The sequence below is a fragment of the Battus philenor genome, unplaced genomic scaffold, assembly GCF_028537555.1.
Source record: "Battus philenor isolate CCGP_79_NKW_IND1 unplaced genomic scaffold, ilBatPhil1.0.hap1 SCAF_12, whole genome shotgun sequence".
Classification (NCBI taxonomy): domain Eukaryota; kingdom Metazoa; phylum Arthropoda; class Insecta; order Lepidoptera; family Papilionidae; genus Battus; species Battus philenor.
In genome coordinates this window covers 3,978,942-4,123,120 of record NW_027181674.1, presented here as the reverse complement: position 1 = coordinate 4,123,120, position 144,179 = coordinate 3,978,942, and the positions used below count along the sequence as shown (strand labels likewise).

The 144,179-nt window shown below is 32.6% G+C and overlaps 1 protein-coding gene across 1 annotated transcript; it reads left to right on the top strand.

The window, feature by feature from the left end:
• Window positions 1-43,546: 43,546 nt before the first annotated feature.
• On the top strand, window positions 43,547-130,594 carry LOC137933032 (zinc finger and SCAN domain-containing protein 31-like). Its single transcript, XM_068776766.1, has 7 exons — window positions 43,547-43,735; window positions 96,881-96,991; window positions 97,321-97,492; window positions 105,983-106,249; window positions 106,601-106,770; window positions 129,756-129,921; window positions 130,514-130,594. The coding sequence occupies exons 1-7, from the start codon at window positions 43,547-43,549 to the stop codon at window positions 130,549-130,551; spliced, it is 1,113 nt and encodes a 370-aa protein (XP_068632867.1). The 3' UTR covers window positions 130,552-130,594.
• The last annotated feature ends 13,585 nt before the right edge of the window (window positions 130,595-144,179 follow it).

Sequence of the window (144,179 nt, the reverse complement as noted above, 5' to 3'; positions counted from 1 at the left end):
TTTCAATGAGAAATTCAAAGAGGTGGTAGTTGTGTAATTCGCATTGTTTACGCATGCGCATTTGTCAGTGGGCTAGCGGGCGGTGCACTTTGTTGCACGACTACGATTGTATGTGCGGAAGTGACTAAATGTTGGACTTTTTCTTACTTAGAATGGACTTCCGCAAAATAACGCCTGATTCCATTAAATACATAGGTCATATGTCTTGTTGGTGGACGTCCTAATAGTAAATACTCACCGCACTATAATACAAAGGATTCAGTAGAAAAGACACCGCAGATACGGCGTGGCAAACAACGATCCAAATCATGGAAATAGTTCTTATTCCGTCAATGCAATGTAAGGTATCCGCGTCACGAGGATAATGCAGTACATGAATTGCATTGTTGTAAACGGAAAATAATCGGTAATACATATTACATGTCTTCTGATCTGGAATTAAAGAGAGATATATATATATATATATATTCTAAGTCTACTAGAATAAAAATAATCAGATGCTATATCGTCGCCCCTCCAAAATAAACCCGTAATAGCAAAAATCAAATTTTACAGGAAAAACAAAAGACCATATTTCTTTAATAACTTTCGTTTTATTCAACTTACAATGGTTATTTATATACCAAATCAAAGCTATTTTTTCTGCATCCATACATTTAATTTCTGTTTATATATTATTCAATTTATTCGATTTATTAAGTAAAATAGATTTTGCTGGAATTTAATTTAAACGTTTTTGTAATACCATATTATTCATGTGTACATTTCTGCCAACTCCTTTTTCGCAAGCTGGAAACTTATCGAACTAATTTTTCTCGCGCATAATAATATCGTATTCGCTCTTTCGATTCAGTTTGTGAGAATTTCGTTCCCGAATTATGTTGTTATACTGGCTTACCGTTTAAGTTTCATTAAACGTTTTTTTTAAGTCTTCTACTGTTTTTTTTTTCGATGAAAGCTTTAGTGGTGGAATAAACTTGTATAAAAAATCTCGTTCATTTTACATTAAAATAATTCCAAAAAAGTCGGTAATTCACAGAAACCGCAATACCATAATGGTTTATTCGGTGGGGAGCGACAATATAGAGTTTGAATCGCTCGGTATGAATAAAAACGACAAAGCGATCGATGAAGAGAGTTATACTTGAAGGAAAAATTAAAATTCTCGACGAAATTATTGAAATCATTAAATTGAAATGACAGTTGAGTAGCTATTTGTGTCGGTAGAGGCAGGTGAGGAAGGAATGCCTTGGATTCACTTCAAATAACGGCCACATAGGCCAAAGCTATATGATCCAATAACAGAACTGCAACGATAAGTGGATAGATGAGGAGAACAGAAGAATGCGTTGCAAAGAAATAAAGATGGCCAACAATAGTAGATGATTGTTTTATTATATTAGAAAGATTTGGTAGAAGATGTAGGCGAAAAATCTTGAAGTGCAGGAATGAACCAGTGAGAAAAGATCGCTTCAGGCTTATATCCAATCGTAAATAAGAGCCTAGTTTCAGATAAATGTCTATTAAATAGGTTTAGAGGCGAGGGAGTGTTGGAAGCCTCATAAAATGCAAATAAATTAAAAGCATCTTTCTTCTAGATGAACCGATGAGAGGGCTGGCAATGAAGTTGGCATATTTACTGTAGTAGGTAAGTGTATCGTCGTTGTTTAAGCAAATAAGCATAGGACTCCCCCAAAGATATCTATGACAGGTACAATCGCACAATCGTACAATAATCGTTTCGCTTCACAGGCGGTTTGACGGTCACTGTGTGGTATTGTGGTACACAGAGGACACTGCTACCCATTCTCTGAAAAACTTATTTGTATGCAGTGACATTAATTAATTAAATCACAAGTACAATCTTGTATAATTCACACAATTATACAAAATTGTATCCCGGGAATTGAACCCGTGACCTACGAACGCAAGTCTGTCCTCTACCACTGAGTTACTACTGCTCGAGGTGTGGAGATGGATGACGATGGAGAGATGGATGGTGGGGAGTAGAGATGGGGGAGTAGAGATGGAAAGAGCAAAGATGTGTGTGGCATTTTACTTTTAGAAGGACGGTTAATGAGACAATAAATATTTTATTAACTTAGGGTAGGTTAGGTTTTTATTAACATGAGTTAAAATAATCGCCCAAAAATACAAGAGACGGTAATCAATATTATTAAACTATCACATTTCTATTGAGTGATACTAACAATAGTTGAATCAACTTAGACAGATAATAAATTGTAACTATCGATCAAGACGGGAGTTTCTAAAAATAGTAAATACTTACTACGTTTTATTATAAATATGTATGTAAGTTCATAGGTAGTGCTTAATAAAGTCATAATGACGATTGTTAGAAAAACCACTCTGGAAATAAAAGATTATTATTACTTATAAAAATACAACAGCAGTGTTAAGATTTATTATAAATATATAAAATCTGTTAAATAAATATTTAAACTAATTAAAAAATGTTTTAAATGACTGTCTTGTCATTATTACAATAATGGCTAATATAGAGACAAAACTCGATTGCGCTCGATGTCTTAGGAGTAGAGAGAGGTGTTCTACACCTGCGGGAGTAATATTATGAAGGATCAGGTTCCAATCGTCACACAAAGCGTCATATGAATGCAGTCATATAGGACACTGAAAGCGCAAGTCACACGGCTACATCCACCCACTTAGATCTTGCATTCTGATTACTTATTTCGTTGGCACATAGTCCATCTGATCATATGAGGACCTGCCTTGAATTGTGGGTGCCGTCGAACACTCTTATCGTATTAGTATTCGAGCTGGGCCAGAAAGAAGAGAAAAAATTATTGGTAGCATGTCTTTGAAATCATATTGACGTGAACGATTTTCAAACAAATTCAACTTGGACATGTACAAAAAAAAGGTTCCACTTATATTCTTCTCTTTTTCAGCCGATGAACGCCCACTGCAAGGTAAAGGCCTCCCCCAAATATTACTCGCGTTAAATTGAATACTATATAAAAATCAATAAAAAACTTTTAAGTTAAGCGGTTTTTAAACCGTTTCATTTGATACCCATATTGAGGGGGATAAGGAAGAATATGTAATCCGCCATTTTGTATCGGCGGCCATCTTAGATTTATAATATTATTGATTTTATTATATTGTATTGTCATCTAAATTAAATGTGTGTACCAAATTTCAAATCAATCTGACAACGGGAAGGTGCTTAAATTTAAATTTCTAATTTTGACCAAAATAAATAAACAAATAAATTCCATACGGGACGAACTAAATAAAACCGTTTAAAATAGGATAATGTTTCTTCAAAACAATGACATTTAATTTTTTTTTTTTTATTAAAACTTACACGGTTACATAATCAGCCAGTACCCACGGCTTATCGTTAGGCAGACGACAATATTCCTCTCCGTATTGAAAACCGATAGCGGTGAAGTTGAAAAATAAACCAGTCATAGCTTCCTCCGTAGAACAAGCTTTCGGAATACATATTGCTACTTTAACCACGGCACCAGATACAGGACTACTTCTGGAATAATATTCATAATTTTTGTCTTTAAACAGCAGTAGATTGGGGACATCCGCCCACAAAATGAAGGAATAACCTTGATAAGGCTTTCAACTGGTTCTATAGGAAATCTATGGGAAAGGCCTATGTCCAGCAGTGGACATCCTGTAACTAAAAAATGATGATGATAAAAGAAGTTATCTATCTAGTTCGGTTCAGTTCTCTATCCTAAGAAAATTAATAGTTGACACAAGACAGTAGTGTTGATTATGAAAGCAGTTTGGAATAGAAAAGATGGTATCAGAGAACAAATGTCAAGTATCGGGACAATAACGATAATTCAAATTACTTTATGTTCATTACAATGTACTAGACAAAGGCGGCCCATCTAAAAACCTGTTTTCCGAAAAAATTAAGCGATATTGGTACCATACGAGACTTGGCCAATTTGAGATACAAAAAATCCTTAAAAATGAATTAGGCTGAGTCAAATGTTGTTCTATTAATAAACTATTAATAAACAGACGCTTGGCAAATGTCAGACCTACCAAACTATGAAAAAAAATTACCTTACTTCCTTATGCCCGAAGGGTTAGAACGACAATTTCACCTTATTCTTTAACCTTAGTAATATATTTTTAAACAAAAGAGACAATATAAGGTTATGTGTAATAAAAATACCTGTCTTTGATACTCGTACCAGCGAGCTGCTTAAAACCTTTTACAATTGCATAATATTTCTCCAACATCCGACGTTCTTCAGGTCTAATATCCAGTAAGCTAATATCTAGCTTTTCTGCTCCGAAAAAACCGGGCAAGCTCAAATTCTGGATCAGGGGAAACTGTATCGTGCAATATTTTCCAGATATACGCGATCCCTCGAAAGCCTTGTCTATGCGTAGACATTGGTAATAGTTGCCGAGATCTACGGAATTTCCGTCGAAAAATCCTCTAGGCATCCTTATACCAGCGTCTAAAACTGTAAATACCTACATTTTATCCATAGCAATGACACTAAATTAATTTCAATGACTTATCAATTTTATGAATCAAAAAAATATATACTATAGTGCTCTGTCGATTGCATATTTTTTATTTATCTTAGTAAAAATTTGCAATAAATATGCTGTATTGCAAGTTCAGTAAAAAGTCTACAGAATCATCATCAGCTAGTCATAATTTAAATAATGATATATATTTAATTAAATAATCATTCGATACTTAAAAAAATAGTCACGTCATAATCAAGACGGGAAGTAGCTGGAAGCCTATGTGAATCAGTGAGCGTCTGTCAGCTGACATGAATTAATCTTTTTAAAAACTTACATTTCAATAATAGAAGGGTATCATTTTCTAGCATATATCTTAATTGCCTCTGGCATAGTTCAGGATCCAGGACCTCTTGGTACAAATCAAGGTCGTATGTTGCACTCGATGTGCACTCAATTGTTGCAAACCATGCATTTAAAACAATGAACAACACGCTGAAATGAGTGTTTGATAAACATATTTAAGATTTATTTTAAAGGTTTCAAGCTAATTATAAATAGGTGTAAAAGCTCTAAAATGGTGAATATTTTGTTCAATTATAGTAATCATCCTAGACGATGTACAGGTATTTATCCGTCCGTTTGCTTAGGCAGACCGACACTATGTAATAACTATAAGTTTTATTAATGTAACGATGATCGTTGCATGGATCCCCGCTTCGGTAATTCAAGGCATTCTTATGTCAATATTTATAGAAAGAATTTATAGAAATTATAGAAGAAATATATTCATATATTTGCAATATGTAGTGGCAGTTAACTGGCAACATAGCACGCAGAATAGGTAACCAACATAGGATTTCAAGAGCTGAAATGTTTACCACGGACAGACAAACGCAGAGTAAGACGTCAATGAAAGACCAGAAGTCAATGAAAGATGCCAGTTGTATCCTATTGGTGCTATGGGAATTCATAGAAAGAGGCCTATATCTAGTACTGGAGATCTTACGGCCGTCTCTGTAGTATTTAAATATATATATATTTAAAAAAATTTCATTCACAGCTCACCTTAAAAGTACCATTTAAGTTTCTTTATCAACAGATAATAAAGAATATTATTTTAAGAAATCGTTGTAAATATGTATTTATTGACAAGCAGTGAAAGCTGGAAAATAATTTAAATGTTACGATACGTTTAAAATCAAAATAATTTTTAATATCAAAATGAAGTTTTGACATGACAAACACAGATATATCAAATGTCAATTTGACAATCCAGTAAGATAGTGGCGTGTGCATTTTTTCTTGTGATAACAAAAAAGTCAATATCGTTAATCCACCACGCGTCGCTTGGCTAATTTTAGAAAACTGTCAAATAATCTTGGTCCTCAATATATAATGTAATTGAGGAACAGAGTTGATACCAAAAAAAATCAAAGTTTATTAATAATAACAAACTAAGGATGAGCTTCATCATTGTAAGGATAACCTTCCTGCGACCTTGACTACACCTGCTAGGTGGACCGATGACATCGTTAGACATAACTTATCCACGCAGCATCTACCAGCTCGTGGTCGCCACTTAAGAACCATTCGGCTCCATCAGCCATCGTTTACAAGAGCGATGTGCCCCGCCCACTGCTAATTGAGACTAGAGAGATGGAGAGAGTTATTCCTCTAACTACACCGATGACAATTGTTTGGTAATAAGGTTGCGTTTACACGGCGGCACAATCTTACTTTACGTTTGTTGTTTTTTATAGTATGGTAATATTGGGAATTTCTCTTACTTATGTTGACGATTTTATTTTACCTCGTCACTTTGCGATCTGTGTTCGAAATATATGAACTGAGTGAACTAGAAATGAATGTCGAAAGCCCTATGTACAGCAGTGAGCATCCCAAGCCTGTAATTTTAATAAAAGTAAATTTAAACAGTTACTTGTGCATTCTTTTAAAAAGTAATCATCTGTAAACGCAGCCCTAAATTCCCTGAAAATTGCTAAAAAATAATATCGGAAGAAATAATAATAAGTCCTTATTCAAATAAGTCTACAAAACGAAATCCAACAAATATTGTCAAAAAATTATTCTGAAATTTTTGTCTTTTTTTGTCACGTCTCTTTAAATTACGTTGCATTTTAATTTACATGGTACACAAATAAAAAAAAACGTAAAAAACAAATTAGGTTTTTTTAATTTTTGTAATTAAATTCTTTATTATATTATTTATAAATCAGGACATAAAAATTGAAGTATCAAAGACAACATAATATATATAAAGCTATAAAAAATAAAACTATGTATAAAAATAAATCTATCAAAAAAATAGGTTATCAAAAATATAAAAATAATTAATACATTACATGTATGAATTACATAAATAATTCGAAGTTGAATAATGAAGACGGGTTGTATAAATAACTCCTATGAACAAACATATGGACTGCTTCATTATGGCTATAGCCATAAAATTATATGTTAACTGATATATTTCTTTGGAACCGTCTCAAAAGCAATAAATTCTTCTAATTTCTTTGGTTTGTTCGTTTCATTCATACCTGAAAATGATTAAAAATTTATCAATTTGTCATTATCACCCCCATTTCATTCGAAGGACAAACACAGCTGGTCATAGGGCTTCCTCATAGATAGAATAGGACCAGTTAGTTATATGTATATAAATATCTTTCCAAAAATAATTACCCTTAGTTATATTTTTAAATAATAACATGCATTTACATAATATTATAAAAATGCATGTTGTGTGTGTATATATATATACATACATACACATATTTCATTATTAGTATGTGCTATAGTAATTTATATAATGTTACAAAGGTATGTTTGCAGGTATGCACAAAATAACGCGCGAACCATACACACACAAACATACAAATACACGAAAACTACTCTGTTCATAACAACTATGAAATATTTTAGTGTCATTTATTATTGTTTTTTTTTTCACATTTTTTTTTGATTTTTGTATATTTGTGTGTCTAACATTCCAACCAAAAGTTGGTCCGATTACATGGTATGTTCAGCAATGACCTACTACGGCTGAAAATATAAGTGTAAAAACAATAACAATAGATTTAATTTCAGATTATACTTTATACTAACCTTTGTCAAGAAGACGTTTAAAGATATATGTAAATGGCGCGTCGATAACAATCGTAAGAACAAATGATACGATGAAAGACAACATCAAATACGACAGCGACTGATACATCTGAAAATATACGGTTAAAAAAATTATTAAACAAATTATATCATTTTCATCAGAGATAGATACATAGTTATTTAATATTTATATTTAACAATATTACGTAAATTTAGTCTGTACCAAATACAGAAGCCGCTGTATCATTTTGCAGATTGGGCCTTTTGTAGCAATGATCGTTGCATGAATTAATGGTAAACATTTATGTTGGTCACAATGGGGTTGACTTGTTCTTATAAGGATAAAACCGGCATTTAAAAATAAAGATTAAAAGAAGAACCGAAATATAAAGCTAGAAAATATTTACTAAGGTCTTTTGAACCAGTTACAATAAGAGAATATAAATGTATGCATGTAAGGTACATATAGACCTTTAAGTATAAAAAAAATATTTATTAAATACAAATGTTCATGATTATTGTCATCTAAAGCAGTCGGTTTAATTAAATAATATGTGTGTGCGTGTGTGCGCATATTTTTTTCAAGACATCACATAGCCATACATTTACGTAATCATACAAAGATTAACAAATACAGATGAACTGGGTTTTATAAGAGTGAAATGTTTGGTTGACATTGTTAAGTTTAGGCTACATAGCCCAGGGTATTTTCTACTTCTGGCAGTGGACAGGCTACATGGCATGCAGAACCTGCATTCGCTGGGGTCAGCAAGCGCAGCGTATGACATCCACTCACGAAATCAACTTGACCTTGAACTTGTAAAGGTCAAGGTCAAGACTGTAGATATTGACCGCTTCTCATTGGTCTTATTGGAAATGTTCGCATCATGTCTAACAGTGGACGTCCCTATGACTGATAAGACAATAAAAAAGCACTAATCTACAAATTTCTATTATAATTTTATAATGATATCTACAAAGTATGATTAACAGATCCCAAAGAGTGTAATACTTACGACATTGGACACGGAAAAAAGTTGCGGTGCAAGAGCAGTGCCGTTGACGACAATTATTATGGGATAGTGGAACAAATACATCCCATAAGTGAGCCGACTGGGCAGCTGCCATACGGGAAGAGTCAGAAACCAATTGATAGGACCTTGGGAAACACCAACAATATTATATTTATATTTAATATGCATAAAAAAAATTCAAAATTCAAAATACGATACGCTGGTTAGAAATTGATAAAAATACATTAATTCAACATAGATCATTTCTGTTGTAAATTAATACTTTTTATATTATAATAAGTTGAAGGAAAGCTCTGTTTTAAAGCATTTGAATTCATTCATAAAAATGTGTTTAATATTAAACAATACACTTCTTCGTCGTTCAACTCTCGTCTCTCTCCATCCCTCTCATACACCTCTCGCTCGCACCATATCGTTCTTATTCACGCATGCTCTTACCTTCCACATATATGCTTCGTTATTCTTTACAACTTGAAATTATTCAAGTAACCCGTGAATTCCTGTTTTGAAGAATGTCTAGTCCTTGGAATTAAAATAATCAACAACAGTCTTAGCAACCCTTTTTAAGACTTGATTTTTTTATTGTTATATATTAAGGATAAGGAATGTCGTTTCAGTCGACATATTTTACAAAAAAAAAAAAGATTGGTTCTTACAGCTCTCGCATTAAAAATTTGTATACTAGATGGCAAAAGGTTGTCGATGACGAAGGTGAATATATTGTTGATTAGAAATAAAAACTTGTTAAAATTTAGTCGTGTGAATTTAACTCAAGAAAGCGACATTACTTTCCGGTCCCCCTAATAATTTTGCAGATATCTGAACAAGTAATAATCAGACGCAATGTCATGTAATTATTAAGGACTTCCCATCCTAACGTATACATTTTTTTATATATCACCACTGAAGTATACGACCCAGCATTATCGTGGTAGAAAATTATTCGTTCACTGAACACTGATGGCATTTTTTTGAGAGCTGCATTTAATAAATCCAGCTGATTGTAGTACAGATCCACATTGATCGTTTTTCACTGTATAAGCAAACTCATAGTACACTGGACTTTTCCTGCCCGCCAAACAAAGCAGAGCTCTTTGTTAAAAGATACTTGGTTTTGGAACCGTTTCTGATGATGTTCTTGGTTTGCAGAAAATTTACTCTTTACCATTCGTTTGCCGCAACATGGCGCCAGTCAGAGTCAGTAACGGATTTTTTTAAATGATAAATTAAATATCATTGTTTGTGATCTTGTGGTCTGTGCAGTACAGAGCAAACAATTTTAAACTGTATTTTAAATGTGATTCGATATAATGTAGCCTACTTTATTTCAGACAAATCTGACCCGTACGTAGTCGGAGAGTTGGGACAGATATATCCATAGGCAGTTGACAGGTTCCTTATATCCTTATATCTTTGTAAAAAATCTACTTTTCATCACCTATAATCAGCTAATCCAAAAACTATTCCACATTATGTTTAATCAGATGTGATGAACACAATTTTTACGATCAGATAAATAATTTTCCGTTAATTTATGTGGAACCTGAACACTGCTTTAACACCAAAAGATTTGATGTGATCGCTAACACTTGTATAATTAGTTATAAGCTTTTCTGCAATTTCTCGGAAGATATCTAATTTTTTTTAATAACAAAAAAAACTACCTGCCTATTTAAAATACGTTAGAATTTTCCTTCCAGACTATTATTATTTATTTAACATATGAATTACATATCTTATTGTGAGTAAGATTATACCATGTACTCGAATCATCATTGCTTAGACATGAGAAATGGACTTCTCTAGACTAGACTGACTCATCTAGACTATGTATTTATTAAAAGAATATGATATTACATTGACATGAAAAAATACTAGTAAAAACGTCAATTAAATGTCAACATCAGCTAGCAACTAGAGAAGACTCACAAGTGGACATAAACTCCCCCCCTCCCCTCCCATCCTACATTTACAATAGGACTGATAATGACGATTGAGATGAACTGACCTCCGTATCCCTGTACACAGGCAAGGACAATCCAGCCGACAGCACACGCCCATAAAGGACGCATCAGTGTATTCAAAGCCGTGTCCAGTAGTGGGTTATCCCAGTCCAATTGCTTCACACGATACAACATATACAAAATCGCTGATATAATTCCGAAAGAAAGTGACCATAGAGACATAACCGTCACCTGTAATTATTATATCATTAATTGATACGGGGTCCAAGAGATTAAAAATAATAAGATTGCTAATAGGCTTGTAAGTTTTTGTGTTATTTACTAGTATTAAATCTCTTTTTTGACATAATTCAAATTTTTGACATTGAAATAATAATCTTCTTAATTTTGTTCTAAAGACTGCATTTTTAATCGCCTCAATCTTCTTTCTTCCATCAGACACGGACTTCACATCTTTACATAGTCACACTCTACATAATCACTTCAACCCTCACTATGCGTTTTGATACTACTTTTATAGCGCTAACAGCCAAGGTATAGAGCCTTTGGCGTCGTTGTTTCCAGCTAACTATAACTAAGGAGTCTTCAAGTCAAAAGTGAAGTCGAGGTTTCTTCTATGAAAGCATATAGCATCGTAGACCTCGTCATCATGTAACACCAAGAAACTGGTTACAAGCTTTGCCTATGGCCGATGAAAAAAGGTTCTGATATTATATGTACAAAACCGTTTATACTATAAACAGTTATTTGCACGTGTATACTATGTGTTTGTGCATGACTGTTTCTATGATTCCAACTTCATATTAAAAATAACTATACATACATTAATATTTCTTTGTATCTGTGTGTAGTCTGCGTGAAATTTAACCAAATAAAAATTCAGTTTATTTTGTTATTTTCTATTATGATTTTTCTAAAAGTAAGGAAGCCGAAGTTACTCCTTACTACCCCAGCTAAGTCCCGAAAAATCGGTCCAGCCATTTCAAAGAATAGCCCGAACAAACAAACAGACAAAAAATTAAAATATATATATATATATATATATATATATATATATATATATATATATATATATATATATATATATGCATTAATAAAAGGCGATTATTTTAATATTGTAAATGGACGCTCCAATTTTAATAATTTGTATGTATAGATTATCTATATCATATGGAACAGTCGCCATAAAATTAATTATCTGCAACGTTTCAAATATTACAAACCGTTTTGCGTTATCTGTGTTAAACAAATAGGTTACTTACAATATTAACTTTAACTTTACTCCCGCGCCAAAGATGAAGTACATATCCAAACATCATGCCGACGAGGAACGGCGTTATTCGAGACACGATATTGAAGTAGTACTTCGTCATATAGTCCAATAGGAGATCACTGCGCCTGTAACGATACAGTGGAGATATTTCATATTACAAATGAATAATAACAATCATAACCTACTCGTGTCATTAAAACACCAAATCATTGTCACAGTACCATGACTAATTATATCACATAATTAGAAATCAGCGTTCGTAATAATATGTATATGTATAATGTATAAAAGGGGAATTGAAAATAGCTGATATTATAAGAGAACAGATCGGGTGTATCATACATACTAACTGAAATAAAAAAGGCTTTTTGCTGGTTACAAACCGTGACTGTCAGTTTGAAAAAGAATTAAATTAAGTATATTTCATTTCATTTTACGACTTCATCAAATGTAATATTAAAAATAAACGCCAGAAGAAGATGAACGACAGCATCCTCTACGTACCAGTATCCAATACCTTACTGAAATCGCCAACTTGCCTGCTCAGCGTGGCGATAATGGTATACACCTCTAAGATATTTGGTGGTGGGTTATTTCTTGCAGTGGGTGGCTATGGGCTGGAACGCGTCAACGACGATAAAAGTTTTCTGCTACAATCTTGAAGAACAATTGTATAAAATACTTCTTTGGTGTTATTCTACGCTTTTTAAACCGCTTCATGTCAGTTTCTTAACTTTGTGGTTTTAAATAATTTCTTAAGAATATGCAAGTATTTAACAAAAATCTCATATACCTGATATTTTATATAAAAAAACTAAATCTTTGATATCTCTAAAACCATATTTTAGATGGGGTATACCATACATATACATATATACAACAGCCTGTATGTATAATGGCAATTTAAGACTATAGATAAATATATACATACGCAGGTGAGATCGTGTGGGCCGGCAAATTCATGAAGTAGTTGTATATAGCAGACCCAATCAAGGCAATCGTCAGGGATGTTACTGAGGCAGACCAGGCCATATGACGTCGTCCACGGAGCATCCAGAACAGTACGATTGGAGAGAGTAAGTGTAGCTGAACATCAATCGCGATGTACCATGAATGAGGGATGCACTATAACAATGATTAGGCTTTTATAGGTTTTTTTATTAATTCTTCTAATTTACATCGCTAGCGTTTTTTTACGATATTTTTTTTCGCTTTTACTAGGCGCAGACAGTTTGGAGAGGGTTACCGATATTTAATACGGACCTTACTTCTCCCAGCTGCGAGTCATGACAACTTTTTATCATTATTACAATTTTTCATATGTGTAAATACAAATAAAATTTATACATATATACAATACAGTTTGGAAGTCTTACTCAATTATAAATTAATTGGTACATTATTTTATTTCATGTCGCTGCCCAAGCGCTACAGATCGTTAAATGGCTTGCGAGGCTTAGGACAATGTGCCGGGCCAACTCATCAAAAGATTCTGCCGTAGATTTTTTCTAAGGAGGTCTGGTATGTTAAACGTAGGTATATTAAGGCTTTCAAAAGTTAGTGGTAGCAAACTAAACTGTTGGAATGTCCACCTTTCCCGTAGCCTTGTGTATATATATGTGTGTATATATATTTATATATATATAGTGAGAGAGAGGGAGAGAGAATAATAAATAAATATGCATATAGAGAAAGCGGACTGTACCACTGTCGGAGAGCCGACTTAGATAGATACTACTATAATAAAATTGAGCTGCCCTATCATAGCATCTTACAACTTAAAATACTTGACTAAGAGGGATCCAAACTCCTCTACTTGGAGACTACTAAGTTCCACGAACTCAACTCTACGAGGCTGTACAAGGCCAAAGGACTAACATCTTCGCATTTGACCTGTGCAGAGACCATAACAAGGTCAGGTATGTTTATTTTATCAATACTCTCACAAATAACTTCAATTTTTTTTTCTTGGAATCCGATAGGCTTAAAACCTCCAGCAGTATTTGTACTGCAGGCACAGATAGCAAAGAAATAATACAAATTTTAAAATGAAATTACATTGTTTATTATTTCCGAAACTATTAATTTTTATACATGGTTTTACCAAATATTTAATGTAAACTACAAAGCTTTCACACCTATCCACAATCAATCATTCTGTATTTAGAAAATCTGTCTTACCATTTCAGTTGGATTGAGATAGTTTTGCAAATGTAGCAATGTGGTCCACCAGAAGGCTCTGCATCTTTGTGCGTTTGTAGCCACCGAGATCCAATGCGGTCCGTCGGCCAATTTATGAAAGACGGACGCGTCGAGCAACACGGCGGTGGCGAGCAGTGGAAACATGCGCAGGAGTCGATTCAGGTAAAATAGATGGACGTTTCTTACTAGTTTTACTGGAAATTAAAAAATAATATTATGTAATACGGTATCAAAAAATCAAATTTGGCGTAATACTTAAGTGTCTTTTATATAATCTTTAACCTTAGGTTTTTATCCATGTTTGGATATGTCCACTCTATTATGACCATCATAAATATTAGTTATCACAATATTCCAAAATCATTATGAAGGTAAGACGCGAAACGACAAAATAGTTCAGCCGCTTCCTACTTAGGATCCTACAAAATAAATTGCGCGGTGCCTTTTAAATTTCAATATTTCTAATCTAGACCCACTCCATTGCTCTTACATGATAAGTATTCTTCTCCACGCCACACACATAAGTGAGTCCCATATTTGGATAAAATAAGAAATTTTTTCGAATGTGGCCCGACATTACCCTTAAAATAAGTTTTTACCAAATGTCTATCGCCCTTAAAACCAGCAAACCAAAACATACGAAGAGGCTCTGGTTATGAAGCCTTTATAAATATAAAATAATTTCACTCGGAAGGGGGTGCTATTTGCTGTTACTTAAGGCTTTGAACTGCTAGAAGTTATTGAGCTGTCACTTCAATAAAAAACTAATTAATGTAACATATTTCAGAGTTACCACTTTATATATACCGGGTGTTTGAAAATAAGCTATAGCTTTTTGTTGAGAAATGAGCTACAAATTCAATCCTTTAAAGCTTTTTATCTCTAATACCAGTTACTCTGTATAATTCCGTATGCAGAGGTGTAAATGAATTTTTTTAAAGTATTTCGAACCAATTACAATCTTCCTATTCATTTCAGCCAATGGACTGCACTGCAAGGCATATGCCTCCCCTAAAGATCGTCACGATGACCGGTCTTGGATTTCCTGCATCTAGGGACTTCCCGCGACTAACTATCGCCGTTCACTTATTGGGGGGCCTACCAACATATTACATTATATATTTATTATCATAGATCATAGCACGCTTGGATCCAGTAGTTTAAACCTTAATAGCCTAGAGTTTCAATTTTGATACCAATCTGGCTGTACGAATTTTACTGTTGTATAATATTCTTTCCAACGAAATTAAAAAAAATACTATTTTCCCCTTCATCTAGACCCTCAAGCAAACATAGTAATATTAAAAAAAAATTACTTTCGTAAATCAGGCTATTAAGGGTTAAGAATGTCATAATAGGGAAGCATAATTTGATTCTAGTTTCTATCATATTGGGCTATTCATTCCACCCATGACGTAAACAATATAAATGACCGTAAGTGTATATGTGTAAAGTGAATCTGTTTCATATTTTTACTTCTCACAACTCAAAGCTGAATTGTATAAGATGCTACAACGCGTTGTGTGTCTTTATCCTATGTCTAAACGTACAAATATATGCAATATTTACATTACTTTTACTTTACATTACTAGGTAGGTATCCTAGTTAATATAAGGATGCCGCGGTGCTATTTTAAAAGTAAAATATATTTACTCACCTTCATCCATTCTCTTAGCTGTAGTGTAAACCAGAAGAATGCCGCTCATCACAATGAACGTGTCGACGGAAATAGGTGCAGATGTCACCCATAAACCGTGCGCGGATATCATCCACTGTAATATAAAAATTATTTATGAAAAATACTGACAGACATATGATAAATAAAAAATAGTAATAAACTCGTAACGCCTAAATTTCGTCTTCAAAGTTAAAAAATAAATTGGTCTGAGTGTACTCATATATAATAAAATTGTATGCGGCGTTTTAGACCCTTCCTTTTCTATATGTATGTATATAATATATTATTACGAGAGAACCCATTTTAATAGACACTACAATTCCTTTGTGCTGCCAAACTGAGGTGTTAATCTTTAATGCTTCTTACTAAACAGCGTTTCATTCATAAGTTTTTTTTTAAAAAAAATAACTTTTTAAAGCAATTTTATCAGGATTATTTTACACAATAATTGTAAATATTTTTTAAATGAATTACTTAATAAATCAGACATTACACATGTGTATATCGTAATATCGTACACAGTTTCTAATAAAAGAATTACTGATTTTATGAAGCTACATAAGAAAATCTAGTCAAGGTCCGGCTTAGTCTTTTTGATTTGTTAAAGGATTTAGAATAGAGCGTGTGAAAACCTACGACGTATACATCTCCGATTATTTACAAGCATCTCTAATGTCAAAGATAGATTCCTAAATTAACGTCTTCGTGAATGGATATACCTATTGACCGAAGGATATAAGACTTACCGTCCAAGCTTGAAAAGGATTTAACAAGCCCGATACAGATGAGAAGACGTGACCCACGATGATCCAAACCGTGGCGATGGTTCTAATCCCATCCAAACAGTACAGCGTGTCACCACCTTGAGGGCTGAGTAAACGTTGCGTGTTATTGTACACGGAAAACGATCGGTAGTAAGCATTCGCATATTTTGAGTCTGAAAATTAAAAAAATACATGAATTTTCACTTACTTTATTTAGATTTAAGTAACAAAGTGATAACATTGTCCCATAAACTAGGTCATCGAAAATTTCATTAAAAAAAATCGCCACGCCCCCGCCTCTCGGTGTAACAACACTTTGCACTTTTTAAGATCACCCTGGTAATATTGTGGAGAATCGACGTTGATTGGTCATCGTGACAATCTTTGGACAAGGCCTGTTCCTTGCAGTGAGCAACTATCGCCTGACATGATGATGAACGAATGTACTAGAGAAATCGTGGACATCACATAAACCCTCGAGTGAAGAAAATTGAAATAAATAACTATAATCCAACGCTACTACAATATAGAACCATTTCCACTTGTCCATTGCATTTTAGTAAAGGTAAATATTGTGGTGCGTGTCAAGCAATGTAAAGAAAAGAGGCGTTTACACAATGTTTTATAGAAAGCATCGAAGTAACCATTAACTATAATTCTACTAAAGAGCTTAATAGAATGCAAAATAAAATCATCAGAAGAACCAACGTCACCGACGAAGTCCGAAGAATTGCTCGTCTTAAATGGTCAGAAGATTCTCGAGGGAGAACCTCGAGCCGGTAGACAAGTCGTGAGTGGTATGCATGAGGTGGAATGACGACATGGTTAAGATCGGAGGAAGGCGCTGGATGCGAGCAGCGATAACCAGATATAGTAGCGATATTTGGGGGAGGACCGTACCTGGCAGTGGACGTCTATCAGCTGAAAGGAAGAAGAATAGGAAACACTAATTTATATTAAATCTAATAATATCGTTAAAAACGCTATCCTCAGTTTCACTTTCAGTTACTAGGTTGCCGAAAAAAAAATTTTTCGACTCAGTCAAAAAAAGCTAAGTCGTACGGTAAACAGAGACAGTCAGTGTAAGAGAAAAAGCGTCTTCACCGTGAAAAGGATAGACGAAGACTGATATTTTGCCTCCGTATAAACGCATCCTTAATTCGAGTACAGTATACGTATACATATATAATTATAGTGTTAGACAAAATGAAAGCTTAAGACGTGTACTAACCTCGCTTGAGTAAGAATATATATGCCAGTTCGTAAACAGTGGACAAAAACGTTAAAAATCCAATCACGGAGAAAATCACTCTAAAAAGTTACAATGCATTAAATCTTAGCCTCTGTTAACAAAACGATGGACTTTTTTAACTTTTGTTAATTAAATACTACGATGTATAGGTTACACTTAAAAAGGTCACCGCCATTAAAAGATGTCGCCGAAAAATCAAAAGATTAACAATTTATACAAAAAAGCATAAACGAAAGTTAAATAACAAAGGCATTGAGAGCAAAAGCTTATCCTATATTTTACAACTAATGTTATCAATTAACATCAAGGATTACCTAAATTAGTTAAACGGTAACCCCCTATAAAGTTACACAGGACGATTACTAATGAAAATAAACTCCAGAGTTGGTCAATGCATAGCTCATTTGACAGAAAAAATCCGATAGAAAAACTAAATTTATATAACATTGTTCGATTTTTTGCTGACAAACGAACATCATCGTCATCATTAATCCCTGTAAAACTTTTAAAACTGAAACCAATCTTCCTATATAAGGAGCTACATTAGCAGAATGCTTACTATCAAACGCTATAATGCTTCAATATTTAATAAAATCAGGCGTTATTTGGCGGAAGCCCATCCTAAGTAAGAAAAGGACCAATATTTAGCCACTTCCGCACAATAAGTCGTAGTCTTGCAACAAAGTGCACACCCCGACAGCCAGCTGATAAATGCGCTTGCGGCAAACAATAAGAATTACACAACTACCACCGTTAAATCACTCAACACGTGTTTCACCCCTCCACGGGACATCTTTAGGAATTATGTTACCGATAGTGCCACACTCTGTGTTTGGCACGACTACGACTGCATATGCGGAAGTGGCTAAATATTGGTCCTTTTCTTGCTTTAATGCTTCTGCACATATTTTCAAACATCCCGTATGAAGGGGAGCATTTTATACTGAAATATTATGTTATATTTAGAGGTACGGAAATTTCGCAAAAAAAATCACCAATTTCGCATTTATATTTTTCAAAATTTAAAAATTTCGCATAAATTTCGCATTTATATTTTTGTTATATAAAATTTGTGTAAATTAGTATTTATTAAACCAAAATACTTGTTTAGTAATTTTATTACTAAATATGAAAGTAAAGTTTAACAAAATACAAAATTTCAAAGTACAAGTCTTAACATTTTAATTAATTAAAAGATAAAATTGTAGAAATTTTAACATTTGACTCCTTAAGCTTCGTTCTTCGGTCCGCTACGTCAACATTGTATATGCTGAAGAAGCGTTCAGCGTCCTCGCTGTTGGTTAGACTACAAATACTCTGTAATGCTGCTTCAGCAAAGGACGGGAAGTTGCATTTGACAACCAAGAATATGTCCCTTACATTGGGGTTTTCATTTATATTATATCGATCTAAGAATAGATCGAAGAATTAACCTATGAAAGTGCGCATACCCATCAATTAGCTCATTTTGAAAAAATCCTTGGAAAAAAGGAATTTTCGAAAAGCTTTCCAGCAATACGTTTATATTTAATGTGGTTGAACTTGCAGCTACAGATGGAGAAAACAATTGGCCAATGTTAAAGAAAGCCTCGTTCGTCTTATTTAATTTCATGTGAAGAGAAAGCTTACTGAAACTTTTGTCGCTTGCTGATTTCAACGTAGTTTTCATTGTCTTGTCAATTCCTTCATAGTCCTTAAGACATAATGACGTCTTTTCATCAAAATAACCTTGACGTTGCCGTTCAAGCGATGATTTTAAATCCTCTAATTTGTTCCGTAACAGGTGTGCAATTGGATAACTTGTACCTTCTAACTCATCAATCAATTTCATTATTTTGGGGCAGAACTCAGAGATAAAAAATTTTTAGTTTTCGCTTAAAAGTTATATCAACGTAACATTTTTTCAAAAATAGAATACTAGACTTTGGATTCTCCACTTCATCAAAAAAGTCAAGTATGTAATCCAAATAATCATTAAGATAAAAAACTGCAAATTGCAACTGCAATTGACGCGAGTCGCGACTCGGGCGATACGATAATAATTTAATAATCAATACGAACACTACCATACATTTCGCATTTATTCGCATTTATGTGTAATTTTCGCATTTATTCGCATCTATTTCGTAAATACGAAATTTCCGTACCCCTAGTTATATAACTGAAATATTTTGGAATGCGACATGCCAATAACATCTGGCAGTACAAATTCTTCAGGGAATGATAGTAAACAATAATTATTTTTTATATTCAGTAATCCGAATTTTGAAAACGATTTTTCTTGCTATATTTATTACGTTATTTAATATTTTTAAAACCAAAGATTTTAATAGAGTTTACCATGTATTATTTGACAGCAAAAGTGCTACACATTCACCCTTTCAAAACTATAAACAATAATCGTATATAATCACACAATCAAGTATTAAAGTTATATTGTTAAATAAAAAACAATACTCACACCGCAGCAAAGTCGGCCGGTACCCACGGCTTATCATTTGGCAGACGACAAAACTCCTCCTCGTAATGGAAACCGAGCGCAGTAAGGTTAAAGAGCAAGGTGTTCACAGCCTCCTGCGTCGTGCACGGCCGGGGAATACAAATTGCAAGTCTAAACACAGTACCTGACGCGGGGCTTCCCCTAAAACAATATACAGTGTGATTGAATGCATAGCCCATTTACTGACAATTAATATATAATTCAACCTATACCAAAATAAACGTAACGATAGTAAAGTATGAAAAAGTGTTTTTAAAATTTGGAATATTACATATTTATTCAGAACATATTTCAAAGTGATCACTTTATACATGATGATCAGAAGAATTCATTTCATTCAAAAGTATCTATGCCGGTGTTGTACTTACGACCCACGGGTGGGCAATTTGATTGTTAAAGGAGGCAATTCGTAAGTAGACTCGACCTGAATTTAACCCTTTCGCTTTAAGATAAAATGTGTATATTACATAAGGGGGGTGTAAGAATTATAGAAAGTCTAAAGTGGCACATAAAATACTGATCTACAAGTTAAGCAAATTATTTTTAAAATTACCTCTCGTCGAAATATGAACCAGAGAGAAGTCGATATCCCTTGATCCCAGCATAATACTTCTCCAGCACGTGTCGTGCAGCTGGTCCAAGGTTAAATGAATTCACGTCAATTGCATCAGCCGTGCCAGAGAAACCAGGCAAATTGAGACTTTGGCTTAAAGGCACCTGTATTATACAATATTTTCCAGATATACCATCCAACGGAACATCTATTCCTAAACATTGATGATAATTTCCAAAATCTTCGGAGTTGCCGTCGAAAAATCCTCTGGGCAATCTTAAACCGGCGTCCAAAACTACAAAAAGGATTTTGTTAAAAATAACTTAAACCGCGTATTACAATAACGATAAAGATAATATTTGTGATGACCAACACTTCTAAACAATCATGACATTTACACGCTAGCTAAACTGAAAAGTTAAAATACTCTCTCTATAATCTATAGCGATATATCGATACCGCGATGTTTTTCGAAGATAGAAACAAAGGTAATAACGACTATTTTTATCAAAATAATATTGGTTATAAATGTAAAAACTTAAAAAACGTAAAAAAATTTACTTTATACAGGGATGTATAAAGTTTTAAGGAAGTGAATATATAGTTAATTTACTATCAAACAATCTATGGCACACGCTCTCCAAAAACTAATGGTTTCAGAAATAATCCTCCTTTCTGCCCATAGAGTCCACTACATCGCATAGCCCTCCCCTAAAGATATTAAAGGAAAATACTGTAATCGCCTCGCTAGGCAGGCGGGTTAGCGATCGCAGTGCGGTATTATGTTACGCAGAGGACTGCTGCGCATCCTCTGGAAACTAGTTAGTGAGCAGCGGAAGTCCTATGTAATTAATGCACAAAGTGTGAATTATATAGTCTCAGTCATCTACCGCTGGGCTACCTTTCCAATTCCAATACAAAAAATAAATTAACATAAAATATTTTAGAGAGATCATTTTGTATACATTGATTGAAAATACATCACTTTAAAGCTTTTACCAATCATCCTGTATTTTAATTACACCACTTTTCTTTCAAAGATACTAACTAGTACATAAATAACGATTAATCAACAAAAAAGTAATATAAAATAAAATGCAAAAGTAGATAAAATAAAATATATTTTGGAGATAAAAAATTTAATACTGAAATTAAAATATTTAATCAAGCTTAGCTATTAACTTACACTGTGCTAACAAAACAGTGTTATTCGCTGCCAAAAATCTTATTTGTTTTTCACATAATTCTGAATCTAAGACATTCTCATATAAACTCAAATCGAACACTGGACTTGCTTCTTTATTTTTAATTGTGAGACGTGTATTTGCACTCCCAAATAGAAAGATAAAAAACAACACTTGCAAATATGTATCCATTTTTAAACCCTTAAAAACTTCATCTTTTTTTCACCGCCCACTGTAACAAATGATTTAATCATAAATATTTTTAGGATATATGATTAGGTATTTGTTACCTAATCCAAGGCTTTCCAAACTTATTTGTACTGTGACACTTTCCGTGGATTACTATATTTATTCAGGTTTGCTTCTAACAGCCTCGTACAGCCACATTCATACCATCATAAGATTTTGGAAGATCATTATATCATGCTATATCCACTGAAACATTTATATCAGTATAACCCTGGATGACAGAGAAGCGATTGCATGGCAATCAAGTGGCACTTGTAGATTCCGCAGCTTGAAGAAGGGCACAAAGGGCGTCTGACCTAAGCCCCCTCGCCCATGTCAACTTTTTGTAGAATGTATGTATGTAGGGATATATATATACACATACATATATATATACAAGAGACTTAGTCTCTATAATTAAGTTCAAAAATATGAAAAGCAGATTGAATAACCTTTATGTAATTTTCCTTGTGACTGTATATTATTTATAAAATATAAATTGGTTCATTAATAACATTCATAATGTTTTTTTTTTACTATATATCATCTAGCTTGACATGGAAGAGTAGTTAAGGCGCTTATCATATATAAAGTAGATCACAAGTGGCTTGGGATCTATAACCGGCCAAACTCTTAGATGTACGAAGTTCTTGAATAAATCTTCCTATATTCCATAAGCCTTCTGTCTTATGAAAAAAATACAGCCAAATTTTAATTAAACAAGCACTTTAAGCCAAGACTAGTGTTACAAAATAATCTCCTATGATTACTATTTATATTATAATAACAGATTCAGGGTAGTTTCATTGTTAGAAAACTAGAAAACTAACAATAAATTTTGCTTTAATTTTTTTAAATAATTAAATTCCTTAATGATAATATAAGCTTGGCAATAAATAGTTACACCGGCTGAAAAAAAACTGAAGAAATTTGTTCAAAATTAAAAAGGTATTTATTTAGAGGACAAATCCACCAATTTGTAATCTACACACCCTAATTTCAATGCAGCTATAAAGGCATAAATGACATTGTGAAATATCATCAAATATGAGTGAAATAAAAGATATACTGATGAAGGAACTAGAGGAGTGAAAATAAATATTCTTTAAAACCTTAATTTTTATTTAGATATAAGTATTACAAAAACTTAAATAACATGAAACTAATTATTTTTCTTACAAACAAAATTAAATAAATAATTGTAAAACATATATTCACTTTAAGAGCTTACACGATAGCAGACATATTGTCAACTTACTGACCACAAATAAATTTTCTGTATATATTTCAAACTATTATTTGTGCAAAACTACAATAGTACATTATTTACATATATTTTTTTTAAATAATAAACAAGCAATTACTTAACATAGAGATAAATATCTATAAAGTTAAGACTAATAAATATCAGTATAAAAAACTACTGTTATTATTGCTTACATTGGCACTAAGAACTTTATTCATAAAATGTTAACCCAAGCAGAAAAGAAAATTAAGTCAAATATATTCCTTGACAAAATGGGTATTGTCTATACACAAAAAATAATTCAAATAGGTATAAAATATATCAGTACACTAAGTGCCTACAGTTAATACACGATAATGGTTTAACTATCGGTTTAAATATCGACAAATACAACAAAAACAAAGTACAAATTCTGTTTATTATATTTATGATAAAGAAAAGATATGTTAATCTCACCTAAAATGCAGGACTAATTTCTTGTTTGTGCCTCGCAAAGGCATACTTCAAGTTCAAACTCACCAAATAAATATATATTATTGAGATTATTTATTCACTAACAGCAAGCAATTTAATTCCAGCCTGGAAAGCCTAAAAAATGCTACTTACTTATATGTTTGACTACGGAACTTCTATTAAATTTTATTTACATGTTGTTGAAAAACAGGCAATAATACTTTAATGTGTAAAATTATAAATCGTTAGTTGTACAGGAATTACATCTATTTTCTGAAAATTATGTTCTTTATTCAAGATTTTTTCATTACTATATGTCAGAACCCATTGAAATATGTAAACACTCAAAATATTTTTGTACACACTATTATTGTGTTCTTAAATCATTCTAAGTTCAAAAACATTTTACGATAATAGTTAAGGGCTGTGGAGTTTAATTGTATAGAAACCATAACATGTAAATAAATTTACACGAAATACAGTCGTTAAGCAACACATAGACTAAAGAACGGGAGTCATAGCCAAACGTCAAATATATATAAATGAATTAGAATGGGATTAAACAATATTTATTTTAATAAAAATTTTGACATTACGTGTTTTATAGAAAAGAGTACATCAATGTTAAGATAAATAGATATTTCAAATATAATGTAATAATTTAAATACAATTTGTATGTTCTGAACCATTAATTTTTATTACTAAAAAATCATGACTATTTTAAAATCTATCTTTACAGTAAAACACAATTATATTTTCTTTGCTATCTGAATAATTTATTACAAAGGTCAGACAAGCTTGAAGTTGACTTACGCCATCATAAAAAACAATTTCGTAATTTTTTAGTTCACTATATCTTTTTTGTTGATGTCAATCTTATCTAATATCTTATCTTATCTAATTCTGCAAATTATTTTTAAACAAGTAATAATACAATGCGTTAACATTGATTAGAGATAAATTATAAATAACTTTACTAGTGTAAGTTTCACATTCACAGTTCTTCAAATTATTTAGTACTTCTATTTAAAATCATCATGAATAGATAAACATTCAACCTTGTTTATGAACAAAAATAATAATTTATATTTTAAACCACATTCCAACATCAATTATTTTACCGAGTGATCCTATTATTACCAAAAATAATTATTCTTAATTAAATAAGTCAATATAGTTAGCGGAAAAAAACATTGTATTATGCAATGATAATCATTAATTATAAGTACAGTCTTTACAATGAATTGTCGGCTCGACTAATTTGGAGGTAAAAGCCACCGCGGCAACGTTTCGAAACCTCAATGCATAGTCAATTAAAACACGGGAATCTACAAGATGCTATAATTTTAGCTGTAGAAGCAAATCGGCGAACTCTTCGGTAATTATCGGCGGCATTACCGGCGAGTATAATGTCTCATTGTTAATTGTTAGTCGGGGGATATCGCGGGCGGATCTCTTTGCTGATGTCCGGCCTTATCTTTAAAAGCTGTAGTGGCGACTATAAGGATATATAAGGCCACCTTCAACACAGCGTTTTTTTTTTTTCAGAATTTTTACGTTGTTTAAATTCAGAATAGTTGTGTCAAACTTTTGTTTTTATTCATTTTAATAATATTTTTTTTTCACTTAATTAAAAAACTATAAACTTATGTCCTTTCTTTTTGAATTGGATCATTTCCGAAGTCTTGGTTAGGACTCAAATTTTCAAAATTTGCCGCCACTGAAAATTTGAACCCAAGGGGTCCTGCATTCACCATTTTAAGCCTTTTACACCTATAACCAATCACAATAAATGATAACGATTCGTAACTTATACAACAAATATGTAGAGCGTATCCATATTCTTATTTTAAAATTGTTTAACTGATTAATGCATGTACTAAATATTATTATTAAAAAACGACGAGTCATGAGCAGCCTTATGAATTCTGTCCGCAATTAGCACTACGTACCGGTAAAGAAAATTGCTAAAGAATATCGCTGATACAAACAATCTAGAGATAAAAAGATTCCAACTACCTACATTTATAGGTATGCTAATGTGACATGTCAATGCAGGTAATTCTTGTTCACATTTTTTTTCACAATGACATACATTTTTTTTTACCTGCAAAGAGATTACATTCTCACGTAAAACTCCTTTCATTCATTATTTAATTCTCAAAATGGATAGTCCCATGTTCGATATCGCTAACGTGTCATTGACTCTGAAACTTAGTTATTCCCTAAACTGTATTCCTAGTCTAGTTAAAATTATCAGAAAATATTTAAATGACATCTTAGTTTACTGTTACATACAGTATTGCATAATCCGCGGGTTTGTAGAGAAAGGGTGTAAAGGATACTTAGCCTTAAACATCGATTAAGGTAGCCAGTGACAATCACTTAAAACTACTTAACCGTAGGCATTTACATATCCTCCAAGTTAGAGATCGTAGATGGCTGAAGAAGTTTAGCGTCAACCTTTTTACAGTAACTAATCTCTAGATCTTCCTTGTGTGACTCTGACTGAAATAGATGACTGATTGTGGATCGAATATCAATATCGAATCAACTTATAAGCAATACCAAAATACGTAACAAGGTAGGTCAGCGAATAAGTAAGTTGAAGTGGCAGTGAATAGGCCACATAGCAGATGGTCGTCGGGACATTGTGGTTCAGGAGTGGAGATAATAGCAAGCGCAGCTTACGACGTCCAACCACAAGGTCGGAACATGAACTACAAAATATATCTAGTAAAGTGAGAAGAAATTCAGAGGTAAAATATTACAATTACAGATTGTAATAGCAGTGACAGTTCACCGGTAGAGTATTGAGACTTGCGATCGCAAGTCGCAGGTAACCGTATCCCAAGAATCGTCTTGGGATACAATCATATATATAATTCACACTTTCTTTATTAAATAGGATTAGCACCTTTCGCAAATAAGTTTCCAGGGGATGGGCAGCAACATCCTTTGTGTAACATAATACCACACAGCGATTGCTAATCCGCCGTGGCTATTATGGTATATCCCTTATAATTAGCGCCTAGACGCCTATAAGCTGAATTTTTTTTAATCCTTTATAAGCGAAGCATTTGTCCGCTGTCTTGCTTGATCTTAAACAATGACGAGGCCTTCGTTCGTACATGCTTGCCCAAAAAAAAAGTATTCACTCTTGTCTTGAAAACTCCTAAGTTGTAATTATCTGAAAATAATAACGCCGGTAGGTTGTTTCACTCCTTGGCTGTTTGCACTATAATAGTATAAGCAAAACGCTTAGTGCGGGTGATTAGAATTTCAACCATGTACGGATGTTGTGAATAAGTACGTCTTGTTGACAGATATAAGAAAAGAGATGGGAGAATTATGTTTTGTATTTAATGGAATCAGGCGTTACCTTGCGAAAGTCTATCCTAATTAAGAAAAGGATCAATATTTAGCCGATTAGTGCCAAGCAAGAGCTCACTCTGTATTTGGCACTAATCGGTGTAACATAACTCCTGAAGATGCCCCGTGGAGGGGTGAAACACGCGTTGAGTGATTTGGCGGTGGCAATTGTGTGATTCGCATTGTTTGCCGCATACGCATTTATCAGCGGACTGACGGGCGGTGCACTTTATTGCACGACTACTACTGCATTGGCGGAAGTAGCTATATATTGGTCCTTTTCTTACTTAACATATTGTTTATTTCACCAGATTAGGAGGCCTAATATTAGATCACTCAGACGAGCGCTGTACTCTGTGACCATGAATTTGATTGCAAAGCCCTTGGAGAAAGACTTCGAATGTAGTTGTCCTGAAAGGAGCACAGTATTCTTCTCTGAGAAGAGTCCTACCAGCCTACTGCATGTGCGGAAGTGGCTAAATATTGGTCCTTTTCTTACTTATGTTGTGTTATTCCACAGCACACACAAAATGCAGTAAATTAAAAGCAATGACTACGAAGAATAAAGTCTAGCAATTAATTCTCAAGAAGAGTTAAACTACTTTCATCTTAAGACGTTCACAAGTGATCACTGTAAACGATCGTACGAGGATAATAATATACGAGAGTAAATGTATAATTTAGTAGTCTCCTGAGAAAAATTTTCTATTTCGAAGATCTTTATTGTTTTATTTCATCGTTTGATTAAATTAAGTGCTTTCGTAATATCATCAAACAATTATAGGGAAGCGGACCAATATTCCCATACCGACGTTTTCGGGCATCAATTTGAGATACCTAATTCAACACTCGAAACGTTTAAAGTCTTTGCATACCAAATTTCTCGATTCGTTTCCAGATCTCTTTCTTAGAATAGGGATGTGTTATTTCAATTATTTAAAAATGGGATTCCGTTGTTTTTTAAAAACCACTTTAACCGAATTATGAGATAATAAATAAATAAAAAATATGAAGTCAAAAATTTAACTTATAAATTACTTTATTTCTATTAACAAAAAAAAGCTCAGGAACAACCTATATTTCAAAGTTTATTATAGACGCATTCGTCATGACAGAGAAGGTGTTACAATATGTAAGTAATATATGTGCCCTGTAAGAGATTTGTTATTTTTTTTTCAAGCGATAGATGCTGCAAGGCCTAGGCCTTCCGCAAAAATCGTCATAATTCACTATATCATCAGTCCACCTCATAGCCCAACAGTCACTAACTAAAAAGAGATTTTTTTGTATCAACTTAATTTGTTTTCTCTAAGAACTAAAGACACCATAGATTTCTAATATGTTTAAATTTCGAATTTAAATTAATATTGTCTAAACGATTCGTGACATCCCTGGCCATTTAAGAATATTTCATCCAACAGTAGTCATCTTAGCATTGGTAAACGCCGGTTGCCATTCCCTTTCCCTAGGCGATATTTTTCAAATTAACCTCTCGAAAAAGGTTTACGAATCGTGCTATCACGCGAAAGACCTATCTGTCTGTTTTGATGTTCTAAAATTCTAAATGATTTAAATGCATATATTATTCCAAACCATATGTTACTGCTACTTTTTCAATTTAACATTGAAAAAGTTGTCTGGTTTACTAGGTAATTAGTTATGTATGAATATGATGTATGAATAGGGTGTTTGGTATATGTCAAAGGTAAAAAGAAAGAGCTTGATAATTCCGATTACTATAAATTGATATAATTTTTTGTTTACTCTCTATCTTTGCAGACTTTGTTCGCCAGAAGTTATGGTCCTGTAGTATTCCAACAGAACAAATAAAATAATAACTAACTTACTTCAAAGAGTGATCATTTTATACAGGATGAATGGATGTAAATTCTTTAAAGATTTTTGGTGACAAATGGCTCCACTGCCAGCCCTTAAAAACTTATACACTTATAACCTCTATACATAATAAAAAAAATACCACAAGAAACATTTATATTAATATACGATAACAAAAAAGGTTTTCGTTTACTTACAATTTTTACGCGTACAAACAACTTCAAAAATAGATAAAAGGTATTATAGACATACACATTGTATAAGCCTATTATCAATCAAAAATTATAACTCTGATTAAAATTTCATTACTGCACTACTCTCCCGTAGTTTTGATCAATCTCTTTACCGGGCATATCAGGCACGGCTTACAATTACAACATTTATTAATCCTTATGGAATTTTACAAGGATACGAAGGCATGTCGGTAATTACCATGTAAGTCAGAGAAAATTATTGAACCTTACCGTACCCACCTGCTGTAAACAACTCGTTAACCATAAAAAAACATTTATTTAACTTTTATGATTAATGCCTGTAAGTAAATTTAATTATTACTAATACAACAAAGGAGCTTTAGTTCTTTTCATTCGTCTGTTTGAGTTAGATTACGAATCAGTAAGCGCTTGAATTGTTACTAATATGTTTGAAAATTAATTTTGAGTGAAATAATTCATTAATAAGTTAATAATAATTGATCTACTATCTACTGTAGTAGTACTATATACTTAGTATAGTATTATATAGTATAACTTGTGATATTTGTTTTATTTTAAAAGGTAAAGGACATTAACAAGATTATCAAAAAATTATACGAAAATATTATCCTCATCCTCACATACACAAGCCCGTGATTGGCGCATGCTATTCCGCGTGTCATCTACAGACTTCAGGTAGCGCAGAACATGTTCATATCACCACATTCCACACCTGCCAACTATTGCATGGTTTCTAAAATGGGAAGTGATTCATTACTTTACCATTTAACACAAAATCACTGATTGTAGGTGCAGCCACCTACAATAAAATCACACGCGATACATTCAAGAGAGTTTCCTGACGACGCGATGAGAATACAACAAGCTATGTACGTTAGTTAGTTATTCGTTAACCAAGCTCTCTTTGAAAACTCGAGTCGTATATCACAGGCGACGTCACCCCCTGATCATAACAGACGTTGCTGGAACTTCTTTCACTACATCGTCTTCCAATGATAATACTTTCGTAAGTGATAGTTGTGTTATTAGCCAAGCAGTAGCAACCAACCAAGTCAAGGTTCAGCCTTTTCGGAAATTTTTTGTCGGAATACTTTTGCATGAACACATGGAATGTCCACCAAAACGATCTAAGAGCTCGTATATGTATAAAGTAGTATATAACGGCCTGAAACTAGAACTGATTGCCTTTGGAGTGGCGACTACGGAACAGCAAGTGCGGAGGAGGTCTTCGGAAGACGCTGGGTACAGTACGCTTTTAACCAGTTTCCTTGGAATTGTGTAGCGGAGGCCTATGTCCAGATCTGGACATAGAAGTATAAAAATAATAACGAAGATCTTAAAAAGAGTAGATTTATTTTGAAAGTTTAAAAACGACATTAAAATGCGTAATATTACAAGAGACTCCCGTAGCCGCCGGTTAAGAGTCTTTAATGAATTTATAATTTGCGCCGTCCGCCAACAATTAGAGCTCCCGCATCGCCCGAGGTGCGTATTCAAATGTTAAATCGGCCGTCATTCACGGGAACTGCCCACCGGTCTCTAGGGATTTTTTGTTCTCTTTAAAAACGATGAATACCATTTTCGGTGATGATATATATACTTCATGGATTTAGGTTCTTAACTAAATGTAAACACGATTCAAATGTCAAACTTGTTTAGTAATAGGTGTTAATGTTTTAAAGGAGTGTATAGAGTATAGCTCGTTTGTCTGCCAGAAGCTTTGAAGCTTTTACACTTATTTCTGATCACCTTGTATAAAGTGGTCAATCCGCAAAAGATACATTATTTTATCTATTGAAATGCGCCAGACCAATAACTCTTGGCAGTACAAACTCTGCAGGGACAGATAGTAAACAGTAATTAATTTAAATATAAGCTAATATTAGTAATACCTTTTCCACGTATGTATATATATATATATATATGAATATTTTGTTTATATGTATGTGTGTATCTCCATTTAAAGTTTGTCTGGTAGAGATCTCCTCGAACGCCTTTTCTACTTCTACATAGATAGTTTCTTTTTTTTTCAGTTACTATCTATGGTGAACAAAAAAGTGCGAATAAATAAATTAATAAGCAATCCGTAAACGCTATCTTTACGTTATTAATTATTTCTGAAATCCTTGAATATTGATAGGATGTTACTGTACATTAATTAACAGCAAATGAGTTATACATTCACCCATCTGAAAGTTTTACACCTTTGCAAGATTAAAAATTTTTCTTAAAACAAAGTCATTGTGAAACAAGCGTGTTTAAATTTGTCCTTTGGCATGATTCTTATAGAAGTCATCTGAAAAGTTCTACACTAGATGGCGCTAACCTCTAAAAAGTAAATATTTTGATTGTTAAGTTGGTGTTAAAAGCATTTGATAAAATATTAGTGCTATATGGTAGTTTTATAATGTAATTTCCTATAAAGCTAATTATTAATATGTGCATAATTAGAAAATATATCCGCTTAATTAGGAGTCAATTGTTTAGTACCGCCATCTATGTTTTCTGTGGTAAACTTAACTTTATTTACATTTGTTATTACTCTATTCAGTTTTGAATTAATATCAATATCGCTGCCATAATCAATTTATAAACAGTCGCCCACTCGTTCTAAATTCAAAGTTGATATTAGTTACAGCCTATTCAATCTAATATGCACTTCAGTCTAACCTTAAATCGTGTATGGCGTGAAGGAATGCGACTCGCGCAGGGCACACAACGCCGCGGGGCCGGAAGGTAGCCGAATTAAATAGAAGCCGGGGACGCACGCAAAACTACCGCGTAATCACAGGAGCTCACGACTACCCACCATGTTTAATAAATAAATTAAACAGAGGATCAAAAGTGATAAAATCACAAAATTAAGATTAAATTAGAACGATATTAAATTCAAAATTTCTTTATTCAAGTAGGCATCTACAGGCACTTTCAAATCGTCTATTATTTTAAGATTATAAGTAGTAAGCTAACACCGTCTCGGAGCGCTGATCTGTTGAGTAGAGTTGACCAGAAACTCAACAGACGCTCTTATTAAATGAAATGTTATGTATAATATAATAATGCTTGGTAAATATATTATAATGTTAACCATACAAATGAATTAACAAACCTAGTTCAACAAACACTTGAATGTAATAACAACATTTATTTAATAACATACATTTAATTTTAGGCAGTGGCGTAGCTAGGGGGTGGCGAGCGGGGCGACCGCACCAGGCACCACAAGCAGGGGGGGCACCAAAATTGATAACAATTTTTTTGGATTTTTTTTTTGAATGATGAATAATGAAATGTTAAAAGAAAAACGAAAACCATAATTTAAAGTAAATAACATAAAAAGTAAATCGAATTTTACTATTTTCACAAAAACACATATCTGTGTTTCAAACTAGTCGACACTAATGATTTTGAAAATGTGATTAATGACTTTGCAGGCCAAAAAGCGAGTAATGTTCGTTATTTTTAAAATATTTATTATTATTTAGAACCAAAAAAAAATTATATATTAACTACATTCTGTTCTGAATTTTGCAATTATTTAGACTGTTTGGGGGGGGGGGGGGGGGCACCAAGCCCCAATCTGCCCCGGGCCCCAAATACCATAGCTACGCCACTGATTTTAGGTTTAAAACTAGGAAAATGAGAGACCAATGGAGGGTTTTTAACTTTTTGAATACGATATTAAGGCGTTTACACGACAAATTTTTTTTTTCTTGTACTTATCATTTGTCTGTCACTTTTATTTCATATGTAATATAAAAGTGTTTAATTTTTTTAGTGCATATAAGTGTTTTATTTTTTAGTGTTTATTATATATTATTAAGTATGTATGTGAGCCATGTCCATCTGTGGACATCTTACGATTGAAATCATGATGATAAAACATTGAGTTTGGACAACAAAATACAGTCACTCAGCATTATAATTTCTTTTTTAATTTTGATTTATTTAATAGCCAGGTGGTCAGCTATTTTGCTAAAAAGTAGTTTTTTATTTTATACTTCATTCGACATTATTATAGTTTCAGCTGTAAGTCGTCTCTGCTAGATATAGGATTCCCACTCTAATAGCATTTGTTGAAAGCGGCTTGTATCCACCGTCCACCGATGACTTTAATAAGATCATCTGTTAATCTCCAGTGCACTTCCTTAGCGCTATTTTGCCTGTTCACGTCAACTCGCCATTTAATACAGATATTAAAAAAATACGTTAATTTAAAAAAGAAATTTGTAATTAAAATGACCTAATAAACATTTCAGGTCAACTTAAAAAGTTTATTTTTCCCCATAAAACATAACTGACCGGTTTCATTTCAAAATTTGAATAATGAAAAAAAAAGTAAAGTTTACTAAGTAAAACAAACCACACGTCGCCTGCCCAATGAATACGTCATATAATGTAAATTTATCCGCGTGGATACGCCATAAAAAAGGACTTAGACCCGTCTTGTCGGAGTTATGTCATGTCCTGGCTTATGGTACAGATTAGAGCCAATCCGTTTTTGACGTCGGCATCCATTTCATACGGATTTTTATTAATGATTTATTTTATTTGCCTTTGGTTATCATCTTTACTTTGTTTTTAATGACGTACTCCGAGATTTATATGCACTTTTATAACACACATTTTCTCTGCGGTTAATAATTGTTTAAAGCAAATCAATAATTATTAATCCTAAGTTAATTTGAGTAATAACTTTATTAAAAGTTTTTTCAAGGAATTCAAATTTAACTTAGAACAGATCATATCTCTAATTGACGTCAGCATGATTCTACCTCCTTTATGGATGAAAAATGCAACAGACCTGAGAAGAACAGGTAAAAGAAACTTAGGGGGTTCAGGAATACTACACAAATAGTCAATGAGGTCACTATATTAAATCAAACCAGGGAGTGTGCCCAAGCGATCTATGATCTGGGCGGTTTCCCAATCCGTTAATAAAAATGAAATGTAGCTGTTCGAGCCGAGGATCCAGAAAAAGTCCTTTAACCTTTTATCCCTGTTCCTTTAGCTTGCGGATTTTTTAAATGTACAATTTAATAAACTTATAAATTATATGTAAATATTTAAATACAAGTATTATGTTATATGTATATACCATTATGGTAGAAGCTATTAGTATATATGTGGAGTAAATATTTACACGAGGTGTTTTTTATCTTTTTTGTTAGTTAACTTCTCATTATGGATTTTCTTTTTTTCATCTTTTGTGATATATACTTATTTAACCTATTGTTATTAATTTCTCTCTGCACCGCTTAAACGGTTAACTGGTAGAAAATGCTTACGGCTTTAAGTTTGCCGTATTATATACATTATATAACAGAACAGAACAGAACAGAACGCTTCCAAAACACAAATCACAAAGCTCTTCATATGGGTGGCTAAATAAAGTAAAATAAATAACCTGTGTTAGAAAACTAATAACAGTGCCAAAGATTATATCAGGTAACACGTATCGTAGATTATTTGACAGCAAATGGAAAAACTTCACAAATGGGAAAATTTATTGAACATGCTAGGAAAACTTCTAGTCTTTATGCACTACATGAAGGAGTCCTATGAGTGTAATATTGTAAAAATTAATGTTTTCTTAAGATTTAATATTAATATAAAAGACATATATACTCTTTTAATAATCATAAAATTGTTTATTTCTTACTTTACTTTTTACTGAGGTATATTGGCTTTCGATGTCGGACCTCTAAATCACACTCTGCGTATCTTAAAAAGCGTCCAAAAGTGTATTATTCATGAGGTTTGTCTTCTGCCTTGTTCTCTTTGGACTCTTCCTTGCGTGATAAACTGTAGAAAAAGGTATTTCTATTTTTGTATAAACAATTGTTATAAAATCTTGTTTGAACAATTTGGTGATAAATCCTTCTACGTTTGTTGTAGGTTTTTTTCAGATAAGGACACGTTATACCCCTTATAGTTTTAAGTTGTAGAAGGAAAATTAGACCCTTCTGGTATTCTTCCCATGACGTACATAAGTGGTCACTGTAAATAGTCGAATGTAATATAAATAAATAAAAAAGTATAGTAATTTCCATATTTTTATTACGTTCAAGATATTTTGAATATTACGGGGTACATTTAGAAATTACTTCAATAAGTCTTTTGGGCATTATATAAATATTTAGTGTATTACTGACTGTATCAGTCGGGGTGATGTCACTTTGTCATAAGTGTTCACTGTAAATAATTGTATGTAATATCAATAAGTAAATAAAAAGTACAGTAGCTTTCATAATTTATTAGGTTCAATATATTTTTATTATTACAGGTACAGTCAGATATTACTTCAATAAGTCTTTTAGTCATTATATAAATATTTGGTGTATTACTGACTGTACCAGTCGTGGTGATGTCACTTTATACATCCCATTGATCCCTTACGGGATAGACGCTGAGCGTTCGTTTAATCGGATTGCACGGGGCGTCGTGTATGGCTCAATTGTTATTAAATTCGAGTTAAATTCTGGCGCGAATGGTCGCACGACGGTATTGTTCGATCGTGCCTCTTGATGCGCCTTAATGTCAGATTCTTTTATTTATGAATGCCATTGCTCGATCAAAAATATTAAATAATATTAATAATTACATTACGATTTTATAATGTCATTAGATGCTTTGAAAAACTTTTTTTTAATTCTAATTTATATCGTTAGTGTTTTTTTTTTACAATAGATTTTTTTTCGCTTTTACTAAGCGCAAACAGTTGGGAGAGGGTTGCCGCTATTTGATACGTATATTTCTTCTCCCAGCTGCGAGGCACGACAGCGTTTTACAATTTTTACGATTTTTCTTACATAATTTTCTGTTATGGGTAAATACAGCTAAAATTTAAACATATTAACCATAAAATTTGTAAGTTTTACTCAATTATGTATTTGTTGGGTCATTATTTTATTTCAAGTCGCTGCCCAAGCGCTACAGACCGTTAAATGCTTTGAGATTTAGGACAATGTACCGGGCCAACTCATCAAAATATTCTGCTGTAGATTTTTTCTTGAGAAGATCCGGTAAGTTGAACGAAGGTATATCAAGGTTTTCACTTAAGGTCACGTGGTTACGTCTTTTGGATTCGAATCGGGAGCAGTGTCTGAGTAAGTGATGAAAAATCTGTACTGTGGAGTCGTCACATCGCTTTTAAAAACTACGTAAGAATTTATGTTATATATGCTTATATAAATAAGTACGTAGCTTAAACAATAGCTTTGTTTCTTCCTGCTTCTTCTCCATAACTATAACAACTTGCGAAGTAGAGTAGAGTAAAAAATAAATAGTTTTTAAGATCTTAAATATATAAATATATAAATAAGAGTTCTGTTGTAAGTTCCAATATTGAATAAGTTAATTTTATCTTGATCTTATCTTGTCTTAAGTGGCATTGGGCGGAGCATGTCACTCGTGTACCGATGGGCCTTAAGGCTTTCGAGTGGCGATCACAAGCCGGTAGACGCTGGCTAGGTAATCTCTACTATGTGGACCGACAACATAGTCAAGATTGTAGGAAATTGCTTGATGATTATCATAGCGATATTTGGGGAGGCCAAATGCCCTAATGTGACCGTCTATCGACTGATATGATCATCACTTACTACTTATCTTCAATCAAAATTTAAAAAATGCGAATAAGTAAACAAACAATAAATGTTGTGCCAAAAAGGGTTAAAATCAAAGTCAATTTATGAAATATAAAACAAATTTTTGTAAGTAATCGATGTATATTACTAAGACAGAATTCTGTTAACAAAGTGGTCACTATAAAATAAGGTTTTTTTTTTGGATTGTACTGTAACAATACATAATATTTTGGACTAAATAAAGTCTGCATAAATATTTTGCTAATTCAATGTTTAACAAAATGTTACGAGCCTAATACATGAAAACCAATGTAATGTTTAACAAAATGTTATGAGCTTACGGAACTTCCTATTTTTAATTTTGGTTAAGAAAAATAATAATAATATTTTATTTTAAGCATGAATTCTTCTTTTTGTTTATTAGGCATAATTGTTAGAGTTAGGAACGGATAATCTGTGTTATCAAATACAACAGTGATTGGTAGGTTTTTTTTTTTAGATACTAAACTGACTCGTACTGCTTTGCCCACATGGATGTGAATGATAAAAAGATGGTAAAGCTGGAGCTTCTTCCCGTGAACTTGACTATATCGTTACCCCACCTATTTGGGGGGGTCTAACCATCCCGCGTCTACCGACTAATGTTGCCATTCGAAAATCTCTATGCCCCGATGACCATCGGTTCGTAAATTGATGATGGAAATTAATATTATAAAATTGTATGTCTTAATAATTCTAATAGCTATTCCAAAAAATAGTCTCAGTCTGCAAATCAAATGCAGAATCCGTCTCATTAAGGCAACAATACACAACATCGGAGCGGACCAATGGCATTAAAATTTCAACGCAAACAATAGAAGTGCCGGTATATCACGATGCGCTGGCGCAGGGGCCGAGCGTGCGCGACTCCGCCTCTGTCGTGGCCACGCCTCCCAAAGCTCAAGATGTTCCGACACGTGATTTATGTCGTGATTTTTTACGGGACACACGAGAATATAAAACTGTCTCGACGCGATAGCGTTTCGAATGTCCTCGTAAGCATTCCTATGCCAGTGAAAACGCAAACTTTCGCGTTAACTAAATTCCAATATCTTATACACACACGATTTTTTCAGTAAATGAATAATCTAGGAAATTAATATCATCCTTATGGATTATAAGTAGTTTGTAGTATTACTTACGTACATTAATTAGTTTATTCCTAACTTTGATATTAATCTAGTGTGTGAACGTAACTTCGGAAAATCATTGTAAATAATATTTATTGTATAAAATACATTATTTCATATATTTAAATAAATATTTTTTCACAAAATTTGTACAATTCAAATTTCTGTGGTATGCAATAGTACGTACCAAGTATATTTAAATATATTTATGTACACTAAAATACTCTAATTACATATAGCAATCACATGTGACACAAAATCACTTGATTTTAGAAATTAATTAAAAACAAAATAGTAATACATTCTAGTGTTTCAAGTGTGTTTTTAGTACTGTTGTAGGTGGGTTATGTTTCAATAGTTGGAACAGATAAACCATTAGCAAAGGAAGTAGATATAAAATACAATATTTATAAGCGTTTACTAATACAATAGCATCTAATATTATTTCAGAATCAATTGTTTTATTTCTCTACAACTACAAAATACAGTTACTTACCGAAAGTTATTTATATTTTAAATATATTAAAATAAATAAAATTATTATATATTAAATAGTAAAATGGAATACTATTTACATTTCTTTAATATTAACAATTTAAAATAAAACGTTATGTTGTTGTTCGTAGTTATTTAATCTGTTAACAAAAAAGATTTGAAGATCTCCGACTATTATAACCGCTGTGAGAAGGAGGTAGACAAACGTCAAACTGTCTGGTCTCATACACCTCGTGTGCGTCACAACAATCATGATGCCTGAAAGGTCACAGAGTAAAAGGGAAAGAAAACAGAAATGTGGCATGAAAGAATAGATTGAAAGAATATGTGAAGAACGAAAAGAGAGAATGGAAATAATAAATAATTATGTGAAAAAATAAATTGCCTGTAAAGTCCCTGTCCCACCAAAGATAGGGGTACGAGAGGCCCCGAATAGCGGGGGCCACTAAAAAAAAAATCATGATGCCATCTTCTGCCATATATACCTTGGGCTATGGAATGCCACTTCTGTGCACTCAATCTATGGGTTTAAAATATAAAATACTGCGCAGTATATCGTTCACGGTTCATGTTTAAAAATTTTCAATTTCGTTTTTGAAAGGTCGTACATCACAATAAAAAAAAATTATCCAATAGCACCTATAAATCCAGTACACTCTTTGCTCTGCGTTACAGTGGTCTTTATTGAAGTGCTAGTTTTTGCCACAGAGAAGAAAAAAGCGCTAGTGATAAGACGCACAAGAGATATTTGACAGACGGCTAAACATTTGGCTACCTCTCTCGTCTTGACACACATATATATCGAGGACGACTAGAATTTGCAGGGAGTCTCTAGCTTTTTATTATTTACGTCACCTTTACGCCTGGTTACATTTATTTTCATTTCCTCTTTTTAAATTTTTACGTACCGCTAATTCCTTTCTATCTCCTATTTTTTTTGTCTATACGATACCTAATTATTACTTGTTTATTATTTAACTAGATTGCTTATTGCGAAATTTTAACCTATATATATGATTTTTATATTTACTACCTTAAGTAATATTCATTTCCTTTCCTATTAGTCTCAAATTATCTACTAATAAACTCAATGCAAATTGTAGTAATGATTAAATTGTTAAACTATGAATATAGTTGAATATTTTTTCAAATGCTTTAAATAAAGATAGAACGCTTGGTTAAAGGTAACCAAGAACTTCCGAGCGAAAATAGATTATAGGAAATATAACGAAACTTATTTCCTTTATTATTGGTAAATATATGTTTATGGTATTAATAAAAAATGTTGATTTATTTTAGTAATCCTATTTATTCTATTGGAACCACATTAAAACTTTGACTGTGTATGTATTTGTAAATTAATTGCTATAATTAATTCATACGAGATCTGAATTTACATTTTTGCAGACTTATAGGATGATTGTTTATGGGTGTAAAAATTTTAAAAGGTTAATGGTTTTAAATATAATAAAAATATTATTATAATATAGTAAAAAATACCGTTTTTAAAAATCTAATTATAATATATTAAAATAAATTATTGTTTACTATCTGTACTGTTGCATTTCAATACAAAAAATAAATTGTTGTACCATATTTTAGAGTGATCTTTATACAGGATGATTGGAAGTTGAAATAAGAGCTTTAAAGCTTTTTGCTTACGAATATCTAAACATTGATATCTTTAAAGTTTTTACATTCATATCCAAACACCCCGTATATTGTATTTTATTATTATATTTTGTTACAACATCTGCACCAGTGACCATTCTACGATACTGTGAAAATGTCTCCTTTGATGGCTCTATTGTATTATTCACAACTTGAAGACGCAATATTAATTACAATTACTCCCAGGAATCGAACTCAAAACGCCTGTTGCACGAAATTAAATCTTGGTACACTCGTTCGATCATTGCAACCAGTGGGTTTGTGGTTGACGGCAGGTGTGTATGGGTCATCGACATCTTAAGTATCATATATACGCACAGACAGGTATTTAATAATGAATCTAGTAGTTAATGAAATAAAGTTTATTTTACATTGAACGTATTCATTATCTCCGATTTCAATGTTCCTTCACGACTGTTTCGTTAAGATCAAATGAATGTTACAGATTTTGCTTATTGATTAAGATTTCGACTTAAACTGAATTAAGTGTTATTTTTATAAGGTAAATTACTATAAACACTTCAGGAAAATTAAAATTGAAAACGATAAAACTATGAGACATCTTGTAATTTGTAGTTTTTTTTACGTAATGATAACAAAAAAATTCACTGTCTTAATGATTGATGGTCGAAACTTATGACGTTATGTAACTTTAAAGATAAAAACTATTTTTTTAAATAAAAAATATATAATTGTTTTAGCAAAACGTTGATTCGACTCATGTATAATTATTAATAGTTTAATTAAGAATACAGTGTTTTACCTGTTAAATAAAAAAATTACATGCATTTTAATGACATTTTCTAAAAATATGTATATTATGCATGCACTAACTGAGTAGCTAGTAATCGTAGGTAGCGTGTTCGATTCTCAGGGTACAATTTTATGTGACCCTCAATTTATGCATTAATTATATAGGATTCCATTTTATTTGCCATTCATTGTTCTCAAACAAGTTTTCAGAGTATCGTCAGCGGCGTCCATAATACCACACTGCGATTGTCAACCAACCTACCAAGCTTGGCGATTATGGTTTGTCCCCCATAGATATCTTTTGGTGAGGCCAATGCCTTGCAGTGCTATGTTTTGAATTCCCAATTCTGTAATAAGTAAATAAAGAGTCTTATGTGGTGGTCTGAGCAGAGGCTCCTGAGGGAGTCAGTCAAACTTAGCTCCCTAAAACAAGGTTAAGGAATATTTAATGGAATCAGGCGTTACCTGGCGGAAATCCATCCTAAGTAAGTGAAGGACCAATATTTAGCCACCGATTAGTGTAACATAACTCCTGTAGATGCCCAGTGGAGGGGTGAAACACGTGTTGAGTGGTTTAACGGTGGCAGTTGTGTAATTCGCATTGTTTGCCGCATAAGCATTTATCAGCGGGCTGGCGGGCGGTGCACTTTGTTGCACGACTACCACTGCATGTGCGTAAGTGGCTAAATATTGGTCCTTTACTTACTAAGGCTAAGGAATAGCACCATCAGCGCTTTATGCCTTTAAACTTATTACTTACTTAAGAGGAATTTGTAAGTGCCAATAGAGCATCAGTGACAATTTATGTTATCTGTATAATTATAAATATCAATAACTGAGAACAGGCTGGAATCTATCTTTGAGGCACATAATTGATTCACATTTTACAATATATCATAGGAAACGCCGATGAGCAATTGATGTATTTCTTTTCAATTTATGAGTAATGATATTGTTATATAATTAACAAAGAGATATACCAGTGTAGATGACTGTTGCAGATATTAGAGACTTAAACCGTTTTTCTCTAGGTGCCTAGAATTTTAACGCTAATACTAATACTAACTTAATACTTTAATTTAATAATATTTCAAATTTGCACGTTAAGATGCAAACAAAACGTAGGCGCTCAAATATTTGATAACTTTTACTCACTTTGCATGCAGCGTTAGACAGTAATCAAACGTAGGAAAACAAATTATGAAGAAAAAAGAGAAAGAATATCGAAATGTCTGCGATATTTTGGTCAATTGAAACTTCTTTTAAATTTTAGGTTTTCATATAGGACCAATTTAACATTTCTTCAGTGGTGTTTTTTAGCGACGCATTTATTAGCTAATATGTCAATTTGATGAATTTAATGTTATATATTGTGATTGTTTATCGGTGTAAAAGCTTTAAAAAAAAAAACAAAAATTGTAAAACCATATTTTTCTATACAAACCACAGAGTAAAATAAAATCACTAATCCCAGTTGTCAAACATTAATCATAACAAAAAATAATGCTCTATGCAAAATATTAATCTAAAAAGTAGTAAACATTGTTTCTTATTAAGTCATCAGATCAATAAAGTGATCACTTTTAATTTATATGTTTTTATTGGACCGCGATATGCTAATAACTTTTTATATTATAGTCGAAGCTGTTAGGAAAAAAAATCGTTCAAATTTTGCTAATAAGCATAATAAATTGCGTATCATTTAAAGGTTCGACTTTAAAAGCTTCTATGACGCAGCAGATGTGAGAATAGTACGATAAAAAAGGCAGGTTGCATAAAAAATGAAATCAGGTGCGCAAGCGCACCTCGCAAGCCTCCGCGCCGTTCTGACGGGCGGCGCGCAAATGCAGGTGCCGCCTTTGGAGGGGAGCACCTTACTCTACATCTTACAAACATAACTTTGCTTCGCAATTAACTCTTAATATTATACAATAAGGTTCTTTTTAGACTGCAATCGCCAACAAAACTGGTTGTAGGGCTTACTCCTCTCCTTTTTATCGAACAAAAAATGAACTGTAAACGCGATCACGGCCGTGGCTAAGGTCAATGTTAGCGCTTCCTTCAGTGCACGTTCAGAGAAGAGCGCGTGCGCATCCTTCGTTCGCGCTGTGACGTACCCGCCCCAAGTGTGCTGAATGAACACTACCGAACGGGTTGAATGAACTTGGATAAAAATATTGGACAGATATCCGCAAAACTTTGATTACGAATTGCAAGTGAACTATTCCCGTGTGTACGGTAATTAAATTAAGCCGTCATTTCATCGGACCATCGATCAAAGTGTCGATATTTCGTTGGCGACATCGCCTGTATTATCTGGAAGACGGGCCGGCCCGATTTTTATTTGTCATAATTTATTTATCGTCCTTAACAGTGATGGAAGAGGAAGGCTGAATTCATTACTCATGACGTGTTGGACTTTCGTATTCTTTTTTCAAATCTGCTTGTAAATTATTCGCTGAGGAACGTTATGTGCCAGTGATAATGGAGACTCTAGTTCTGATACCGCAAGAGTTGAGCCTTGCGTTACGGCCAGGTGGTGCAAGGGGTCGCGAGGCTTCCGTCAGCGTATGGACTTCGGCTGAAATCCAGCGTGGATCTCTGCTGTACCCTTTCCAGGGCACCATCAGAATTGACAAGCTACACGTGTACTCCTATGTCCCGGATCATGACGTAAGTAACCTTATATTCCTGCAGTCTAATATTATAACAAAAAAAAATTATAACTTCGTATGTTATCTTTTGCTTTAATTGTTAAAAATATTAAATGATACCATGAACAATTCTATAATTTATTATAAATAAGTCACTTATTCCTTTAAACCTAAAGGTTAAATTATTTACGAGGAAGATGCTAAAAAATCGTATAAATTTTATTACGCGATTTATCTATAGATGAAATATTTAAACGTACAGAAATATTTACGTTAACATCTTAAACTATTTATGCTTCATGTCGGTTTCTATATTTAATAGAATATTCGAATAATAGAGTTTATATATATGAAATAAAATTTTACATGACATAAAATTACCCTTTTCTGACTCTGATTATAAATTTCCAATCGAAAACATCACACAACCGTAACGTAAATTGAAGAAAACCTGGTTAATAGTATATTTAAAATATTTTCCATATCAGTAAACAATTCTTTTAAATTTAAATAATCTTAGATAAATACTTAAAATGATTTACCATAATTATTTGCAAATAATTAATCAAAATAATTAAATGATGTTTTTTAATTGATCATTAATTAATCAAATCAACAAGACATTAAGAATGAAATAATTTAATTTATTATATGTACATCCGAACATATTATGCGAACATTTTAATTTCAGATAAATTAAGATTTCCTCTAAAGAATCGTGTTTTAAATGAATTCGGTACTTTAAGTGATTAATTGATTATATTTATATATAATTTATTAGTTTTTATTTACAATATTGTCAGGTTTTTAAGGTACGTAAACGCTTAGTATATTGTAGACAGTTATCTGAATTCTATGCTTGCTATATTTTTTATGCTTTAAAATATATATTTTTTAATTAGTGTTTTTTTTACAATATTTATTTTTCGCTTAAACTAAACGCAGACAGTTGGAAGAGGGTTGCCGCTATTTGATACGGATCTTTCTTCTCCCAGCTGCGAGGCACGACAACGTTTTATAATTTTTTACAATTTTTCTTACACAATTTTCTCTTATGGGCAAATACAGCTAAAATTTATACATATTAACAATACAATTTGGAATACTCAATTATATATTAGTTGCTACATTATTTTATTTTAAGTCGCTGCCCAAGCACTACAGACCGTACTTATATATATTGTGTAAAAAAAAAATAATGTTTTTTTTTGTCACTGGGAGAACTGGCACGTAAGAAATAGTCCAAGCCTAGTTCAGACGCCATTTGTATTTTTTTTTAAATTAAAAAGAAAAGATAGTATACAATAATTGATTTTAATGTGTAGTAATTCTTATCTCAATAATAAAACCATCTTTCTTACTGTATTGTCATTCCGTAATTTTTTAAAACTACTGATTTTTGGATGCAGTGTACCATATATTAATTATTAGCAAATAATCTAAACATTTACCCCTTCAAAACTTGTACACCCATTACCATTGACTTTATATATTTTTGTCGAATAATGCAGAAGTTGTGGAATAAGAAGACAGATTAAAGTATTTGTAAATTACTTATTATATTTTAAATTGAATGTATTTAATATTATGACTATACTGGATCAGTAATATGTGAAACTAATTGCGCTGTAATTAAGAATCGGTATCTAGTTTAATTTCGTGTTTATATTCTTATTAAGATGTTAATTTTTTTGTGAATCATCACGATTTGTCATAGGAGGCCCACTGTTGGACATATGCCTCCACCACAGATTTCCAATAGGACCAGTTGGAAGCGGCCTGCATCTACCGTCTTTTAACGATCTTTACGAAGTCATCTCACCAGAACTTTATGACCTCAGCAGCTATCTGTTCTGCGAGCTATGTACAGCAGTTGTTTTAGCTTGCTGATACGTTGGGCTATATCCGCTACTTTCGTTCATCTACAGATTTCCCTGCGTATTTCTCGCTCTCTTCTTTCTGCCTCTATCTGTAAATTATTACTGCATGTTGTCGTTTAATTTATTAACTTCCAGAAGTTTATAGTTGCGTCAATGAATTGCAGAAATAAAATTAAAATCTTTGTAAGTTTGATCTTGCTTATATTAAATTTAAAGACTTAATTAACATATAAACAGTTTCCACGAGATCGATTAGATTGCAGATCACAATCTAGTATGTCAGATAAGAATTTATTAAGCTTTTAAATTGTCTTATTAATTCAGATATTTAAAATATATATAAGCATTGATATTCATTTAAAGTTTATGTTCAAATTTTATTTAAAATACATGTAAGGATTAATCTATTTTAACGTTGGAATCTTTTTAAATTATACCTACATCATATTAATAGAATAGAAATATTTTCAACTATGCTGTCGTTTTTGTTTTTAATTTACGCTTTGATATAAATTAATATAACGCAAATCTTTCATATAAAGTAAAATAAGGCAGTAAATTTCCCAATTGGTAAAAGTCTATATAATAGACCAGAGATCCCAAGGCAGCCTTCGAGGTATGCTACAAAAATTAGGTATTAGTCTAGGCGGTATCGATGCCCTGCCAAATCAAATCCGAGAATATACAAAAACATCCATTCGTACAAAAAGGATTTTTAACGTAAAATAAGAGAAGATATTAAAAAATCTCAAATATTTTATATAGCAGGATAAAGTAACCAACAATAACTACATGTAGTTAATAATATAATAAAATCACCGACATAGCTCGAAGATTTGCTTGTCTGAAATGACAGTAAGCGTGGCATATCGCTCATGCAACCGATAAGCGTTGGGCCCGAAAGGTTATCTTGTGAAGACCAGCTGGTAGGAGCTGGTAGACGTGGCGTGGGTAGTCCTCGCGCTATAGGATACGGGCAGCTTAAGCCGGTCATCATGAAGGTCTTTGGGGGAGGTCGACGCTTTGCAGTTGGCGTTAATCGGCTGAAAAAAAAATACATGATAGTTGGTTAGCTGTAATAACCTGAGAGAGATAAATGAACTATGTTACATCTTATTCAAAAATAATTCAGAAATAATAAATAACACGATGATAATGTACTAAAACAAAGGCGTTTTCAAAATTCGGATTATTACGTAATAAAATTAATTATTCTTTTCTTTTCCTTACTGTGGGATATGTAACGGCAGACGTTATTCATCTATCGCATTTCAATAAAAAGAAATAATTAATCTAACATATTTCATAGTGATCATTTTATACAGGTTGATTGGAAATAGGTATAAAAGCCTTAAAGATTTTTGCTGGCTTATAAGTTATACACTCATTTGAGTATTTACAAAACCTATTACTATTCACCGATTTATACGCGCAGTTGTTATTAAAAAATATATATTTTATGATTAAATATAAATACCCTTATTTTGTTACTATAACGAGTTACGAAGAACAAACATAAATTTTAAACTTCAGCCTGAATGTCATTGTCTATCAATTTCATGTTGTATTAATAAAATAATTGTACTACAACAATTTTTTTTCGCAAAAACTACTTTAAAAAATCTGCTCTTTTTTTCTAGGTGACCTATGAATTCAGAATCATTGGTTTAGGACATGACCTGCACTTTTGCCCTTTCAGATCATTTAAACCTGTTTAGAGTCACCCTGTAGATTTCTATAACATTCAGTACATAGTTTTCTGCAGCGCTGAATGCTATAATGTTTAATATGCGAAACAATTCTGTTTTACTGAACTCAGAACGCAACGGTCATCTTGTTCTTCTTACCTTTATAATTTCTTGATATATTATAAGCATTTTAAACTAAAGAATGTAGTGTATACGTAAATAGTAAGCTGTTTGGCACCAATAGCTAAGGTATTCATTCTTATAATTCATCTGGTCAATGTGCACGCGATTTTATATTTTACCATCATCTACTTTATAAAGGGGCATGGCTAAATGATAACGATTAGTTGCTATTGTTTAGCGCAAAATGACAGGTTTATCATTTAAATATCAATTTTTTTTAAATTTATTTATATTTCAAATTAATATTAATTAAGAAATAGTTTTATCCTAAGATTAAATATAGTACGCGGCGCAGAGTTGTCGCAAATAACCTAAATTAATTCATGATATAATTTATTAGTACTGTTGAATCTATGATAAGAGAAATAAAAATTTCATTACATATTTTGATGCTTCGTAAATAAATTTATTTAAATTATTGTATGAAAATTTGTTTTATAGTATTCGCATTGTAGTTACTAACATTTTTGTTATAAATTTTTACATTTATACGCAGCAGACATTCAGACGTTTGTACGATATGTTGCTGTAGTAAAGAGCTGGCTCAATTTTAGAGAAATGTGCGATTCTCAGTTGGGTACTGCGAAAATCTTTTTTATTTTAATAAATGAGATATGTAAACTCTTTACTATATCCTCCGTGTTCCATTTGCTTCCTGTATCGGTGGTTGATGGTGCGCGGGGGCCACAATTATGCGGTTAAAATTACGATACAGTTTTTGTTTGATCGGACACAAAAACACTCATCTCGTTGGCAACCACCTACGGACGTGAGGGAGCGAATATTGGCTCTAACTGGAGCCTATTGTGGTTTTATAGAGATTACACTGTCCAACGTTTGAATACGCTTAGAACTGTTTGATGCAGTTATAGATAAATCGAACCGCACCGACAAGTTATAATCAAACAACAGCGGTATATTTGATCTTCACGTTTATCAAAGCCACAAATAAGGCGTGTCCCACAGAAAAGTTAAAAGCTCATATGAGGCTGGGAATTGGACTTTAAAAACTGAACGATTACGTATCGAAGCGCTTGAGATGTGGTGCTGGAAGCAAATCCTACAAATTATGAAAAGGTCATAAAACTAATGCATCGATACTGATGGAACTCGGAGTATTCACTCACTTTTCCGCAGTAATATATCCCGGAAAAGTAGTGACAATTTGAAAAACGAACAGAAATGAAGATGCAACTTCTTGCGCTTCTTTGATCTTAACTATACCATGTACAACGAAGCAATACTTACAGTTGAAGACCGTCACAGATAACGTAACATAGTGAATTTACAAACTTTATAAAAATGATCATAAATCTCAGTAGTGAGTAATGCGACGCAAAGATATTATGACAAAAAACTAAATTACTCCTAGATAATAATAATCATTATTAACACTAATAAACAAAGCAGAATATAACATAATTTAGAGACTCAAAATTAATTTTTGGAGCCTTGAGAATGGTACAACAAGCTTACCTTTACATCCAGTGATATTTCTAATATTTATTAATGTTCTTATGCAAATAGATCAGATTATTATACATTGGAAGTATGTACCTATTACTACTAGTAATATTATTGTACTAGGTACTAATTAAACTAAGTAGCCTTTTTATTATCTGTATTATTATACCTATGTATAATAATAGGTATAATAAAAAAGCTACTTAATATTCGTAAACATGTCGTTAAGCTACTTCTGTACCTTCCGAATTAGCCGTTTTCGCGTTTTCTATGTCGTTCATGTAATTACCAAATAAAAAAAATGGCACCTACGGCGTTAGTTAACCGGAAACGATCATATCAACATTAATACAGGTGTACAAGAACGCAGACTTTCTCTTTAATCAACTGGTTTAGGCAGACAACGCCGGGTGCATGGCGTTGTGTAAAAAAGTAAAAACGCGCAAACGATGCCCACGGAGCACTCGACGCGCGGGTTATTAATACACTTCGTTATTTGAAGAATTAATTGAACGAATTCTTATTCGATGGCGAATAAAAAATAGCTTCCGCTGCGATGTTGAGGTTGTGAATGGCAGCTTTATTATTGTCATTTAACACTAACTAGTTACTTATTCTTTAAATCTAACCTAACAACCAAAAATTGTGTATGTTTTTCTCCCCTTCGCTACGCGGACTCTTTCTTATTTGCTCGGATATCTCGATGTGGTAGAATCAGGAATAAGGAGTTCCATAGACGAACGAAAGCGTGTTAGTTACACAACCCAGTTTTTTCAATTTCAATTGACTGTAAAGATGGCCGGCTAGGCCTTTAAGTTCTGGCATTAAAAACACGGACAAATAAATGCGCAGCCTAAGACGTTCATCCAAGGTAAACAGACACCATGTTAAGTTCGTCAATAAATGCTGTATACTTATCACCTCCAACTAGTACTTTAGAAAATGTATCTGGAAGCTCATTGTCAACTTGTTCCTACGGCTGATATGATATTGAAGATTCTCTCCTTTTAAACATTTAAATAAAGAACACCCCTTCAACTCATGCTTCAAGCGGATTGGTCTTATTACCTTAGTCCGATAAAAAGAAAGAGACTGAGCCGAGGTTCGACTCTCTAGTGTACTCTTAAATTGGAAATAGCAACCCAGTTATCGTCATCCTTTAGGCCATAAGACGTCCACAACTGGGCGAACGCCTTCCCCATAGTTTTCTAATAGAACAGGCAGGAAGCGGCTTGCATCCAACATCTTACAACGGTCTTGATAAAGTCATTTGTCCACATTAACAATAGAATATTCAAAATGCTATAAGACATCATATGAATGTAGAATCCTCCCCATAAATTTCAAACAGTGGACGTACTTTTACCAAAACGATGGTGACAATGTTGAATAAGATATTAGAGTGAAAATAAGATGGTTTCTGTGTGTGACAAAAAAAGTAATTTCGGCCACTGGATGCCCACAGCTGGACTTGAGCCGCTCTAATACGCATCCATCATCTTCCGATGCCCTTAACGTTGTCAATATAGGTGACATTAAAAAAAATTAAAGTATTGATTGTTATTGTAAAATGCATTAAGATGCAATATTTGTATTATTATAAAGCTATAAGAAAAATCCATAATACTTAGTGTTGGAAGAATATTTGCGTTCGTGGTACTGCATTAGTAATTAATTTCACTTCGTTAGTCGTTCATTGAGCCCGCCACCGCGCTATACTCCAAGGTAAAGGAGTTAGCGGGAAGGTATATAACGAGGTAACCATTAAAATTATTAAAGTAGTTAATATTTTTTTATAGTGATCAAAATTTTTAGATATATTATTACACTTTTTAAATAAAATTATTATTATACGATTATAAATATCGAAATGGGGACTCTATTTATTTTTTAATAAAGAATACCTTTGTTATCTTCATCATTTTCTAATACAAGACAATTTCGGAGAATCTTCTTTTAACATCTTGAGAACTTCGAATGCTCTTGTAGCTTGACGGACAATTGTTTTATGTGCCGTCAATACGTTGCTAGTTATATTTCGAACAAGAGTTTAAATATGTGTATACTCTCAACTGGTGTAACAAAAACTAATCTTTGTCATTTAACTTAACTTTTAATTTTTTTTAGTAATAAGTGGTTAAATTGCGGAAGTCCATCCTAAATAAGAAAGGACCAATATCTAGCCACCTCCGCACATGCAGTGGTTGTCGTGCATGAAAGTGGACCGCCCGCCAGCCCGCTCGTAAATGCGCATGCGACAGTCAATGCCAACTACACAACCGCCACCGTAAAAAAAGTGGTTAAATAAAGTGGTTAAATTAAAGTGGTTAAATAACATGTTTTTTTGCTTAGAAACACGTTTTTTTTATTTCTTTACATTTCTAGATCAATGTAACTATGATAAAAAGAAAATAAATGTATTGAAATCAAAAGTATCTTATTCCTATAACCAAATAGGTTTTGTTTTTTTTTTAAATTTCGTAAGATATCAAGGTATTTTAGCAAAAGGAATAACAATTTTAAAATAAATAGAGATGTAAATAAAATAAATGCTTCCACTTATGAATTGTACCATACAAACTAGTAGCTTTTTGTGGCTTTCGAAGCACGCGCCGCTTCGTTCATTACTCTACCACGGCTTTGTTCCATACAAGAACCTAATTACAATTGTTCGGAATATTTTGACAACGGCCATTTATAATGGGGTTACGCCGTCTCTATCAGCGCTTTCAGAACTCGAAGAGTTTGAGTCGATCTGTCTAATGTGAATCGTTTGGAAGTAAACGATATTAATGTTGTAAAACGTTTCACTAACTGTTTCTTTGTTATTAAATGAAGTGAACTCTTTATTTATTGCGTTCTTTATTTTCGAAAGATCCGTTTAAGGTTCTTTATGATGTTGATCGTTACAAATTAAATAGGTTAACCGGTGTAATTTTAAAAATAAATACATTGCGTTGATATTTATTATATAGGATGATTGGTTACACAGATTTAAAAGCCTTAAAGTCATAATTTATTCCTATGTCCCCAAGATGGGGCAGAGGGCGTCCACAGTACGTCGCCATGCCCAGCGGTCTTGAGCCTCGCGCTTTACTTCGCTCCACGTCATTCCAACTACCTTCATTTTTGCAGCGATCGTCCACCGCCAGGTCTGCTTTAGACAGCCACGTTAAAGTAGTGAATGTATATCTCATTTGCTATCAATAAAAGTACGGTACACTTTATTCAAAAATCAATGGTGTAGGAAATATTACTCAAAATAATCATAATACAATGAAAAAAGCGTTTTCATAATTCTGATTGCTACATATTAATATTGGTTTACTATCTGTTCACGCAGACTTTATACTGCCAGAAGTTATTGACCTGAGTTATTCTTGAGAAAAAAAGTAACATAATTACAGAGTGAATAGATACAGTATAAAACAATGTAAAAGCTAAAAAAGCTAAACCCATTGATATTAAATAACCTCGTAGAAATATATTAATGATAAATTGGACTAATTGAAAATATTGGCTTTTGAGTTATGAGATAATTAGCACTAAAGTAAAAAAGGTTAATAAGTTTCTTTAAATTTAAATAGAGGATTTTATGATGCTTAATCATCGTCTTGTTGGGATAACATTAGCAACGGCAAATGCTTTTCGAAATTTCCATAGAAATTTCCAGAAGCCAGTAACACACACGTACGTATTTACACGTACATTATTCAAATCCATTTTGTCGTAATCTCTTCATTTTACGATTTTTAAATGCAATTGTGTGAACGTATCATATTATTCACACGTTTTCTTTCGCCTTTGTATAATTAGCAAAGAGAACAAAGGTGGTTTCGTCTATAATTTTTAAAAACATTATGATCTATGTAATTAAGAAAATCATACCTTTACTGGATCTTTACGAGGACAATTGTTATTAAAATTTAATTTTGTTACTGTCTGGTTTATGCGCAAAAAAACATAATGTATTCAGTAAATAACATAAGTCAGCTGTGAGACTTTTGAATATAGGCCTCTTCTATCGGTTTCCCATGAGACCTGCTGGAAGCGGTCTGCATCTTTCAATAATCTTACCAAGATCGACGTTATCTTTGGACGCCCTACGCTGCTTCAGCAGGTTCGAGGTGTGCCTGCAACCACTTCCAACTGTCTATCCACCCGGCTACATCAGTTACTTTGATTCGTTTTTCGTATATATTGTTTCGATGTATTCGAAAAATTTCGATTAAATATACACTTCAATATAATTTTGGAAAAAGTTTAACAACAATATGATGATGATTTCAGGTAAAAATACAACTCTATTTATATTTGAATGTATTCTCACACGATACCGAAAGGTAGTGTACAACTTGATGGTATAACTTCGAACACAGAAAGACACACTTCTAAGCTGAAAATTAGACAAGAGATAAGAAGATGAATACGTTGGAATAACTTAGTTGCTAGGGTACATTCTGTTAAATTGGATTAAAATAGTTATAATTATAAAGTACTAGCTGACCCGCTATGCATGTTGTGTCATGTTATAAAATCCATTCTCGACGTGCCGAAAAAATATTCTGATTATAATTTATAACCGAGGATATGCCCGCATATATATATAAAAATAATATAAGTATTTATAAGGTTTGAGTATTAAGCAGTGTTTCTTTTTACCGACGTTTGACTAAATTCACATTTTATAAACTTTCAACTTTCTTGTAATTGTTGAATTATTTAGCGTGTGCTCTTTGATTAAATATCTTACATTAAAGTAATAAAGTATATTTTTACTTTTCCACGTGTCCTCTAATTAACATAAATGCTTCAGTGTAATTAGTAAGGTACGTTTTGCATTTAAGTAACTTATGGGAAGAGTCGTTCTTTGCACTTTTATAGTAATAAGGACTTGTGTGGCACTGGCCTCCTGCAGGGATAATTATTATTAAAACAGGCGGCTAATTGCCGTTTTATACCGAAACCTTTTCTTGCGCATGCGTAAAGAACAAATTTGGATTAATTGTGAGGTAAATTCCATTCGTTTCGTATAATCAGATGATTAGTAAGTGTTAAAATGTTTTATTGGATTCTTTTCGGGCATCCATTTCATGCAGAGATACGTTAATATTTTTTAACATAACGACATCTATTTCTAATCATTCTGTATATAGTGATGAGCCTAACATACTTCTCATTAATTTATTTTGATTTTACATTAGTATTTTAATGATATTAATAATTTTTAATCAAGTCATGTACGCCGTCAGCGATTATCAAAAAATGAACTACACGTTCACCTCTTTAAATCTTTTATTACATATTTCCAATCATCCTGTATAAAGAAATTATTTTGAAATTTGCGTTTGAATGCGACAGGCCACTAACATCTGAAAGTATAAAGTTTACAGGGACAGATAATAAAAAATATTAATTAAAATTCGTTTCCAATTTTGAAAACGCTTTTTACTTACTATATTGTCAATACGTTATTAAATATCGCTAAAACTATCGGTTTCAGATAGGGCTTACTATATAAAAACTGACAGCAAATGAGCTATAGATTCACCCATTTAAAATATTATGGAATATTTCGTGCACACGTGTATGTTCTACAAACAGTTTTTTTTTTGTAGTCGATAAAAGATTTTCGCTTGAAGTACTCTGCCGCTAAAAGCGCTAAATCTAGACCTAAGCTGGCTGGCTCTCTTAGGATCTTAGGTTCGGGTCGTTACATTATTCAGGATGACAATTACGACATCAAGGTTTATGTCGCATATTAATGAAATCACTTCTGAATTCAAAAAGCAGTTTTGCGTCCACTGACGTATATAGGTTCCTCTCCCTCCTTTAATTGGTGATTAATTTTTGTTTTAATGAAGTAGATATAACCAGTTACATACAAGCTTTCTATAAAATTATGCAATTCACAGGGTATCAGAACAAATATTTTAACACACTATAACGTCCAAGTATTTAAATCGTATAGGCAGAGCCCATAGTACCGTGTATTCATAAGGTATAAACGGGCAATTCATTAGCACGCACACTGATTTTATGATAATTGAAAAACAACATCAAATTATTTATAGAATAGCATCAAAGTAAAGACTATTATTGGCTCTTATCGCAGAATGCGGGTTGTTTAGTATGTGACGTATGTTTGCAACTATACAATGTAAGAATAATAATCTAAGAATCTAGACTGAGATATAAATGTGGATTAAAAATATTTTTTTTCTTGACATTTAACCCTCAAATAGATGGGATGTTACGAGAAATTAAGATGGAAAAGATTGTTACGCTGTTAAGATTAAAATAAAGATTTGTGTTCAGGACTCCGCCTTTATTATATGATAATCCCACATTTATACAGAGGCGATTGTGGTTAAAGATGTAAAAGCTTTAATATTATGTCTTTAGTATGGCACACATTGTACAATAATCAATGGTTTAAATAATTAATAACGTTATGGCAACATATTAAAAGAAAGTGATTTCTTATTTTGAATTACTACACAATAATTTTAGCTATTGTTTACTATCTGTCCCTGTAGATTTTGTATTGCGAGAGGTCATTGTCCTGACCCATTGCAATAGAAAATACAAGTCAGTGTGATTGGAAATAGGTATAAAAGTTTTAAAGTGTTTTGCTGACTATCAATTATACCTTCAATTCTTCAAGCTTTTACATCTATCATTAATCAACCTATGTAACAAAAAAAATAGTATATGGTGGTAAATAATGTATGGTGACAAAAATTACTTTCGTTAGCATGTAATTTTTTGTCCATTAATATTAAATTCAAAAATAGATTAAAAATGACAATAAAAATGTTTTGTATCATTTTTAATTATAATGTCGTAACAAAAAAAGTTTCAATGTTAAAGATCCATACAAGACAAGAGTAGTAGATCACGTTCTCATACATAATAATGTAAAATGTTGAAAGATATATGGATGATTTGTTTTTCAGCAGAAATTTAATAAAGAGTTCGTTGCAGTAGATTTATATTTGTTTTTGGTAAATATTTCACAGATAAACATAAACAAATTACTAGAATGTCTGAATATTAGTATGAGAGATCAAAAGCCTGTTCAGAAATTAAATATTCATCCTAGTGTATTAAGTACGGCACACAGTTAAAGCTATGCTATTTCATACGCAGTGTCAGGTTGGCGAAAGCCGTACGCGACGTGATCTCGGTATCGTTCACGTCTGAACGCCTCCTCGCATCGCTGCGACGCTTTCATAGATAACCAGTGAGACGGACGAGATCTGGATTATTTATCTTTTTTATTTTTGATAGACATGTTGTTTTTTATCGTTTTAGCCGACGAACCAATGGAATATTTAATGTTGTTAGAAATTTTTAAAACATTTTAGAATATGAAATTAACTGTTTGTAAAGAAAAGATAAATTAACTTTATATAAAATAATATTTTGAGAAGAAACGGTTTATTTGTGTCACAAGAAATTTTAAATAGCTTTGGTACTAATACCTCTTATACTGATAAAAGAGCTAAACTTTCACCTTTTTGAAGGTTTTACACCTATAGCTAATCATACTATATATCTGTTGTATTTTAATGTAGTTTAAGTTGGCATAGTATATATTTATTTTTGTGATATATATATGTGCCTACTTCAGATCTAATTTTTCTTTGATTAATAAGTCATCAGGTTTGAACTTTTTCTGTTGCGTATTTTATTTGATAGATTTTCTATTTACGAATCTTTAAGCTCATTTAAAGGTAAAAAAGAAAACTGTAAATATGTAAGTCTATTTCATGTGCTTTTTTCTATGTTTAGATCTAGAATGAATAGTAAATAGATAATTAAATAAATGTATGAACTAAGCTTCGTATCCAGTAGGAGTTCTGGAACTTACTGTAAATAATTTGCGTATAATTAATATGAGTTAAACTCTTTTCACACTCCAACTTCATAAACTGTGAGGCAGTAAATTCCAACAATCAAATAACCTACAGAAAAAAAAATGTAATAGTGTGTAACTACCTTTATTTGACAGTTTATATGTTTCATTTCGATTTTATCCAGTGTACAGTTAAAACAAATTATTTCCGAGCGTGATTCATCAATTAGCCGCATGTCAGTAATTACTGATCGTAGTTTATTTTGCCTTTAATTATAATATGAATATGAATCTTTAATGAGACGCTGTAACGTATGGACAATGTTTATATTAGTAATGGTTTTTTACTTATACACTCTAATGGGTTTATAAGAAATTTAAGAAAAAGTTTCGGATGAATTATTGAGTGCAATCGGTGTGAAATTTAATTAGTTCGTTTTATATATTGCTTGGATCCGAAAACTCTTTTCGTGCAAAATACCGTAATGTTTGAAGACTAAGGTCTTTGACCAATGTGTGTTGCCGGTGGTGATATGCGAATCCCAGACGTGGTCACTTACGACGGACCCCAGGTCTAGGTCACCCAGAGAGCAATGGAGAGGGCAACGCTCGCAGTTTCGCGGTTATATCGATAAATATTTAAAAGTCCACTGCTGGATATAGTCCTCTCCCATAGATATTCTATAAGACCATTTTGAAAGCGGCCTGTACGGCGTTTTCCGGTGACTTTACCAAGGTCATCTGCCCTCCTTGTGGTTGTATATCTTATGAGTGTGACTAAGCTAAGTGATTACGATGTGTCACTATTTTCTTAACGCCAATAGCCTATAGATTATATTAGTGTACATTATAAGATGTCGTCGTTACTTTCAAGTTACGTAAATACATTCCAATAAATAGATACAAATGCAGAAAGAGCATTCGCCACACTTGTACAAGTAAACGTGTGGCGACTAAACACAGCGTTTGTATCGACATGCAGTCCACTTAAATAATTTAAAATATTATGTTGTAAACTTAAAATGCAAATGCGTATATGTATTCCGATCTAGTTGCTCTAACGCATTGTATGTTTTAATCCTCGTGTTTATTTCTATAAAGTTATCTAAGAAATGTATTAGATTTGTTGTTCTACCGCGAATCTCCTAGAATGTTTTGAGGGTTTTGTCACTATCTTTTTGGCCGTAAGATGTATATTGCTGGACACAGACCAACGTGAAGGCTTTCAAAAAGACTAGTTGGAACCAGTCTGTTTCCAAAGTCTTCTTTACGAAGTCCGTTTTTTTAATACAATAATAAATAACAGAAATGAAACTTTAATCAAGTTTAGGAATTGATTTTTCTTAACCTATAATACGGATTAAGACAATTTTTCATTGCGTTTTTGATGCCTTAAATATTTTTTTATTGGTTATAGGAAAATTATTTGACCTCTGTCTCGTTCTATGTTAAGCAATGACGAGGTCTATGATGCTACATGCTTGCTTCGAAGGTATCTATTTACTCTTAACTTGAGTAATTTTAATTTCTAACAATTGTCTGACAGAAGTTTTAAATTAGTCTATGAATTGTATGGGAAAAGAAAAGCGTTTACTATTTCCTTACAAATATCTCAGTTTTGTTTTCTTTCGGAGAGACCTTTCCTTGAGTTAAAATGAAAATATGACAAAAAATTGCCAATTTCATCGAGCCGTTCTTGAATTTGGTGCTTCGTACAAATTACTCAAATTAATTATTTTTTTCACGGTTTTTGGAAATAGGTCTAAAAGTTTTAAAATCGTTAAGGAATGACTCATTTGTACCAATGACGAAAGACTAAAGAGAATATAGTAAGAAACATGTTTTAAAAATTCGGATTACTGTCTCTGCAGACTTTGTGTTACCATAAATTATTGACCTATCTTTTAGAATAAAAAAGGTCACATTTTTCACAGTGATCACTTTCTACACGATGATTAAAAGTAGGTGTAAATTTAAACATTTTTAGATAAATGAGCTTTACATTCATTCTTTAATGCTTTTATATCTATAAACAATTATCCCTTGTAAATATAGTAAATGAAACTTAACAGTTCATATGTTTCTACATTATATCGCGGAATATAGCGATAACTGTTGTAATATAAACAACATAAAATGAAAATGAAAGTTCAAAGAAAGGGTTCAACAGATCCATTCAACTTCCGGCAAATCACATGACAATATGCGAATAAAAACACACTTTTCAATACGGTTTGTCGCCGTACAATCGTGGAAAAACTCCGTGACGCAATCATGAGGTGAAACATGTAATTATCTCATCGCGAATGAATGGACTTTCGCTTTTGTGTACGAACAATGAGCTAAGCTCTCTTATAATGTGGTAACTTCGCTTAGTTTTTACCACATATTACTTTTATTGGACAATTATGATTACTTTTTATGGGAACAGGGTAACGAACGGGCTCGATGTTTGTATCATTCCGGAGTCTTCACGGCAGTTATATTCGTAAAAGAAAATACACTTTTTAGCTAAAATAATGTGTGAGAATATATTTCTGTGGTAAATTACGGATTAAAAGTATGCAAATTTTGTAAAGAAATATTATTTTACTTTTATCATCATTATAATATCAACTAATAGACGTCCACTGCAGATGTCTCTCCAATGATCACCACGGTGATGGATCTTTCGCTGCCCGTATCCAGTGGCGTCATCGGTCCACCTAATGGTAGGCTTACCCACGTCCCGTCTATCAGTTCGTGGTGAACACTTCAGAATTTTCCGGTTCCAAAGGCCTTTAGTTGCAAAAGCGATGTACCCCGCTCACTGCCACTATAGAGGAGCATTTCTTCAAACTACGTCGGTGACACTAGAACTTCTGCGGATTCTTGTTTCAGATTCGATCTCGAAGCGAAACTCCGAGCATAGCCCTCTCCATTGCTCTCTGAGTAACCTTGATCTTTCTTATGACGCCCATCGTAAGCGACCATATCTCGGATCTTATGTATATGTCTGTATCTAATGTGTATATTACAAAAGAGATTTCCATTTATACACTGACTTATCAAAATATTTACGAAACCATAAGGCTTAGAAAACTTGAAATTTGTAGTGTTTAATTTGTGCGTGATGTAGGAATATTTCTTTTTAGGAGTATAGATCAGCTAAGTTATGGATTTAACACAATTCCACCTGCTGAGGGGGGTTGAGGAGAAATCTAAAAAAGAGGTTTTTTATTACACCATAGCTCTTATGACTAATCATAAATTGTTTAAGGTTTCCAACTGACTATAGTTCTTAGAGAAATTTAACATTTTAAAAATTTTGTACGCATCCCATTTTGTTTCTTGTTCATGTTTATTTTATCTATAGTAAATTACTTATGTAATAATATAGCCTCTGTTACTATATAAATAAATTCATTTACTTGTTCAGAGGTAAATGAAACCGAAAAGGCTGTTCCACATCCTATATAGTTTGTTAAGTTTAAAAAGCGTAATGAAATTGTCCTCGAAATACATTTATTTCTTTTTAGCGAAATGTAAAGCAAAGGTCTTTTTCAAAGACCGCCATAATAACCGGTCTAGTGCTTCACGCCACGTACGACCTTAAAAATGTCGTTGGTCTATCTAGTGGGAGGCTTACCCATGCCGAATCAGCCTCGGGAACATAACTACATTTATGTAGTACATCAAAAGAGATTAGCTTTAATTCACTCTTCTTACTTAGTCGCTTTTATAATAGCAATAAAATAATCGAAACACACTAATTAGATCGATGCGTTATAAGAAAATAAACTTTACAGCCGTCGCAGACACATCCATCGTTTATTCTCAGGAATTTAATTACCAGAAAACAGATGGCCCTTGTTAGTCCCATGAATCGATATTTAATTGATATCTCGATAATAGACACAATTCATCGATAACCTACGGGATGGTATAACAGCGCAAACACAATGATCACCCCGCAGTGCGACTAGCTTTCTACAAAAGAACATAATCACCTATTGTTCGTAAACTCACAAAAATAACCAATTAAACCAGACGTTAAGATGCTCGTGTTATAATATTCGAGTAGTTTTTAGACCTCTAATTAATTAAATTAAATCTTTATAATATTAATTACAGTTTTTATCAGCACGATTTACATTTTATCTAAGCAGATGACTGAATGGATTTGTAATAAACAGTCGCGTGATTCACGAGTGTCATAAATTTTAATGACATTATTTTTTTTTCTCTTTTTATTTCCGGTTTGAGTATGAATTGTTTTTAAAAGAATTATAACAATTCAGCGTTAATAACTATTTTATAAATTAGTGTAATTTGAGATATAAAGTGGCCAAAATAAAAAGTATAAAAATTAAATTGTCTTGTAAATGTCTTCCTATTCGATGGTTTACGTCTTTGCTTATTCAATTAAATTATTGAACAATATTATAAAAGCCAAATTTGATTGAAACTTGAATCTTATTATAGTCCACTGTAATGTCATGCTTCAACTTGAACATACGAGAATTACAAACGCTTTTTAATCTGAAAAGACCCGACTAAAAACTCCAACTATTTTTTTTCTATTTTCTAGCTTTATTATAATTTAAAAATATTCATATTTTAATAGGCTTTTTACAGATATCTCTTTTATGATCTTTTAAATTTATTACATGAGACTTTCGAACATAGGTCGCGGGTTTGATGCTTGGGATGTAATCTTATATAATTCACACTTCGTGCATTAATTATAAAGAATTGCCACTGGTCACAGAAAAGTGATATGACAGAGTGAAATGGACGGGCAGCAGTATCCTCTACGTACCATACACACTGTGATCGCCAACTCATATGCCAAGCGTGGCAAATATGGTATATACCTCCATTGATAGTTATGGGAAACGCCTATGATTTGTAGTGGGCATATATCGACCAAAAAGACAAGGAAATGTATTTTAAAACCAGTTGCTATTCTTATATTTGCCGCTGTTTATTTATATTTATAAAAATTGTTTACAGGTAACGACATTACATGCGTAGTTAAAAGAAATAATAAATGGTAATTTGGAACTGTATTTTAATTATAACCAAGTAGCAACATCTTTAATTTAGTTAAATTTTATATGAACCGCTTGAAAATTTAATAAGGTCTAAGGTAGAACATAAATTTGTGAGCCAAATTGAAGCCAATAAACAACAGTAGCTCTGCAAAGGCAGACGTTACTTATAAATTAGGTATCCACTACACAGACGCTGCGAGCGCTTAACACAAAGTTTCATTATCGCTTATTTATTACCATAGCCTCGTTCGCTTGTTGTGTACTTACATCATAAATTCAGTTTCAAGTTGTTAACAAATAAGTATCTTGTTATTCAATTTCGGAGTTAATTATAATAGCTAAATTCAAAAATCTAAATAATTAAGTTTATCTTTTCACCCAGTCCTTTGTTCTTTAATGTCTATTGCAATACTTATTTTTGCGGATTATGAAAATCAAGTAGCATTGGCAAGTCAAATAGCGCAGAACAGATGAACGCTTATGCTTTAAGATTTTGGAAAGATCCCACTCACATGGTGGATAGACAACTTCCGACGACCTTAAGTTAGAAGACGCTGAATGCAGGTGGCTTTCACCCAATTGGAAATTTATTGGAATGGTTTATGTTCACTAGTGGACGTTCTACTACTCAAATAATATTTATGAACCCATAATTTTTACCTCACTTTTATAATTGTCAGTTCATCTGGCGGAAGCTCATGCCCACTCCTTGAAGTGAAACAGCTTGGCGTCCACCTAATCCAACGAAATAAATCATTCCCCTGTTTGGAGTAACTAGTATTATTTTAATTTTGTTACGTTTTGGGATTAACTTATTTACTAAATTCATCTCACAACAACACTACTGCCCAAGTAGTATTTGCGGATTATGTGAGTGAGTAGGGAGGATACAGGACACTTCCTTTAACACTCATTTTAGTGTAACGATGCTCGAGGGCTTCCTGAGGAGTTGCGGTATACAACTATTTCACTAAATCGGAAGGTCGCTTAGCTCTTAGACGGACGGACTTACAAAGAGATATACATCAATAAGGCTTTTACTCGTCGATATTATCCGTTTAGTATTAGGACTTACGGTTGCCCAAAATAGCTGAACCTTGACTTCGTCAGTTGATTATATCTGATGACATTCCTACCACTAGCTGAGAAAAGAAATAGCGAAGGAAATTCCAGCATCCCTTCTATCTAGAATGATCGGTGTTTCATCCAGAATGGCTATAAATAACTATGACACATTGATAACTCAACAGCAGCCTCTGTTAACAAGTTACATTAGAAATATATATAAATCAATACCGGATAGTTGCATTTTAAAATATTCTCCAATTATTCAATATCGCGGAATATTTATTAGCACCAAATACAGATCGAGCCGTCATCTATAAGGTTCACTCGCCGGGCGAGTTAGTTAGAGCTCTGCAGAGTTATGTTCAAAGTGTTATCATTGCAAGCGGGAGCAATAAAATATAATTGTTTGTTAAGAAGCAATTTGTTGTTTGTTATTTGTGACGCGGAGTAAGTAGCTGCGTATAATATTGAATATAAATATATGTTTTATAGTTTTACAAAACGTGTTTATACCTTCTTAATTGCGATAGTAGACTTTCTCATATTCTCTCCGGTCCTTTCTCTGACTAAGAACCGAGGCTTTTTATTTTCCACTAGTTATCTCTATTGTAGCCCTATAATGCTACCGAAACAGCTGTACCGCGCCTTAGGTATGAATGCAGCAAAACGAGGCGGATTATCTACCGCTCCATTGCTTAAGCCTGCCATCAACGCTTGTAAAAGCGTTCACAATCTTTTTTCCTCCGCCCCCATAACCCCTCGCTTTTCTAAAATACAGTCTACGAGTAGTGAGAAGTTTTTGTAGTGGCCAGTGCCGTATTTAAAAATATTTTATACTTTCACTGCCCATATGTCAACATAGGTATATGCCGATAAGAAAAATAAGTGTGTTATCGTGGTATATTAAAATAAAACATAAATTTATCGATCTCAAAATCCAGTAATCTTCTATCTTAAGTAAGGACATAAGTACTGGATGATACGAAACCTTGATTGAATAATACGCTATCGGCTATTTTTGCAATATGCTGCCATTTTCAAATCGATCAACAGAATTCGTGGTACCTATTTAAAATTATTCACCTGGCCATAGATAAAAACTCACTATAAAAATATATAGCAAAAAAACTGGGTATTATGGAAAAAGTCCGGAAATGTACAATCTAACGCATCATTAGCGGCAGTACGTTTATAGCATAAAAATCGCCATTATGTTGCGGTGCAAATTTGAAAAGTTACCTTTTGAATGGATGATTGTACCTTCGCCTAAAAAAGGTCTCAATGGGCTCGCTAATTGTGTTGCGGTCAATAAAAATTGTAAAGCCAACATCCCTTTTTGATGAACGTTTTTTAGGTTTTTTTTTTAATAGACATATGTCATTAATAGAATATAATTCAAGTAATCGTTAATATGAGGTCTGTTTCTTTAGCATGAATCCAACAACATTCCGTTTACACTAAGAATGCAGTAAATCATCTTTGTTCGTCGAATTAACGCTAGTAACCGATCGAAACATTTCTAATTAGAAATTTACGTTTGTAGATTCTAGTTGAAGGCATTTGAACTATACAAATGAAGACTTGTACAAACCTTTATTTAATCATATTACGTCAATGTAAAAAAATAGAACCCAATTTGATAGAATCATCATCGTAATCACTCAGAAATTTTTGATAGAACCGGTTAAATACGGCCTATACCCAGCGTCTTCCGATCACGTCTTAATTCCATCTTCTGCCATATTGTAAGTGGATGTCCTCCTCATCAACTACCAGTTCGTGGTCTCCATTTCAAAACCTTAAGGTTATAACGGCTATATTTGATAAAAACTAGATTAAATCTTCCCGATAATAGTATCCTTCCACTTAAAACAATAAGGGTGCCTGACGCGCTCTGATATAGGATGGGCCTTCAACAAATTCGGACGAGTATTTTTTGATGACTTTCACAATTTACGCTTAATAATAATTAATTTAATACCACTTAACGCACTAAAGACTTTTAAACTACGATAAAAAAAGTTTAAATTTTTTTAATGAGTTTAAAATAATTGTTAAAGATGAAGATGATAAAGTCTAGTGTAGTTGACTTATATGTAATGTCATAAGCAAGTTAATAAGTCAACTTTAGCAAAGAAATCATTAAAATTGCAACGAAAGCCGTTCTCATAGCTGGGTTCTCATAACGGGGGCCAATGACCTATTGCGGTAACCGAACCAATATTCACCTCCATTAAAATGTAAAAATCAACAAATTCCGTTTAAGAGTCATTAAATTAATTATGCTAATACCGCAGCAATAGGCAGGATGTCCGTTGATATTGTGACGAAATATAATCTGGTTTTATTGAGACATATGGGAAAAAGGAATTGGCCGTGAGAATATAAATAATTTTGTGGGTCATTGATAAATTGATTTTTGCGGAATAATTAGGTTTGTAAAATTAACATTTTAATTATAAATTTATTAATGATGATTTTCTGCAAAAAAGCGACATTAATTCGTTGCAAGATGTCGTTATGACGCATATTTTTTTGGTGATAAAAAGACTGTATCACCTATTAGCATTTAGAATTTCTTAGCATTGACGAATTCTGTCAGGAAACTGGGTTTTGGCTGTCGAGATGTTAGGTCGCTTGGATCCAAAAGGATTAAACCTCGGCCTAATCAGTTGCTCAACCCAGTGCTCCATCACAGTGTGGTATGACGGCATCCAAAGAAAGCTGCTGCCTATCCCCTGGAAACTTATTTGTGAGCAGTGTCAATTCTATATTAATACGCAAAGTATGAATTATTTAAGACTTTATACCGAGTATCGAACCCGCGACCTGTGATCACAAGTTGTAGTCCTATACCGCTGGGCTACCACCGTGGCACTTTTATACAGCAATAATTAACTAGGGTTACATGATACAAATGACCTGGTATTGAGCTACTTTTAAGCAAAACACGAGCTAAGGTTTAACAATTTCATTGTATCATTAGGTTCTCTGAAAAGAAATAAAAATAAAAAAAAAACAACACAAATTCGCAAATATCAACCGAACCATTCAAAATTATTGAATATACATAGAGTTACATGAATAGGTAATACAGGTTATACAGCCTGTATATATGCAAATATTATATACACTATACATTTTTATAGATTTATTGATATACGAGAAGGTACAATATTTTAAATAACTATGGCATATTATAAAATTTTCGTAAAGTAGAAAGCTTGTCTTGTTACAAAAAACACCATTACATCTCGTAAATATTTAAATAAGGCTATGAACACACTATAAAATGGATAAACAAGCTCCGAACTTTCATTATAAATTTGATGTATTATCACTCGACTTATAAAATATGTTACATACGCTGTCATACAGAGAGCCGTTCACAAATATAATGATAATTAGATTTATGCCCGTGCTATTGAAAATTGACGCAAATTTATTCAAATAACGTTCGCTAATTGTGAAATGAGTATATGTAGTTACAACAGTTTCATCGTTGATGTGTGCCTATACATCACACGTCCACTACTAAGGTGAAAATTAATAAAGTGTATGCTTCAATGTTAAGTAACCATTGCAGGTTTAGCAAACATTATTTAAAAACGCGCTTCACAAATTCGGTAATGGTTAGTGATCATTACGGATGCGTAGGTATAGTTTGATTGATTGTTTTTAATGTTAATACAATTTGTCGTGACTGCCGCTTGATGGGGTAATGGGAAACGTTTGCTTGGTGATTTGTGTTTGAATATTAAGAGCATAGTTCAAACGCTAACACCCGTAGATGTGAGGTCAAATGCATTAGCCACCTAGCGGGGCTACGCATGTGAAGTCGAATTAATCAAAGTACTCTTTCAATCGCTTCTCGACATTTTTCTTATGCACTCGTATGTGCTTTTATGTAATAAATTTAAATGCCATTATGCGTTAGAGTACAACTTTACCCATTTTATTTTTAATTTCGTATTCGTTATCATACTCGGATGCCATTTTTCATAAACACGCATATACAGGGAAATTGGTTATAAGTATAAAAGCTTCAAAAAAGTGAATGTATAAGGTTATTCGTAAGGCTATTTGCTCTAAATTAGATCTGTATACTATTCACTAGTAGTTCTCTCTTGTTGGCTTACTTGGCTGTCCAGATAGATACCGTTGAGGAGAAGTTGATAGAAGAAATCGCAGAACTTATTTCTTTGTGATAGCAAGTTATTTAACTTCTAAATCAAGATCATTCACTTTTACTTTTACCGTATCAGAAAGATTTAAAGGAGATGCAAAGTAGCAATTTCAAATCGGAAATACGTTCTCGTTATAATTGACGAATGTGAGATTTTTCTCAATCGCCTTCGTAATTAAGTCACGCTTCTAGCGCCGAACATTATTGTGTCGTAAATAAGTGTCTATGTCGCTTCCAGCCCAATTGACTACTACTTACCAATATCGCACTCTATATTAACGCGATAAAGTTCACGTTCCTTTAAAAATGCCTATGTGAATTAGTTTTAAAGAACTCTCCACATAAATATCTTTTACAATGAATTAACAAACACTGAACTACGCGTCGATTTTTAGTTTTATTGTGCTTTCAACAGCAGTTTTACGAGTCCCAATGAATATTCCACAATTAACTATAATTAACTTTATGCAATCAATTTTAAACTATAAATGCGGTGGACAATTATAAACCAAATTTCTCATTGCAATTTTTTATCGTATTACTTTTGCACATTGAAATATTTATTTAATGTCATACTAGTTATTCAAGATAAGAATAGTTGGCTAAGACAAGTGTGTGAATTAACATCACCTATATAATTTAATAACTTGTTTATCCCCTTTATGCTTCGTCAACTGAATGAAACTCCTTTCAAATGGAATTTTGTATAATCTTAATTGACCATCACTTGACGGTAGGAAAATTTCTACAAAAACTTCAAGATTTCAAGTACTAAGATTCAGTACATAGATGGAAATCGTTATATATCAACGTTATTGTATCATACGTTTTTTAAATATGTCTTGAATAGTGTGCGGAAGAAAATGAAATTAAATTTATATATAAATATGGATATTTAATTATCTGTTCAGTAATTTGTTATTGCTACTAGAAACATATAACTGTCCGTAAAACTGTTACCTGGTGCATATATTTAAATTTCGAATTCATGAACTGTATCAGTAAAATTCCGTTAAAGATATAAGATCGATGTGTAGTTAACCCGAAACAAGGTATTTGAACGGAAACCGCTGCGGAAATAGTCGTGTGAACAAGCATATTCTAATGTATGTGTAGTTCAACTTTATAGACCGGATGAGGCTTCCTCTTCTAAAGATGACAATTTCATTAACATATGCCTTATTGGTTATGAACAACATCTACATTCTGTTTGACATTTTATTGATATACGGTTCGCGAACAATCTTAATACTTGAAGATTTCAATTTAAATGAAACTCAATTTTAGTCTTTAATATGCATTCAAATTATTACTGAATTAGATCGATACATATATTGGTCTAAGAGTTTCTGATAGTTTCACAAATAGGATTGGTAAGTTAAAGTGACAGTGATTGTGCCATATGGCATGCAGAACCCATATACACAGAGGCCACTAGGCGAAGCGATTTCTTTTTAACTGACCGCTATTCAACGAATGAATATTCCTAACAAATTTTTAAGTCTTAACCTTTTATACCTATTATCTTACCAATAACTTTGCACATAGCGATTACTCTGATATAAGTTACAATTATTATTTTTTTCTTTTGGAATGCGGCAGGCCAATAACTTCTGGCAAAACAGCCTGTATTACCATTACGTTATTTTTTATTTATGACAATTTATGTTATTGATGTATTATCTTTTCTTTCATTTTTGGATAGCGTGTATAATACAATAATTGTTAGCATATGATAATGCATTTATCGCTTCAAAGATTTACTTTCCATTTCCAATCAAAGATTATACCAAATTACTTATTTTATACGCAATTATAAAGTCAATATTGCATCTGTTTGTGAAATAAGGTAACCTTGATACGGGCATGTGCCCATCCGTTCCCGCAATGCAGTAACCTTCTCATGTTCATGACCGACCGCAGCATCTTCACTCATATTTCATCGTTCTCGATGACATTTAATATCGAAAGACTAGACACTGGTAGCTGAAGGTTTCTTTGTACTGTGATTTATATAATGCCTTTTATTTTTAATTAAACGAATATTATTAGCATGGTAATACGTCATTTCACGAAGACAGGCGATCTTGTTAAAGTCTCTAAATGACACTAGCCATATATATATGTCCAGCGGTGAAAGTCAATCAGGATCGGATGATATGGTGTTGATAATAATTACTTAACTATAGTGTATTTCCGTTAAAACATCTTTTTAAAGTGCCATCTTGTTATGAAGGTCGACCGTTAGGGCAAACTTAAATTTGATGTCGCGGCTCTGATGATCGGATGCTCTTTTCAAATCACGCGAAAGATTTTCAACCAGGGTAATCTTTTACCAACACTTAACTTTCGTGATTTTTACCCTGTAGGATAAATTGCAGAAACACGTATTTTAGTTTACTCATCACATGGCCCAAATATTGTAGCTTTCTTGTCATTGTATATAGCACTTCTGATTTTAAGTAAGAAAAGTACCAATATTTAGCCACTTTCGCACATGCAGTGGTAGTCGTGCAACAAAGTGCACCGCCCGCCAGCCCGCTGATAAATGCGCATGCGGCAAACAATGCGAATTACACAACTGCCACCAAAAAATAAACTTAGCGGGCTAGCGGAAGTGGCTAAATATTGGTCCTTTTCTTACTTAGGATGGACTTCCGCAAGGTAACGCCTGATTCCATTGAATACTTCTGATTTTTTCCTCGTGCTGCTTACATTAAAACATGGGGACAAACAAAAAATAAGAGCATTGGTAAGCCAGTGATAGAGGACTGAGATTTGCGATTGTAAGTTGCCAGTTCAATTCCAAAAATACAGTTTTATATAATTTACACTTTGTGCATTAATTATATAGGATTGTCACTGCTCATAAACAAGTTTCCAAAGTATGGACAGCAGCGTCTTCTGCGTACCATAATACCATACTGCCATCGCTAGTTCGCTGCCAAATGAGGCGATTATGCCAATGGGCGTCTACGGGCTAACGACAACATTATTATAAAAGTAGTATCAAAATAGAAAACTTATTATTTAATTAATCTTTATTTATAATAAACAAATGAAATCAATAATACTTTGGTTTAATTATCATTTTTTACTTTATTGTTGTTTTAATCTTTTACATTGAGTTAGGTTACAGATTCAACTCTGAACAACTCAGAACAACTGTACGTAGTACCCAATTTATTTTGGTACATTTTATGTTAAAATTGTTGATGTGTCTCTTGCACGCAATAAAATTAAAAATTTAAAGTAAATAAAGTGTTTATTCTGAGGTAGGTTTTATATACTTTTTTTAAGATTCAGGCTATAGTTTTTTGGCAGCAAGTTTGTCAAGAGATGAGCAGCTAGAAATATGTAAAAAAAAAGTAAGATGCCCTGATTTAGAGTATGTAAATCAGTTAATTAAAGATGCACTTTTCTTGTCTTTGGCCAATAAATATTCTATTTTTGGAAGTCAACGTGAGAAAAAAAATGTTTATTTTATGACCGGTACACTTGGTATTAGAGTCACTTCTCATCAATATATTACGTCGCTTTATTACGTGACGATAGCATCTTAATTCATTGATTAAAGATTTAATATTAATGCATTAGGTGAGAATATCGTAAAATCGACATCGGTGAAACATAAGGTTCAACAAAATGTCGACTTTGTTGGCAAGTTATTACTCGATCGTTTTAAGTTCGTACTGTTCGCCATTTTACACTTTGTCCTACTCTGCCTTGTTCCATCATAAACCAGATCTTGCTGGACTGGTTTTCGCGCCCATTTGCAAGCTATCCAGAGTTTATGAATAAATATGAATCCTTCTGATCGAGTGGGCCGCTGCTAAAGGTAGCGATATTGCTCCCACGAGCTACCGTCGCAAAGAAATAACGTCTTTCGGCATTAAATACTATATAAGGAGGAGATATCCAATGTGTGAACACTGGTTTTCTCAATAAGCGATGGTTAAATTGGCTAATGTTTATTTAAAGATTTTCTTTTCAATTTAGTGAAAATTTCTGCAGAGTTTCCGGCTTTAATTTTTTGGTGAAATTTGTTTTGTAACTTTTACGCCTTGTTTATTTTCAAGAGCTTAACTGGCGTGTTGGGTTATTTGTCTTTACAATTTTAAAGGGAAATATCTTATTTCAATTGTTTGTACATTGTTTAAATACGGAATCAGTAAAAAGGACTTATATCTATCTTATGTTTATTTACTGTACGATTAACTGTAGTTTCGATTAGATGAAATAATAAAATATATTTCCTGTTTACCATTTTTTCGCCTTTGAAGTTTTGCGATGTTGTGGGCTGCCAATTGCCAATTTTAATTTATTGCGACAACATTATAAATCGGAACTTAAAAATACACTAAAGTGCCGGCTTCTTTTAAGATTTCATTTGTTCGTTGTTCTTGTTCATTGTAGCGCGACGATTTGATTGAACAAATATTTAAAGTAAAATTCTTTTAACTATAATCATTTGTATTAAACTAGCCGCCCTGTCCGCTTCGCGTAGCTCACACTGCTTTTTGTGGGTGTAATTTCCATAAAATTCTTCTTGGTCGTATCCTATATTTAAAAAATGGATATTCTGGGGTAGTTTTACACATACAAGAGTTGTAGTTAGAAAATATGCATTTTTCGTGGATAGATTTTCATAAAATTGATTCTAAACGGGAGTTTAATGAGCAAAAAAAAAATTAATACTAAAAATCAAGTCTCAAAGCCTTATGACTCCAGAGATGTCGTGATAAGTCAGTATATGTACAGAAATCTTAAGATATGTTTTATATAATATATGGAAAATATAATAATAATTTTGTACCGGTCATCATTATGAATAACATTAATAAAAATTTAAATTTGAGAATATAAAGTACTATTCGATTCAATCAATCATGATGTTCTATAATATAAAATAATATTGAGTATTGCCAATTGAAATTAAAAACAAACGATATCATTGTTATTAATTGTAAATGTAGTACTAATTTTAAAAATTAAATAAAGTTATGAATAATAGTTTTAGCAACCGTCCACAATTTCACTCTGTACAAGAGAACTGAGTGTACATAGCACCGCGCCTGACGTACCTTGGTAGAGATTTTGCGTGAGCTGTTTATTTTATCATTACATCATCATTTTAGCCGAAGGATGTCTACAACTGAATATTGGTCTCCTCCATGGATTTTCAATTACGACCGTTTTTTATGGTCTCATTTTTTAGGACCCACGTTCGATCCCTGTTATGGCTAGACAGTCTTTATTTACATTCTAATCTTTTATATAATTTTGATTAATTCCCATACTCATCTTTCGTCCTTCCTAAAGTCTTTGATTTTTTCTCTAATTTATTTCACAATATCTTCTAGTCCTTTCCTTATTTCCCTTCCATATATCGTGTCATTTTCTATGTCTTCCCATCAGACTTGTTTAACAATTTATTCATTTTTAATTCTTATTTTCTTACTATCTACATCGCATTTACTTTACATTTCTATATCACAATAAAACTAGTTGGAAGCGGCCTGTATCCAGTATTTTCCGACGATATTAACAAGGACCTCTACCTTGTAGTTCGATGTGCTATTCTACGCTTGCCGGTCCGTAGTGTCAACTCCAGAACCTCAAGGCTCCAGCTGCCATCTGTTCTCGCTCGTACAATTCTAAACAAGACCCTTTCCATGTCTTGTTGAGCAACTGCTACCTTGCCAACGATCATAAATCTGATAATTATTTACAATTATTTATTTTTGTAATGAATCCAACAAGGGTCTTTCATTTATCTTGTGATTTACTATCTGAAGCTTGTAGTCTAATATTCGATTACGTTTCTTGTTTATAGGCAAGCGCGTCACGATCGGACAACGAATGAAATTACAACTGTTTTATAACTACTTCACATGTTTACGTTCATCGTCAATTAAGAAAAACTAAAATGTTACATTTCATTTCAATTCGGAAGTAATTCTTCTTAATATAGAATACCCTGCTGTATTTTAGATTACGGTTTATTATTGACGGATGATAACTGTTTAGTTGCATCATCATCATCACCATTTCAGCTGGACTTCCACTGCTGGAGATATGCCTTATTAATTTCTAATATTTCAACTTATCATTTGGAAGCCACGCATTTGCCATGCATTCAGTGTCTTTCGACGATTGAAAAATATGTCTCGATTTGACTTTTCTTTTTCCAAAAATTTAACGCTTTTGGCACCAATTGAGACTTGACGCGTTTGAGATAATTAAACCTTTTGACAAACAGGCGCTTAGCAAATATTATAGATGGTTCCACCAACCTAGGTAAAATAAATTACCTTGCCTTCCTGATGCCTATTATATACTAGCTACTAATACGCAAATTCTAGAACCCCAATAGCTTTATGTCTTAATAAAGTAATAAATTATAGCGAGGACAAGTAAAAAAAAAACTAAAAATCGTTCTTGTTTAAGTTACCGCATTGTAACAAGTTACAATTAAAAAGTAACCAATCGTGTTGTAATTAAAAAAAAATGAAATGAAATGTAGCGTTAAATTTTTAATTTATAAGCAGTTAATTGATTCCCACAATGGCCCGATGTAATTTATTGCAAGTGTAAATTATTAATTGCGGCGTCCGAATCCAAATGATCTTCGCTGATGAAGACAAAATCATAAACATATAAATTTTTTATTACGCTAAAATGCAATTTGAATTAAATGAGAGACCTGTAGGTTAGCGGGTAAGGACTACGACTCAATATTGTTGGTAGCTGATTCGATTCTTAACAAGTGTCATACTATGTGTAAGATATATCTGTATAACGTCGCTTTAGCTCACAAACGGTAAAGAAAAACATCCTCAATGAACTGGAACAAAAGGCATAACTAGAAATTCCACACCTCCCCTACAATATTCAGTAACTTTGAAAAATTGATTTTAAACATTACTTTTTTGAACTTTAAATCATTTAATTCATGATTCATACATTTAAATAAAGAAGTAAATAAAAGAGCACTATATTTTGTAAACACGAAATTATTTATTTTACAGTTAAATTTTTATAACAATTGGTTTTTAATAGTTTTTGTGTTCAGCGAATGTGTTAAACGCTAAATATATAACGATTTTCAATAACGATATCATACAAAATCAAAGTTACTTTTAGTTAATATTGTCAACTTATACACTTACGATTCTGTTTCTATATACCTGCTTCTGAATTTACGACGTATAGTCAAGTACAAAAGTGTTATATTTTTTATAATAAATTTTCAAATACATTTTTCTCTTCAATCTCTCTATTGTAAATACTCTTTCACGGTTTATAATTTATTCAAATAGTTTTTATAGATATAAATAAATGTACAAATAGTATATTTATTCAAATAGAATTTAGCAACTCAATGGCTCTGTAGACAAGAAAGAAACAGATGATTGTCGTGGGTGTCATTTGTCAACAAATATTAAAATACACGAAGGATGCATTAATTATCAAAACACTTGCCATTATCGGATATATTACTATTTCTTGAGTCTCTTTCAATAACAATAACATTTAAATAAATCGTTTTTTTTTCTATTTAAGCGATAAAACAACAGCAGTCATATTTTTTGCAGAATTATCTAGAATAAAGATATCGAAGGACTTAGCTACTTATGTGAACGCATCCTTACGTCATTATTACTAAAAAATGGGATTAGTCCCTTTTTTTCTTTCAAGTGTCCACGATAAAGTCCAATATTTGAAAAGTTGTATTTAGTAAAAATTGTGCGGATACATCGAATAAATTGTAATTTCCGTTTTAGCTATTCTTTGTGAATAATCAACAATTAATAGAATGTAATTATAAATGAATACTCATTTTCAATAACGATTTGATAAAACATATATTTATAAAAGACATCACTTCTGTCTCCGACTGTAATTCCACTATCAAAATTATTTGTTGGTTCCCATTAATGTTCCATCGAGAGCAATTCTAACCTGAATCGGTAGCTTAATCGCCTGTTAATTTGTTAGAACTGCGACTAAAAGCACCGACACTCGACAATTTATGGCTTCATTTTGGTCAACTTGTTTATTTTATCTGGTCTTTTTTTGGTAATTGTTAAAAAGAGCCTTTGAATTCTGCCGACAGCTACTTTTCAATTGCGCAATGCGAAAGTTGTCGGGTAATTGCGCAATCAATACGTTTGATTTCTGCAAATTTATCGTAATAATATATATAAGGAAATTTATAAATCTAGTATTTATTGTCATTTTATGTGCTTATAACATTTAATATACTGCTTATATATAATACACTACATAATACACTATTGTATTAAGTCTATAATTATTTACAATTATAATACTTTGATTGAGCTGAATATGCTTTATTCCTCTCATTATAACTTAATTTGTCGAGATTGTCGTTACAATTTGCCTGAGAGGCATAAGATTAAACAGATTTTTATCAAATTACGCGAAAAAAGTTAAAATTTTGTTTTTCAAAAATATTATACTTCTTTAAGCGTATGAATAACAAAATTAAGTTTAAAAATATTTTGATTAAAATGTTTGTGTTTCTTCTCAATCAAGTTTGATTTTGTTTTCTGTCGATGCTACTTTCAATTTTATAATCAACGTCGTTATTCCGCTTTCTTTCGTAAATCAAGTGATTATTTGACAATTTCCTTAATGGTTTCCGACGGTACCAATTGCGGACGATGTAATAATTCGTCACCACCGTATTAGAATATTAGAAATTATTTAAGTGGCACTGTCTGTACCTCTTTACGAGCAGATGGCATCGTTTGATTTAAAACGAAGACGCCGTCATGCCTGGAGGTAAATGATGTAAGTGCGGACGAGTTTCGTAGATTTGCTTATTAATACATCCGACAAAGAAACTGTATCAGCTAACGGTATGATCCGGAATGCTAATTCGTTCTGTACTAAGCAATACTCATTTATCACAGCTAGATGCTCGGTTAAACATAGGTAAATGGCGCGTACCTTAATTCGATAGATAATCTTTACGTACCGTCTCAATTAACACTTACAAATATATATTTTAAAAATCTTTAATTTCAGTTAGACATTTTAACCTTGTTTGGTCATGTCAACCCCTTAGTGACCATCATAAATGTTCACCATTAAAGTAATCAAAAATCATTGTGGAGCCAAGACGCTAATCTAAAAAATGTATTAGTCAACTATGACTTAGGTTCAGACAAAATAAATAGTGCGGTGCCTACATCGTACGGACCAAATTTCAATTGTCTATTCAAGTAAGTGATTCTTTTTTTTCTTTTAGTGTATATATATATACTTTCTTTTCCTCATTTAATTCTTGGCATATTACATCACAAAAATATGTTGCAACCACTCAGGTATCTCTAATAAGCGTTGTTTAGAATTTATATCACTATCCTATCGTTAATTAAAATTTCATGTTCGTCTTTCAGTCTTGTTTCTACAATTACCAGCGACCGACTGGCAGTTCACTCTTTCCAATTCTCTAATCCTTTTATTTTTACTTTCAGTTCTTCTATTCATATTCTGGTTATATTCTAGAATAAGCTGTACACTATGGTACTCCGTTCCAGCAACTATATCGAATTACTTGTGAAAGGTCTCTTAGGCTAGAAGCCAGCATTACAGTCTTACAGTCTGATGATCTCATAGTCACATATCACGTAAAACAGACTGGAGCCTTAAAGTTATGAAGTGGAGGCCACAGACCAGCAAGCACTGCGAAGTCCGCCTATCAGGTGGACAATTGCTTTCGTTAAGTTCTTTGGAAGACGCTAGATGGAGATATACTCCAACCTTGGATCGAGGAGTCTTATGTCTAGCAAGTGACGTCTTACGGCTGTAACGATGACGACGATGATGAAAACAGTTCCTATTGAAATGGGCTCTCCTTGTTTTCGTGCTGTAGATAGGTGATCATCATCTAAGTTAATAATGATGTGAAAAAATTAAAAATGATATCTATTTTACTTAATGGGTTAAACTTAATAAAAATATACAGTGAAAACATTGCCCAGTACGAGTGTTTCTTTTATTTGTGTAAGAGAACGACTTCATTATATAATTAATTATTAAGTTACAACAAACGAAACGTTCAATTTAAATCCACTATTACATTGTCGAGCGCCTGCTAACTTGACAGGCGTTCCTATACCCTCGCTTAACGGTAATACAAATATGTTTACGATCTACTAATTTATCCATACCGTTTCGGATAACAGCTCTAGTTTTAAACCAGTAATGAATATAAAACCAGGTAATACGCCCGTGTCGCTCGCGCATAATTAATCAGACGCACCGGATAAATTAAGAGTTTTTATTTCGTGTCGCAACGAGCTCCGAACATGTTTTTGTATTTACTCGATGTGCAATAAAAATCTTAATTGAATTTCTAAGATATCGTTATGCTTTTGTCAATTATATATTTTTTAACTTTCCTTGTCTGTGGAATAATTTGTCACCTTTAATATTAAAAGAAATTTTTTTTTAATATCACTATAGTAATATAAACAAAAAACTAATTTCTTTTGGCTTTTTAATCAAAGAATACGAAAATATTATAAAAGTTATTTCATGAAAATTACAGAAAAAAAAGTTTAATGTTATTTTATGTTTTAGTCCTCGTAATTTATTATATTAATACAAATGCTGAAAGGAAATATCAAACCAAATTATTGGAATTAATTAGGTCGTCGACAAGAAGGACTATAGAAACCAATTTTTTTAATAAAAATTATTTATTAAAAAGCTCAATACACAAACTAATAGTGACAAACCAATTTTTTTAATAAATAATTTTTATTAAAAAAATTGGTTTTTCACTATTAGTATGGGCATTGCGCCGTTCAACCTAGTGATTTCGTTTACATGAGCTTGCATAGATCAAATTAGAATTTGTTTTTGTTTTTTATTGTCGTCAACCATCTTAAATGACACTTAATTAAAGTTCTTAATTTTAATATATGATTTGGTCAAAGATGTCGTGGACGGTAAACGCGGTGTAGTCAGGTGCCCCACTAGGTGAAACGACGACATTGTCAAGGTCGGAAGTCGATGGACCTAATCCTTGCAGTGTTCTATCGGCTGACACGAATGAACCGTGGAATCCATCAAGTAGACCAAGACCATCAGTAAAATTTTCCGACGAACTTCGTACTTTATGTAACTTAATAAAATATTTATTTATTCATCTATTCACATAGGCTCATTTACAATGACCACTTGTGCACGTCACCGAAATGCCGGGAGAGCAAATTCGATATTACAAATAAAGCTCCCCAATAATAGCATCCTCAAACTTAAAGTTATGATGGTTCCAACTCCATCATTTATTAAAAATAATTCATAATAACACAGTCAACACATATGGGAACTATCAACTTTTACCATTGACATATGGAAAAAAACTAACGGTATTATGAATGAATTTTGGTTCTACCCACAATACTTCGTATGTTAAGATAAGGAGTATAAACATTCTGTTTTTAAACCTCGGTAAACCTAACGCGCTAGTACGGACTAATACACTCCCGGCTTTATTAACTTGTTTAATATCGCAGTCCCGTATTCCACTAATGTTATTACAGTACGACTGACATAAAAGACTTAAGTAATAACTTTAATACTTGTTTTCTTATAGAAAAAATTTCTTCCTCTTTATATATACCACAAGTCCAAAAAATTATATCACTAGTAACGATCTACATTTATTTTTATTCATTTACACTTTATTCTATACGTAAATAACAATAAAAATATACCTAAAAAGAAATATGAAAAAAATAATAACAAAAATAATAACAAAGAGGTGATACAACAGTCGGTTTTATATCGAGGCGATGTCGACCAGACTTTGAATGGAGGTGAGAGACACATGTAAGAAAAGGTAGTTTTGGGTGTAACTAATTAAAAAAAATTAGAGTACACTACACATCTTTGTGATTGATTTAAAATAGGCCGCTAGATGCAGACCGCATAGATGCTACCGTCGTCTCTTGCCGGTTCGCGGTCTATATTCCAGAATCTTAATACCCCAGCGACAATCTGTGGGCTTTGTGACTTGTTCACTGTAAATTAAACTTGCCATTCCGTTTTGACATGTCCAGTACTTTCGTTCATCTATGAATCTCTTTATTCTGAGCAATGCTCTCCAAGGTTGCTCTCAGGTTGCTCCCAGAAGCTCGGGTTTAATATTGATCGTAGGTTGATATTTCGTAAAAATGAAACAGTATAAACAATGTTATATGAGCTTTTATATTCAAATTAATCTCTATGAGATCAATTATGTCATGCTCAGTTTATATCGGGCGAAAGAGAGCTCTACAATACTTCTTCAACTTGTAACGATTTTTATAAATTCAACATTGTTTTCATTGTTCTTAATCGGTATAAATACGGGCAAAGCTGTAATGCTAACAGCGTCCAGCACCAGTCGAATATAGCCTGAATATACGCAAATCTACTTCGTATTTCGTGTTTTTATTACCTCCAAGACCTACCGGCCCAGGGAAGAATCCCGCAGTTTTGGAGCAAAGAATTTAGATGCCAAAATATAATGTAAAATAAATAAAAAAAAATTACGACAGAAAAAGAAATGTTTTATTTAAAATAACTACTAAAATAATGTAAAATAAATAATACTTTATCACGGATAAAGTATTTTATATAAAATGTTTTATTTAGACCGCTTTAAGACAATGTGTTTTACAGTTTTTCAACTTGCCAATCTACTAGGCTATGTAAATTACTTTTACCTTTTGATAATGTAATAATCAAACTATGATAGTAAGTTACGTATTGAATATAAAATAACATCAATACATTAACAGGAAAAAGATTGATACGCATGTTAACCGTTTTATATGTCCATTAAAAATACCACGTGCGTTCTTTTTTTTTTCATTTATAATGAAGCGTTTCAACTAAAATGTTCAACATGCCATAATTTTCCCATTATGTATCCTCGAGCGAAAATAAATATTTGTGCTTAATTGCACATCTGTACAAGTTCAAACTATCACCAGTCTATACATCATTCGGCTATTTCGCAATATATTACACGCAATTAGTATCTCGCATTTTTATCTTGTCATTTATCTGTAATAACTTTTGAAAATATATAACAGCACCTATTATTTGAAAGTTGATTTAAAAGAACCGCAAGAATTACCGATCGCGTAGCCAGAGGCGCTGGGGCCATCTGGGGAAATTTGAAATTAATAATTGACCGCCACATAAGCCATTCTCCAATATATATAAATGTTTCGGGTACATTAATTATAACTTATTACGAATCGCGTTAAATTTTATTAGGGGGACCAGAAAGTAATGTCGTTTCTGCGCATTTCGATATTTGATTGTCATTACGTACTTGGAAGACGTTGTAAACAAGATGGCAAAAGGCTGTTGATAACGTAGGTGAATATATTATTGATTAGAGTTAAAAACTTGTTAAAACACTTTCAGGTCCCTCTAATGTATTCTCATTATTGTTATGATTGTTTTTATACACGCATATATTTGTCCACTAACATCTACCATAATTCTTATTTACATTAACACAGAATAGTTGACAAATATTCGTGTTAAAACTATAACAATGAGATTTTCAATAAAAAGGATTTTAGTAAAGTTTGAAGAATTTCTTATGCAAATAGCACATGTTTTAAGCGACCTAAGAGCACATTGTAATCCTACAAATCACATTGTCATTATCATTTCATCTGTGGGATATCCTCTACTGGACATATGTCTCCCATATTTCCTAAAAGGACCAGTTTTTTTTTTAAATTAGTTTTACGAAATTTCCTCTAACATAGTCAGAGCCTATTTCTGTTTACAATTTCTAGACAGATGGAGGACATCCTATATAGGACGCCTGAGAATGGAGGGCCCAGGCAGTGTCAGACTTTTACTTAAAGGACCATTTGGAAGCGGTTTTGAGGTCAGCTGAATAGACCTCTATTCAGCTGACCTCAAAACTTCAACAAAGTCATCTATCCCTCTGTTCCCGGCCCTTTCATCTTTACAATCCGCTGGGATATATACTTTCATTTCTTTACAAATCTCTTAAATCCTGATTCGATCGTTTATACAAATTGTTCTCTGCAAATTTTGTACCAAAGCTTGACGTAGGTGCTATAAGATATAAATAAATAAAAATGTTACGGGCAGAAAAAGAATCGATTTATTTAAAATCTAAATTAGGACTACAACTTAACCACATTCTAGCTTTAAATATTGATGTAAATAAACATTTAACTCGGATAAACTCTCCAATTAAAATTATTCTGTTCAGATAACTTCAAAACAGAGATCTCATTGCTTTAACATTTTACCAAAAAAAAAATTTAGGGATCAGTGAAAACGAAGCGTATTTTGGACTCCAGACTCGTCCGCTACCGACAGCAACCGGCCTACCAATTACGAGATAATTGCTCGCGAACACGAGACTTAAATCACTGGATGCGCGGGCAAATCGAACTAAATTCTACTTCACGGATAAAATGTTTTGATTGTGCGAAACAATTTTTATATTTATCGATTCGAACGCCTGTCACGATTCGATTCGGTTGAACATCGCAATTTGTTTAGCCAATAGTCTGAAATAAACTTCGTAAGTTCGTATTTATTATAATAAATGGTATTGCTTTCCAATAATTAAATTTACTAATTAATTTACTTTTTTGTATTATTATTTAGGATTATTACAGTGACTACTTCGAAGAGCCCATTTTAAAAGAATAATAATGACATCCTGCAACTTAAAGATATTAGGTTAATAAAGTTTTCAAATTAATTGTACGGTAATTTAGCCATTACACGAGGAAATGTGCTGTTATGTCACGCACAGGTGCTAGTAAAAGAGTTAAATTAATACTTTTTTATGTACAAAAAGTACAATGGGCGGTCTCATCACACGGAACAATTAGTTTCATATAACCATAGAACGGAAATAAAAGGACAAGTAACGAGTAGTTAACGTTATTTTAATACGCGAAGAGATAGGTAACCTTACGTGCATCGCTATTTTTACAGCAAATTATCATATTCATATACATACATCGACTGTGTACCATCTTTTTTACAACATGCTCTGCACTTGTAAGTTTTGTTCACTCTAACCATGGTATTCCTATTGTGTTATCACATCGGCTCCAGATCACGGTGATCTGTCATCATCTTTAGAGTTGCTACAGGAAGTAGGAATCTAGGACACCTCTCTAAACACACACATCTCCATAGGCCTCATATATGATAGGATTGCCATTGAGCGAGATTCTTCCTTTATCGATATCCAGATCCAGATCCAGATCTTTAGTAATCAGGCGTGTTGATTCCTTAGGTAAGCCTACTGGTTCGTAAGTTGCTTTGTTGCTTAATTTATGGAGTAAAATCACAGTAATTCTTTATTCAAAACGTAACACTTCTAGTGCAAAAGAGAATAAAGTTCTCGAGCGACCGCAGTCGTTTGAACTTCGCCTTGTTATTTAAAGTAATTATAACGTCGTATCGGAATCCGAAAACATAAAAAGGCGATAGAATCCAACGCAGTGGTTGATTAAAATTGTGACGGGTTGATTGTGCGGTGGTGCATTCTGTTCGAGGTATCATTGTGTCCGCTGCTCCTGTTTTTATCAAAAGTTCCGACGTACTGTTAGCCCTGAATTTTTGTGCCGACTCGTATTTCCAAATGACTGATGTAAGATAAAAGTTTTGATGTGTAATACATTTCATATTTATAATTATTTTTTTATTACGTTTACTAAAAACGAGTCCGTATAAAAACAACAATGATGATGAAGAAGAAAAAACTGTTTGTCGCCTCCCACAAACTCACGTTCCGGACAGGGCCGTAACGGCCCTACCGTAGTACGGTGACAAACAACGAGTAATCTAATTTAACGCTCTATAAGCCTTTGAGGGCTTCACAAAGCCCGGTGTGATGTTACTTAGTCACACTTTGTGGTCAAATTATCATCTACGTGATTACTGTTTCCATTACCCTGTACCTTTAAAAGATTTAATACGGTACATGTTAAGAAGTAAAAAACTTTACCTCCCTTTTAATATTTTAAGCGAAAATCAAATGTTTCTTCGATAATTTATATTTACTTTTTATACTTCAACAAATGTCTTTTTTAGTGAGCGATATGTTCTCGTGACACATATTTCGTATTAAAAATACCACTTGAGTGAAACGTCATCTAAGATATAATTTGCTACGGCAGATATTAAATAAAAAAGATAGAAATAACTTTTTTAATGGTTTTAAATTGAAAGCTTTGCTAGGTTTGCCACGGTACACAGCATTAGACGTTTATCAGCATCATTATTTCAGCCCTGGGACGTTCACTACTGGATATATCCAGTAACCTTCCTATATATATTTCCAACAAAATTGGTTGGAAGCGTCTACATCCAGCGTCTTCCGACATTCTTAACAAGGTTGTCTGTCCACCTTGTGGATAGATATCCTAATCTGCCTGCCGTCCGTAGCTTCTTAGACCTTAATATGTAATAAAAAAATCGGGGATCCCCCAAGAGCGCCGCACAAACCACCATATTATTCACATCTAATGGATTCAGGCGTTATTTTTCGGAATTCCATCCTAAGTAAGAAAAGGACCAATATGTAGCTACTTCCGCCAATGTACTCTGTATTTGGCACTAATCGGTGTAACATAACTCCTGTAGATGCCCCGTGGAGGGGTGAAACACGTGTTGAGTGGTTTAACGGTGACAGTTGTGTAATTTGCATTGTTTGCCGCATGCGCATTTATCAGCGGGCTGGCGGGCGGTGCACTTTATTGCACGACTACTACTGCATGTGCAGAAGTAGCTATATATTGGTCATTTTCTTACTTAACATATTATTCATTTCACCAGATTAGGAGGGATAATATTAGATCACCCAGAGGAGCGCTCTACTCTGTGACCATGTAATTGATTGCAAAGCCCCTGGAGAGAGACTTCGAATGTAGTTGTCATGAAAGGAGTACAGTATTCTTCTCTGAGAAGAATCCTACCAGTAATGTGTGACTAATTAAAAGGTAGAAATAAAAATAGAAAAAATTCTCTTAAATATTTGTTATAACTTTCATTTTACAAAAATTACTTTACCATTTTTAAAGTACTAACAACTTACATAAGATCAAGAAAACTAAGAGATTTGAACAAAGTAGGCATATGGAAATACATTGAACTAACTTCTGAACTTAATCCTAGTATACGAGAATAGTAGAATACATATGCCTCTGCGCAACTGCAAATGACACTCGGACAGTAGTCACAATCCTGTGATACAAAAGACTAGTATCTAATGACATAAACATGTATGAAATACATGAATATTACCTCCATTATTATCACCTGCGTTATTAAATCACTAAACAATCTATTATGAGGTGTTAAAAATTACACGCATGGTTAACCACCCCATAATCCACGTGGTATATCGGACCGTGAAATACCGTTCCCCTATGTTAAAACAGGTGGCATTTCACTTGATGCAAGCATTTAACTGCCTCCATGCGTAACCATATATTCTAATAATAATTAAACATGATATGCTAATACATTTTGTATTTTTGTGCATGATAAATGTAATTATTGCAATGATTTTAGCTGAAAAACTTTAATGTATATGTAGATCTCTACCAAAAGGTCTCCATCAAAGATATCTATAGGATTATAAGGAGATATACTACAATCGCTACGTTTGGTGAACACAGTTAATAATTGTAAATTGATCGTTTATTACATTTTAATTTAAAACATACAGCAACGTATTTCATTTAATGCTGGTGATAAGAAAGAAAAATGAAGCTTTTATTTTAAGTCCAGATGTACCCACCACGGTTCAGCAACCACCCTAGAAGCGTGTGGTATACCCGAGCGTGAAATAACAACGTTATGGTCGGTATCGCACGCAATCGTCGTTTAAACATCAATTTACAACAACAAACGATTAGCGTGTCACGAAGTGTAATTCAATTAAACAGACGATTAGTGGCGTTCTGTTGTTTACGGTCTGTTAGACATCTTTATTTATCTGTTGTAATTATAAATAGCTAATTAAACCCCTCTTTTATTTTTTGATTAAAGAGAACAGTTTTGAGTGCGTCTTTTTATAATTTTGTAGTTCAAATGTTATGTAAATACATATGTAATTATTGGATGCAAGCCGCTTTCAACGAGTCATATTGGAAATCTACAAAGGAAGCCTGACCAGCATTGAAGTCTCGTAGAAACTTACTTGTACAAAATATTAAGTGATCCTTCTAATAAGTTATGATATGACAAACTCAATGCGTAATTAAAATTTTCTATTAGGTACCATTGTCAAAAATTGTACGACCATGCATCTTTTTTCTTACTACTTAAATCTCAATTTGTATTTTTTTTTTTGGATAAGAGTCAAAAGCTAAACCAGTAAATATAAAAAGTTATGATTTTTCATAACATAGGTATCGATGTAACGATAAAAAATAATGTTACTTCAAGATTATTGGAATAAAACTATTTTTATTCACTACAAATAAAAAAATTGTAACAATTTCTGATAAAATAAAACTTATTCAATTTAAGTTGAAGTGACATTAGGCAGGCTACATAGCGATTGTAGATGGTAGCTGGGACTTTAAGGTTATGGAGTGGAGACCACAGATCATCCTTTCACAAGGTGAACTAATTGTTAAGGTTTTCGGAAAACACTGAATGTGGGCCGTTTCAACGCATAAGCATCCAGGAGTGACATCCTACGACTGTGATGATGTAGATGATGATGATGTTCCGAAATAAAAATATTTCAAAGTCAATCTTGTATAGTGTAGGAACTAATTTAATGCTTAAAATATATTTCAATGCTATAATTTACCTCCGAATGCAATGTACTACCTGTCAATCGGTACGAAATCACTGCAACCGGTGGGTAGAGCGCAAAATGAGATGCAATTTGAATCATGACTGTACCGTTTGTGCCTCGCCCTGCAGACATTCGGGGCGCAAGTTAAGAGCGAACTATGTGGTGTGTAAATTAAAAATCAAATTTATCATATCTGTATCAATTTTAACCCAATTCGTAACAAATATGTTGTCTCTACCTTGGACTATTCTCGAACTTGAGTACGAAGGAGTTATAGTGTGCGCAGAAATGTAGTATTTGATTGCGACTGGAGCGAACTTATTTAACAAGACGCACACGAGATATCTGAAAAAAAAATGGCGTTACCTTTATTTACCTTCCATGTATTGTCGCTCATGTACAGGAAGTGACCACACAGCACATGGTGTAATTGAAAATAAAATATAAATTGTCAGTTTCTGTCCTTTGGTTACAAAAAACAAAGGTAGTTTCAATAACGTAATTGAAATTTGTAAGTACTTACACCCTAAACTGCATTATCTTTCATGTCTCTCATCTCCACAGGTTGATAGCACCGCCTCTTGTACCATATGAATTGTTCCTATTTATTCTTCTTTATTATTAACTATCTATTAACGTCTGTTCTAGGAAAAACGACATTTTAAAATTTTTGATAGATTATATTTATTGATTAATAACTATATAATAGACTTCTTCTTCTTTTTGAAGTGCCTCTCCAACTAGTGGAGGTTGGCTATCAGCTTCCTGCTCTCTTCCTTATTTTTGGTTCTGCGTAATAGCTCAGCAGCGCTGGCGATTCCGGTCCACTCTCTAATGTTACGAAGCCACGACTTCTTTCTCCTACCAACCTTCCTTTTACCAGCGACCTTTCCCATCATGATAAGTTGAAGGAGATTGTATCGTTGGTGTCGAAGAACGTGTCCCAAGTAAGCGATTGTCCTTCGTTTTACTGTCAGCATTAGTGCGCGTATACGGCCGATTCTTTTCAGAACTTCGACGTTGGTCACCTTCTGAGTCCAGCTTATGGACAGCATGCGTCTATATGTCCACATTTCGAAAGCCTCTATACGCTTACGAAGGTGTATAATAGACTAAAAGTATTATATTTTATTTAAATCAATATAGTATTACATATTATTGATAAAAAATAACATTATAAGTTTCTTTACCTACATATGAATCTGTAAAGCCTAAAAATCCATTATTCTTTTATAGTTAAAATCGGTATCGTGAATGAGACGTCAAGTCAATTTTACAGACTCAAGTTCATCTCTTACACCGTCTCCTCTACACGAACAAAGTGTCCGGTTGCAACGAAGCGATGTTATTACTGTTTACCCGCGGCCTTCACGACTTCGTGTTGTTTTAGAAATCGCTCCAGACACTTGTCTGAGGCCACGTGCTGTATTGGTAACAGAGAGTTTGCTGTGGTGTATGCTATTCGTTCATCTTCTTTAATAGCTAACACTGCTTGTTTTGCCTCTCTTACCGCCTAGCATATTGAGGAAGCCTCTTTTATTTAAAAAAAAATCAGTTTGTGTTTCATCTTTCGTTCTTCACATTCTATATGGCTCCTCTTCTTTCAATTTCTTACCGTTTATTCACATTTTAAGCTAATACTGCATTAGTGTTAATGTGTCCATTTATGATGATCGAAGTTCTTGTGAAATATCTGCATCTTATTTCCGATAGATGTCACAGTGTTCTGTATTTACGGTTATTAGTTAATGACTAATTCGCAAAAAGATAATTTTGTGGTTAACGTGTATGCCGGCTGACATTTAATTTTATTATTTTTTTAATTCATTACACGAAGCTGATGTATATATCAAAATAATTAGCAGAGATATCTTAACGTTTTTTCAATAATTATCATCTTTTATGAATACAAATTGCGTTTTATTTTTTATTGTACTTAAATAGTAATAATTTAAATATAAATAATGAACTGTTGTATTTTTATTTGGTTTTATTTTTTCCTCAATGAGATTTTAATTGTGTAAAAGTCGTGATCATTTCGTATTGAATTAACTAAGCAAATTTTTTCGGTGCTTATATAACCTTTTAATTAGGCTTTAAAACCGCCACTGCACAATGTGTGTAAGAAGTTTAATAATATGATATTATACGCCGAAAGCACATAAAAGTTTACAAACGTATTGTGATGGACTTAAAAGAATTTTTCCATACAACACAGCCTTGGTATTGCAATTTATGTGTATTAATTAATTAAAAAATGTGGGCACATTTATTCATGAATGTTTCAATCATCAATTCATATCAAAACTTAGGATAATTTTACGTCTAAGTAACAATTCAGCACCCAACGGTGTAACGAGCTTCATTGATAGTCGCTCTGTGCGTTTTATAGCACGCGCTCACGAACGCGTCCGCGCAATTTGGTGGAAGTGCGGCAAATGATCGCCTCAGGGGTCCGGCGTGCTTATGTCTGACGCGCGTGTTTCCATTCTACCGTCATTATATTACCACAGTACTTGAGGTGGAAAGGATTTGTAGATATATAAGTTTATTTACGATATTTATTTATATATCAGTGATCGTCAATCTTTTCGTTTACCTCAGAAACCTAAGAAAGGAGCTCGGATTTCTCTGTCACTTAAAGTCTGTTCAATTATTCGGTTACATGGGATTCAAGAAGGCCGAACTTTGGCTGTAGCGGATGCAATTGTCCAATCAGGTTTGATCATCTATTCCTTTGAAATTAAGATAATATAGCTTTCGTCTTATACGTGACCGTGGTTTGTTCGAAATATTTCTATTTGTAATATTCTTAATTAAAAATAAAAATACGATAAATTATTGATATCTTCTATTATATTTAAAGAATTAAATACAGATAGATGTCTAAACCTCCTGTCAATTGTTTTATTAACTTTTGACGTAAATTATAAAAGTATGTTTAAGTATTAAGTCAAAAATAAATATTGCTCTGTTTTTCAAGCAGCCGCATTTGGCAAGTTCACACTCGCTCAATGAGTCGAGGCAAGGAAAAACTACCTGTGCTCAGAAATTAGTACTCGTACTACGAGATTAGTAGACGAATGAATGTAAGCGAGATAGCCCAGCGGGTAGGCGATTGAAGTAGCAGTGGGTAGAACACATAGTACTCAGACCAACTGACCACTTTGGACTTAAAGTTCTGAAATGGAGACCACAGACCAGTAAATGCAGAGTAAAGCGTCCACCCACAAGCTGGGCAGACCGCCTTCTTAAGGTCTTCGAAAGACACTGGATGTAGGGCACTTTCAATTGGTAAGTTTCAAAATCGATGGCTGAGACCTCTGACTAAGAGTGGACCTCTTACGCCTGAAATGATAATGAAATACAGCACATATTTCATTACAGATTATAAATATTCACTTCATATATTTTAGTTGTGTTATTCATCTTGTCTTGTAAGTGGTTTCGTTCAAGTGTTACAATGGAAACGCGCCCATTACAAATTTAACTTGCACTGCATACGGAGACGTCGGTAATGCAAGCCCGGGGCGCGGACGTCGATTTTGGCTTCTGTTTAAAAACGCGATCATGAAATTAATGTACAACTCTCGCATGTGGATGCCGGCTGTTAAGTCCAAAATTTTCATAATTCTTCCATTAATAATCTGAAATAATTTCGACGTAACACTAAAATTACCTACATAGCGTACCTAACTATAATTGGTTAATGCTTGCAGCTTAAATTAAATAAACAACATCTGGGGTATTTAATGTACGATTTTTTACCTTGCAGACATTTAAAGATCCAAGTAGATTTCGTTTCGATTTGGATAATTATTGCGCTTCTTTCAGATACGCACCGCGAAGATCCTTAGTATATGTATAAGTGTAACTTTTTTTTTGCATTCACTTATATTGTTTTTTGTCGCTCAACGATCTGTAAAGAAGGCGCAAAACTTTCTGTCAACTGTTTGAGTTCCTTTTGAGCGCTATTATAAACGCATGTTCTAATATTAAGTCAAAATATATATTGCGACATCTTCTACTCTGGATATCATTGTCAATCTCACAGTTCTTTATGAAGCGATGGATAATACCCTCTGGATTTTTGATTTTCGGTTTGATGGAATCAGAAATTAAAGAGATTCGTAGAAAACGAATTTTTCTATTATAATTTTTATCGCTAGTGTTTTGTTTAGAATTTTTTTCGTTTTTACTAAGCGCAGACAGTTGTAAGAGGGATGCCGCTATTTGATACGGATCTTTCTTCTCCCAGCTGCAAGTCACGACAGCGTTCATATCTATATTTACATTTTTTATAGTTAAATACAAATAAAATTTATACATATAAAAAATACAATTTGGAAGTTTTACTCAATTATACATTAATAAGTACATAATTTTATTACAAGTCATTGCCCAAGCGCTACAGATTGTTAAATGCCTTGAGGTTTAGGATATTGTGCCGGGTCAACTCATGAAAAGATTCTTACCGACGTAGGCCAGCGAATTGGCAGTGGACAAGCCACTAAGTGAACAGAACAGAGGCCACACAGGGCCTTAAAGTTCTGGAGTGGAGACTCCAGACTAGAAGGCGCAGCAAAGAAAGTCCATCTATAAAGTGACAGACGACCTTGTGTTATCCGAGGATGTAGAACCAGGCCTCTTCCTACCGGTCATATTGGAGATCAACGGGGTAAACCCGTTGAATGACCGTGAGCTTTTTAATGAAGAAAACACTGTAAAACTATGTTTCTGTATTATAAGTCAACACATATCATAGTCAAATTTTTTCGTCTATGGTTTTGAAGGACATTTAACGAAAAAATAAATTAATAAATTATAAATTAATTGAGGTGGCTTCAATATTTTTAGTATTAGTGTCTTATGTTGAAGTATCTGATTATAAGAGAAATACAAATAGTACGCGAAACCACAATCTTGAAATTTTCAAGAGCGGTAATCGGGAACACATTGCCACTTGCCTCCAGCATCTAAATGGCTTCTGTAGTCGTGACGGCCAGAGGTAAGTTCGGCTTACTGCGTGCAAAGCCTGGAGCTCTTCCATACATATGATTTGTTTTCATACAACATTAGTAAGACTTCAAACGCATTTATTTATTTATGTCAGTCTTTGACGAACACTCTCCCTTTAAGACAATTCAATTGAGTTCAATAATTCGATCTACTGCCGAATGAGCTATACATTCACCATTCTAAAGCTTTTACACCTAGAATAACTATTACTCTTTAGTCTCTACAACTACAGAAATTCAGTTAATTTTTTTTTGTCTTTTCATTATATTCATATAAGTTACAAGTTCTTTAAAAATTAGGTTATATTATTCAGTATGGCTCTAGCTAAAATAATAAGTAATCAAGCGGTGGCTTACCATTCAACGAGAATCGTTAAGGAAAGGTTGAAGTTTAAGTTTGTTGTCCTTTTATTGCGTAAAATATTTGTTCTGCTCGTTTGGACACAGTCCGTTTTAAAACAAAGTGCTGTTCTTATATCACATTCTGTATCATCATCAACTAAAAACTTATAATTAGCGAGATACCCTTTGCTTATGTCTCAATAATTGTTTTTGAGAGGCTCGGTCAATACACGCGGGCTTTTTAGGGCTCTCACGACTGACGTCAATTAAATTTGATAGAGACCATTTAGGAGATTGATTAAAAATCGATACAGAATCGATTGCGGGCCATCGTAATAAATTCGGATCGTTCGCTCATTTTGTGAGGTACGGACGGAATTTTAAGTTGCTTTTTCGAAAACGATCCGCTGCGTATATTTCTTAACACTTTTATTTATCATCGCTAACTGCGTTTAAGGTTTTATTATCGATACTCGTATACCGTATGGACTCGATAAACCCGTCACTGGCCTTTACGAATGCTTCATGGAATTTTGATGAAATAACATAACTAAAAATATATATTATTTCTTATTGTTAAGCTCATCTGTTAGGGACTACAACTTCTTCTAACCCAAAACACTAAATTTCACTAATTTGGAATTAACTATTTTAAAATAGAAATAAAAAAATTACTATTTATAATTACGCTCAAATAAGACTATATTTTTTGTCACGTGAGAAACTTCTGCATGGAATACTCTCGTTGCGAGGGCAATGAAAAGCCGTACTTCTACCGGCAAAAACCCCACAGTCTTCTTTGACGTATTTTGTTGAAACGACGAGGCCAATTTCGCATCCTACTATAGCTTTAACGGCGTTGTCATAGTCAAGTCCATCATCGACCAACTCAAGATCTATATCAGGGTTTCCAAAATATGTTAACCAGATAACTTCGACTAACTACTGGTTACATTTTCAGCGTACCATCATGACGCCATCGTCTCAGTAGACGTGGTTCTTAGTCCTTACGGATCGCAGAGAGCACCCACATATCCTCTAACCCTTCATCGGAATACGCATTGTGCCGAATAGGTCATAAATGACGACTGCTAAGGAGACGGGATTGGGGAGCAATTACCAAGAGTTCGGCAGCAGCTCGAGATTTAGAACGCAAGTGCGTATCCTTTGGTTCCTAGCCTTGAAAGGCAAGCAATAAACTTGTGTCTTTTGGTTTAAAGACCTCAGCTTGATCCCATTAAGAGATAGCGTACGGCTATAAACAACACTTAGACTTGAAGGACACGTGTGCCTCCTCATTGGTCTATTCGTCAATCCAGCACAGGTTAAGCTTCCTGGTAAAGCAAAGCGCATGCCAGACTAGTTCTGTAAACAAGCCTAACTAGCGTCATAGATCATAGACAAACAGCACAAGTGGAAAATGCACTTCATTTCTTACACTGTGAGGTGGTACCAGCCAGAGACAGATCAGAACTATTAATTGTGTACACAGATGATAGGTGCAAATTGTAAACAATAATTAATTTTAATATTTAGTAATCTGAACTTTGAAAACGCTTATTAGCTTATTTCCTTATCAATACGCTATTTTTTATTTATGAAACCATTGACATTATTAAAGGTTGTGTAATACATTAGTTAATAGCAAATAAGCCTGAACAGCATTCACTTCTTTAAAGCTCTTACACTTATAATCAATCACCCTGTATTGTCATTGGAAAAGCAATTTATTTAAAATAATGTTTTTCTTTTCTTATGTACATCTCGATTTGTTTCAAATAATTTGACGTTAGACGAATGTAAAACATATTGATACGATGAAATAACGTTCATAAATGAATGACACAACGATAATAGATACGAAGCTTCAAACCAGAGATCGTTTTCTATCTAACAACACGCGTACAATATTAGTATAAATTTGCATTTTTATTATGTCTTAACATATTTAGAGGCAATAAATGGTGCTGTTCACATAATATGAATGTTCAATTGAATTTTTATGGACTAACCGTGATCTTAACAGGTGTATCAATCAGATTATGTTTAATTATACCGTCTAAATCATTTTCGTGATTTTTTTTTCTAATTTAGACATTTTTTACTTACCTATCTGTTTATTGTATTTTATAACCGTTACTTATTTTATGTGTTAAGTTGAAATGTTTATGGCACCTGGTTTTTTAAGTGTTTTGAATATAATTTTTCTAAAGATTTTTTTTATCACTAAAGAATTAAATGCCTTATTGTTCGATTTAAAAAGCAATCTTGTTATTTACTGCTTTAGAACATCGAAATAATTTTAGGTTTCGTGCAGATCTGTGATATATTGTGACAACTTATAATCGTTTTATTTTTAATCACATAAATATTTTTAGGAGCATCATGATAATAATATTTGATATATTATCAGCATAGTAGCTAGCTAACTAGAACTAGCATCTGATTACAAAAAAACAATAATACGTCGATCGTATTCACTTCAAATTTAACATTATCAACTTTTTTTTTTAACTTGTGACGTTTTTTTACTGTATAATAATTTTGTAATAATACTTATGTACATGATGACAAATTATCATAATTCATAGAAATAATCTGTTTCAGTAATAATATTAAGAATGTTGAATTAATCGATAGTGACGGTGTATAGAAACATTACGATGTTTAATTTTATTATCCAAGTGTATTTCATATTATTTTTGTAACTGTTGATGATGGATCTAAATAAATACAAAAAAAAAACAGTATTTAAGCGGGATAATGTCTCCGAGTAAAATTTTCGAAGGAATAGCATTTAAACAAAAATTACAAAAAAAAAATAATTCAAAAATGGAACAATTCAGTTTTAGTTTTAATATTTCTTTTTTTCGTCGTTTCAGCTTATAGACACCCACTACAAGGCATAGTCCTCCTTCTCAAATATATCTACGAGGGGATATCCCATAATTGCCGCGAATGCAAGCGGCGTAGATCATGCTAATGCTCATCTTCTGGAAGCTTATTCGTGAGCAGCGGCAATTCTTTAAAATTAATGCACTAAGTGAGAATTAAATAAGATATCTCAGGAATCGAACCGGCGACCTACGATTGAAGCCTCAGTCCACTACCGCTGGGCTACCACTGCTAGAAGAATCTAAATTTAAGCAAAGGGATTCTATCATAAAGGAGGTAATAAATCGGGGAATAAACACAAACGTCAAGCCATCTTTTCTCAAAAATCTCGTGTGCGTTTTGTCAATCGAGCACTCTCTTTCTATTGATATAATATGTTATATATTTTTACGTATCTTTTAAATCATGTAATACTCTATTACGAAACGTTGGACGCGGCGAGGATAGGAAGACCACTGGGTGGACCTATGACATAGTCAAAGTCGGGGAAAGACGCTAGATCTTTGGGTCGTTCTTCCTTGATTGTTATGCCTTGCAGTGATCGTTTACCGGCTGATATGATGATGAAAAAAATCTTTGTTTTTTTTTTATTCATACACGATGAATCTGTTTTTTATGGACGTTTTATTTTGACTCGATAATAGGCTTAATAAATAAGGAAAATTTAAATAGGGAATTTTAACAAAAGTTAATTTTAGTGGCTATCGTTTGCATATCTTGATAGTAAGACGAATAATCGATTAAAATCGGACGGTCAATAATGATTCGATTCAGCCGCATGCCCCGGCACTGTATCTCACCAGTTAATTGCACCGGGATTGGATCATGCAGCTCAGCGCACACATTCGACTCGCCCTCCTTATTTGTAATAATTTTCACGTCGTTGCGTATCGGTACGCATCGGCGGTCATAAGCTAACGTTGTCATAGATTAACTTTCTTCAGACACGGCAAAGGGTTAAATATTTTTATATTTTCTTGTAAGCTTCGAATTCATTAATAATCATCAGCTACATCTTGAAATTTTATTTAAAACTGACTAATTTTATGAATATTGAAAAATGTATAACTGGACATTTACCATCAAATTTGTTATCGATTAACATTCGGTAAATTCTATACAAAGGTTAATGATATCAGTAATAATAGATAACTTAATGATAGTAAAGTAAGAAAAAGCGTTTTTAAAATTAATTTTTTTACACATAAAATTTAACTATTATTTACCATTTAACTTTATACTATCACAACTTATTGGCCTAGCGTACTCCAAAAGAAAAAATAAAATAATGTAAGAAATTTCAGAGCGACCACTTTATTTATACAGACAGATTGTAAATTAGAGTAAAAGCTTTATAGGTTTTTGCTCTCAAACGAGCTATTCATTCACCACTTTAAATCTTTAGTAACTATAACCGAACACTCTATACAAATCGGGGCTTATTTTTAGATTGTATATTTTAACTATAAATGTAAATTTGTAAAAATAATTTGTATCAATTCTACAGTTAAGTTTCGCTGTTGAATAATAATTTCGATAACCAAATGAGAAACAGAAGACATTGATAGACGATACTAAATCTTCCTTTATTATGGTTTACCTTTTTGAAGTTTTTAAAACAATAACCAATCATACAATATAAAAGAGAGGAGATACGCAACATTTAGGGATTAAATTCCGTGTTTGTGGTGCTTCTATTTAAACTGTATTCTATTAAACCAGCTATTAGAGAAATGCGGACAATTTATACCTGTTATCGCAGCGGAGTTGAGCGTATTGCACTTAGACTGGCTTTTAATTCGAGATGATATTAAATGAAAATCTTATTGATTATGAGATTACAAATACATTCACGTAATTTCCACCCGCGGTGCGTTTGATGCGAATCATTATTTAAGGGATATCTCTATGAATTAAGATAAGGCACTTGGAAACTAAACGGTTATAGTTTGAAATAATACGGTCGAACGTTTTGAGATTAAACCGGCGGTTTATTCATAATTGCTAATTTTATATTAAGGAAGTCAAATTGCTAATTGTTCATACATTTACATAACGATCACGCGTAATGTTCAAACTTAAAGTTCCATAGTATACCAATAAATTTAACCGGTCCTATTGGAAATCTATGGGATAGCCCTATACCAGGTAGAACAAGGAGATGCTATGGCAGAAATGATGGTGGTGATGCAAATCAAAATGCCGACAGCTACAGAGATGCCATACTCCGGATTTCAATATGAATTAGAATTAGAAATGAAGAGATCCCTAGAAGCACAAAAGTAACCGTCTTGTTTCAATAATAAATGACGACAAAGATAGGCCAGCGTTTTTCAAATACTGCAGGGCCATAGTTGAGGACGTGATCAAAAGAAAACAAAAAATAAACAGGTCGGGTAAATGTAAATAATATATATATATATATATATAAGTAAGGATCATTGTAAATAATCATTCACATTAGACAATAATTTAAATTTTAATACATTCTGGATATTTTTAAAATGATTGATTTTTTAAAACGATTATTCAATTTCTGAATTGAGTTGATATATTTTAAGTAAGAAAAGGATCAATATTTAGCCACTTCCGCACATGCAAAGGATTTGCATATGCGGAAGTGGACTTCCGCAAAGTAACGCCTGATTCCATTCAATATTTGATATATTTTGTTGCAGATACGACATCGATTCGGTCTTTTTGACGAGGTGTGCACATCCGGCGGTGTTCAAGTGCGGCATTGCAACTGGGTTAGATTCCTTCGCGTGTCCGAGAACTACGGACCACAAGTAAGTGATTTTGAAAATATTTATTTATTTGTTTTTTTTTCTATACGAAAATAAATCGCGAAATTTCGATTGGCGTTAAGTTCGGGAGTTTTCCCATTATATTCTAGGTAATTATTTAATATATAAGAGGGAAAATCAGTTAAAAATAGTGAACACAAATTTTGTTTTATCTGAAAAACGTTAGAATAAACTTTACACTACTATCACCATCTGTCATTCAAAACTAAAAAAGACATGTAAGGATATGTAACAAAAAAAATAACGATGTAAAATAAATTTTCGATAAAAGATAACTATGATTGAATATTCGATTTGTCATTTTATTACAGGTAAATTTAGTGTGCACCAAAATAAAAGGCGAACCGGTATACGAAGCAGTGAAACCAATATCGGTTCATACGGAGCTCATTGTTTATTACTTACCTGAACGTCCTGAAGAGCTTTTCTTCGTCAGGATGAGGAACAACTTGTATAGACAGACGATGGACTCTATTTTAGAAGGTAAGCAAATTTCTGTACAACGTTCTCCCACATTGCGGACAGACGAACTTGTTGTGGTCCTCGGACGACGCTAGATGCAACTATCAACTGGTCCTATTGGAAAGCCTTGGGGGTGGTTGCTGTGCATCAATGGAGAGTTTAACGGCTAAAATGATGGTGATTGTAATGATGATGATATTTAAAACCCGCTTTAAGGCATGATAGGATACCATCGAATTTAAACAGCGAGCATCACCTTTCTTTAACCCGGGAAGAGATACCTGTAAATAAAAGTAAGAGTCTTGCGTATAAATTGTAACAAACATCTGTGTAATCAAAATGTAAACAGCATTATGTGACTACAATTACTACTCTTTGAAAATTTTAAGAAATAAAAATATCATCCTTTCTTTCACTGCATATATAGTAAACACTTCTTTTAGTAATTTCTATCACATATGTATAGACGCCGGGGTCTTAAGATTTTGGAGACCACGGATCGACAAAGAAGGACACACCTATGTGGAGAGATGACTTTACTAAAGTGATTAGAAAAAGCAGGATGAGCAGCTTACAACCGGTTATTGTAAACCTATACTAAAACGTCCATCGATCGACGTCCTGCAGCTGAAATGATGATGTATTTCACCTGTTGATGTTAATGCTGGTAGAGCAAGGGTTTTTGCAGCTTCATAGGAACTGAAGGGTTCACGAAATTATCCATATGAAACAAGCCCGATTTCGGGCGTCTGGGTGTAAAGTATAACTAAGTGAGATGAAATCGAAGAGTACTCGGCGATTTGAAGTAAGATATGGGTTGGACCCGTCTATGATGTCAAAAATAAATCGTTTTCGATATAATAAACAATTATTTGTTATTTAATTTCGTACGTTTGCGTGTTTTACTGAAGCCAGAAAGAAATTAGACAGTAGTAAAAAAATTTTCTATCTTAATATCTCAAAGTATAAATATATAAATAAATCTTTATATCTTAAAGTTTAATACATAATGTTACTATGATAACAAGTTTGAAAGTAAATTTTATGCTTAACACGTACTTAAAATTTCAAACACATCGTAATGATATTTGCTATATAATACATTCAAACTAATACAAAATAAATACCTTCAACTGACAGCATGTATAATCAATATAATATACACGACACTATTAAAGTATTTATGCTACATACAATCTATAGAAAATAACGATTGTTAAGTTTGTATCCATGCAACGTAGAACATGTTGTTAAGAAGGTGAAAGTATAATTGTCTTTTGGCATGTTTCAATCAGTTTATCAAATTCAGCACTATTTACAATGTCTTCATATTTCTTTATTAACATTTGTTTACATTAAATTACATTTAACTCGTAATATCTACCTAAGTAAAGTGTTTTAATGTTTTCGATATGTTTGATTAAATTATATCCCAGATTTCAATAATGCCGAACATAACCTATAAAGTGAAGAATATTCACAAAAATCGAATCAAATTACATGTAAAGAAAAAACGTGCCCATATTTCGGATTATTACTTATTAAAACAAATTTTTGCATATCTATCTGTCCCTGCAGACTTATTTATTTAATATTATTTATTGTACACGTTAGGATACATTTAATAAGTTTTACAATAATATACAAAAAACGTACAATGGGCGGTCTTATCACACAAGGCAACCTGTTCCAGACAACCATAATATGGAAAAGGTAAAAGTACTAATAATGGGTAAGACTCAGTACTACCAGAAGCTAAAGCCGTCATCCATATTAGAGTTATCACTTCAAATTCACTCCTTTGAAAGCTCATAAAATCATAACCAATTACTCTCTTTAGACATAATAAATACTATACAATATATCTAATTGAAAAACTAAATAAATCGTTATTGGTACAAGGTATTCGTATGTAAAATAAAATTCCACAAACAATTTTAGATCTGCTACTAGAGAAATTTTAGATCAATATTAAAACATATAATTGAATAAAGTATATTATTCTATACAAGAATGCTATATTGAAGTGTGAGTGTGTGGAATTAAATGTTGATGATCACGTGGGAACTTAATTATTGTCATGGACTCATTGTAAAACTATATTTGAAAAGAACATATCGAGTTTCTCGCATGCTCTTCTCAGCAGAAATGACTTCTGAGTCGGCGGTGGCGTCTTTTAGAACTGAAAATACCGACAGATTTATGTTGTTCGAAAGTGCTTGTAACTGCCTATTTGAATAAAGAATATTTTGATTTTATTTAGTTACTAATAAATATATTATGAAGAATGAGGATATTATATACATATAACATATTCACATATTGAAAGAGCAATGGAGAGGGCTATATTCTTATTTTCGCTGCAAGATCAAAGCAGAAAAGAAGATATCAGCAGAAGAACTATGATCACCGATGTAGCTCGAAGTCTTGCTCGTCTGGAGTGCCAGTGGGCGGGGCCCATCGCTTGTGCAACCGATGGCCTTTGGGGTCGAAAGGTTCTCGAGTGGCGACCACGAGCCGATAGACGCGGCGTGGGTGGGCCCTCCTCCAGGTGGACTGACGGTATATTTAAGGTCGCGAGAAGTCCCTGGATGCGGACAGCGCAGGACCGGTCATCTAGGCGATCTTTGAGGGAGGGGTATGTCTTACAGTGGAGGTTCATCGGCTGAAAAGTAGAAGAAAGTAAGAAAAGGACCAATATTTAGCCACTTCCGCACATGCAGCGGTGCATGCAGTGGCGGTTGTGTGATTCGCATTGTTTGCCGCATACGCATTTATCAGCGGGCTGGCGCGCGATGCCTTTCATTGCACGACTACCACTGCATGTGCGGAAGTGGCTAAATATTGGTCCTTTTCTTACTTAGGATGGACTTCCGTGAGGTAACGCCTGATTCCATTAAATAAGTAGAAGAAAAAAATCACATATACGTATTATAAACGTCCACGATAAATTTTAATTACGACGCCAATCCTTCTTTCAATATGTCACAAACTTTATTAAACAACATATAACATATAACGGCTACCTGTCTCCTCTTATTCATTTATTACAAAATGTATGTTTGTTATGAAATATATTCTTATCTTAGTATATATTGTAAAATCTAGTTATGTTATTTGTCTTAATGACATTTCAATTTGTAATAAAATTTCATTTTCTCATTGAAGTGGAAAGGCGGAACGCTTTATCGGAGCGACAAATAGAAAGGAGAGGATTTATTATCTGTGAATATTTTCGCACGCTGATAGGACAAGCGAATGGAATATCTAAAGATTGAGTTCGTGTTTTACGAGACCCAAGTTGACATTCGATCGCGAAGGTAGATAGACAAAGGCTCGTTAGGCGTGTCTCTCTTTAGAGCTTTTTAACCATGTGTGATGTTCTTTGAGCTACTTCGATAATTCAAGGTTTAGATTATCATGCTATATTATCTTTTCTATCGTTAATTTTTTTGGAATACGGGAAAAACATGTAGAATGATTGGTTATAGATGTAAAATCTTTAAAGGGATTTATAGACTATATAGCTCATTTGCTGTCAATTAATGTATAGTACATCACATGCAAAATAAATGGTAACAGTAATAATATATAACGTGATATTAATATAATAAGGAATAGCGTTATCTTTTCCCGCAAACTCTGTGTAGGTCCGGCGTATTCCAATAGAAAATAAATTTAAATTGTTTCAGAGTGATCACTTTACAGAAGGTGATTGAATATAGTTGTAAAAACTTTAAAGCTTTTATACCTATAACTAACTATCCTGTAGATGTTGATCAAAAACTATAATCAGAAAATGTTTTTTAATATTCATTGTTGTTCATGTTTTTTTTGTTTAATTGATCGGAACTAATTGTCTAAATTTTGAAATAAGTTAAAACAAAACATTTATTAAAACTGAAATGCATTAAAAGAGTAGAGAATAACTTAAATATAACCAATACATAACAACTTCAATTTGAAGAATTTTCGCTCTAATTACTTCAGGTTAAGGTTTATCTTTTTATCCTTCGGGCAATATGTCAAAAATACCTTTACTAAACAACACTGAAAGAGATCATCATCATTATTATTCCAACCGTAAAACGTTCACTGCTAGAAGTAGGACTCGGCCAAAAATACCATTAAGACCAGTTCGAAGCGGGCTATACCCATTTGAAGGAGAGAAGTTGTTGTTATTAGATGTAAAAAACAGTGGCGAAATTAATATAATTTATTTTATGTAATTACGAAAAAAATACGTCGTTAAATTCGTTTTGTTTTACAGCAGATCTTTAAATAAGCACACGTAAAATTTATTTCGCCGTATTTCACTTGCGAGTATATTCCTTACCGAAACACTATTCGAATCACAAGTAATCAGTGTCTAAAATATCTTGACTACCATCCTGTTTTATTTTTGTCACAGTGTATTTGAACCAGTATAATATATTATCATTTCATTCATATGTATATTTACTATGTAGAGTTAGTAATTCGTTGATAGAATTGTATCGAATCATTGTATTGCTTATAGGACTCCCTTTGATCGGAATGCGAACAATATAACAGTCCATGCAGATGCAGTAAGATTAAGCGGATAGTGGTAGGCTGCATAATACGCAGAATCTGTGTTCTGAATGTTCTGGAGAAGCCTCAATGTTTATAGATGAACTTGAAACATCGCGGGCAAATGCAGGCTCAAGCTCTAGTAGTTTTATTTGAAATCTATGTGGATGGTTTATGTCTAACAATGGGCGTCATATGGCTGAAATAATAATGATGCAAATGCTATGTAAGGAATCCTGCTTTTGTTACTTCAGAAATTTATGGTAACAAACTGCCTTTTAAATCCTCCGGTATTGGCTGTGCTAAGGCTCTTGAGTGAGTTCCGGAATTTTAGTTCATAAGAAAGTTGTAAATGCCAAAAGATAAACGAAATTGATTCGTGATAACCTATAAAAGTAATTATAATAATAGGTTTTTCGTTCCTATTATTAAAGTAAGTTACTGTATTCGAATTGGCAAGTTGAATGGAATGCTACGTAGTACAGATCGTTGTTGAGGCTTTAATGCTCTAGAGTAGGAATCATGGATCGGCAATCGTGGAACGTCTAAGGTATTTAATAACTTGTTAAGATCGTCGGAAAAATTTGGATGCCGACCACTTTTAACGCATGTAGAAGACGTATAGTGGTCATTCAAATTATTTTGATAAAATTAAATTGATAGTTCAAGTCTTTAGTAAAATAAAGATTATATTCTGAATAAGAACGTGTAGTAAATCGATCATAGATAACGTTTTAAGTTAACCATCATACCGATGTCGGTATAAAGTGGTACTACTTAATTTAGCTGTACTGTGGACTGTTCGACTGTAAGCGGTCGCATCAAAGAACATTCCGCCTCCCGATGGCGTCTCGTTTCGGTAGTCGCGCGTTTTGTGATTGCTTTTTTATCGCGCTAAGGCCATGGACAGAGTGCGGGGATATAGCGTTGTCGTTATGTGATTTATTATACGTTATCGTTTTAATGGAAAACAATTTTTATACTTTGACATCAGCTGATGCGGTAGCATTTTTAAATAAATAACTTACGCGAATGTCATTTGTCTTACGTCATTGCACGCTAATGAGAAATTAAGTTGTCTTATTGAAACGGAAATGGTTAGAGCGGGTTTATAAGAGCTGATAATTAAATATAAAATGTAATCTACATATATTTTTTTTTCGTAATTTCTATATTTTTAAGTATTTTTGATATTTTCTTCGGTTCTTAGTAGAATAATCATTATCATCACCTAAGCTGTGAGGTGTCCATAGCTGGACATAGTCCTCCTCCATAGATTTCCTGAAGATGGATGGTTTCCATTTCCAAACCTTAAGGTCCAAGCAGTCATCTATTCTGAGCGTATACATGTGGCCTGCCTACTCCCACTTAAGTAGTGTAATAGCATCGCAAAGAATCTAATTTTTATCTTCTGTGTTATTGAAAATTCGTAGTTTATATAATTAAATTTAAGAAGAAAAAGTTAAAGAAATATTAAAAACTTCCATTCTTATCATAAAAACCATCTACGCCGCGGTTCGAATGGATGCAAATAATTAAATTGAATTTTATCTATAACCATAACTCTTCAATTATTATAAACACGCCTTAAATCAGTTATATAGGCGGTGAGATAAGGCAGCGGCACCGTTTGGCCCTGCAAAGGCAGATCCGATCGAAGACCATATCGATACGGCCGCAGCTGTCGACGGAAACTCTCTGTAGCCGCATAAACATATCTCTTATATTGTTCCAGTCCTTTTACCGCGTACACAAGTGCGAGTTATCGTGTGACCGAAACACAATTGTCCACAGCCGGCTAAATCGCACAGCGTTGTTACAATTTTAATGCGAACTTTTTGTATTCTCTCTGTCGTTTGTGAAAAGAATTTTCATCTTTTAATTATTTGTAAAAAAAGACAAATATTGGCGTTATTTCTGTAAATTTTTAACTCTTACAATTATGATTTAAGAATGTCTTTACCTATTTACTTTGTCTCTTTTTATAAGTGTCAATATACTTCCAGGAAGAAATTTAAAAAAGCAAAATTGCTATAAAACATGAATAATTTCCGGTTTATTTCAGGAAGCTTCCCATATTCCCATATTTTATTATCAGAAATTGTAATTATAACAAATATAAAAATTGGTCTAGGTCTAGTTAAAACTAAATACAAAATAATGTTACGTTATCGACTAAATAAATAACATGAATAGTTGTGATTATTTGCCATTCACACTCTTGTGTATGTGTATACATTGGTGATAGAAAGCACTTTCTTACACATCATGCGCGACCAGGTATAATGTTATTACTACTGTTACGTAAAGTTATAAAGACAAAATCTTTGCGCATTTCACAATTAAATTTCAATTTCGCGCATTTGATGATTCGTTTTCAAATTTATAATGTCTGTATGTATAAATCTTATTATCAACTTGTAAAACGTTTTCGTTACAGATATTCTAATCTGATCGAATTGTATATCAGTTCAGATTTCGATCTGACCGATAAATTTATGTCACAGATCTCAAATAATAGAGACGCCATTGTGTAATTCAAATTATTTAAATGAGTGGCATAAAACGATTGTCATCTTGCGAGATACAATCGATTTGTGCTTCATATTGAAATCTATGCTTAAATATCGCACGTCTATATTCAATATTATTAATTAACTATATAAATAGATTTAAATTTTCATTTAGAACTAAATGTAAAGGTCTATAAGATATAGGAATAAAAGCTTTAAAACAAAAATTTTACCAAAAAGCTTTAAATTTTTACATGTATATCCAATCAACCTGTATAAAATTACTTTTAAATATATTACTTTAGTTAAATTTGTAGATTGAAATGATTGGGATGCAGGGAAAGAAAGTATACAATAGGTAATTTTAATACGTACTAATCTGAATTTTGTAAACGTTTTTTCTACTATTACATTATTCGTTATTTCTGAAACCATTGACTTCTGGATAAGGTAAATCATACATTAATTAACAGTCAAAGAGCTATACATTCACCCGTTTAAAGTTCTTACACCTATTACCAATATGTTTGTATGTCGTTCAAATAAAATTTTGTAACTTTTAGTGCAAAGAAATCGAAGTGTCGAGACTTGTTTCAAAATTAGTTTCATAATAAAAGTAAATTGCCTACACATTTACAATAAGGCTTTAGGAGATTGTCAATTAATTCTCTCATTAAAATCTGCTCTTATTCGTGCAAATTTTCGATAATAAAAGTTTCGTCTTAATTAGCCGTCCACGTCATATTAATTATGAGCGTCAATGAACTGAGTTGGGAATTTGAATTGACTATATAAATACTTTTTGTATTATAAAAATGTATACTTTGTTCATAGTTGGAGATTTTTTTGAATCATCCGTTGGATGTCTTCTTATTATGTTTATATCTTTTACATCTCTGTCACGTCGAAGTCAAAGTGAATATTAAAATTTTTAAGACATTTCGACAATATCTTCCTCGGTTATTATTTAAGGTAGTGTTAATGGAATGACACTTGCGTTCATATTTCGCGTATTCGATTTTCGGGATAAAATCTTATATAATTCACACTTTGTGCATTAATCACATAGGGTTCCCATTACTATGGTATCATGGTTATGGTATATCCCCATAGATGTCTTTGGGGCAGGCCCATGCCTAACCGTGGGCGTCTATGGGCTGAAACAACGACGATTTGTTCAGTATCTAAACGCTAAGTTTATGTAGATATATACATAAATATGCAAAGGATAGAAAGAAAGAAATTTTTATTGGTAGCTTAGCTTAAAATAAATTCAGGCTTCGTACTGCGGTACATTTTATCTGCAGTTTTTTTGACGTTTTTTTATTGTATATAGGCAAATGAATGTTATAAGTAACAATAGCAAACGTTTTTAAAAATATTTTATCGCTATGAAAGAGTAGTGTAGAACATAAATCAAAATATTAATAAAACAATTCTTCTACAGATTCTCCTTTAGACCTATCTACTTCTCTTCTGTCTCGAGTTCTGCTGCCTATATCACCTCCGTCGGGAGCTGAAGACGAACACAAGTCAGTATCTGGTGACTCTTTAACGTCTTCATCGGCCGGTTCATCGAGTGAACTGTTGGAAATGACGCCAAAAATACAAAGAAGACCGGCGAAGTCTGAAAGAGCGTTGCTGCCTTGTGAAGTGTGTGGGAAAGCTTTTGATCGTCCCTCATTGTTGAAAAGGCATATGCGCACCCATACAGGTATATTCCTTATTTAATAATTTTTAATTAAAGAAAATTATCATTATGAAAATTTTAATAATTTGAATTATTCGAGAAAAACAAGAGAGTGAAGGTGTTAATTATAAGTATCAGATTTTATGGTCAAATATATAAAATACAGGTAGTATTGTCCCTTGCCACTCTTGGCCCGTACTGCCTTATGTGTGTGTAATTTCATAAAGTCCGTTCTTGATACCTTTTACACGCTAAAAAATATTCTGACCAAATTTTATATCCATAAAAGATTAACTATAGAGTTAATTAAAATATATCTGCATTTTTTAACGAACTCCCACTCAACAAACATTTTAAATTAAAATTTTGTTACAGGGGAAAAACCTCACGTGTGCATGGTTTGCAACAAAGGCTTTAGCACTTCGAGTAGTCTAAACACACATAGAAGAATACATTCCGGTGAAAAACCGCATCAGTGTCAACACTGCGGCAAAAGATTCACAGCCAGCTCGAATTTATACTACCATAGAATGACACATATAAAGGTAGGTTACACTCCTAATACTCATAATTGGATAATAGCTCTATGAGATCCTATAACAGAAACTTTAAACGTGTTTATTCCATGAAAGCACTAGTCGAGATTTCTTTCGTCAAGTCATGGAACGTAAGAAAAGGACCAATATTTAGCCACTTCCGCACATGCAGTGGTAATAGTGCAACAAAGTTCACCGCCCGCCAGCCCACTGATAAATGCGTATGCGGCAAACAATGCAATATATCATGAATAATAATCAATGAATATATCCTTATTTTACCATTGAACTACAACATTTGTAGATAATAAACTCTACAACAAGTTCTCTAAGTTTCGTTTTCGTTTTCATTACAAAAGTTATGTTCAATAGTATTTAATAAATATTAAATTATTATAAAACATAAAAATGATGCTTTGTATGCCAGTGGCCAAAATTTTTAGGGATCGAGTTCTAGAACTAATTCTTCTCCATCATAGCTGGATTAGAAGTTGGAACGTGATTTTGTCAATCGTGTTTATTCTGTTTGAAACAGCTATGCTAATTTATCAGTCGTCATGAGCTAAGGAACGAATAATATCATCTAGAAAAATATTTCAATTTAAATTACACTACTTTACTTACTACACCTTACCCGTTGAAATAAGGTAATTATAAATCACGAGCAGAGGATTACAAATTCTCATACTTATTTATTTTTTAAAATTTAATTAAAAAAATAACTTTAAATGATATTTTTTTAATTAACACGAAGTTAGGTAACGCAAAGGTCATAAACAGTTGGTTATTTTTTACAATGTTTCTTGTTGATATTATGACTTATACTATATATATTGGATAGATTTACTTATGTGAACAATTTTATACTACACTGATATTAAAGCCGCGACGAAGCATTTAAATGCATCAGGGCAGAAAAGTCGGGGTTCGTGGAGCGTGCCCGTGGGAACACCGGGTCGCAGGTTGCGTCGACTTGACAGTAATTTTTAAATCACTTCTTTATTATTTCATTAAAGAGGCGTTATGGTGTGATAATAAACAATCTATTTTACAACGTTGTTTGAAAAGTGTGTTTGCTATAAATCAAAATGTTTTAAGATTGATATCGTTTAAATCTGACAAAGAATTTGAATTAAAAAATTTTAGTTTATCTATGTTCTTATTTTGTGTCCTTGTTACAAGACTTTTGACTTCTCTAGGAGATCAAATTAGAAATGAGAAGATCCATAAACGAACGAACGTAACCGACGTAGCCCAGCTGATAGTCAAGTTGAAATGACAATGGGCAGGCCATATAGCGTCCAGTATTAACAGCTGCTAAAGCCTTAAGGTTCTAAAGCGGAACCCACGACAAGGGTACCGTAGGACATCCACCAACACAAGACAGACAGGCTACTATATTAATCCGATGCTTTACATGGACCGCTTCCAACCAGTTCAGTTGAAAAGCTATGGCGAGTTCTGTGCCCAGCAATGGAAGTCCTAAGGCTAGTACAAAGAAAAACGAGAGATTTTTTTTTCTGGTGCGGTTAGATGGTTGAGTCATTGTTGTGATTTATAATTGTGTTTAAAACGAACACACATAAAACGATAATTATGAAAAATCATATTCTGTTGCTTATACAGTTTTCACAATCACGGAAACTTATATACAACACAATTGTTTTGCGTAACCCTATAAAAACGATTTATCCTTGATAAGACAATAGATGATGCCATTATAGTTTTTCTAATGATAATTCACATGCTCCTATAGCGTATCCTTTTGCATCACATTATGATGCCACGGAGTTACTGGTAATTATTTATTTTTTTTCCACCATTAACTTAAACATCATTTAATTATCCGCATAGATTCTTCCGTGACAAAACATAATTTAACATTGTTCCATAACAACGTGAATACTTCTTGTTTGCGTCTTATATGCAAATAGGTTTAAAAAATCTTTGAAAAGGTCTTTGATGTATATCATAGTTTTAATTTTTGTGATTTTCTCATTAAAGATAAATATTAATAACACAATGTTATGAATTAACAATCACGATTAAAAGGTTTATTGCTATATATAACTCTCTCTGTGATCTATTATGGATGCAACGAATAGTAAAATCAAACAATTCGTACTTTCTAAACAATTTACTTTTACATGGTCGATGTAAACACAGGTTTACTAATTTACCATGATGATATCGGACAAGAGCCGTGGCTGGCCCGTCATTATTTTTAAAGCAATAAGATTAGTGTTCTCAAAATATTTAAATATATATTAAACGATTTTATTAATTTATATTCCATAATAATATGCATGTAGTTTTGAAGCGCATTGTACGATTTTATAAGAACATATAAGAGCATAAAAATTTATTTACTAATACATAAATCAAAATTAATCTCATTATAGCATATCAATGTAATGCGTTTATACTGCTTTGTAAATTATATACCTTTTTTTATACCTTAATTTTTTTTAACTTGCCTCACTATATTTTATAGCGAAAGTTTATGGTATATGGTTATGGCAGGTTACTAGTTTATTTATAGATTTTATGATCCACCTAGAATCTTATATATTGATCACTTGCGTATATGAAAAGAGTCGCGAGTTCGATTCCTCGGATAAAATATCATCTTATTCACACTTTGTGCATTAATTATATGGGATTGCGTCGGCACAAAAACAAGTTTCTAGAGGATGGGTAGCAGCGTCCTCTGCGTACCATAATACCACACTGCAATCGCCAACCCGCCTGCATTACGATAATGGTATATGTTCCCATAGATATGTTCAGTGAGGCTTATGACTTGCAGTTAGCGTGTTAGGCTAAAACGAGGAAAACAGGAATGTATTGAAAAACCGCCCTCAAAAGATTTACAATTTTTTTGAAATTCAGACATAAGTAAAACAAGATTACCTTTATTTTGCAGTGCAAACTTTATTTTTCAATTACATATATTGTTTTATGAACACTTCAATTCAAAATGTTTTAGTTACTAATAAACTTCTTATAGCCTTGTATATTTAAGACAATAAAATAAGACAAAACTCACAGTAATTATAAATTAAAATCTCTTTTCATAGTAAAGGGTGTATTATATAACAAAGAAAGTAATTGAATTGTAGTGAAAATGATTGTAAATAGAAAATATTTAATTTATTACGTGAGCTCAATAAAGTGGATACAGATAAAATACAGCAAATAAGGTTATAAGTCAATTTTCATAGTTTTAAACTGATGTATGGTCACTCAGATCGAATATAATTTTTTGGAAAACTTTGTTCGAAGAGGGAAACCTAGAATTCATATCTCGTACCTAGCTTAACCTATCGGTATCTTTGGTATTACAATTCCACACATTAAAAATTATAGATTAAGTAAATATTCTGCAAGAATGAAGAGAAATATATATTCTTATCTTGTCTGACTAAATAAAATATTTGTCGATATTAAAAATATAATTGGAAGCAATATAAACGACGATAATATATTCCAAAGCGCCATATTACGGGACGGCAAAGCTTTATGAACATTATACGGTGATGTTACTGTGCTCAGTTCCCATAACGCCCCTTTAAAGTTTTTACTTACTTAACTATGACCTCATGTGTCCGCGACTTAAGAAAATCACACAACAGCGCACGGTCAATGAGCACAGGGCTGTCGCTTCACAGTTATTATTATATAATTAATATTTCAGATACTTTTATTAAAAAAGTTTATTACAATTTATTCTAAAAGATTTGTTAAGAAATGCTTCGATTATTAAGAAAAGCAGTTAAATTATCCATATTTTACGTCCAATTAGACTAGGTTCTATGATATTCACAAGAAAAACATTTAATAAGGAATAAATAAAATTAAAATTCTTAGTTGTTAGATTTTTCTTTTTAATTTATTTTAAATTCTCATTGTGTGCCAATTCATAAGCAACATTATATAGTTAATAATAATATTGGTGGAAGGCAAGGCTGTTAAACAATTGTGAAGATTATTCATTTCAATATGCAAATAACAAATTACGAATAAAAACATGTTTTCGACATATCCTCCCAGAAGACAATGATATACATAAAAAACTTAACAAAGACATAATTGTGTTTATTTGAATTTTATATTTGGAAGAAGAAATATTATATACTTGAATCGTGAAAAATAATATGATAATTTAATATTTCAATAAAGAATTTCATTGTCTAATGTCGACCTATAAACAACAAACCAATTAGTGATTCTTTAATAAAAAATATTCAAATTTATCAATAAAAAACATTATAATAATATTAATAATTTCATAATTAATATCTAGTCCTAAATGTTAATGTTGATAAATAACAAATCAACACGCTTTTAAATAAATGTTATTTTTTTTAAAATTCGACTTATGTAATCAAAAGACCAATTTGTCCCTATAGTCTAAAAGAATATATATTGTGTACTATGATCGTGAAAAACATTATAATAAACGTATATTTAGAATGAATATCTACGTATATACAAATACTTTTGTCTTTGTGTTGTCCGAGAAACCTTAATGAATAAATATTTTAATCTTATAACAGTGGAAAAATATTACATTAGCTTTAAATATTACAAAAATAAAGTAAACATGTGGGGGTTTGTTTGATATAGATCTAAAGAAAATTATAGAGACTAAAAAGTCCTGCCAACCCTGGTTTCTTAAGGGACACCTGTGGTCACAGGTAGTTGTATCTAAGGCGGTGTACAAGGGCCAATGAATTACCGGGTCAGGTCAACGTGGGAACTAAAGGGAGCCAACGTTGACGCATCGATGCGGAGTCACCTAAACAACTCAAGGAATGCTACCAATGGAATAATTATCGATTTGAGTAACTTTTTCCTCGACTGTGTAGGCTCATTTCTTTTATCTTAAGAGCAAGTAGTAGGGGTTCTGTGAATTTCACATTCGTCAGATATACCTATTTTATTTTATCCATTACAATGTAATGCATATACTATCAATAGTATGTAGTAACTTAATGTTTTATTGAATTAAAAAAAATGATTCGAGTTTTGGATGATTTACGTTGTTATACGCATAATTAAAGTAAGGTCCGTTGTGTGAATTCTTGAAATATAATTTTAATTAAAATATTAACGTTCTTCTTAGAAATAAATTCAAGAACTTTAACAGGTAGAAAAGGCAATTTTCGTCTATACGTAAATTTTAGTTTTGAAAGTACACTACTTAAGTGATCTAAGCCTTTTCAGGGAGAAGTCTTTACATGGCCCTCGCTATTGGGACCTCTCGTACCCCTATCTATCGTGGGACGAGGACTTTGTTTTTATTTAATCGTTCATCCTGGGATCTTTCATTTCTTTATTTCTTTCTTTCTACAATTCGTCTTTTTAAAAAAATTCAGCTAGAGATCGGACTCTCACCCATTGCACAATATTAAAAGCTTCATCTTCAACATCGTCAATGTTTTTTAGAATTTATGGCCTTAGATCTAGATTGATATGCCGGTTCTCTTACAATGTCTTGGTTTATTATTTTTTTGTGACAACTTTCGACCACCATATCGCTTCCTTTGATCATGTATCAATCCTAGCAAGCATATGTTAGAAAAAATATATTTCTTAATTACTTAACGTACATTTATATAACTAAAATATTCATATTTATTACACTACATGTACCAGTGCTATGTATCAAAGTTAATTATTGTATATGTATAGTTTTTTTTTAATTAAAAATTTACATTTGTATGTTGTTGTACTAATATATTAATATTCATATCGGCATGCGGGAAAAACGGTAGAGCAACGAATACCACAGTCCGGTCATCTCGGATGGCGTTTGTTCACACACGGGCGTGTGAAGCCACGCTCTGCTGCCCACGACGTCTTCAATATCGTCTTGTGCGACACGGTTCCTTGCGCCTTCGTGGGAATTCGACAATTTTGGACGTTTGGTCAAAGTTTCGGTTCATACAGGTCGGCCGTTTGCCTTTCTTGTGACAAACGTCTTTGTTTCATTTATTCAATTTTTTTACGACTGGTCTAATTGCGAACTTAATACTTTATAGGCATTCTCTACAAGTCTACCTAGAGTAGTGCACAGATAAGAAGTAGGCATATGTGTAAATCTAATAGAAAGATTATTTAATTATATATGCTATGCATTTATGATAAGTACTATACTTATTATATAATTACTATTAAATATACCTAAATTTGAGGACATAATGTGTACAGACATATACATATGCTATATAATTCGTAATTAAAGAAAAGAATTTATACATTATCTTGCTTATGATCCTGCTTAAAATCCTTATTTGCTCAACCTTAATTTACTAGTCTCTCATTACCACAGTTAAAGTTTATTTCAAATGTCGAGGAAGTGAATCAAATTGTTCTTTATTGAGTCGGTCGTAGGTATTGAAATAATGATACAGCATCTTTCACAATGGAGTTCAAACACAATGCGATCTTTTGAATAATATTCAAGGGAGTAAATTATTCGTTTTCACAAAGAGAAACGAATGAAAACACTAAATTGTGAGATGTTTTATTTATTTATATATAGGATAATGTTTTGTAAATTAGGATTCATAATATTTGCTCAAAGACGAGGACCCTAACAAGGTAATTTGTCCAACTTGTGGGTAGACGTCTGTGATCTTCACTGTTCTGAACTTGAAGTATTCTCTTTTCAGTCCGTGATGATCATCATCATTCTGAGCTTAAACTAGGTCTCAGCGACCATTTCTTCTGCACACTATATAGCCTTCCCACTGCAACTTCAACTTGTTAATCTATACTGCTATATCGGTTAGTTTTTGAAAGTAAAAAAAATACACATGGTACCAGATACTATAAGATTAAACTCAGATGGTCTTTTATTACCTAGTTATTGATTATATAAATTGATGTACTGTCTTTTACATGTTCGTTTTTTTGTGTTACGCATCCAAGCAGCTGGAAAGAAAGAACCGTAACGGCAACTTTCTGCCAACTGTCTGAGTTTAGTAAAAGCGAAATTAAAATATTTTACAATAAACACTAGCGATACAAATTAAAATTAATAAAAAGTCGTGTAGGATAAGACCGGCGAATCGCGATATCTCTTTTACGACAGCGAGTTTGACTTTTCTATTGAAGCAACCATCTTTATTATGAAATAATTATTCCAAAAATATCGATTTAAGAACAATAATTAATTTCCAGAGAGTAAATGATTTTATTTGCAATACTAGTGTAGTGTACTTTTAAATTCATTTTAGGTTCGTCTTTCCTACAAGTCGCACTTGACACGTGATTGTTGTTTCCTTGCGCCTGTTCAGAAGGTGCACCATCGTTGACGTGATCTGCATGCACCCTGACATCGCACTCGTTAGGCCTCGTTATTTGTACGTTGTCAACGTCTGTCCGTCAGTAGATTGGCGCGGGCGTTTTGTACGAACAATTGCTGTTGTTTATACAAAGGTATCGTATTTGGTGTAATCGTCTCGCTACTGGCGGAAACTAAGCCTTTTATACAGTAAACATTATTAAAAACTAGTATTTCGTTGTAACTATACTTAATAGATAAAGTCTTATGACTTTAGAAAAAAAGCTGTGTTCACATTGACCAACCGAAGCAAACCCTTAAGAAAGTATAGACACATAATTTGATAAGTATTAAAAAATTGTAATGATTAATATAACTAATTAGTTCTTAGCTTACATATTTTCTTTGTTATACGCATAAACGTTATTTAATAATATACATGTTTACTTATGTATTGACTCATCACGATATCTCTGTAAATATTAAGTTTAGAGTTTTGAAAGTAATTACGAATATTATATTAATCAAATACAGTTCAGCTAAGAAAGAGTTTTAGGAAATTCTACCCAAAAGAAGGTTTATGCGGGCGTTATAAAACTACATAATATTTTTTTTTGGTATGTTAAAACAAAAGACATCACGGACCTCGCAAGGAAGTTAGGGGACAGTTAGTGTATATTTAACTATTTACAGTTAAATTAATTTGCTATTAGTGTATAATAAATAATTAAATTAATTTGCTAGCAATATCACAAAATAAATACGCTTACTTCTTTTCTATAGACCAAGGCTTATGAAGAGTACGTAACGAGGAGTCAAAGAGATAGGAGGTCGTCTCGAACGAACGGATTCGCGTCTGCAGTGACATCAAATTTAAATACGATGTGCCACTCCATGGTTTTTTCTCTTAGACGTACAAGACTACATATAGAATATTTTGGATTTGTGATTTGTTTACGCGTGTTGACTTTACTGAAACGTTAATAAATTCTTTCTTCTAAAAAAAGGTTTTCCCCAGGAATTTGCAATATGACCAGTTTGAATTGATCTGCCTCCAGTGTCTGCTGACGACCTCTTACGTTGTACTTGCCGGTGCGTGGTCTTCACTCCACAACCTTAAGGTTCCAACGGCCAGCTTTTTTACATAACATATTATGAAATAGATATGCCTGTATAAGAAATATTATTATAAAATCGCAGTATATTATTCGAAAAAATAAATCAATCCAAGTATTGTACGAAAAGAATTTAAGAAAATATTTTAGCTTTCACAGCCGGCGCCATATTGTATTTATAATCTCATTAAAAGACCGGTGCACTCTCGAAGGGCCCGCACCTGCTCCAACAATGGTTTTAAAAATCGCGTACATAAAAAATCTCATAATTACATTCGGCAATTTGGGCTTCTTCTTTAACCAACAAATTTTTATAACGCAAACAATTATGTTAAAATGACTGATGAGTCGTTTTTTGGAAACTCGCCTCACGAGAGCCCACGAACGATGTACGAAGATATGAATTTCGGAAAATTGCGAAAAAAATTAGAAGCAAATTTTCGTCAATATTTATCATACTTGTGTTTAGAATGTTTTTAATTTTACGATTACTAAGCCCGCGAACTCCCCCTCGAATCTCTTTTACCACATTATAAAGGAATTGACGACTAAGTAACCTTTAAGTTTAAAAAAAGTAAATCTTTTTGGCAAGAAGGTGAATAAAAATCACCAAAACGTTGAAATCTATAAGTATCACGGTGTACTTGTTTTAAGAAAATGTGATCATGGTCATTCAGTTTCGTTATGCCTCCTCACCGACTGACTGACAGTAAATTAGAAAGCTGTGTTCACATTGACTATGTGAACTAAAATATGTTATTTACAAAGTACTGTTAACTTACGACAATTTCAAAAATGAACGTCTCGCGTACGAGCAAAACAATATTTGTCGATAAAAATGAGAAGAGTTTTTACTGAAAATTATTTGTTACCATATTTTATAATGTTATTCTGACATTTACCAGGAAATTGTCCTGTGCTTTTTAGTGAATTTTGATTTTTTTTATTCGTTTGCCAATACTAGGTCATTTACCGCAGCAGGATCACACAATATGTTCAGAAAGGTTTCAATTTGTCAAAGTATTAATTAATTAACACCAACATTTGCAATTGATTATTTGGTTTTTTACTGTTAAGGCTGAACGTGTTCGGCACTGTGCTTCCTTAAATCCTATAAAGCTGTAAATTTCAACAAATAAAGGAAACCTTCAATTCTCAATTTTTCGTATGTTTATTTATTCATATCATTATAAACTTAGGAATCATTTACACATACCACTTAAATCTGTTTGATTCCGTCTATAGTGGCATCCTTCAACTTAAATCTAGAAAGGTTCCAAATGCATTCTTGACTCAAAAAATGCTACAATAAACTGAGACGGGATTTGTCGGGATTCCTTCCACAATAATCTTAATATAGTTGTTGATTTATTCTGAAGCTATCTGACAATAAAGACATTCTCAAAAATCCTTCATGCTCTAACAGGATTTTATGCATGTAGTTGTTATCTAAACGTCTCAAATTTATAATTAATTATATTCGAAATCTTAAAGAAAGATACAACAAGCTTACCTTTCGCAGGATAAGTTCTAATATAGTAAAAATATCAAAGCTAAAGTACAAACAAACAAATTAAAAATATAAAAAAATTGAACTCATTTTATCTATGGTCGATAAAATATCTTTTTATTTCAATAGAACACTAACAACGTTTGAATAATCAAAATAAAACTCGTGAAGATACTGGTTCACAATCAATTTATTCAACGATAAAAATTAAATGGTATGGAGTTACTGAAGTCGACTGCCGGTTCCACTGGTAGTTTTATAAAAAATAACGTAATAACGGATATTGGTCATTCAGAGTGACATGTTAGAATAAGCCGTAAATAATTATTTGAAGAACGACAAAGTAGAGTTGATACAGGAAGTTAATCAACGAATTTATTGGCCCCCAATAGAATTTCGTACGCACTTCAGACGATTATACACTGCTTCTAGTTTGTTATGACCGTATTATACGACGTAGTTAGTCTTATGATTGGCGGCAATATAAATTTTCGATTGATTTTTTTTTTCAATCCAACATCTGTTACAGTATTAACGAGATTGTTTGACACTACGATGGACCTGTTCGATATCGCGGCGGTGTAGAGAGCAATCTCAAAGCGTACGAAGTCTTCATTCCAAAATGCAGTAATTAAATTTTAATATACACGTCAAGTCATTAAGAACATGATAATATAACATAGCTGACAGTTTTCACTATAAAATTATTTACTAAGCTTACCAAAAATATAACAATTTTTTTCACAATTTACTCTTATGTCATTTTACTTACCTCCAGTAATTAATCACTGCAATATCCTAAAGATTAACTTGCAGGAATGCCTTCTACATTCACTTGAGATTTATAAATTGCATTAGAAGTGTAAATTAAAATAAAATATTATTTAAAAATAAAAATATTAGATTAGGTATAAATGACCATCATCACTACTAAGACTATAACAAAGTGTAGAGCACATTGGACAGAGTACATGTACATTTCTAATAGGACTTATTGGATAAGACTTGCATCCAGGGTGTTCTGATGACTTTATCTAAGTCTTCTGTCCACTTGTGGGCGTACGTCCTAGACTGGGCTAGCCGATCCATGGTTTCCACTTCAGTACCTTACTAATTGTAATATTAACATATTAATATATTACGATTTTCTCCAATATATTCATAATTTCTATACTTTTTGTTATTTCTCAAGTTAATTATTATCAAGCACTCTTTATAAAACTATAGCAACTATTTAAGTCAGTGTCACATAACTCCTGAAGGTGCCCCGTGGAGGGGTGAAACACGTGTTGAGTGATTTGACGGTGGCAGTTGTGTAATTCGCATTGTTTGCCGCATACGCATTTATCAGCGAGCTGGCGGGCGGTGCACTTTGTTGCACGACTACCACTGCATGTGCGGAAGTGGCTAAATATTGGTCCTTTTCTTACTCATAGCAACTATGTCTATAAGCAACTGTTGAGTTTCTCATCGGCTCTTCGATGCTCGGAACTGCATTCCAAACCGTAAGTAACTTCCTGAAAGGATAACTAAGCCTACATTTTATGGTCATTTGGTTTGAAAGTGCCTGTAAAAGCCTATTAGAATAAAGAATATTTAGATTTTGGTCTGATATCAGTTAGGTATGTTAAAGAGAAATGGAAAGTATTTGTTAAGATAGTATCGATATTAAAAGTCAAATTTAAAACCGGGTGGTTAAGTTTTTCGGTTATGTAGCTAGAAAAAGCGATAAAACCTTAGAAAAATTCACGAACACTGGAAATGTTAAAACAAAATGGATGGCGAGCACGAAGCTACAGCCCCATGTGTTGATCTGATCACAGTAGTGTTAGCAATATACGCTGCTGAAGACGACTTAGATGATGTAATATGGTGCATCACAATCTATCCAAAAAAGTGACGATCATCAGTAATGAGAGATACCATACTGGAAGGAGCGATTTTAAAGATGACTTATGATTGTAACTTTATAAATTTTTAATCAAAAAATTGAAACATTATATTTTAATTTTCCTTATTTAAAGTCTAATCAGCTTGAAGCATAAGACGGGAGCCATTAAAATTAAAGATCCTTAATAAAGTCGTTGCCGTTTTTATAACCTTAATGCAATAAGGAGAAAGCTTATAACCACGAATTATTTTTGATTTTTCGAGGCTGGCAATTTCGTACGTTTAATCATCTTTAATCATGTTAATAATAACGTATTATTAAAAAATTAACTTTTTATATTAAACTTAATTTTGAATAAGAAATGACGATAAAAATACCCTCTTTTATATATAACAGATTAAGTTTTTAAAACTTTTCTAAATTTTACAACTATAAAAACATCCCTTTAATGCTTATACAGATATTTAAACGCATTGTTAAGAAGAATTGTTCTTATTTTAAATATTTTTATGTGTATTAATACATTCACTTCTTTAAGGCTTTCAAACCTGTAACTAACCATTCATATATGTAACATATAGCAAATAAGTAAGCAGCATAACATTTATACTTTTTCAACAACCGTTCTTTCGTGAAAGATGTAAGCCTTAAATTGATTAATCAAGGTGTATAAATAGTGCGATAGGTAACTTTCTGTTTTATATGTATGTTGGAAATCAAACGTTTTTTTATAACTTCGTCGAAGGTAGCATAACAGTAGCATGTATACGCAATTAGCCGAGCTATGCACTTGATTTACAAATAATGAGCGATGTTATACCGCCAACAATCATAATTCATTTTAACCAGCCACGTTGAGCGTGTGCCGCGTCATTTTGTTGTGCCCGTTTTTGTACGGGCGCGTGCAGATAAATACTATTTTCCGCTTCATTTGAGCGAAGTAATAGCGGGTGCGTTCGCCATTTGCAAAAAATGCTGATGTGTCAATTGTGATGGCGGGCTTACGGAATTTCCTTGTAATATCGTTTTAGATACAGATAATATAAGCTACCTCTTACTTTATATCTGTGAAAGTTAATTTTATTTTATATTTTTTTATATTTCTGCAATGTGAAAGTATACTTTTTATTTATTTTTGTTAAAGTAAAAAAAAAGAACAACAATATTATTCAGAATTTAAATAAAATTAAAAAAAACCATCGACAAACTGCAATTCGAATGACGAAGTACCACGCACGCAAGTTCAAATAAAATGAAATAATATAGATCTTAATAATAGAGAAATATTTTTCAGTGCCTAACTAATATATATATATATAATATATATATATATATATATATATATATATATATATATATATATATATATATATATATATATATATATATATATATATATATATATAGGAGCCTTAAGGTTTTGGAGTCTTCGGACCGACAAACGCAGTGTATGACGTTCACACATAAGGTGAACAGGCGGCTTTATTAAAATCATTGGATAACAGTGGATACAGTGCGATTTCAACAGGTCAATATCCAGTAGTAGACGTCTTACCGCTGATAAGACAATGGAAGGGCCAACAACAACAACTACGGCTTCATCGGTCGCAAATCAATTTGTATTAAATAATTTTGTTCAATCACGCTATGATTTCATATTACAATATAACATAAATTACTGACCATTTTTAATAAAGTTGACTATAATTAAAAAAGAAGCCAATACTTCGATCTTGCTAGTAAACGTTATTTTTGATTTTATCTGTTAGTCGCGGCACGATGAAATGAATATTAAAAAGTGTTGTACAGACGCGTACTAAGTACTGGCCTTTTGGCAGGGCTTTGTAGATTATAACGTTATAAGTGCACTCATTGCTCATTCAAAATCAAACTGTATAAATAGAGGTGCAAGTGTCATTTTTTGATTACGTTAGTTAGGGATAAGCCCGTATGAACCTCGTACATATCACGCTGAAGCTGTCAACTTTAAAATTCCAACATACGATGTTGTAATCTTATGGTACAGTTATTGATTTATATTTTACTTGGATTTATTTTGCTTTTGCATATTTCATACGCTTCGTCCCTTCGCATTATAATTGAAAATATTCCTAGAATACAAGACAAAGAAATGAAAGATTATTTACCTATATTTATTGACTAATTTAAAATTAGAGGATAAGTAATTCTATTATGTCGTTGGCATCTGTTTTAAATAAAAAGTATGTTACAGCCACCATTCAAATGTATTAGGGGGACCGGAAAATAATGTCGACATTTTTAACAGAAAAACCGATTGATTTTTACCGCTCCGGTATTGAAAATTTGTATACTAGATTGCAATAGGTTATTGATAGCGAAGGTGAATATATTGTTGATTAGAAATAAAAACTTGTTAAAAATGTAATCGTGTGAATTTCACTTAAGGAAGCGACATTACTTACCGATTCCCCTGATCACATTATCGACTAATTTTTAATTACTTATCAATGTATTCGTATGTATAGATGAACAGAATTTACTACATACTACATGTTTACACAATATATCTTAATTTTTCTTTAGGATCAAGGTTGAACTTTTTTCCCTCAACTTATTTATGGTAAGTGGTACTATTTGCAGACTTTATTAAAAACAACTGATAAAAGTCGTTTACAATTATTTCAAATAATAGACAGCTATGAACTATTTTTCAATAATTAATAATTTTATTAAACGATATAATGATAATGATTATGTACTATGAAAATAATACGTTAATGGGATAATATAGTTATAGAATTTTATAATTTTATTTGATGAGTCAAAAATATCGATATATTTCGCTCAAACGAGACAAATAATGAAATCGAGTTTTCATTTGGTTCACTTAACAATTCGTTATTTATCAATTATTTTATATTCGAGAAATTAACTTATTGAAATAAAACTAATTAACTAACTGTAACAATAGGACATAATCTAAGACAAATAATGTCCCATAAATCAATGCTAAGTAAAAGTTAAAGTAAATTTATTATTTGTAAATAAGCATTTACATTTAATTTTTAAAACATTGTGAAGAACAAATTCTGGCAATTAATGGTAGAAAGCAAGCAACGTTGGAACGTGACAAAAAGTGCTGAATTACGTGATTTAAATAGCCTTGTTTTCTCAGTATAAAATATTTTTTAATTATCTGTGTTTTAAAAGAAATTAGAAATATATTTATGACTGACGTATTAAGACACGCTGTGAAATTTTAGGAATCTTATATACTCTTTTGCATTATAATAGGTTGTCAAATATCTCCCTTCCGCCTTTTTGTCTTTTGAATTTCGCGGCTATGTACAAAGCGCTACAGAGCTCGTATCTGGCAATACTATACATAATTTTAAAGGTCTTGACATAACCTACAAAACGACGCTATGCATGATTAGTTTCGATATTGCGTTCAACAGTTATAGACGTGTAAACATGGAGTTCACTAACGCCGAAATTCGCGCTATATTAGTTTTCCTTCGTTAAAGGCAAATCCGTTAGAGAAACGTTCCGTGAGATTAATGGTGTTTTGGGGGATGGTACTCTATCACTTCGAACCGCAGAGGAATGGTTTCGACGATACAGAGCCGGCGAAAACGACACCATGGATACGCCAGCCGGCGGAAGACCAGTGACGACAAATACCGATCAAATCATGGACTACATCGAGTTAGACCGGCATGTGGCATCTCGTGACATCGCCCAGGAGATGGGAGTTAGTCACCAAACCATTTTAAACCATCTGCAGAAGGCTGGATACAAAAAAAGCTTGATGTTTGGGTGCCGCATGATTTGACGTAAAAAAACCTTCTGGACCGAATCAACGCCTGCGATATGCTGCTGAAACGGAACGAACTCGACCCATTCTTGAAGCGGATGGTGACTGGCGACGAAAAATGGATCACATACGACAATACCAAGCGAAAACGGTCATGGTCGAAGGCCGGTGAATCGTCCCAAACAGTGGCCAAGCCGGGATTGACGGCCAGGAAGGTTTTGCTGTGTGTTTGGTGAAATTGGAAGGGAATCATCCACTATGAGCTACTCCCATATGGCCAGACGCTTAATTCTACCATCTACTGCGAACAACTGGACCGCTTGAAGCAGGCGATCGACCAGAAGCGTCCAGAATTGGCCAACAGGAAGGGTGTAGTGTTCCACCAGGACAACGCCAGACCACACACTTCGTTGATGACTCGTCAGAAGCTACGGGAGCTCGGATGGGAGGTTTTATCACATCCACCATATAGCCCAGACATAGCGCCAAGTGATTACCACCTGTTCCTGTCCATGGCGAACGCCCTTGGTGGTGTAAAGTTGAACTCAAAAGAGGTTTGTGAAAAGTGGCTGTCCGAGTTCTTTGCAAATAAGGAGGGGGGCTTCTTCGAGGGAGGTATTATGAAGTTGCCGTCTAGATGGAAACAGATTATCGAACAAAACGGCGCATATTTGAACTGAATCCGATCACTGTAACACTTTTTATAAAGCATTGAATAAAGAGCAAAAAAGCGGAAGGGAGATATTTGACAACCTGTTATTAAAAATAAATAATGTATGTTTATATAACAAAAGAAATTATCATTCGGAATAATTACAAATACACAAATATTTCTTTATACTAATAAAGTTGGTGTTAATTTTGGCAAATTGACGATCACTCTTACATTAATTGACGTATGCTTCAACCACTACGAGTACAAAAAGATATAAAACGCATACAAACTTGAACCCGGTCCGATATGGCCGATTGCATCGCCGCAACCACAGAGCACTATCAATCATTCTTTATCGTTGTTTTGCTGCCGTTCATGCTGATTAAATTATTCCACAGAGGTGACTTAATGAAATAGCTAACTTATTATGCGGTTCATACGTGAATTGTATATTTTTATATCATTAATGTGTAGACAAAAATCTACATTTGTTTTACCAAAGAAAGAATTTTTTTTACTTTAGTTGTATCAAAATCATATATATCAATATAATATATTTTAGAAGAAATTAGATTTCTTAATTTTGGCACAAATAAAATGCAAATTAGAAAATAACTGTGCAAAAATTCTAACAGAGGGACCGGAAAGTAAAGTCACTTTCGTAAGTTAAATTCACACGACTACATTTTAACAAGTATTTATTTCTAACCAACATTATATTAACCTTCGTTATCAACAACTTTTTGCAATCTAGTACATACACGCAAACGCACGCACACACCCATATATATATATATATATATATATATATATGTGTGTGTACAACATATACAACAAAGTCATATATAAAGTTTTAAAATATCACTCGATAACTGGTAAAGACGAAATTAATGCGATATTAAAATGTATGAAATTGTTAATAAAAAAGTTTACGTATTTATTTTTACAACAGTAAGACAGGAATGATCGAACGAAGCATTTCATTCATTCATCGATCAATAAGAATTGCTTTATTATTTTTATCACATAGCTATAAACTGGCCGTTGACTAAGTCCATTGATCTGGAGCCAATCATAACAGCTATCTAAAGATATATGAGGGACCAATTAATGTGTGCCTTGTCTGTAGTCAAGTCCAGCCGACACCACAATATTGATTAAGCAGGGATCGAGATAATTGGGCTACGGTTATTAATTAGCCCGTATACGTCGAAAGGAGATTAAATCATTATAGAAGGCTTTACAACGTCTAATAATAGCATGACTTCGTTTCACTTCTATGGTATAATTTATCCGAAAAACTTCTAAGTTTTTTATTCGATCGGAACAAAATTCATACCTTAATATACAACATTAACTATGTAACTTTTGTTCGACAGTGTCTTTAGCATTACTTTGACTTGTGTTATATGCATTACATTGTTTAAATATTCAAGTTAATCGGTATTAGATATAGAAACTTTTAAAAGAGGAACATACAGCGCTTTTTTCAGTAAAAAACTATAGATTACTCTAAAATAAATAGATAAATATTTTTTAGGGCCTATAACTTCTGGTAGCGTAAAGTCTGCAGGTACTTATAATATTGAAAACGTACATCATTTGAATTCAAAGAGCTATACAATCAAATTCAAAGCCTTTACACATATGACCAATCATTCTGTATAAATTCTAAAACAATTTTTATTAATTGGCATTTTTATTTATATTCCACAGACAGGGTCCGAAAATTTGTTTTAACAATATTTAATTTTCCTGATTTTTTTCCTCGCGCTCCTACATATTACAATGTTTACGAAGTCATTTAAATTATTTCTTCTTAAACTTAAATCATAGATTTTTAAATCATAGATATCTTGTATGCTTTGTTCATGACCTACTACCGATGTCCAGTTGTTAACATTACGGTTAGTGCGACCACTTCTTCATCCCTATATCTTGAGTTTCATCTGTGTAATAAACATACGAATTGGTGTGACGTGACTGGCATTCATTTTAATGTTATCGTGATATATCTTAAAGAACTATATAGTATGTATTAAGCAACTAATAAATATTGTTGTAGTCTTTAAAATAGGTAAAAAAAACGAATATAACTTTCGAAAAGTAATGTTAGCTGGATAAGACGAGAGTTCCGAAATCTTGTAGTCTACAGCTAATTGTCAAACTAAGCCTATTCGGCGCTTGACACTAAACTTTATGATATGTTCCTAGTCAATAGCAAAGACCACGATATTTTTGATAAAATGTTAATAACTTTTTTAATAATTATTCCATTTTTTTTTCTCTCGATAATAGCATCCTCGTGTCTTTAAATTGACATAATGCTCGAGCCGTTCTCGAGGTTTTTTTTTCTTTTAAACACATTTAGCAATTCATTATTATATATATATTGACTATCTACTGCCTTAACTTTTACTTCATGGAATTGTTTCCTGAGAGATATTTTAGATCTCGTGAGGAAATAATAAAAAGAATTTAATTTGTATCACGGTTCGGGGCCTGACGTATCCATACCCTAACGAGCCGTACCGAAACCCAATAGCCTCGCACGCACGGTACAGTCGCGTCGATTTATTTAGTTAAATTAAGCGCCGAGCACCGCATTTGCATCCGATTTCCATAACGCAGCGCGGGCGTATCAGTTGGCCATACGTCACTGTACTGAAGAGATACGAGCGCGGAATGGGTCGCCGATCCAGCCGACGGTTCAGCTATCAGGAGTGGAACGATTTTTTTTTAAATCGATTTTTATTCAACTTTTTTTTTATTTATTCCATTGCTTCGTATAATAAAAAAATGTATCATATATCAACCAATAATTTTTGTGTGGTCACAGTTTCAATTGTCACGTACGCTCACTTAGTGTGAGTACTATAATTATTGATATATAGTGACAAAAACACCACGAAGAAGCTGAACAAATTTTTGAACCATAAAATCCAAGTGGTATATTTTTATTAAACACTTAAGATCAATTTTAGTCATAACATTTGTTCATTATGAGAAGAATGTTGGAGAAGCCTAATTTCATAGAAACTAGAAGCAACTCCACCTCCCCTACAATGGCATCCTTCAATTTGAAAGAGGCTAAAGTTTCTAAAAGGTTGTTTTGTGGTCACTTTTACTAATATTCTTAAGAGAAACTCATTCCCAAGTTGCATTATATAAACAAAATCCTTTACATCGAAATGTTTTTTTAAATTTATTGCATGGTTCATTAAATTTTTAATAATTTAGTAATTCACTTTTTTCCTAGTTGCCTATGGTCGTACTTTTACAAGCCAAATAAGATTAAAAAATCATTAATTGAGTCATTTGGTTTCCGCTGGTAAATGAGGCTTAATTTACTTTATTTGTAAATTTTCACATCTATTATTTATAATTACATCGCACACATATACAAATAATATGTGAGTAGATTAAAATTCACGAAGAATAAATAAAAAAATTGATCTTATAATGAAAATGCAAATGCTATAACGAAAATAAATATAAAAATGCAGCAAGGCATTAAGGATCTATACCGGCGCGATAACGTACTGTTGAATTTATTCACCGATATAATATAGGGTCCCTTCATTATCCGAGTACGTATAAGACGGCTGCCCTGTTTTTTGCGAGCTCCGTGATTTATCCAACGGAAATTGTCAGACAACTAATGGTTCTTTGTTTATTGATTTATATATTGCAATATTCGGTAGCGGGAAAGGTTGAAATAATGTCGGGAGATGTTTTTTTTTGTGGCCACCTTGATTAAGCCACAGGGGTATTGGCAACCCGTCCGTATAAAATATGGCCCATGCCAACTTGTTTGAATATGTTTCGGGGGCACTTTTTAAATTGACTGCGGTTCTGTAATTATAGGTTTTTGACGCGTATATTGTGGGCGGGCTAGCGAAAATTAAATGGGTGGATCTATTATAGACAACGGCATTGGATTATCGGATACGGCTTGATTAACATTTGATATTTGTGTGTTATAAAATAACTGTTAATACCGACACCTTATATTATTTAATAATTATTTTTGACTACCGCAGATTAACTGCAAAATAGATTATCCTTTATATCCTTAATAGATATTAAGTAATTAATTTAAATGGACTATACAAAAAACCTATCAAGTTTCGTACCGTTTTTATTATAATATTAAAATACACATCTAAACAAAGATACAAATTTTTAATATAACAAGTAATATTCAAATGCAATTTCATCGTCTAGATGTTACAACGCAGTTTAAAGAGTTGGGAGGGCAACCTGTTATTATAATTCTATTTTGAAGTTCGGTAACAAAATTGAGTGTTCAAAAGTGGTCTCCATAATTGGAAACAATCAGTCTGAACTTAATTATCGTAATTTTTGACATTGAACAATAACGGTAATCTGTAAGATGAGAAAACATTGACGAACATCTCTACAAAACACGTGTATGCATGAAAATAATTGTAAAATAATTAAATTTAGAATTACTATTGTTAACTGAGATAATTCACAAAAATAAAAATTCTGATATTTTGTTATACATATCAGTCTAATAGAAATCTAACTAATATTTATTAAATTGAATATAACAATCTAAATCAATGACACAAAATAGATGACTTTCTAGAACTACACAAGGCGATTGGTTATATGTCTAAAAACTTTAAAAGTATTACTCTTAGTTAAAGTATGGTACACCATATCCAAATAGCAATAGTTTCAGAAATAATAATATAATGTAATGATAATATAGTAAGAATGAGTGTTTTCAAGATTCTAATTTTGTATTAAAATTCATTTTTGTTGACTGTCTGTGGTTGCAGACTGTAAACTAGTAAAAGTATAAAGTCTGCAAAAAGGCGTGTAGCATTGCAATAGAAAAAACAATAACAATGTAACAAATTTCAAAGCGATCTGTATAAAGATACAGAAAGATCAGAAATAGGTGTACATGCTAAATAAATTTCTGTTAACAAGTGAGCTATATTTTCACGTGTGTAATGGTTTTACATACAACCAAGTACTCTCTTAGACTGTACATGATTTGATAGTAGCTCAGAAATGACTGCACATTCGTGCTTCCTGAAATTTGGATACAGTTTATTTATTTTAATGTGAATTGCTCGTCATTTACCGTATTCTTACGCATACACTTGTAATTTGTGACCACACCTAATGTCGCCTAACGATCATCATAAGTACCACATGCGCGGCAGTTCTAGTTAAATACCGTCAAAATTGGGAGAAACGTTGGCTTTTAATGCGTCAATCAAGTCGACTATTGTCTACGTGCATTTTTTGTTCCAACGTCACTAACCTGCTATTTAAAAACGACGTAATTACAAATTCTCAGTTTATCTGATAAATATATTTCGTTATATATTTGCACTCTATTTTTGTCTTTAAGTGTAATCAATATGTAGTTTATGTAAATAAATCTGTTAAATTATATATATTTAATCATTTATGAAACCATCTCCGCTATTTATTTTATAGTGTATATTAGTTCTGTGAATCGTATAAATATAATAAAAGTATCGACAAAATATATTAACTGTAGTTAAAAGTATTTCTCCTTATTATATTTTTTAATATTATGAAATTCTTTGAGTGTAATTGGTGTATAGTTTTTCCCAAAATTTAATCTAAATTTTTGCACAATACCTAAACTAATTTATTAAAAAAGAGTTTATTAATTCCAGAATAGTAAAGTTAGAAAATGTTATACTAGCCTTTTTTAAATACCACGAAACGGAGTAGAAAAAAAAGTTTACTTGCATTTTATTACATTTATTTTTAACAATTTCCGAATTCAACACCGTGAGAAAGGCTGAAAATTTCAATTAGAATTTCGTAGCAAAGCTAAAAGCGCTGTATCACATCCATGAGTCCACTTTAATCGCCCAGTCAATGGAACTTCTGGACTGGCCAGCCGCAACTGGTTTGACCGAAGCATCGCACCCGCATTATAAATTCATTTGCACGCTCCACGCATGTTGTGCAATGTCATGACTTTGATTATATTGGATATGATGATGATTATTAGGCGTTTTATTGTCTTCGGACATTGATTTTGTTCTCTTTTTTTACTTCTGATCATTATCTTGGTGCAAGATTACTAGACGCTTTATTTTCGCTTGAAAACCAAGCATTTTATTTGAACTCCTATTATTTTATGTGACTTTTATTTTACTACTTTTTATGCAGCGTCATTATTTCAGCCATAGCATGGTTACTACTAGACATAGGCCTATCCCATAGATTTCCCATAGGACTGGTTGAAAGCGGCCTGCGGCTTGCAGCCAGCATCTAATGCGTTAGGTTATTCTAGAACCTTAAAGCGCCTGCGGCTATTTACAACTTCAACCTGTCAATCTAACGGGCTACCTCGGCTAATTCGGTTCGTTGATAGATCTTCCCATTTCTGATCCGGTTCCATTGCACGGTGAAAGACTGTGAGCTTGTTCAGGAGCCCAAAACAGATAAATAATATTAACATAAATGATGCAATTAAACGTGTAACAATAAATGTAGCGAGGGATGAAGGCGATGTGTGAATGTAATGTAAATGAATGCTGTGAAAATGGTAGAAAATATGAATGGAGAGAGAGGGTAAAAATAGAAAGGTTTATATCTCTGTCCCAAATATAAGATGGAGAAAAGAGAGGCTCACAACAGCGAGAACCATTTAAGAAAAATGGTTTATAAATGATAAATATTGATTTTAAATTATCTTCCACAGGAAAAGCCTCATAAATGCAGCCTATGTTCCAAGTCCTTCCCTACTCCGGGTGATCTGAAATCCCATATGTACGTACACAGCGGATCGTGGCCATACAAATGTCATATCTGCTCTAGAGGATTCTCCAAACACACCAATCTGAAGAATCATCTTTTCTTACATACGGGTAAGAAGCGCTTGTTTGACGTTTTAAATTAATTATTTAGATAATTTTGAATTGGCTTTATAATTCTATTGTAGTCAAGAAAAGTAGTGAAGTGTTAAATGCTTTTTGAATACTTTCAGAATAATAAATAAAAAAGGTAATAATATAACATTAAAAATATAACTTATTCATAAGTTAATATCTTCGTTTATCCAAAAGCCAATATTTTTTTTTACTGTTACATCATCTTAGCAGGTCAAATTAATAAATCTAAACGCTCTTAGCTATAAGCTAAGTCTTTAAATAAGCCATTTAAGCATCATTTGATAACATAGGTCTGTTATAAATCCTATATTCATTTTTTTAACAAGAGCATTGATAAAATGTTTGAATTTTATATAAATATAAAATGGTAAAGGATTTCTTTTTATTGTTATTCATATTACGTATATTTAATTATCAATCAATCTTTACGGTTACTTTTTATATTTAAATTAATTAAAAAAACTTCTGATGTCAAATATAATTTATTTATAGTGGTTTCGATTCAAACAACATTCGATAGTATCTTATGTATATGACCGAAGGTTTAATAGAAATATTTTTGTTTCAGCAAAACATCAGAGAAACGGTGCCAGAGACGCTACCTGAAAAAAATATTCTGATCATATCAATATTCATGTAAATATTCGCCCGTATTGAATACGTCCACCGGTATTTAAACATGCAAATACGCGTTTATGTTACGGCTTGTATATATTATATTCCACATACATTTACGTATGTTAGAAACGATTTACGATTTTGTAACATTGTTACAGTTTATAAAAAAGTGTGATATTAGTCATTATTTAGATGTAAGTGTTAAATTATTTTATAGATATTTAATGTATAATAATATATTTTAGATAAAAATGTTATAAGATATTATTAAGCGGGTAAATAAGTATTACGCGAAAAGATCACTCCCATACTCGAGGTGAAATTATTTCTATAAGTATGGTTTGATAAATATATTCATTAAATAAACAGTTAAAAGGAAATAGTATAATTTATATATTTTACTATTGTAATAATGCAGTAAACCTTGTAACACAGGTATTGCTATACAGAATGTATAGATATAGTTCGATAGAGTTAGGCGCTTGCTACACTTTTTAATATAACACGTTTCTGCACAACTTAGAAATGTACAGTCACTTATACGATATTGAAACAGTCTAAAAGTGTCTAAAGTATAGACTCAATTGTGCCAATCACAATTAAAATTAAAAATAAACAAGTGGTGTTGCCAACACAGAAAGGGAGAAAACAATACCCGTTTATAATTAATAATTTATTCAGTGTGAGGAATATTGTTGCCCTACAAACGTTTGTAACACTATAGAGAAAGAGTTTAGGTTTAGTATATAATTTATCAATACAAATGACCGCAAGAGGTAAACAGCAGACAAACGGAATACATGTGCAGTTTATTTGTATTAATAATACAACTGTCTCCCGCTTCGTTAGGCCCGGACTACCTCGTATGCCTGTATTTTCATAAAATCCATCTTTTGCCGTTTTAAACATAACAAATAAATATTCGGCACATCTTTTATACTCATAAAGTTTACAAATATACTTACTTTTTATGAACACCGCCTAAACACTCTTCCGAATAAAATTTTGCAAACTCCGTTCTTAGCTAATCTTTTCATAAGAAAAGAAATATTAGTACCAATTTTTAAGCTTCAGAACTTTATGGCTATTGAAATACCTTGATGAGTCTATATATATATAGCACGCAAACTTCGGTTTCAGTTTTGCAGGCACTAATAAGTTATTATTGCTATCTTTATTTGCAGTGATTCAAATAAATATAAAAAGAAACTGTTTATCTATGACATAAAAGTCGTATCAAAACTTCTATTATTTCAAAATTGTGGATACTGTATTTGGGGTAACGATGTGTTTTTAAATTGCTTACAGTACAAAGGTGTAGGCATAATTTAACAGGGCTATGTTTTACTAATGATATTAAGCAGCTATCTTCATTATGCTAAGGATCCTAGATAAAAATAGCTCTTTTCTTCAGGAAAATAAATTATTATGTATATGTAAGTAGTCCTTAACAATCTAGAGCAGGGATTCCCAAAGTTGTTTATATCAACTCCAACGTTCAATTTGATTTGCCAAAGTCGGCATGAACGAAAATTAATTAAGGGTTCCACAGAAAATCGGTCGATTAATATGGGCAATGTCGTATTTAAAATCTTCTGTACTGTATAAGTTGTGATATATGTACCAACCGTGTTATATGATTGAGTTTTTCATTTGGGACGGATGGACATTTGGATGGCGTTATATATTGTTGGTATAAGGGTGGGGTGAAGGTTGGACGCTGAGCATTATGGAATTTCAGGGCACCTCGACTTAGAACACATTGCTATACTTTTTAAAATATTATTTATATTTGCTCACTTATCAAGCCGCGAAATCTTTAAATTGGTAAGTATTTTGTATGGTAAGTTTTAGAAAAATGGAATTTTCTTTCAAAGTGTTTTGGGAATTTCTGATCTAAAGACTTATCACCCGCCTTGATGTAATTATTTTTGTACATATCAACTACGTCATAACATATTTGTTTAACACATAGTATGAAATTGTAATATATATATATACATTGTATACATATATTGTGATGAAAGATTGCGTCCAAACTGTATTCAATACGAATTATTAACTTATAAAAGTATTTATATTTTTATTAATTTAAGTTTATATTTAAATACATTATTAGTAATCATTTTTAACTGTTGTTTCATTCATAATTTTCCAATTTTAAAAGGCGAAGATCACCTTTTAATCTTACCTCGTCCACTGCTGGAGATACCATAAAGACATCTCCAAGAGATTTCAAAAAGAAAATATTAGAAGCTGCTTGTATTCAGCATTTTCGTCGTCTTCGTCTTCAATTACGTCCAAAATTGTGAAGCCCCAGCCAATTCATTGAGTTATATCCGTTAAATTCTTTCGTCTACATTGTTATTGAACGAACAAAATTCTGCCAGTATCATACTCTGCATCGAATTACTGTGGATGATGAACTAATTGGAACGAGGAGGTAATTGCGTGATTTTGTTAAAGAAAAATAAATTAAAAATGGAACAGGACATTGAACTTATTCTATTTAATATCATAAAATTTGCTAAATACCAGTTTCAAAAGTTATAGCATGTGATATTTTATGAATGTTTCTTTTTAAATGAAAAAATATGGTTAAGTATCTTTTTATAATATAAATATTGTTAACAATAAAATACTGTTACGATATTAATAATATTTATAATTTCGTTATTAGGTTACATTAAAACTACTATTATATGTCTGGTAAAATAGAAACACGACTCTATTAAACTATATATTATTTTTCAAATCATTCGTAAGGTTGTCTGTAATTCGTGCAATTCAATAAGACGATATTTTTATAATTATACGTACAATAAAGTGTATTATTATAAATAATAGTAAGTATGATGCATTATGGTTTTTATTTCAGATTAAAATACGAATTTACGTTTCAAACTTGTCAGGTTCACAGGTGTTTTATTTACGCATAAGCTTTAAGTGTAGGTAATGCGTTGGATTCTTGGGATACAATATTATATAATTCACACTTTGCGTATTAATTATATAGGATTACCACTGCCCATAAACAAGTTTCCAGAGGATGAGCAGCAACGTCCAAATTGTGATCGCCAACTGGCTTGCCAAGGGTGGCAATTATGGTATATCACCCATAGATATCTTTGGGGGAGGCCTTACAGTGGGTGTATTTTAAATGAAACGACAACGACAATGAAACTTTAAGAGACATTGCTATCTCAGAGGCGAGCCGAGTGTTGCCATTACGAAACGATTCTCTATTTACAGAATCTATGCTACTGGGTAAACTACATCAGAACTTGATCATGTTAATGAGGTTTCGTATAAATACATCTATATATTCACAGAATAATAGCAAAGTTACTACAAGGAAACTAACATCGATTTTTTTTTAATATGATAATGGGAAAATCAAACGCAATATTAGAAACAGTCTGATTTTAACTGAATTCGTAATATGATATTTTATACTGCTCTAAGAGTCAGATAGTTTTTATTTTCTGGCCAGAATGACCTTGATGACGAATTACAATAATTAAAAAAGAAACTTTAGATTTAGTTACCGAATAAACACTGCCATATGAAAAACCAAGCAGCTTCATCCGAATTGTCGTCGGTTTGTGTATTACTTGGTTCACCAACCCATCTATGATCATTCTAGTTTAAAGCATTGCTGGGGTTTCTTTTACCACTTATCTCAGCGTCAACACTTTTCAAAGTTGTAATAATGTTAGCCAGGTAATATCAACCAACTAAGACGAGGTTTGGCCCTTTTGGGCGCTTGAATCGGAATGCTAAATTGGTATTATCGACCAGTGATAGCCTTTGCCGAGGATCTTTCTATATAGGGAAACCTTGGCATTAGTAACTCTATGGAGCGTCCGATTATGTGACCTACGAGAAGTGGCCTCACAATCACGTCAGATTCCCCAGGAAGCCTTTGAGCATCGCTACCCAAAAAAAAGGTTTTAGGCAAAGCTGCCTCTGCACTTTACTGCCTCAAACCTACAGAATCTGCAAATACTACTTGTGCTTATTTAAACCATAGTTTTGTCATAAAAGTAACAAGAGTTCGAAATCACCAATAAATAAATTCATAACAACAAGCTGTAGACTGTTCTGGAGGTTTCAGTAACAAGCCTGACGAAGAAAGATTTAACTAATTGTAAGTTATTCAAAAAAAAAGCTACGTGGTGGTCTAATATCAGAAAGGAACTGGAAACCCTTCAACTTGATGCAGGGACAACCCAGGAAAGAGTGGCCTGGCGCAAATTGATAAGGAGACCCGACTCCAAATAAAGAGAAAAGGGAAGGAAGAAGAAGAAGATGTATGTTATTCAGAAAAAACAAATGTTGAAAATTTTCTGCGTAAATCTAACAACACTGACATACCAATCACAATTTACCACTAAGAATATTTATAGGGAGCGTTTTAAATATAGAAGCTGCGTTCAAATACTGAGTAGGCGTTCCAACACGCGAGCCTCGTACTGATTTGCATAAAACAACTTCAGTTGGCGGTATTAAGTCTTAATTGTCGCTGCCGTGGAACATGCGCGGTCCTGTGGGACGGGACACGCTGCCACGGGGCGATAAATGCTGCACTAACATTTTATTTGCTCAGGAACCAACGGAAGGGCACTGGAGGGTTATTAATGCGTTTGTCACGGCACTGTTTCTACTTTACGGTCGCAGTGCCTTTAGTTGCCGATCTCGCGATAGATGCCCTGACAAATATAAATCCAAACTAATAAAAATATTTTAATTTTCGAATCGTCTTTTTTATAAACAAAAGCACGATTTCATTTGTAGCATAAGATTCTTCTTTAAGTTTAATGTAACAGAGAGGTAAAAAACCTTAACTTAGACCTTTTTACAGCTAAGTTTGAGCGCTCTCTCAGTTATCTTGGAGAATTCACTCACTAAAGCATCTGCATACTTAAGAGCTTGATGATTTATTACTAGACGCAAAAGCTAAGGTGAGTGGACCAAAGCTTGCGCAGCTATTCAATTTGCTTGAATTTGAATTGTCCAACGTATCCCAAAGGGCCTAACATGGCTCAAAATATTACATCTGTATTGATCGCATAAAATATGAAGACGAAATTACAAGAAATTTTGTCTAACGTTATTGTGCAATAGACAGACGTAATAAATTAACATAGAATGGAAAGATATTAATCAGTAAAAACGTAAGTTTTAAAATAAAACTATTCTTCGGTATTATCATTTATCAGTACTGCTTTAGTGTGAATTATAAAAAAGTAACTATTAATGGTCTCACTGCCAAATTACTAAAAGGTTAAATTATGATCTAATTCATATATCTATATCAGTAATTAGACTATAGATAGTTGTTACAAATATATACAATAACGACCATTCTCTCAGCATAGAGTTCGTACAATCAATACCCTTACTTAATAGTTACTGAAATGCTTGATAGCAAACATAGGTCAATACCATTTCTAGACAAAGTCTAGCAGAAAAAAGATGGAGGTCTTATACAGATTGCTATAAAGATCAAAAATGCGATTTTAATTTTTTGTCTTTATTTAATTCTTTCTTTACTTATCCGATCTTTCTGGAAAAGGCCAAGGCGACCACTATTGTAATGTTCTTATTTTTTTGTACCTATATGATGTCTATATACTATTAAATTGATATAAATTCTCATTGTTGTCCAAGTTAAAAAATTATACATTGGAAGCGATTGTTTGCTACAACAAAGGCCAATAGGTTGTTTACGCTAACAGTATTTACTTTAGAAACATAAATAGGTATTATTTTGCCAGAAAAAAATCCAACGAATTATTGAATTTAACCGACTAAAAATAGTCCTGCACTCTTCAGTAAAGGCATTCTTCCGAAAAATCCTGTATCATATTTCATCAAATTTAAAGATACAAAAAAGGTTATGTCAAATCATAATTACCCCCAATAACTTCATTGGTAAAGTAACTATTGAGATGAATTAATATAAGACCATAGATCAACATTTGTTATGGATTGTTCATCTGTACTTTCACTTGCGTCTATACTTCGATAAATTACCAACCTTAAAATATAATTACAGATAATTTAACAATGATTAATGCATTTCAGTTAACAATGTTTTTGCTTGTATACAGTATGTTTGATAACTCTCGTTAATATTATTTTAATTTAGTTCTTCATTGTTTTCATATCGTACTTGTAAATAAGTTTAGCTAGTATAAACTTTTGTGTGATTAGATATAATAGTTTAGCTAATCATATGACAATTATTTTATCACTATCTTTTTAATATATGTTATAACATTTTAATATACGTATACATAAACTAACAATTATAAAAAAATATTAAAGTAAATAATAAAAGCAGTGGTGGCCCAGTGGTATCAGTAAATATTGTGTTCCAATTAAAAGAACGCCATAACTATCAATATTATAGGGACTCAAAATAAACACAAAAACCTTTTATCTGAGTGGTAAAAACAGACGTATGAAATAATAATAAAACTTTTTATATCTATAAAAAAATAACTTTATTTCAATTTCAATAGGTATAATATATTTATAATACGAGCATACGAGTCAAGTGTTAAAGATAAATAATTCAAATGATATTTACGTTATACAAATTTAGTTGTGTAATTCAAAACAAATATATAATACAATACGTATAAACGAGCAGTAGTAGTCCAACGGTACTTAGACTTTGTTTTCGTAAGTGAAGAATTTGTTTTTCGGGAATTTTATAATTCACACAATTAATTACACCAATACCTCACTTTACGTCGTGGTTATGTTCCAAAAAAAAAAAAACCCGCAAATTGAAACGCCGCAAAGTGAATTAAAATTTTCCATAGCATAGCATGGAAAGATCGAAGATAGGGTCCAGGGTTACGAAAGTAAAACTTTTTAAAAAGAAAATTGAACAAAGACAACGTTTAAAAAACAAAAATAATATAACTCTGCCAATAAATAAATTGGAATCATATTTACCTTTTTGTAACCAGAAACAACACGTTAAAATCTATATAGATTTATTATTCTCTTTTAAAAAAAGCACAACACACTACATTACAACACACTACGTATTTGAAACTGAACTCCAAAATTAGCAAAACAAAGTGAAAATAAATCTGTATTAAAATTGCGTCGATTTTTAGTTAGAATTGGAATCCCCAAATTTTGATGGCATAGTGCAATCAGAAACAAAAGTGTTGCCATCTTTTGTGAAAAAAAAGTAAATTTCAAAAATAATTAAAGACTCGAACCTAAAACAACGCAACCTCGAAAATCCCCCAAAGTGAAAATTAGTAATAATTAAGCAGCAACGCAACTTAGAAAAAAACGCAAAACGAAACGACGCAAAGCGAGGTATAGGTGTACATCTAATTGCCACTGCTCACAAACAAGTTTCCAGAGGATGAGCGGTAGCGTCTTCTACGTACCGTAATACCACACTGCGATTAGTGATCCTGCCGCCTATGCCTTGCAGTGGTCTATGGATTAAACAACGAAACTAGAATATATCTTATTCAATCGTAAGTATTGATTTCTTATTAAATATCTAATTTGGTTCAAAATATAAAAACGATAATTTAATAAAAATATTTCTTTGTTTATTTCAAATGACCAAGTTTTTTTTTAACTAATGGTAAGTAATTGGTGTAATCTACAACATTTTATGTAATGGCACTTTATATTTATTTAACAACCTCCTAAAGTTCAGTCACAACGAAGTCTTATAAATGTTGACAATAAATCAATTATACCTTTCCCTTCGTTGAAAATAATTTCCTTGGGTGGTCTTATTTAGACCACCTTCATGCTTTCCTAAACTACTTTCATTAAGAATCTTATTGATCAAGATATTTAATTAAGCTGTTGATCCCAAGCTACAACTCTGTTCTTAGAATGTAATGCGTTGATTTTGTTTGATGGTTACAAAGCAGTTAGACCAGCAGTCAATGAAGGCAATGAGATAAGCGTTCTTGGTTTAAATTCATAGGATCGGATTATTTATGGGACATTCTAGTTAGGAAGTTTTATGGATGACGTATTGATTGTTAAACTACTATTGCTACGTTTATTTATTAGATCGCATTATTAACTATTTTCTATGTTGATTATCTAAAGGAGTTACTAATAAATCTATGGAGACATTTACTTCGTAATAAGTTATTCTGTTTGTATTAAGTACTTTCAAAAAGATTCCACAAAAATCTGTATAACTTAACTTTGCTAATAATATACAAAAAAAATTATATCTTCAAGTAAAGACAGGACGTTAAAAATAGATAATTTCTTTAAATACAAATAAATGATCATAATTGTTTGTATTTTAAAAAATATCCAAATTCCAACTGTCAATTATTTGAAACATTACTAAACTTGAATATTAGATAAACTTTCTACCATGGAAGTCTAAAGGGTTTAGAATCAAAAGAAAAGAATAGACAATGTTTTTGGTTGCAATTTTATCGAATTAATGTAGGTCAACGTACTCCTATTTATTTATCAAGAGTTTGCTCGCATAGTAACGAAATACAATAAAATTTTGATATGTACTCCGGTTCCCTGATAAATTAAATGTTGGTGAAATTTTAAATGGGATAAAACTTGAGTAATGTCAGGTGGTATATATTTCTTTCCTTATGTAATTTAGGCATTGAATAAGATTGATGTATATTCCTTCTGTGAACCAAATAAGAAGGAAGGATAATATAATGTATTAAATCAATTGTGTCGAATTATCATAATGTTATTATTAATTTAATAATGTTCTTCTCTGAACACGTGTAAAATTATAATCACACTTCAAATATATCCATAATTGCTATCAACGCCACAACATCCGCTTCGTCTAAGTGTTCAAATTTCAAACAACCTTCTTAGAAAGGTCCACTAAGTAGAAAATAATAAGAATTCGTAATCAAAATTATAAGAAAGTAACATCAGCCGAAATAATGGTCCACAGTACTGAGCTATAAACAATCGCCTGTTGAAATTATAATCAAATGTTTGTTTATGCAACAATGCAATTTATAAACCATCTTAGATGTTATACTGTTGGTATTTCGATGTTCCCGTTTTTTTTGCACTTATCGTAGAATCAGAAAAGTATTGCGTTCACAATTCAAGACGTGGTAACAAAAAGCTCGATTAAACCAACAATTTAGATCGTTGCCAGCTCACAATGCCATAGATCGCACCACGGGAGCTAATGTAGCAACTACCGCGCCCTCCAGATTATCTTGAGCCGCGAGACATAAATCATATTTCAGTCCGTACGCTCAGACATTCTGGTCATCTTCCGCACCTATCGACGAAGCAAAAAAATCTAATAAAGGCCAACCAAAATAGACGAGTTGTTTGGATCAATATGGAGTGTTGTTCGGAGTGAAATGCTTTGTCATAGGGCGTAATCGAGGCGGGACGGTGGCGCCTTTGTGAAGACTCCGTCATCGGCTTTTTGTAACGCTATCTGATGAGTACTGCTCCCATTTTGCCGACAAAAAACATATCGGTCGCACGTCTGCGCCGACACAATCACTCACACAGCTCGTTGACCGGTCGGCTATTAAAATAGTCTCAGTACTGGATCATCTAGAAGTCGTCGTGTTTGATGTTCAAACAAAGACTGCATTGAAAGTTTCGCTTGCGTATATTGAAAGGCAAAGTAATTCCAATCTTATTAAACGAGTCTATAACATTTAGCCCATTGCAGTTTTTTATTTAAACTTTAATTTGGCGAATAGCAGGATAGGATAAGAAGGAATGAGTTTTTTTTTAAAGATCTGGCGCGTTTGATTACCTTTAGTAAGTAAATTTTCAGTTTTCGCGAGTTTAAGAAGGCAAGGATCAGGTAAAAATTGATTGAAGATCTTTTTAGTTAGTGAAGCTATTTAGCTCCCACGGGAGCCTTGTTTCGGGTTACTACATGTTATACATTGTTATGTAATTAGTATATAGTATATACAATAGTTCTTTTTACGTTCAATAATATATAGACAACGTACATTGAAATTTAGGGTTTTTTCAAATAATTATTGCACTTATTACGTTAATATATTATATATATTATTTTATTCCACATGCTTTGATTTAACCTAGATAAATAAAACTTAGATAAAAAGATAGAGATATAAAAGATTAAATTAAGTTCTGTTTACACTTTTTATATTAAATGATATAACGCTGTTTATAACCACCTTAAAATCAAAATGCTACTTATACAAAAATTACAGTATATTATTTCAGCCGTTGAACGTCCACAGCTTCACAAGTTCTCCCACACAGAATTCCAGCAGTACCATTACGAAGCGGTTCGAATCCAGTCTCTTCCAACAAACTCAACAAGGTTGTCGTCGTCTGGCTGTATGTCTGTCGCTGAGCCTTTAGAAAAACATTATTACGTAATATTAAACAACAACAAAAACAATCTCAAAAAGAAGAGAGATTGCTAAGCGTAACAAAGATTGATTTAGACTTTGCTAAAGATGTCGATTACGAAACTATATGTACTCAATGTGAAAATCAAAGTGTTAATTAACTAGCACGCCAGCCGATGCTTGTGATTTAGTTCGAGCCGGATCGCGGCTTCTTAATAATCTCGATTAAACTTACGATCGCTGCTTGAATTAATCGATAATTGTTCATAAATCATCGATGTTCGATTTGCACAAAGCACTATCGGGGTGCGAAGAGTTAATTTATCGGTTGAGTATAATACGCCGGGATGGCGTGCCTTGCGTGCATAACTCCGGTAAAAGTGCAATCCCTGTTTATGACTCTCGACTTCTGGCTGCGGCGACTCGGTAAGCGACTTAGTAATTGTGAGAGTAATACAGACGAGAAACTAGGTTTTCAAGCATCTAATAGTTTCACATTTTACGTACTCCTTTCAATTTTAAGAGAAATATCATCAAATGAAGAAAGAATGAAATGTGATTTTTACTATTTCTTGAGAAAAATTATTAAAGACAAAATACGAACAACGAGAATCTTCACTCAGCCACCTACTGCATAGTATAGTCTAACCTGCAGCGTTGATATTCAGTAAGAGATGCAGTTTCTATTTTTTTATAGCCGGCCATTAATTTTTGTAAATTGCTGTGCAAGGTGGTGGTAGATAAATAAGATAATTGATTAATATTATTTTTTCACCCGTAAGGTGTCTACTGCTGACTATAGGCCTTCCTGATAGATTTTTTTTAAATGGCTTTTCTTTTTGGGGACCTCTTGTCCCCCCCTGTCATATATGGAGCAGGAGCATCACAACTCGGGTAAAGTATTTTTTATTTTACTCTTTTATTTCACTTTCTCCTTTCATCCTTCACAAACTCTTATGTTATAATTTTTTCCGTCATTCACAATCTATATTTCGTCACTTTAAAATCGTCACGCGTGCATCATGTCTCCCTCATCTTCGTTCCTAGATCACAGGTTGCATAGTTGTGTCTAAATTTATCGTAATTGTTATGTTTAGGGTTATTTTCTTAAAATTATATTCTCTCATTTATTAAACTTATATTACTCTATTTATGACTAGCTTGGGATATTGCTTGACTATTCTTGACTATGAGTGTATATTGTACTATTTTTGGAAAATTCTTTGAATTTAGTGTCACATTTATCGTCGCCAATAAGGGAGGCTATGCTGCCTTCTTCGATCTTCTCTCCCCATCTCTATTTTGGAATCAGAGCAGAGTCCTCCTTCCAATAGATTTAAAAACTAGTTAGATGCGACTTGCTCCTAGAATATTCCGGCGATATTAACTAGATCATTCGTCTATCTTGTGGATGAACTGTACTTGCTGGTTCATATGAGAATGGAGAACCACTCAAAAAAGGTAAATTATCAGCAGTCATCTATTCTGTACGACATATCGCCTGCCCACTAACACTAACTTGCTAACCCGATCGGTCGTGTCATTTTCGTTCTTGTACGGACCTCCGCATCCCTCCCCGATATCAAAATTGAATGCTATGTTAGAGTATACATATATAACTTAGGATTAATCATTGCATCTGAAGTTGTAGGAGTATAAAAAAATTGTCATAGTATAATATTTACAAATTAGTTTATATTTTTTACTTCAAAACTACGGTGGTATTTTGTTCCAGCTGTCAATGATGATCTCAATGCAATATTCCTGCGTTTAGGGTTCGCCAATTTCTTCGCGTTACATATTCTACTTATGTGTGATGTGATACTGTGTTCATGCTTATTATAAAAGTAACGATGCTACATGAAGTCGTCGCAACACGTCGCTAATCTCTAAAAGTTCCATTCATTTACAGTTAATAGAACTATAATTATCATCAGATGGTCGTTCTACTTTAGAACGTGATGTAATCTGAACCAACACGTCGTAGAAAATTGTTTACATTTACAAAACAAAAGAGAACTAAAAAAAGAGTCAAATCTAAAGTCAATATTTATTCTCGATCAATATTGACGATAGGCAGCGCAATCACGATATCATTGGATGTGGATCAATTGTACCGCAGAGAAATACACAGAAGTGTAATTTTACCCGATGCTTTTGCAAAAACTATTATGGTACGCTATTGCAACATCGTGTTTCATACGTTTCTATCGTTTTTAATACAGGGCTGTCAAAATTGACTTCCGTGATACGATAAAAAAGTTTATAAAATTCATAACATGTATCTTCTCTCTGAAATAATTTAATAAATACACCTATGACTTTATTTCAATGCTTAAGTTATTAAAAAGGCTTTATACATGTTGATTGGAAATAGGTGTAATAGCTTTAAAGAAATGAATACACGTTCGCAGTCAATTAATGTTTGGTACACCTTATCCAAAGATCAATGTTTTCAGAATTAATAAATAATGTAAGTATGAAAAAGTGTTTTTTTTTTAAATAAGGTTTATTCGATTTTAAAGCTAACAATTATTTACTATCTGTCCATGCTGACTTTATACTGTTAGAAATTATTAGCACACCGTATTCCAATAAAAGAAATTGGAACCTATTTTTGAAATATCAGTCTTAGAGATTGTTTCTGAGAAACGAGCTATACATTCAACCATTGAAAGCTTTTACATCATAAATCAATAAGGTTTGTCTAAATTTTCTATTAAACTGAGATCATAGCAAAAATTGACGTTTGGCAACAGATAATCTATGTTAAATAGATTACACAAAATATTTTTTACCACGAATTTTTAAGAATTCAGAATTGACCAAACGAAGATGATAATCATGTTACAAATTCACTAATATATTTTTTTAGCTATATATTAACTACATTAATTTATGTATTACATTGAATAAAACACCCATATACTACAATATCCTTTGCTACTTCATTAACACTACCATTTGTTTCCTTTTTTATATTTATAGTAACTAATTTCTTTTTTTGTTAAAAACGTTAAAGAACCTGCACCGGAAATAATAGCCAGTCCCTGTGATTAACTTAAAAATACTTCTGCGTATAAAAGAAATTAAAAAGTTCTTAGTATTGTATTAGTTATTAATTAACGAAATGAAAGTTCTAGATGTAATATTATTGATGAAGCAAAATTAATATGAAAATGTACGCCCCTATTAAATACTTGCAAACACTTTGAACTGCTCCAAATAAGGCACGTGGCAGCCGGGGCA

Excerpts from the sequence above, each read along its gene's own strand:
- LOC137933032 (XM_068776766.1), top strand. The coding sequence starts at position 43,547 with ATGGAGACTCTAGTTCTGATACCGCAAGAGTTGAGCCTTGCGTTACGG. Across the intron at positions 43,736-96,880 it reads CCTATGTCCCGGATCATGAC|ATACGACATCGATTCGGTCT; the intron begins GTAAGTAACCTT and ends ATTTTGTTGCAG. Across the intron at positions 96,992-97,320 it reads CCGAGAACTACGGACCACAA|GTAAATTTAGTGTGCACCAA; the intron begins GTAAGTGATTTT and ends ATTTTATTACAG.